The sequence below is a fragment of the Saccopteryx bilineata genome, chromosome 2 (assembly GCF_036850765.1).
Source record: "Saccopteryx bilineata isolate mSacBil1 chromosome 2, mSacBil1_pri_phased_curated, whole genome shotgun sequence".
NCBI lineage: Eukaryota > Metazoa > Chordata > Mammalia > Chiroptera > Emballonuridae > Saccopteryx > Saccopteryx bilineata.
The window spans coordinates 229,148,190-229,292,368 of NC_089491.1; the positions used below are offsets into that span (position 1 = coordinate 229,148,190).

The 144,179-nt window shown below is 41.3% G+C and overlaps 2 protein-coding genes across 5 annotated transcripts; both read right to left on the reverse strand.

Annotated features, from left to right (window-relative positions):
* Window positions 1-7,525: 7,525 nt before the first annotated feature.
* On the reverse strand, window positions 7,526-85,085 carry MRPS6 (mitochondrial ribosomal protein S6). 2 transcript variants are annotated; one of them, XM_066259453.1, is made up of 4 exons: window positions 84,956-85,076; window positions 49,041-49,080; window positions 26,119-26,258; window positions 7,526-8,095 (listed from the first exon to the last, which is right to left on the reverse strand). In XM_066259453.1, exons 2-4 carry the CDS (start codon window positions 49,047-49,049, stop codon window positions 7,906-7,908), a joined length of 339 nt encoding a protein of 112 aa, XP_066115550.1. In that variant the 5' UTR covers window positions 49,050-49,080; window positions 84,956-85,076; the 3' UTR covers window positions 7,526-7,905. The 2 variants fall into 2 exon arrangements, with proteins under 2 accessions (XP_066115550.1, XP_066115549.1); XM_066259452.1 differs by lacking the exon at window positions 49,041-49,080 and having other exon boundaries at window positions 84,956-85,085.
* SLC5A3 (solute carrier family 5 member 3) lies at window positions 52,737-85,088 on the reverse strand. Of its 3 annotated transcripts, none has more exons than XM_066259449.1 (2): window positions 84,956-85,088; window positions 52,737-63,015 (listed from the first exon to the last, which is right to left on the reverse strand). In XM_066259449.1, the coding sequence occupies exon 2, from the start codon at window positions 62,675-62,677 to the stop codon at window positions 60,521-60,523; it is 2,157 nt and encodes a 718-aa protein (XP_066115546.1). In that variant the 5' UTR covers window positions 62,678-63,015; window positions 84,956-85,088; the 3' UTR covers window positions 52,737-60,520. The 3 variants fall into 3 exon arrangements, with proteins under 3 accessions (XP_066115546.1, XP_066115548.1, XP_066115547.1); XM_066259451.1 differs by lacking the exon at window positions 84,956-85,088 and adding an exon at window positions 65,787-65,831; XM_066259450.1 differs by lacking the exon at window positions 84,956-85,088 and adding an exon at window positions 65,582-65,668.
* Window positions 85,089-144,179: the final 59,091 nt, after the last annotated feature.

Sequence of the window (144,179 nt, forward strand, 5' to 3'; positions counted from 1 at the left end):
AATGAACAATTAAAATGAAGCAACTATGAGTTGATGCTTCTGATCCTCTCTCTTTCAAAATTAATAAATAAAATCTTTAGAACAAAAAAGAAACATAAAACCGCATACCATAAAACCCCTAGCAGAAAATGTAGAGAAGTAATTCATTGCTATTGGTCTTGGCAATAGCTTTTTGGGCAAGCAAAAGCACAAAGAATAAAAGGGAAAAAAAAATCAACAAATGGGACTACATCAAACTCAAAAGCCTCTACACAGCAAAAGAAACAATTAACAAAATGAAAAGACAACATACAGAATGAGGAAAAAATTGTAAACCATATATTGGATAACAGGTTAATATCCAAAACATATAAATAACAAGGTCAACTCAATAATAAAAACCCAATCCAATTAAAAAATAGGCAGAAGAGCCTGACCAGGGAGTGGCGCAGTGGAAAGAGCATCGGACTGGGATGCAGAGGACCCAGGTTCGAGACCCCGAGGTCGCCAGCTTGAGCGCGGGCTCATCTGGTTTGAGCAAAAGCTCACCAGCTTGGACCCAAGGTCGCTGGCTCCAACAAGGGGCTACTTGGTCTGCTGAAGGCCCATGGTTAAGGCATATTTGAGAAAGCAATCAATGAACAACTAAGGTGTTGCAACGCGCAATGAAAAACTAATGATTGATGCTCTTCTCACCTCTCCGTTCCTGTCTGTCTGTCCCTGTCTGTCCCTCTCTCTGACTTACTCTCTCTCCGTAAAAAAAAAAAAAAAAAAAAGGCAGAAGAACTAAATAGACATTTCTACAAAGAGGACATCAAAACGGCCAACAGATACATAAAAAGACACTCAACATAACTAATCATCAGGGAAATGCAAATCAAAACCACAATGAGACAGGAGACAACAGGTCCTGGCAAGGACATCATGTTAGAGCATCACGTTTCACCAGAATAGAAGAAATTTAACCTGAAACCTTTTCATTATGATTTGGAAGGACAAGGGAGTGTTGAGCAAATAGATTTCCCTACCATTTTGCCTAACCACACGGAATAACTTATTCCATATTATTATATTTAGATCTGGTAAGAGGTCCACAGAAGAGGAACGAGCTTTCAAAATATTTGTCATTACTGCTAAATTTATAAATATCAGTGCCTTTTAAAATTACTTGTGATTTTGCTTTGTGAAAAAGCCTTCACTGTAGTTTTAAGGGTAATTAAAATGTGTTTGACTTGGAGAGTATTATGAAAACCCTTGAGCTATCATGGAGGCTTGAGGGGGAGGTTACTAGTCTATGCTATTGATCTCGTCGTCTTCCATGGTCCTGACTAGACCCCATGAAACTTGCGTGCTCTCAGGCTGGAAGATAAATGGAGCGCTGTGTCCAGGCTTGTCCTGTCTGGCCACATCACCAAACCCAGCTGCTAAGGCACTTGCTAAACATTCCTTCTAAAGAGGAGGCCTCGGCTCATGCAGAGGTGCACCCCTGGAAGACAGGGGTGGAGGAGGAGAATGAAGGTGAGTGTCAGTGTGGAAGGAGAGGCAGGGTAGTGAAAGGCACATCAGACAAGCAGAGCAATGGCATGAATAAAAATCCCCTTTATTGCAGGTGAAAGTTGGAGATTTAAAGATGTCCGCAGAAAAACAAGGCCCAAACCTCAGGGTCTAATACAGTTGATTCCTGTTATTCGCCACTGTTACATCCTATGAAGTGGCTGCAAACACTAATTTAGAGAATACTGAGGCCCTGGCTGGTTGGCTCAGTTGGTAGAGTGTCGGCCAGAAATGGATGTCCCGGGTTTGATTTCCTGTCAGGGTACACAGGAGAAGCGGCATCTGCTTCTCCACCCTCCCTCTCTCCATTTTCTCTATCTCTCTCTTCTCCTCCCACAGCCATGGCTTGGTTGGAGTAAGTTGGCCCTGGTGCTGAGGATCACTTCACGGCTTCGCCTCAGGTGCTGAAAGAGCTTGGTTGCCGAGCAATGGAGCAACAGCCCCAGGTGGGCAGAGCATTGCCCCATAGGGGGTTTGCAGTCTGTCTCTGTCTCCACTTCTCATTTAAGAAATAAAAGTAAAGAATACTGAGCCACAGCTCCTGGGGAAGATACAAGTTCCTGCGAGCCTCTGACCACAACATTTCTGTCAACCCCACAACACATAACTTGCTTCCTGTGTGTTTCTGTTTGAAGATATCTTATTGAATATAGTGTTGACTGTTAACTTGAATAAGGCCAGCAGCACTATCCCTGGAGCTTGAACAAGCAAATCTAGCACCCACGTTTTCTCCAGAAGGCTCACCCCCCACCCTCCTTGTGCTCAAGGGTACCAGACAGCACGGCAACACCATGCTCAGGACATTTTAAACAGCAGTATCACCAACAAAAAGCATGCTGATGCAAAAAACATGACACTAAACAGACCACAAAAAAGATACTTGCTTAATTCATGGAAAGAGAAGTGAGATGCCAGTGTCGCCTTGCTCACTCTTGGCTGGGAAGGGGCTCATGCAGACTCAAATTTCTGCAGCTCAATCATGAATCACTGTGGAAACACACCGCATATTGATTTTGGAGTTACATGTCAACTTTTGTGAGTAGGCAAATTTGCAAATGCAGAATCTGAATAATGAGCCTTGCCTATACCAGTTAACAGGGTTTGATGTCTATCAAAAATAAAAAAATAAATAAAGCAAATCTTGTCTTCCACAAAGAGGGATCCATTTGGGCAAACAGTGCTATGGAGTCCCCCTCTTATTTGGAATGCAGAGGTTAAGAGTCCATTTTGTCTAATCCTCAATTCTTGGCTTTCTTCACTGAATAACGCACCCTTGCTTTTTCCTCTCACAATGGAATCATCTGGGCAAATCTCCTCAGGGAAGTATGACAAAATCACATTTTCTCTACCAGCGGTATAGCTTAGTGCTGGTGTTCTGGGGAAAGAGTTCAGACGCAACACACGAACACCAGTTCTGCACGCTTGCAGCCATCCAGAGGTCTGGAGCTCTTTGGAGACACGCTGTCACCAGGATTCTGACTTTTGCTCATCTCCTCATTGGGTTTGGAGCAGTGGGGAGTGTGGAAGGTTATCTAGGTATGGCTAACCTTACTATAAACTTGAGGGTTGAGTTTTGGGGTCATGGGATGGCTCGCCCCAAATCAGATTCTCCACCTTTTCCTGCTGTGGCTCTATGTCCCCTAAATGTTCATTCTTGGAGCAGGAAGAATGTTAGCAATTCAAGCCCTAATGCCTGAGCTGGCCTCCGGGGCTCCCTTTGCTGTTTCCTTGTGATCAAGTGCAGAATCTGTTCTGTTTAGAATTATATATAGTAACAACCCCATAGAACCCATTGGTAGGCCATGAAAACAGCTATGCTTATCAGAAGGCAAAAAGAAGTGTGCAGAGAAGCCTCTGAGAAACTCACTTAACCCTTCTCCATCTCTCTGCCCCATCATCTACCAGGTTCTCAAGTCACTGATGAAATAACCTCTCACCAAACCGGACAGCGGCATTCAGTCATGGCCTTATGGACTTGGAAGGGCTCTTTGTGACCCACTAGTTCACTGGCCGTTTTCACAGAGGTCTGAGGCCAAGGGGAGAAATTGGCCAAGATCATGTGGCTGGAGGGTGGCAAGCCAGGCCAGCCAGGAGGTCTCTAACCCAAAGTTCTATGTTCATGCCACTCCTACATTCTTTTTTAGGTGACCATCAATCCCACACTTTGCCATGGAAATGTCCCATCATCACTGCCATACTGGCTGTCCCCAGGTGCAGAGGCAAGTGCAGGCATGGGCAGGGGCACTCATCTCACTGAGCCCTCTCAGCACCAATGGCAAAGGCCCAGACCACAGGAAGCAGAGGACGACACATGCTTTCCAGTGCTCCCACATGGCACTTGCAGTCACAGCCCATTAGGTTAGGGGTCCCTGGGCACTGACCCTGTCTGGTCCTCTGTCCATTGTAGGTGAACATCTATACTTCACCTTGGTGAATGTGTGTAATCATTTCTTCCCCACATACCTGTGGGTAGCATGGGAAACAGTCAATCAGGAGGCACGTTTTACAGCAAGTTAATACACACAGCACACATTTTTGGCTCTTCAAAAAAATCTTTTTAGGGCCCTGGCCGGTTTGCTCAGTGGTAGAGCGTCGGTCTGGCGTGCAGAAGTCCCGGGTTCGATTCCCGGCCAGGGCACACAGGAGAAGCGCCCATCTGCTTCTCCATCCCTCCCCCTCTCCTTCCTCTCTGTCTCTCTCTTTCCCTCCCGCAGCCAAGGCTCCATTGGAGCAAAGATGGCCCAGGTGCTGGGGATGGCTCCATGGCCTTTGCCTCAGGCGCGAGAGTGGCTCTGGTCACAACAGAGCGACACCTCGGATGGGCAAAGCATCGCCCCCTGGTGGGCGTGCCAGGTGGATCCCAGTAGGGCGCATGCAGGAGTCTGTCTGACTGCCTCCCCATTTCCAGCTTCAGAAAAATACAAAAATAAATAAAAAATAATCTTTTTAGTTCAAGCCCTTAGCAGCCAGGAAATGTTTCTTCACCAGCAGATGGCTACTCAGATGCTCCCAGAATGCCCAGTCTCCCCCACACTCCAAGCTCCTTCCCACCATCACATCTGCTCCCAGGTGTCCCCAAAGCATACCTAGCATTTCTGCCACCTCCCATCTCCCACCTGCTATGATCCTGCTAGATGTCCCCATGCCTGCTCACATGCCATCTCTGCTCAAACGCCCTCCCCCGATCCAAGTACTGTGTCCACAGCACTTGGTTTGAACCTATTATTTTTATTATGGCCTGTTTTGAGATAGCTCTGCCAGCAGCCTGGGCAGGAGGACCCAGTCCTTGGCTGCACCCAGGCCCCGTTCAGGCTGAGGGTCCACATGGGAGTCAGTGCTGCAGAGGAAGGGACAGCAGCTTCATTTTGGAGTTTCCAAGGGTGGTGGTCATCTCACTTAGCCTGCCTCCTTCCCATCACTCAAAAGTGTGCCACAGACTGCCGAACACCCATGTCCTGAAATGACCATGACATTGTATTCTCAGGGACTAGCAATTAGAGAACAAAGTGCCAGCACCACACTCCGGCCATGAGGACAACTATCACTATCTGAGTGGTAGTCCTTCACCCCAGGCACCCAGGTGCCTTATTTCACCTAAGAGGACAAAGGCAAGCTCATCCTTACTGGATGGAAAAGACTACAAGCTGTCCGAGTTCTCCAGTTCAAGATCATGACTGTCACTTTGACCTTGTGGGATCAAGGGCAAATCTCTGAGCCCATTTCCTTATCTAAAAAAGAGGGCCAACACCACCTAGAAGAGTGCTGAAAGGAGTAATGAGGTCACAGACAAAACGTGTAGCACAGCACATGGCAAGCAGCTTGCACAAAGTGAACTCTAAGGACCACGGGAGGCACACTCAGGGAGCACCTGAGTGGAAGTACAGAAGACACAAACTGTCTGGTAGCAGAGTGCCCTCGCTGGCCCTGGCTGAGAGCCTTTGCTTTCAGGAAATTCCTAAAGAAACAGGAAGTAGCATATTTCCCAGATAAGCTCCACTTTATCCCTTTTACTTCCTGTCTACAGTTCTTAATGACCCTCTTTACTGAACTATTGCTCTTCAGAGACTTTTTATAGCTTTCTGCCTCTGGAGGAAGTTGAAGCTGGATACTGTCTGGACCTTAAAAATAAGCAAAGTGACAAGTCCAGCAGCAGCAGCAGCACAGAGGGAGGAAGCCCAGGACTAGTGAGCCGCTAGGCTCCTCCTGGCTCCTGTGGCATCTGTCCACCCACCTCCCCATGCTCTAGGCTTGTCTTGATTTAGAAGGGGCAGAGGCCGTCTCTGGGACCCTTCTGCTTTCACATGACCTGAATGTACAAGTTCATGTAACCAGAGATTCCACTTAGTAATGCGGCTCTGCCCCCAACACTTCATGCACAGAAGCTGGTCATCTGGGCTTCTGAGACACCTGTGTGGAGTGCCCCTGGGGAAGTGGAAAGGCTGGTTGATTTCTTCCAAGTTGGCAGCTCTGATTAAACTAAGGAGGAAAAGCCTCATCTGCACCCACCACAGAAGCCATCCCCTGGGGTCCTCGGCTTCCTAGGACTGGAGCAGATACCACATATGGAACTTTTTAAAGAATTTTTTTTAAAGGCAGGTAGCCCTTACTGATTCTAAGAGAGGGGTGTAAACTCAGCCTCACAGAATGAAAAACCTGGAACAGACCAGGAATGAAAGTTCAGTTAGTTTCTAGATCAATTTTCCAGTTGGTTGAGGGACAAGGCCTAGAAGCCACATGTAGCATGCCAGCTGTGTCCTCCCCTTTAACTCACATTGCTGATGAGGTAGTTAGTGGCTGAAAAGCCACAAGGCTGGACACTGGCTTCACTTCCTTCGCCAAGCCTTTGCCTAACAGAATAGGTCTATCTCTGCCTAGGGCACCTCCTTATGCCTTTGAGCTGTACTAAGGTTACCACATAAAATACAGGACACTTAAATAAAGTTGAATTTCAAATGACCTTCACTTTTTGCTATGTTTCATGCAATATTTAGAAGAGCATACTAATGGGGGAAAATGATTCGTTGTTTATCTGAAATTCAAATTTAACTGAGCATCTTGCATTTCTATTTGCTAAATATGGTGGCCTGAATTACACACATTTCAAGCAAAGACTGGTTGGTTCGTTGTCTCAAAAGTGTAACAATATCCCAAACCTATCTCTCCCCTGTCAGAACAATAATCCTCAAAACAAAACTTGTCTTTTAATTTCTTGGACATGTTTTTAAAAAACTGATCAAAAGGTTTCAAATTAAAAATAACTTTTACGAGATTTATCTTCTTGCAAGTCCCTCTAAATGAAGAGCTCAGCTTGTGTGTGGCCGCAGGCACTGATGCCAGCTGGCTCTGTGGAAGCATGTACAGGCCCGCGCCGCAGAAGTCAAAGGTGGTTGCTCCTCAGAGAGGCCTGCCCACTGAGCATCAGGGGGAGGTGGGTGCCCACGTGTCAGAGCACCAAGCACGCAACACACATCCCTCTACAAAGAGCAGCACCCACCACAATGACAACTGTGAGAGAAATGGAAAAGTTACTGATTTTATAGAAGCCCAGCAGTCAAGGAGCAGACACCCCCGCCTCCCACCCGCACCCCACCCACATCTCCTGGTCTCTGAACTTGGGCTGGTAACCAAGTAACCCATCCCTCACACGTCTAGCATTCTGAGCAGCCTGGTGCTGCAAGGCCTGGGGTAGTGCTCTGTGCTGGGACAGGTGAAGATCAAATACCAGACACACACACAGAGTTTTTAAAAATCGTGTTTATTACTCTGATCAAAAGTTACTCATGCCTGGCCTGTGGTGGTGCAGTGCATAGAACGTCAATCTGGAATGCTGAGGTCATCAGTTCAAAATCCTGGGCTTGCCTGGTCCACCTGGTCAAGGCACATACGAGAAGCAACAAGCAAGCAATGAACACTAAAGTGAAGCAACTATGAGTTGATACTTCTTATTCCCTCACCATGTAAAATCAAACAAAAGTCACTCATACAATAGAGCAAGGTTTTAGAGTCTGAATATTTATTTTGCATGATTATATAGTCTAAATGACTAGCTCACAATCCAAGTCAGTTGTATAAGTTTTGTTGTTCAAAATGGTGTTACTGTTAAAGGGCCAAAGACCTCACTGACAAAAAAAAACCCCATTGTATATATTAAAAAAAATCAAGAATGACATGCTTATACCACACATTACAAAGTGGCTTCAAGCAAGCCATTTCCCCACCTGTAACAGCAAATAAGATCAAGAGCTAAAAATACCAAGAAAACTCAAATGGCACCTGTAACACACTTATATAAAGGTCAACCTTGTAAATTGTTAACTGATAATGCTCAAAAGTGAGAGAATTAAATATAAAGCCAGAATCTGATGAATCTTCTCATTTCCTCTTCTTTGTGGAATATAGTTTTTCTTCAAGTGGGACCTGGACAATCCCTTCACACTCCTTTACTTCCTGGGTCAGCGGGTGTTTTACAATATTAGGTCTAATTACATCAATGTCTCGGGACAAGTGATCCATTACACTTTCAACAGTTGTTGTTGGTGCATAAAAATCCACCAAGAAATACCTGCAATAAAATAAAAATTGGTGAATTCCTGCATTCTGAAATACAACACTTCCACTATATTGGTCAATACTTTCATTCTACTCCTCCTCAGATAAAGACCTCACCTATACACACTACATACTAGCAGCTGACCAGCTAAACAAAAGCACAGTGGTGTGCCCAATCTCCCTTTTCCCATGTCCTTTTCCATTATCCTGTTGTGAAAATCTGAATCTAAATAAACATGGTAGCAAAAAAGCCTTGTAATATTACACACTGGGAAATACTAGGAAGTATGGTTAAATTATGGGAGCAAAATCAGAATTTGCTGTTCAACAAGATTGAACTTCTAAATAAACCATTAGTTGAAGTTTTTGTGTAAGAAAACATCTATCAGATAGTCTTCTAATTTTCCAAATGATTTTATAAGAAACATAATGCATCTAAAGCCATCAGCTACACTCACAAACAAGGGAAAAGATTAATAAAGGCCTGGGATTTGTCTAAGACTATCCTGCACATTCAAAAATCGACAAGGAACAAGAAGAAAATTACTTTAAAAATTACTTCCCTAACCTAGGGAAGAAAACAAATATCCAGATCCAGAGAATTTCAATGAACTCATAAACACCCACACCAAGATATATTATCATTAAAATGTCAAAAATTAAAGACAAGAAGAGAATATTAAAAGCAGAAAGAGAAAAAGAAACTTGTTACATACAAGGAAACTCCCATAAGACTATCAGGATATTTTTCAGCAAAAACTCTGCAAGCCAAAAGGGAGTGGTACAATATAGGCAAAGTGCTGAAAGAAAAAACTTCCAACCAAGAATACTCTCTACAGCAAAGTGATCATTCAGAATGGAAGGAGAAGGAGTTTTCCAGACAAACAAAAGCTAAAGGAGTTCATCACCATTAAACAAGCTTTACAAGAAAGGAACTTTGTTAAACTGAAAAGAAAGAACCTAATTAGTAAAAAGAAAATCTATTAAATAATAAATCTCACTGGAAAGGTGAATAAATAGTAAAGGTAGTGGATTCATCGCTTATAAAGCATAGTAGTAAAACTAACTATGATTTTGATAATTAGTAAGGGATATACAAAATAAAAGATGTAAAATGTGACATCAATAAAGAGTGGAGGGAGTAAAAAAGCTGATCTGTAGAATAGATCAAACTAAAGTTTGATTTAAAATAGACTGTTATAGATGTAAGTTGGGATCTGTAAGCCTCATCGTAGACACAAAGCAAAAACCTATATAGTAAACACACAAAAGAGGAAGAGAATGGAAGTGTAAGTATACCACTAAATAAAGTCATCAAACTATAAGGAAAGAGAGAAAGAGAAGAATAAAAAACTACAAAACGACCAGTAAACAATTAAAAAAATTACAGTAAGTACATACGTCTCAGTGAGTTCTTCATTCAAAGACACAGAGTTGCTGAATGGATAAAAGAATAAGCCCATTTATATGCTGCCTACAAGAAATTCACACAGACTGAAAGTGAAGGGATGGAAAAAGATATTCCATGCAAATGGAAAGAAACAGCTAAGATAGCTATACTCATGTCAGACAAAACAGACTTTAAAATGAAGAGAGCAGTAAAAGACAAAGGACATTACATATTAATAAAGGGGTTAACCCATCAAAAGGATATAAGATTTATAAATATGTATGCATCCAACATAAGGGCACCTAAATATATAAAGCAAATATTAAAAGACCTAAAGGTAGAAACGGACAGCAATGCAATTAATACCCCATTTGCATCAATGTATCAAACATCCAGACCCTCTCCCCTAAATATCAATAAGGAAATACTATCTGCCTTAAACGATACATTATACCAGATGTGGCCTTAACAGTTAGAGAAAGGGCATTCTTTTCAAGTGCACATGGAATATTAGCAGTATATATATATTAAAGCCACAAAACAAATTTTAATAGATTTAAAAAGATTAAAATAACATCAAGCATCTTTTCTGTTATAATGGTATGAAACTACAAATTAGTTACACAAAGAAATTTAGACAATTCACAAATATATGGAGATCAAACAACATGCTACTGAACAACCAATGGGTCAAAGAAAACATTAAAAGAGAAATTAAAAAACCAAAACCTGAGACAAATGAAAATGGAAATACAGGTTTTCTCCACTATCCAAAAGTGGACCATGCCTATGAAATCTTTAATAAACTGATAAGGAGTAAAGTAAAGATGCAATAACTAATAATTTATACAAAAACAAATTTTGAGCATTTCATGTACATACAATGTCTCAATTTATTCATCACAACCAAAACTCTTAATTATACCTAGTCTTATGCTAAGCATAACACCCTTTATGGAGCTCTTCTTAGGCTTTTCTGACACCTTAAGGCACATCACATCTTGCTAATAGATACACAAAATAAATCAAGATAAAGACCAGATGAGCACAGACACAGTTCAAAGATATGGCAGCTGGATGCTGAGTGTAGCTGCCAAGGAAGAAGCTTGCATGAAGGTCTCTCAAAACATTAAAAATAGAGCTACCATGTGAACCAGCAGTTCCACTTTTGGGTATTAACTCAAAGAAAACAAAAACACTAACTCAAAGATATCTGCACCCCCATGTTCATCCCAACATTATTTACAACAGCTAATATATGAAAACAATCTAAGTGTCTATTGATGGATGAATAAATAAAGAAAATGTGGTACATGTATACAATGGAATGTTATTCAGCCAAAAAAAAAAAAAAAAAGATAAAATCTTGCCATTAGCATCAACGTGGATGGAACAGAGTATTATATACTAAGTCAGTGGTCAGCAAATCGCGGCTCGCAAGTCACATGCGGCTCTTTGGCCCTTTGAGTGTGGCTCTTCCACAAAATACCAGGTGCAGGCGCGCAGGTACATGCGGTGGTGTCGGTCAGTCCTAATTAAGTTAATAACAATGTACCTACCTATATAGTTTAAGTTTAAAAAATCTGGCTCTCAAAAGAAATTTCAATTGTTGTACTGTTGATATTTGGCTCTGTTGACTAATGAGTTTGCTAACCACTGTACTAAGTGCAATAAAGTCAGGCAGAGAAAGATAAATATTGTATGATCTCTTTTATACATGAAATCTTAAAAAAAAAAGCTCACAGATAAAGAGAACAGATTGGTGGTTGCCAGAGGAGGGGGTGGAGAGTGAGAGAAATGGGGGTGTGTGTCAAAAGGCAAAAATAAAAATTAAGAAATAAATGTAGTACATTACTGAGCAACAAAAAAAAAGAAGCTAATTGTTTTCTGGATGCACAAACCTAAAAACAGGATGGAAGTTATCGCAATCAATTCCAGTTCAAATTCTTTTCTTCTTTACCCATAATAAGAAAACATACACTGAAAAATACATCAATTTTAAGAAATGCCCATGCTTACATTTTTCACTTTAGCAAATAACTTATGCTTACCTGTTTTCTGTATTAGCACATGATAATAAACTATTTCTCTCCAAGACCAAGACTGAGACAAGTTAAGCCCCTAAAACTGTATTTCGAGTAAGACTGCACCTGTGTGCGGAAAGGCCGCAGAATGACCCAGGTCAGACCCAAGCTGGTACAGAGGAAGGCTACCCTGAAATAGAAAGTGATCTGGCCACAGAATAGCCACACTATGGTGTAGAGGTGAGCAGGATTATAGGGTTTGAGGCCTGGGTTACGGGACAGGGCAGACCTTTGGCAACCGTGCAGAAACTCAAGTTTGCCAAGCTGCAGTCATTTAGTCAGTCAACCTATACCTTCCCAAGAGGGGGTCCTGTAAGTTAGGCAGTCAGTGATGGGGCCATGTCTATCAGTCTATATACAGTATAATTTCCCCAGTCTCTTACCTATTATTTCATTCTGAGGTTCTAAACTCCCGTGTATACTAGAAGAAAAAGGAAACTACTTGAATCTTGGGTGAGAAAGAATTTAACATTCATCTACTCAGATGAGACTAATACAGATGAGGATGTCATACAATTCAGTGGTCATAGAAGATCAACAATTTCTTCAGCTCAGCTAGGTAACAATACAAAGAAGTGTCCTTATTCCCTGCCTGTCCCTCCTCCCAGTTCTCAAAGTTTAAGCCTCCCTTGTAATGTTTGGTTTGGGCCACAGTGTTGTAAAAAGGCAGTTTTCAGGGCAGTATTTCAGAATTCTGCAGTGTTACAGCTGGTGAAGATGATCTTTGACATCACTTACTTTGTTCGAACAGCACTCCTCTCCTGAGCATATTCCCATCCCCTGGCTGTGCATTCCCCATTCCTCTGCCACAGCATTCTTCACCCAAGGTCCAAGTAGCTCATCTCTCACTTCCATAATGTCCCGCCCAAACATCACCATGTCAGAGGGGCCTTCTTTGACCATACACCAAGCCACATTCCTCTCGCCCTTACTAAAGGCGTTATTTTTTTTCTTTTAGTACTTTATCACCACTGACAAAGCACACACTTGTTTACTGTCTGTTTCACTCTATCACTGCCCTAAGGACTTTGTTGCTATATCCCCAGCACCCTGAATAGAAGTTAAAATAGCAGGTCCACAATAAATATTTGAAAGTGGTGGTATTGGCATGACCAAAACTAAAAATTCAGCAAGGAAGTCATGAAAAAAAAAAAAGGATGGCATTTCTATAATTCTGAACAAAGAGGATTTAAAACTCCTAAGAAAACTTCCTAAGCAAATATTCACTCTTAGCAAAGCCTAATAGGAAAGTCATTCTATTAAACAATATTGAAAAATAAAAGGATAGACACACGTCTCATGCAAAAATACTAATCAAAAGAAAAGTTCAAGTGGCTATAGTAGTATAGTAATAGTGTATACTTTGGAGCAAAAAAAAAAATTACCAGGGGAAAAAAGAGACAGCCATAGCCCTGGCCAGTTTGGCTCAACAGTAGAGCATTGGCCCAGCCTGTGATGTCCTGGGTTCAATTCCCAGTCAGGGCACACAGAAGAAACGACCATCTGCTTCTCCACCCTTCCCCCTCCTCTCTTTCTCTCTTCCCGTCCTGCAACCATAGCTCAATTGGTTTGAGTAAATTGGCCCTAGGTGCTAATGATGGCTCCATGGCCTCACTTGAGATGCTAAAAACGAGGTTCAGTTGCAAACATGGCCCCAGATAGGCAGAGTTTCTACCCCCAATGGGGGTTGCCAGGTGGATCCTGGTCAAGGCATATGCGAGAGTCTGTGTCTGTATTTCCCTTCCTCTCGCTTGGAAAAGAAGAAGAAGAAAAAAAGAGACAACACATAAAAATGGGTTCACCAGCAAGACACAACAACTCTGTATGTTTATGTAGCACAGAAGAGAGCTTCAACATGCAGCAAGTAAAAACTAACAGAACTGAAAAGAGAAGTGGACAAATTCACAAGAGGAGGAGACTTTAAACATCGCTCTCAGTAACTGATAAAACTAGTATACAGAAAATCAGCAAAGATATAGTAAAAGTGAACATCACCATCAGCCATCTGGATCTGACATTTATGGACCCTTCCACCCAACAAGAGTAGGACACATATTATTCACAAGTATATACAAAACATTTATCAAAGTCGACCAAATTCTGGACCATAAAATGAGTCTCAAAAAATCTAAAGAGAGTTGAGTCATACAGAAAAATGTTGGGAAAATCTCCAAATACTTGGAAACTAAATATATGGATACATAACCTATGGGTCAAAGAAGAAATCAATAGGAAATTAACAAAGTACTATGAATTGAATGAAAATAAAATGCATCAAACTTTGGGGGATGCTACTAAAGCAGTACTCAACGAGAAATTTATAGCACTACACACTTATGTATTATAAAAAAACAATAAAATCTTCACATCAATTATCTCAGTTTCCACCTATGAAACCAAACAAAAAAGAGCAAATTAAATTCTAAGTAAGACAAAAACAAAGAAAATAACAAGGATCCGTGCAGAAATTTATGAACAAGAAAACAGAAAAATAAGAACATCCATGACACCAAATAATAGTTCATTGTGAGGATCAACAAAATTGATATACCTCTAATGAGACTGATCAGTAATAAAAATGTAAGAAACAAATTACCAATAGTTAGGAATAAAAGAGGTGAAAAAGACAACAAATTTTACAGTAAGTGAAGGTCATAATCAATTTTTGCAATTAATTTGAAAACATAGCTGAAATTCCTTGAAAAAGACTACTAAGCCCTCGCTGATAGTTCAGTTGGTTAGAGCCTTGTCCTGATATGCCAGGGTTGAGGGTTTGATCTTCATTCAGGGCACATACAAGTCAACCAATGAATGCATAAATGAGTAGAACAAATCAGTGTTCTCTCACTCTCTAAAAAATAACTAAAAGATTACCAAAACTCACTCAAGAAGAAATAGACAGCGTAAATAGCTCTATATCAATTAAAATTGTAGTTAAAAACCTCCCACAAAGACAACTACAGACCTAAATAGCTTTACTGGTGAATTCTACTAAACATTTAAGGAAAACATACCAATTCTGATACAAACTGATGCAGAAAATAGAAAAACACTTCTCAAGTTTTCTATGGGTCCAACATTACTTTCATACGGGGGAGGGGAGCAGGGACTAATATCTCTCATGAACACAATGAAAAAATCCTAAATAAAATTTTAGCAAGTTGACTACTATAATATATAGAAAGAACACTATATCATGATCAAGTAGGGTTTAACCCAAGACACAAGATTGGTTTAACATTTGGGAAATCAATGTAAATTATTAAGACACCTCAAAAAGGAAAACCATGTGATAGGCCAAAAAAAAAAAAAAAAAAAAGAGAGAGAGCTTCTTCAATATTATAAAGAGCATCTCTGAAAAACCTGCAACTGACAACATGCTAATTGGTGAAGGTCTGAATGCTTTCCCCTAAGAATGGGAGCAAACAAGGAAGTCAGCTCTTGCCACTTCAAAACTTTACTGAAGGTTTTTGCCAGTGCAATAAGGCAAGAAAAGAATAAAAGGAATAAAAGGCATCCACGGTGATAAAAACAAAAGCAAAATTCTTTATTGCAAATGTCATTATTGGGCATACAAAAAAAATCTAAAGACATGTATAAAAAGATACTAGAACTAATAAGTGAGTTTAGTAAGGTTATAAGATACAAGATTAATATACCAAAAATAATCAACTGTATTTCTATACACTAGCAACAAATAATCAGACCTTGAAATTAAATCTGAAATACCTAGGGATAAATTTGACAAGAGATGTGCACAACCTGTCCATTGCTAAAAGAGAGTAAAGAAAACCTACATTCATGGAAAGGTATACTTGTCCATGGGCAGAAAAATTCAAATTTATTTAAATGTCAATTCTCCCAAATCGATCTATAGATTCAAAAGTATCTCAACCAGCCTGACTAGGCAGTGGCAAAGTAGATAGAGTATCGAACTGGGACACAGAGGACCCAGGTTTGATACCCCCAGGTCACCAGCTCAAGTGTGGACTTATCCGGCTTGAGCATGGGCTTACCATCTTGAGCATGGGGTCGCTGGCTTGAGCATGGGATCATAAACATGACCCTATGGTTGCTGGCTTGGGCAAGGGGTCACTCACTCCGCTGTAGCCCCTGGTCAAGGCAAATATGAGAAAGCAATCAATGAACAATTAAGGAGCTGCAACGAAAAACTGATGCTTCTCATCTCTCTCCCTTCCTGTCTGTCCCTCTTCTGTTACAAAAACAAACAAACAAACAAACAAAAAAATACCATAAAGTTATTAGAAGAAACACAAGAAAAACCCTTTGTGGCCTTGGTTTAATCAAAAATTCCTCAGATATAACAGCAAAAGCACAACCCATTAAAAAAAAGTGATGTCAGACTTCATCAAAATTAAAAACTGCTCTTTGAAAGATACTATTAAGATAATAAAAAGACAAGCCACAGAGTAGGATCTGTAAATCACATGTCTGAGAAAGGACTTGTTTCTAAAATATAAAGAACTTTAAAATTTTTAATTAAAAAAATTTTTGATGGGTATAATATTTGAACAAGCATTTCAAAATATACAATGGTGAAGCACATAAAAAGATGCTTAATATTATTAATCATTAGAAAAGTGCAAATTAAAACCACAAAGATACCTACTAGAATGGTTAAAATTAAAGACTGACCATACCAACTTTTGGTGAGAATGGACAGGAACTGGCACTCTCATACCCTGCTGGTGGGAATGCAATGTGATACAACTACTTTGGAAAAGTTTGGCATTTTCTTAGAAAGTTAACATACCCCTACCATTTTAATTAAGTCATTCTATTCCTAAGTATTTACCGAAGAAAATTAAAGCCTGTGTCCATATAACTTGTACTTGAATGTTCATAGCAGCTTTATTTCTAACAATCCCAAACTGGAAACATAAATATCCATCAACATAGAAACTGATAAGCAAACGGGCATATCCATCAATGGCATACAACCCAGGAATAAAAAAAACAAAACACTATTGATAAATTTCATAATAATTTTACTGAGTGAAAGAAACTATAGAGTCAAAGGGTAAATACTGTCTGCTTCTATCTAAGTAAGAGTCTAGAAAATACAAATTAATCTACAGTGAAAGAGAGCAGATCAGTGGTTGCTGGAGATTGGGGACAAATGACGGGAAGAAATTCAAGAGGCAGGGAAACAATTTATTACCTTGATTGTGGTGATTTCATGGTATAGACATATGTCAAACTTATTAAATTATACAATTCTCTTTTTAAGATTTTATTTATTGATTTTATAGAGAGAGGAGGGGGAACGAGAAATAGTTGCTTCACTAGCTGTTCATTGGTTACTTCTTGTGTGTGTACCTTGACCAGGCAAGCCCAGGGTTTCGAACAGGCAACCTCAGCATTCCAGGGCTGTGCTCTATCCAATGCGCCACCACAGGCTAGGCAATTGTACAATTTCTATGACTGAAGATGGTGTGTAGAAAGTTGAATGGGCAGGACTTGGTGAAGGACTTGATAGGGCGTGGTGATGAGAGCAATTATAGCAGATAAAGACACCAGGTTTTCTTGAGAAATGAACCAAAATTGTGTAAACTCCTCCACTATCTGGCAAACTTCTTGAAGCAGTGACTTTTATGTTAGCTCACTGGTGAGCTCACCATGTGAGCTTTTCTGGAAATTATACACCAACCCATCCAAGTTTTCCAAGGTTTCAGTCCACATCTGTACTTCTACCTCACAGGGCAGGCACAGGGCTGCGAGGACCCAACTTATGAACCACTCCCTTTGTTCAACATTTAATTCTTGATACTTGCCTTAAGTAAGGCTCTGAAATAGGGCCTACAAAGTAAGTGTGACCAACCTTAAACTGCTTTCTACTGCCAACCCCTGGTCATTTACCTACTCCCCTAGTCCCCAAGTAATTATGGCTGCCTGAGGGCCAAGGCAGGGGAATTATCTCTCAACACAGCCCCAGCATCTTTCTCCCTATTTTATACATATGTCCTTTGGTTCAGTTTCACCAAATGTCCTTTCCAAGACCTTGAACAAGTTATGACCTCATCTTCTGTATGCCAACATTCCCTCCATACTTAATTCTGTAACAGGTAGTTTTTCTTTGAACACATATGCATCCTTCTCAGTTCCTTCCTCTCCATACCTTCTCTAGTTTCCCTAGAAGAAGAGTCTTCCTCTTTTGCATGATTACACTTAAAGCCCTGTGCTAGTGGCTGAGGTTGTGTGCTGGTGAAATACCATGTATGAAATAAGATAACACAGAGGGAAGTGCTTAGCAAGGGCCTGACATGTTCTGGGCACTCGATAACACAGGCTGTGACCACTGCCAGCCCCAAATGCTCTAAGTACTCCTGTCCAGGAAGTCCACAGGTGGCTCCCTGCTCTCCTGAGTTTGGCCTGCCCTTCTTTACAGTCAGGAATTCAAGTTATCCCAATACCATACGTAGGGTTCAGCAAGCACTGTTTTCTACCATTTTCCATTCAACTATCCCACAGAAGCATTTTTCTGTACATGAGCTTTGGAGTATAAACATGTTTCTAAGAGAAACTGTGTTTAGCCTGACCAGGCGGTGGCACAGTGGATAGAGCGTCGGACTGGGATGCAGAGGACCCAGGTTCAAAACCCTGAGGTTGCCAACTTGAGCGTGGGCTCATCTGGTTTGAGCAAAAGCCCACCAGCTTGAACCCAAGTCACTGGCTTGATCAAGGGATTACTCGGTCTGCTGAAGGCCCACGGTCAAGGCATATATGAGAAAGCAATCAATGAACAACTAAGGTGTTGCAACGCGCAATGAAAAACTAATGATTGATGCTTCTCATCTCTCTCTGCTCCTGTCTGTCTGTCCCTGTCTATCCCTCTCTCTGATTCACTCTCTGTCTCTGTAAAAAAAAAGAAACTGTGTTTACAGTTGCCAACAACCAACTCTCAGTCTTTCTGAACAGTATTCTCCACATACTGGCACTCACCAAATAATTCTAAGAAATACACACAAAGCTTTTGAATACCATTTTGTGGTAAGTATAAAAAGGACACCCAAGGGAAATGAGAAACCTAATATATAAGAAACCTCTTATTTAAGAAATTAAAAGGGAAGTGTCCTACACAGAACTTTCTAACTTTCAAAGTGCTCTTGCATCTTCTCCACAGCTTGATGAAGAGGCTGAGGGGAGGAGACTGGAAGCCCAACTCTGCGTGGCACTCAGGGGACAGAAGAAACGAAGTGGGCCCGGTGTTGGTTTGGGTCCAGCAGCCCTCTCCCCAGCAACAACTACTACTCTAGTAGTTTTCAACATCTTTCCTGCTCTCTGACCCCATTGGTTTTTACAATGGTGAAGTTGTTAGCTCAGGGTCATTTAGCTACTAAGTGGCTGCAGCCAGGATTCCAATAGAGCAAGTCTTTATTTACACTTGGGAACACAAGAAGCTACACCGAGCTTTGGAACCAATGGGTTTCAGAATGTACATGCTGGAGAGGACCATGAACACAATGCCATCCAACTCCCTCATGTTGCTTATGAGGGAACTGATCTGCTGCAGGACACAAAGTGAGAGGGAGCTCCAGGCCCCACCCGTTCCCCACTGTCAACCACATCTACCGCTACCTAGCAGTCAGCATTCTGGAGGTTTCTCAAGGGTAGAAAGAAATGCTAGAAGGTCTGTAAATCCTAATCTGTGGCTTCTAGAAGCTGCTGTTACTACTACAACCTACCCCGCCCACCCCAGTCATGACACTTCTCTAGCAACCAAACCCAAACACAGCTGTCATGCAAATGAGTTTGTGCCCACACCACAGCTGTGACAGTCATTTCATGCTATCACCTGCTGATCTGTGCCTGGGGCTCATGTGGGCAAAGACAACTCCTACTGCCTTGTTCCTCATTGCACCATGGAAATTTCCACAGAAAGGAAACACCACCAAACAGAGAAGGGGAAAAGTGGATCAGACAGTCGATCTTACTGTAGTCACACTCTCAGCTGACGGCTGAACGTCTTTTGTCCCCACTCCCCTCCGAGGAACCAAGCTGTCTCTCCCCACCATGAGAAAAGCAAGCCCCAGTCCAGGACAAATCTGTCTGCCTTAGACTACCTCCATGTGCCTCAGTGGCCCAAGCACACAGGTCAATGGTCCATTATGGCTTTCCCACAGGAAAGATCATGACCATTGCTGGCTGCTTCCAGTATATATGCTTTGTTTTCACCTATATATTCCAGGATATATGCTTTGTTATCTTGAGCAAACTTAACTGGTCAGTTAACACCTATGGGCAAACCTCAGAAGGAGGCTAAAAAGATGGAGGCACATGTGGCCTCATCCTCCTGGAACATTTAGACAGCTGGGGGAGGAATCACAGGGTGCTGTGTGAGCAGAAACCTAGGCTTCCACTACCTGCCAGGTCTCCCACTCCTCCCACACACTGGACTCCTGGCTGCTGGGCTTTCCTAACCACCGATGATCTGAGCAATGACAATGGGATTTTGTGCAGCCATGAGAGCACCAAGTGCAGCCCTGCATTTCCATTTTACACATGAAGACAGTGAGGCCTGGAAACAACCCCTTGCAGTTGTGGGTCTAGCAGCTTCTGAGGCCTACAAGGGTCTTTTCCCACGAGAGCACAGCTCCATGACAGACCCATAAAAATGGGAGTCAGGCTGAAGAAATGACCTTGAAACTCTCTCGATACCGCTTCTTACATGCTGCCGAAGGTTGCCATGGAGAAACCATTCTGAAATTCAGATGAGCTGCTGTTCATGGGGCCGAAAAGGGCTTTAGTGTTTCCAGAGGAATCTGAGAGCCCTTTGCCTCTAAGAAATAGGAGGAGCAAGAGGATTCAATAACCACATGAAGTGTCAATGGTTGCTTCATCGCCTCACCAATCTAGGCAGGATCAAAACACATGGCCAATATCTCCGTCCTTATACACAATACGCTCCTCACTCAAGGGAAAACAGTTTAGAATAATGAGAATCACTGCAACTGCCTACACAGAACCTAAAGCTCAGGTGGGCAAATTCCAATAAGACACAAAAATAATCTAGTTCTCCAAATAGTTTCCTATTCTCCATTTTTACATTGACCAATGATAAATCAATAAAAATACTCAACGGACAGATCATTCTGGAGAACTCCAGCTTAGAGATCTACAACCTACTTAGTTTACCTTCCCAGCAACTCCACACATGCCCGTGGCACCAGCAGGGGGTCCACCCGCTGGCAGCCAGTGCTGACACACAAGCATTACCCTCGCCTTAAACACAAAGCCCAGCAGTCTTCACATTTAAAGCTGTTTTCTCGTGTATAGTTCTAATTAGGCAATCACTTCATCTACATGGTGAAAATCGGCTTTACAACCCTGCTTCTCTCTAGTTTATAGACAAGCCCTACAGTAGAGAAAGTAAGGAAATGACTGATATTTCATAGATAGTACCTGCCCACGTGGTCTTCAAAATGATCCTTTACCCGCCTGTATAGATATAATATATATATTTTTGACAGAGAGAGAGAGAGAGAGTCAGAGAGAGGAACAGATAGGGACAGTCAGACAGGAAAGGAAAGAGATGAGAAGCATCAATTCTTTGTTGCAGCACCTTAGTTGTTCATTGATTGCTTTCTCACATGTGCCTTGACCAGGGGACTACAGCAGAGCGAGTGACCCCTTGGGCTTCAAGCCAGCAACCCGCACTCAAACCAGCATCCGGCTCAAGCCGGATGAGCACGCACTCATGCTGGACACCTTGGGGTTTTGAGCCTGCATCCTCTGTGTCCCCGTCCGAAGCTCTATCCACTGCGCCACCACCTGGTCAGGCTCACCTTTGTATTTCTGAAGCCACATTACAAAACTTCTCACTACAATGACTGAAACCCCACAGAGCTCTGAGAAGACCCAGAGAAATGGCTTCCCCAGGACAGACTGAGCCCAAACTGGAAAAGGATGCCACCAGGAACACTCCGTCTACAGCAGCGGGCTTGCAGAGGGCGCAGCTATCTCCTTTCCACTTCTCTTCCCTGGTCCAGGCCTAGGACCACTCAGTCAGACACATGCTCTGCAGACTGCCCAGGACTGCCAGTGCCCCTCACACACACACAACACCCCTCCCTGGTTGCTGAGGGAGAAAGTGTGTCTTCTTGCAATGCTCCTAAATGTAAAGGTTATATTTGATTTTTTATATCATTTGTCATAACCCTGTATGGACAAGTTTTCCAGGAAAAAGGGCTTGCCTGAATTTCAGTTATATTCTTTGTCTCTGCCAAACCCAGTCACACACTCACTTACAGCCTCCCCTTCCCCCTAAGCAGACAAGTGGAAATTTCCACTGAAGCGCTCAGTGGCTCCCAGTGGATGGGGGGAGGGAAGGAGAGGGGAGGGAGTGGAAGCCAAAGCATCTTTAAGCCTTCTGAAGATAGAAAACAGACCGTTTGGATGCCAGTTCCTGGACATTATCGGTTAAACCTTGCTGAATTCAGGCTTTGCTGAGGCAGTGAGTTACTCACCTTAAAACCAAAGTACTCTCTGCATGGAAAAAAGCCCCATTTCTTTTTAGATCTGTTAGGTCTCATGCATCTGAAAAGCCAGTAAACCTGCTACAGAATCTGTACGAATCTTGGGTGCTGCCACTACACAAAAGCCTCCAAGGCCACTGCAGCCTGCCTCGAAAGACCTGGGGGAGCACTTGCACACAGAGCAGGGTCAGGACGCTGGCAGGTGGCGTGGAACGTGGGAATGCGTGCCAGCAGAAAGACCACAGAGGAGAACCAATCTCCTCCAGACAGGGTGCCAGCTCTCTTGGAGGAAGCTGCTGACACATTGGGGAAGCGAGTCAGTAAAATTCCACTGATTCACCCCAGATCCAGTTATTTTTATCATTCTGCGTACTTACAAATAAAATGGCATCTTACATGTAGGCTAGCAGGTCTTTGCTTTACCTATTCATACCAATTCACATTTTAAAGCAGATGAGAAAGAAGGGACAAAAAGGCAAGGAAAACCTCCCAAGTCCAGTGCTTGTTCTGGAGTCAGTCATCTCACTGCAGTCAAATCTGACCTGGAAGAACAGTCAAAGCCAATTGAGGGCATCCTTTCACAAATAAGCACAAGCCAGCACCGAACACAAGTCAGTTTCTCCAGTTCCCTCTCCCTCACCAGAAAATCATTCAGTCTTGTCTATTGTAAAGAGCCTTGAACGAGCCTGGGTAGCCCAGGTAAGACACTCAGGTGCTTCTGCAACCTCAGCACGGTCTAAACGAGCCTCTGCTCCCACCGCCCCCTTCTGCATGGGACACCATACCCTCTTACACTCTGAGGAACAGACTAAGAAAGGAACACCTTGCCTTTCCCACAGGTTAATGAAGGTACTCAGGGGAGCATGTGAAGACACAAAGGTGAGAAAATTGAGGCGGCCTCTGAGAAACTAAAGAAAATGCAGAGCCAAGAACCCTGGCTTCAAGTCATGCTCTAGTGGTCTCCAGACATGGCCTGGAGATAGCAGGTGGTGAATGCCACAAGGCTGTCTGGAAAGCTAGTCCAGAAGACCTACATTGCCCAAGCACCTTAACCTGGCCCAAACAGCAACAGGGACATCTAACCAACTCCCTGTTCCTAAATCCATGTCATCTAGGGGACAACTGACATGGAAAATGACTTCCCCTGAAAACATAGGTGTTTGAGATATCATCCCTGTCCCTGTTAAAAGTGACCTGACCCAGGCTTCACTCTGCTGCCATCTGGAACGTAGAGTAGCATTTTTAGAAACAAGGTTTAAAATGGTGCTTAACTGTATATACACAGCGACTTGTCCAATTCCATCACTCAGAGAGTGAGCGAAATAAGTTTCAGCGGATCAGCTTGAGAAACCATCAAGTTTTTCAATGGGAAAACAGGTTCCCAGTTACAAACAGACTCACAAATTTCTGGAATGGCACCTGTTTATAACGCTGAGACCAACCAAATCAATACCTGAACTATAATGATTACTTTCTCAGCACACGCTGCACACACAGACCTGATATAGTAATCAACATCAGGGACCACTGTCAAGGACCCACCCCTCTTCATTCTCAGATGACATTGACACAGCAGGGTCTCTCCTGCGCAAGCACTATTCTACACTCATTTTCCTCTCAGGCCGACTTGGCATGCGCAGCAGAGGTACGGGTGTGGGAAAAGGAGGTGTGGGGCAACAGTAGAGGCAGCAATCCAACATGATGGGACTAACAGAGGTGCCTGGGTGTCAGTCAGCCCAGGCCAGGAGAACCGTGCTATGCTGAGCCCTGCCCTTTCACCCCTTGGCCAGTGCCTAGGTTAGCCATATGCAGGCAAGTCTCTGACTCAATTAAAAACTCCTTGAGCTCAGCAACCACAATAATTACAAGAACCATCCTGAGACCCAGGAATACCACTAGGACATACCACTTCTTCCCCCAAAACATGAAAGCTACAAACATAATACCAAGAGCACCACAATGCAATATGCATTCTCAGTGGGTGCCTTGGCTCACTCAGCTGCCAGTTAAACAACTGGCCCTTACACACCAGCCTCAGGATTCAAATCAGTGCCCCATCACAATTATACAAACATGGCCTGGCCTCTAAGGCTGCTCAGAAAGAGCTAGCAACTACCATGTACTGGGATTCCCTGGAAAGGATCAGATCACGCCAGGCTTCCCACCTCTGACTGGTCACACAGACCCGCAGTTTCTGGTGGAGCATATATATCTATGTAACTACCGTTTCAGAGACCATACTTTGGAAAGCACTACCTTAAACAAATAAACACCAGACACTGATTTATCCCATAAAAACAAACTTAAAAACAGGAATGTCCCCAACTGGGGCTGGGCACCCCTTCTGTGTCTATATATAATACACACACATAACAATTTAAGAACACTGCTTCTCCTTTGCTGAGGAATCTGAAAGTAAAAAAGAACAGAAATAAACCCTTAAATATAAATGAACGAAGTGACTGCAGCACGGACTTCTGGGGCACGTGCATCCTGTCTGGACCCAGGATGCACAGCTAGTGCTGGCTTAGTTCCAGGTGTTTTCCAGGATCTGGATGTGTTCCACCTACACAAGAGCACTAGCACCACCCCAGCGCAGCACTGTATGTGCACAGAGGACTGAAAACTAAACATTTGTTAATGCAGAGGTTCGCAAAGTGTGGTCCTCACATAGCAGCCCCAGCACTACCTCGGGCATGGTGAAGCATGCTGATTCCAGAATGCTGGTCACACCATCTCCAACAAAGTCAAATCCTCTCCTCAAGAAAAGGGCAGAAGCAAGCACTCCCACTGCCATCCCTGAAAGCACACAGATGAGGACACAGACCCTCCCCTGTTTGGGATCTTCTAGCAGAGAACCTGGCTAAGCATTCTTGGCCAAACAGTATATGCTCCTCTTGAGACAAAAAGGCAAGAGGATTCATCGCCTTGCTGTTAAAACCAAATCCCTTTGTGGTTAAGATTTAAAAAAAAAATGTTGTACACACAAACCTCCACCCCTCACTGTTACTATGACTGTAGAAAAGGAAGAGCCACTGTGCATTTCATGTTGCCTAGCAACACCCCAGGCACACTCTTCAGAGGTGTTCTCAAGAAGCTGAACACTAGCACAAAACAAGGTGAAGCAATCAAAAGATGAAATGTGCAGTATGCGTTACGTCTTGGCAGAAGGTTTAAATGCAATAGGAAAGCCTCGTGTGAGACTCCACTCAGGCCTATCTCATGCATCGCACCTGCACCATACCACAGAGCACATCTCCAAAGAGTATCTCATGTGATCCCTGTGACAATGTAGCCACCACGGACTGCAGTGTCCCAGGAAGCAGAGCTGGTGAGAAGTAGAGGGAGACAAGCACTCCCGTCAGGACCTGCTCCACCGCAAACACCACTGCCTCCATCTTGCCCCGTCACACCTAGGCCCGAAACCGGGTCCTCCCTTCACACCAGAAACCAGGGCATGAAAAACTCACCATTAGGGCTTAGAGAAGCTTCTACCAACTCAACACACAGGTCTCAACGAATTTCTACAAAGAATAGTTATTACTACAGAATCAAGTATTTGATGTTTGAGGAAGTTGCTATATACTGTGTGAGAAAATATTCCATTCCAAAAAATTGTGTCATTGGTTGAGCAGATAAAAGTGGGTTAGGCTCTGGTTATGTATCTCAGGCATAAGAAGTACATTTTGCTTGTTATCTGCAACCTACATATTTACAAAAAATGCACTGAGTAGGTGAATAACATATAACTGAAGTATTTTCAAGGCCAAAATTAATGAAATGCCAAGGGGAAACAATGCTTAGATTAAAGCCCTGAAAAATGACAAAAAACTTTCCTACAATCACAAGCTTATAAAGCCCTACTGCTCCTGGCATGACTTGTTGCTGTACTGATTAGTTTGTTAGGGGCCAGCATAACTGCCTCACACAACATTGCTAGGTTATGTCCCTGGACATCACTCAGCCTGACAGGGACCAGACTTACAGTAATTTCTAAAACGAATTCAACAGTATTCTTTAGGCAGCTGGTCAAAGACATTTTTTAATGATTCAATAAGAAACTTACCCGCCTCTACTGTGCCGCTGACTGTGGGCAGACATCTTATAAGGAAGTGCTCGTTCACCCAGGTTTTCCAAGTTCCTCACTATCGCCCCTCTGTCCATCAGAGCTTCTATTGTCCGTTTCAAAGCAGCAGCAGTCTCTGGCTATTTTGTTTTGTTTTTAAAAAGAAGGAAAAAACACATCAGAGTCTAAGTAAGAACTAGAATGATTAAGTCTGGTCAGTTCTAACCATAACAGCTCTATTGGTGAAATTTTTGGGGTAAAAGCAACAGAAATTATCATTGGCTATCTTAAAATAAAAAAAAGGGGGGGGGGAGACAGGGAAGAAGAGACAGAGAGACCGACATTTTTGGTACAGATACGAGATAGCTCACAGATGCGAAGGACAATCTGAAGAATGGCCTTGGAGAGTTCAGGAACCAGAGCAGCTCCAGGGATCTGGGAGGCAGAAACTAATGATTGGCTTCTTCAGAGCACCTCGGCCAGGATGAGTCAGCGCCAATCACTGTCAGTCCCTGTATCCCATGACTCAAAATTCAAACTCCAGGCAAAGAGTATCCTCTTGGCAGGACACTTTGACCATCCCATCAATACCACAGTCAGCGAGAAAAAGAGGTTATCCTTCAAAGAAAATCTGGGCGATTGTAACCAAAATAGGGAAAGGATGAGTAAGACCCAGTTTCTGCCCTCATGGAACTTAAAATCTAATAAAGGGACTAACAGAAAAACCCTTGAAAGAAGACCACAGAAAGTGACACAGGGACCAGAGAGCTCATGGAAGGAGAAAGACATTCAGCTGGGAGACTGGTTTCATTAGCAAAGGCTTACTGGAGAGAAGCCCTGATACATGACATTGGAAGACAAAAGAACAATGAACCAGGTACTGAGTAAGGGAGCACAGGCCAGACCATACAGGTGAACTGAGGGAGCAGGGAGGAGTCCCCCTGAATGAGAAGATTATAGGTTGGGTACAAGTATATAACAAATGCCTATTGCTTCTCAGCCTTTTGGCTAAGATCAAGTATAATTATAAATGCCTGTTACAAAAAAAATTCAAATAATATAAAATCCCATCATCCAGCGATAAAAGACTTTAAACATTTAGATACTTTCCAGAGTATCTCTTTGCACATGTATACACAGAAAAATGTTTGGAAGATGCTTTACAAAGGTGAAGCCCAAATAGTGTAAATGTGGACAATTAATAATGTAAAGGTGTGGCAAAAGAGGGCATCAAATACAGTGGCTAACAGAAAGGTATTGTTAACAGCTGCAGGAAATCTGAAGAAGCTGGTTGAGGACAAAGGAAGACAAATTTGGGTTAGGACCCCCTGAGTCTGAGATGCCCGCTGCTCCTCTAGGTTGACCTCTCAGGATGTAAACCTTATACTCAAAACACTAGGGTGGGTTAAATTACCCCTAAGGAGACATGTGCATGGACAGGCTCTCTGAAGCCCCAGGAGTAAGAGGTCACCGAGGAGGGTACAGGATGAGAAGGAAATAACAGAACCATGGGGAGCACAGACATCTGGGGGCTGACAAGAAAACCCAAGTCAGAGAAGCAAAGAGAAAAGGTATAAACAGTTCAAGAAAAATAATCAAGCCTGCCTTTTTCTTTTAGAGAGGGGAGGGAAGGAGGGAGGGAGGGAGGGAGGGAGGGAGGGAGGGAGGGAGGGAGGGAGGGAGGGAGGGAGGGACAGGAAGCATCAACTCCCATATGTACCCTGACCTGGTAAGCCTCCAGGGTTTCGAACCAGCGACTTCAGTGTTCCAGGTCGACGCTTTATCTACTGATTGATTACTACTAATATTCTGATTAGCTACCCAAATCATACACTTTAATTTTAGTTTGCCTTATTATTAAAAAGGAGTGTATCTCAGTATCTCTTATCTTGTTTAATTCAAGTGTTTACTGTATGAAACATGGAGACCCTCTGTGGGAGTAAAAGTTTGTGAAGAGTTTCTTCTGTCCAAAAAAGGAGGAAACTACCTAACAAGAATGTAACTTAGGAAAGTATCAAAACATTTTGTTTGACTTTGGTATGTCAAGGTCAAATTATAGAGTGCTTGAATACATATTCATTTCACTGTAATTTCAAATTATTCAAATTTTAAAAAGAAAGATGAAGGTGGGGTAAAAATATTTATCAGGGAGCTCAGCTTATTCCACATAACTGACCTCATCACTGTAAACTGGAGGTCAGCAAACCAGGGTATGTGGGCCAAGTCTGGCTTACCACCTGTTCGTGCACATAGTTTTACAGGAACACAGTCAGCTCAGGCAATGACGCAGTCCGTGGTGCTGCCGTGCTAAAGGCAGATGTGCAAGTACAGATGAGACTGGGTGGCCTGCAAAGCCTAAACTATTCACTACCTGGCCAACTTCTGCTGTATTAGGCCAGGTTGAAGGAAGCTGGCTTGGCCTCCGTCCACTCATTCTAAAATATACCCAAACAAAGCCATGAGCCTGGGCCACTGAGTCACAGGCAGTGCACTCCTCATGGGATGGGTCATCAAGTAGACACAGAAGGCACTAATCTAACGAACATCAGCTGACTGTTCAAATAACCAGAGGATTCAGAAGGGATTCTACAAAATCGCCAGTCTATCCAACAAGCTTGTAACCTAATCAACCCAGATTGCCAACTTCAACTTTCCTCAACTGGTACAAACTATGGATCTACAAAAATTTTAGGCTTCAAAAAATAAAGTGCTTAATCCAGCACAATGTTCAATGTAAAACCCATGGGGTACAATGAACAAGTGATCTTGCTGCTGTAAATTCGCATTTAATGAAACCATTTTGTCCCAACTATTCTAAGAGTCAGCTGTGTGTTTTTCTGATGGGCTCCTCCCACCCTCTGAAGCAGCTCTTTCCTCCACTCCACCACTGTCAATGAAACACAGTCGAGAAAAGGCACAGACTAGGGAACTGAAAGTGTTCACTGCAAAAGTGGGAAGAGAAACAATGAAATGAATGTGAATGGGAACTAGAAAAACTGGATTCCAGTCCCAGCTCATTCACTAATGAGTTAATTATACAACTGTGAATAAATTACTAAAATTTACCAATGTTAAATTTGTGCCTCTGTTGACTCGTGCTAAATTAGTGGTTCTCAACAAATTTTCTGTCTCTACAAGCTTCTTATGAACAACATTCATATTGCCATTCTCAGAACATGGTGGGGGGTGGAGGGCGCACAAAATGTTTGAGTCTCTCTCTTTCTATGCACCTCATTCTGATAGCCTCATCACCCAAAGTGCCCCTCCCACCCCAGGCACTCTTTATGCCAGGGGTCCCCAAACTTTTTACACAGGGGGCCAGTTCACTGTCCCTCAGACTGTTGGAGGGTCATACTATAAAAAAAAAAACTATGAACAAATCCCTATGCACACTGCACATATCTTATTTTAAAGTAAAAAAACAAAACAGGAACAAATACAATATTTAAAATAAAGAACAAGTAAATTTATTTATTTTTTTAGATTTTTTTATTTATTCATTTTTATTAGAGAGAGAGGGGAGAGATAGAGAGAGAACAGGGGGAGGAGCAGGAAGCATCAACTCCCATATGTGCCTTGACCAGGCAAGCCCAGGGTTTTGAACCAGCGACCTCAGCATTCCAGGTCGACGCTTTATCCACTGCGCCACCACAGGTCAGGCAGAACAAGTAAATTTAAATCAACAAACTGACCAGTATTTCAATGGGAACTATGCTCCTCTCACTGACCACCAATGAAAGAGGTGCCCCTTCCAGAAGTGCAGCGGGGGCCGGATAAATGGCCTCAGGGGGCTGCATGCGGCCCGCGGGCCATACTTTGGGGACCCCTGCTTTATGCCATTCCTGCTTACTTCTTCTGCACGTCACTTATAGCAGTCTATAAATACCCTTTCATCACTAAAAAGTAAGCTTCAAGGGACCAAGAACCTCTGTCTGTCTTGGATACAACTGTATTCCCTACGATCCCCATGATGGAGCAGGCACTAGAAATGATTATTAAGTTATCAACTGTGCCTCGCCAAGAGTCTCTTGCTTATATACTTCCACTTTTTCTTGAGGAACTCTAAGTTTCTTCATATATCTGATACAATTTGAAGCCACTTTTAATATGCAACATAGCTCTCTATCAAGGTAGTTGACTGAAGTTAAATATCAAGGTAGTTGCTGAAGCTAAATTATAACACTAGTGTTTTCTGTTTATTCCATGTAGTGTCAGAATGCTGTTAATACAAATATTGTAGGTGAAAAGAACCCAGAATTCATCTAAAAGTAAAATTAAATATTTAATCTATTTCAAAAATATCAAGTTCAGCCCTGGCAGGCTAGCTCAGCTGGTTAGAGCATCGTTCCAAAGCACAGGTACTGCCAGTTTGATCCCAGTCAGGGGACATACAAGAGCAGCTTAATGTTCCTCTCTCTCTTGTCTTTCTCTCTTTCCCTTCTCTTACTAAAATCAATAAATAATTTTCTTTAAAAAATCAAGTTCAACTATATATAAATTTAAATGTTAAACTTATATTGTCCTAATTATTTGCTGATAAAGCACTATCAAAAATATTTACACTAAATAATACTTTAAAAAAATTATCCTAGACAAAATTAAAATCAGTTATTGATCTTATTGATTACTGATACTACTGGCACTCTCTCTACAAAGGAAAAGTTACAGGAAACCCAACAGCTAACTTCAACTGTCTGCAGAGTTACTATGCAAAATAATATTTTTTTTAATTGGACCTAAGGGTTAAAGTGGAATCAAAGGATAAAAATTTACAGAGAAAGGGAGGCTTCCTGTCTAAAGAAACCTTTCTGAGAGTTATAGCCATAGGGAAGGAAGTGCAACAGACTGCCCTGTGAGACGGCCCTTCCCTACTATCACTATCAGTGCACAAACTACTGCTGGCTCAACCTCTGTTCTGAATTTGGATGGAGGTAAGACTTGCTGACTTCTGAAGTCCCTGTCAAGATTCAAGTCCAGTACTATTCTGGACCACTTATCATCCTGAAATCATTCTAAAATGAAATTGGCTTTTAAATAATACTACAAATTACACTGACTACAAGTTGGTGTTGTTGCCTGGATTTATAACTAAGGCCCCAGCTGTTTTACTCATAATCGCTTTGTGATGACACCCTGAGAGGTTCCTGGAGAAGCCTGGGTTCCCTAGATCATATTTTGAAGACTGCAGTTCTAGAGATTCTAATGGACAAAGTTTCTATAAGACAAGAGCAAAGAGATGAGGAAAGGAAAAGAACATCTCTACTTGCCCCCAAATAAAATCCCCATTCAGTAAGGTTATTTAAGCTAAGGATTCATGTAAGTCCCAGGAACAACACTGGTCATTGACCGATGTCTACTTTCATCTCAGTAGAAGAGAAGCCTGTTAACAAAATTATCTTGTAAATTAGACTCTGGCAAAGAGAGCTTTGAGCCACTGGCCCTTGGGTGCCAACTATCCCTACAACACCCTCACAGTCCACCAGGAAACAAAAATCACACAGAGTCCACATAATGGCATGCAGCATCTACCTACACTCACCTTTATCACTTTACAAAGAGGTGTACAGCTCCCAGGATCAAGTAGATCCGGGGAAAGCAGAGCCAGGTCAGAAAACTGTCTATGAAAATGTAAATGTAAGACTTTTCCATTCTCTATAAATCTTAATTCCAAGGTTTATGTCCTTAAAATTTTTTCCTTGAAATTTACATTTCCAAACAGAGAATGTCCTTGGAAATTCCACCTTGGGATTCTGAAAGCAGTGTTAAAAGATCTCTGAGTACCACTCAATAGAATAGGTTTGAAGGAAAGTTCTGTCACCAGCCAACCTTGGAAAAGTAGAGTGGACAGCATCTCCTTCCAAGTGCAAGTACCAGCCCTAATAATTCTGCAGAGCCCAACTCTGAAAATGGTACAATGGGATGGTCTTATGAAATATTTTTATGACTCAAGAGAACCCCTTTTGCCCCCACAACTTGTTGAATCAGGAGTTGCAGTCCTCCAGGTAATTAAGAATTAAAAAAGTATTAAGCATGTAAGTTATTTTAAAAATTAAAGTAAAATTCAGTACGGACAAAGTAGATAAATAAATATATGCTTAAACATGATCACTTACCTATATGGACAACTGCACATTGTATAACTTGTGGGTGACTAGAAAAGTAACTTCTACATGCTTTTTAAAGGTCAAAGATAAAAAACACTTGAGAAATAATCTTTTATTTTGCCCATAAATCATATTTAATAGGTCGTTTATAACAAATACGGAATAACTAGTACACAAAGATTTAACAGGCTTTGAAAGGAAAGAAGAGGACCTGGCCGGTTTGCTCAGTGGATAGAGCGTTGGCCCAGCATGTGGATGTCCTGTATTTGTTTCCTGGTCAAGACACACAGGAAAAGCAACCATCTGCTTCTCTCCTTCTCCCTCTCACCCTTCTCTCTCTTTATCTCCCATAGCCAGTGGCCCAACTGTTTTGAGCACTGGCCCCAGGTGCTGAGGATAGCTCAGTTGATTCAATCATGGGCCCTATTTAGGGGTTGCTGGGTGGATCCTGATTGGGGCACATGTGGGAGCAGACGTCAGGCAGACCCTGATGGCTGCCACCTATCTCTTCAAGAGATGCAAAGAGGGTCAGCTAAGGTGCTCTCAGAGTGGGTTACGGCAAACAGTATGACAGAAAAACTGGAAGAAGATTCTGATTAAACTTAGGTAGTAGCCACTGCTTTTGTCCACTTAAAGGCACTTTTTTGACTAGAACATTAAGAGTTTAATTTTTCACTCACCTAATGAGTAAAAATATAAACTTTCTGGAGGGCAATTTAACAATGAGTATTAGTTTAAAATGTGTATACCTTCAATCCCACAGTCACTTGCAAGGATTTAGCTATAAAAATATTCACCACCACAATGTTATTAGGATAGTGAATAAATGGAAACATAGTTTGTTCATTAAGAGAAGACCAGTTCAAGAAATTATTTTCACTGGTTAACAGTTACTATGCAGCCATTAAAAAAACAAGATGCTGCCTGACCAGGCGGTGGCACAGTGGATAGAGCATTGGACTGGGACGCAGAGGACACAGGTTCAAAACCCCGAGGTCGCCAGCTAGAGTGTGGGCTTCTCTGGCTTGAGCATGGGCTCACAGCTTGAGCGTGGGGTCACTGGCTTGAGTGTGGGATCATAGACATGAACTCATGGTCGCTGGCTTGAGCCAAGATCATTGGCTTGAGCAAGGGTCACTCTCTCTGCTGTAGTCCCCCAGTCAAGGCACATATGCGAAAGCAATTAATGAACAACTATAAGGAGACTAAAATTTGCAACAAAGAATTGATGCTTCTCATCTCTCTCCCTTACTGCCTGTCTCTAAATGTCCTTCTCTCTCTCTTTCTCCCTCTCCCTCTCCCTCTTACTCTCTCTCTCTCTCTCTCTCTCTCTCACACACACACACACACACACACACACACACACATACACGATGTTGCCTGACCTGTGGAGGCACACTGGATAAAGCATCTGGAATTGTAAGGTCGCTGGTTCAAAACCCCGGGTTTGTCCAGTCAAGGCACACACTACCTACTATGAGTTAATGCTTCCCACTCCTCCCCTGTCCCCCTTATCTCCCTCTCTCTAAAAAATCGATAAATAAAATCTAAAAAACCAAAAAACAAGATGTTGATCTGTTGATCCTCATATACTGCCATGAAAATACATTTCCCCATGTATAAGACACACCCTTTTTTGAAAAATTTGGGGTCTAAAAACTGGGTGAGTCTTATACCGTGGTTGTAGATTTTTTTACTTGCATTTCTTGTTTTGCACTTGTTTTTGCACTCATTGTTGAAGACAGTGATTTGCCATCAGACACAGATGAGGACAAGCTAATGGATGGGAGTTTGACAGTGATGAAGAGTTGTATGAATTTTATGATGACTAAAACTTGAGTCCAATAACTTTATGTAATACATTTCTTTTCAAATTTTGGGCCCCAAAATTAAGGTGTGTCTTATACATGGGAGTGCTTTATACATAGGGAAATACAGTAATAACAAAGAAATCAGCAGGTAGGGTCAATTTACAGTTTTTTTTTCAAAAGAAAAAAGCTAATTACATATACATGAAAGAAAGTGTGGATGAATATACAGCAAAACGTTTTCCCTGGGTAGTACGATACGTATTCTTTTTCAACACTTTGCTTTGTTATCTGATTTACTTTACAATGAGCAACAAAAAGGTGTTTTAGGAATAAATTGGGGGGAGCCAATTCAGTTTTAGGAATTTCTCCCTCTAAGTCTATGACAACTGCTATCTTACAACAGGTGCCCTAACTTGTGAATTCTCTGTTCCCACCCAGAAGCCTCGCCTTAGCATTCAGAGCTCCCTCACTGCCTCCAGTCAGCACAGCGCTCAGTGGGTACCAGGATTGTGCACACCATCCTAGCATCATGAGCTGCTAGAGCTGGCTGCTCTGTCTCTTGGGAATTGGGGAAAACTGGAATCTGTAAATCAGGAGCCCAGAAATCACTGGTCCTAGAATCAGACCAACAAAATCAAGATAATGAGAAAAATAAGAGGAGCTTGTTCATCCTAAGGGCATGTGAACAGGATTGAGATCTTGAGACTTGGGAAATCTATCATTAAAATATATTAAGTTTAGTGAAGATAATAAGGAGCCCAGAGAAGAATAAAAAAAAAAATCAGAGGAGCAAGAGTACAATGACTGCTGAGCAGAGCACAGATTAATTCCACAGCAATAACAAGTACAAATAATAAAACAATCAGAATTCATAACATGGCTGAACTTGCAAATATAAAGGCAGCAGATCAGCTGCAAGGTAGCAGAATGCCTTTAAACCATAAACGGGGCTTACCATAACTTTAAAGGTAGTGGGCATCAAGGAACCCCTGTAGCCAGCATGGGCTTACGTATCAATACCAGCATTGGTATCAAAAGGCTACAATCAATGAACAACTAAGGTGTCACAACAATGAGTTGAAGCGTCTCATCTCTCTCAGGTTCCTTGTCTGTCCCTGTCCTCCATCTCAAAAAAAAAAAAATTTTTAAGGGCTATAAACAAATAAATTTAAAGAGCTAACCCACAGAATAAGAAGTCAGTCTGTTGTGTTTTTTTGAGAGAGAGACAAATAGACCAACAGAAAGGAAGAGACAGGAAGGGAGAAAGATGAGAAGCATCAACTCATAGTTGTATCACTTTAGTTGTTCTTTGATTGCTTCTCATACTAGCCTGGGGGGAAGGGGCGCTCAAGCTGAGTCAGTGACCCCTTGGGCTCATGCCAGCAACCTATGGATTTTGAATCTGGGACCTCAGTGTTACAGGGACTCTGTATCCACTACTTGTCAGGCAAGAAGGAAGTCTTGATTATATGAGATTCAACTTTGTATGAATTTACCAGCTGTCAGTTACTCCGTGCCTATGTTAACAGTAAATCTGTGTAGTTCAACCATAACACAGTTTTGTTCCATAATTAATCTACTTGTTTCCAAGGTCTCAAGTCAAAAAATATCATTGAGATGCCATTCAAAGTCAAATTTAGGAGCTCATTTGCATATAACCAGTTATTCCTTTTAAGATTTGGTAAATCAGAGGTAAAAGGCAGAGTCAAGGCATTCCTAGAACACACTGCGATCACCTAGGAAGCTTCAAAAATGAGATGCCTGTATCATATCAGCACTCAGCTGGCCTAAGGCTTCAAAAATCTTGGGCACTAGAATTTTTTTTTTTTTAAGGAAATTTTTTTTTTAATTTTTTTTTAAATTTTTTATTTATTCATTTTAGAGAGGAGAGAGAGAGAGAGAGAGAGAGGAGAGACAGAAAGAGAGAAGGGAGGGAGGAGCTGGAAGCATCAACTCCCATATGTGCCTTGACCAGGCAAGCCCAGGTTTTGAACCAGCGACCTCAGCATTTCCAGGTCGACGCTTTATCCACTGCGCCACCACAGGTCAGGCGGCACTAGAATTTTTTAAAGCTCCCCAGGTACAAAGGTGAGAACCAATCTAGTAGGAAGTTACTTGACTTCTCATTACTCCAAAGATAAATGATTCTGGCCGAACTACAGTTTATAAAGGATTTTCAGCAATAATCTCCTTTAACTCTAATTTAAGGATCATAAAAGCTCCACAGAAGTGGAGCCCTCCCTGAATGTGAAATGGAGAAATGACAATCCTAACAGTGACTACTTGTGGTCAACACTAGAGCAGCTGAAAATACACCAAAATTAAGTTACCCCTCCTATTCGGAGGACATTTTCATTTTGATCCTCCCCATCTCCTCTCCAGATGCACATACAGATGAATAAAAGGAGATGGGAAACAGAAAGATTGGCAGGAGTCCTGGTTACTATGGCAGCAAGTAAATGAAATGCCAAAGCTCATGAAACGGATATCTAGAGCAGGAATCAGGTAGACATCATCAAGCTACCTGTCCTGTTGACTGCTCTCCTCCATGCACAATTCAGTTCCCTGCCTTCACCTGATATTTCAACCTCAGAGGAGGAGGACAACAGACTGGAATGACAGTGAAACCAGGGGAAGTAAGAATCAGCTGGGATTTTGAAATTTCTATTTATATTTGGTGAGTCTTCTAAACATCAGTGTATGGGTTTACCAAAATATCAGTTAGTTGACTGGGTTAAGAGAAATTTTTTAAAATATGCACTAATAGAATAAAAAATTTGGGCTTTGAAAAGAGTGTGCCCACCAACCAGACCACTGCAGTGGTACTTAATTCCTGGAAGCAATTAAGGGATACACCACTCTGAGGAGCAGGGAGGAGGAAGGCATAAAAGCAGAGGGTTTAAGGCAATCAAATCAACCTGTAAGATTCAGTGACTGCTCTCTGTGATCCCATGTCTATCTCTCCTCATTCAATAAACATCTGCAAGTGTAATTATCTCAGAACACACCTCCTTCCCTAACCGGCCTCTTTCAAGGCTACATCTTCCTCAACTTGACCAGATGCTGGAGATACAAAGACTCTGGCATGCAGTGTGTTCAATAAATGTTTGATGAATACGTAAGTCAAAGAATAAATGGCAAGATGAGAGACGCAAATTGCTAACGGTACTTAATCTAACTAGTAAGAAAGATAGGATTGAAACCACCTCATAGGTCAGAGTAATGGCGGGGAGGAAGCAATACCGATAAATCTCCCCCAAAATTCAACAAGATCTTCAACCAGAAACAGAAAAACCTATACTTGGAGCCTCCAGATGCTTCGCAATACACTCGAAGGTATGGTCGAGTGAAAAATTGGCTAAATATATAACCAAACCCCGAAGGAAATAGGGAGTAAGAAATGCTCCGCCTTCCTCACTAACCTAAACAGGGCGGCTTTCTCTGGTAACTGTGAATATAGAAACTGAGGCGGGCAAAGGGGGTGAATAGATCCAGGCCGCGGCACAAACGGCCGAACCAGGCTGTGGCACTGAGATCCAAGCCGAGGAAATCACCTCATAAATTTCACGGAGAAATATCTTCATTGCAAAGAACAAAACAACATTTTTTTGGACAGGCAGAGATGCATAGTGAAACTAAAGCATACGTTTTTAGTCAACAACAGAGATGCACAGTTATGGGCAGAAAGGTGAAAGACAGTAACAAAAACAAAGAGTAGAGACTCATAAAGGTGTCTCCAAACTTCTAAAGATTTTGGGACTGTAATTAAACCTGTGGACACTCAACTTCAAGTGTATAGGGTATTTTACAACAACAAAACATGGCCTGTGAAAAGCTGTGAAAAACTAAGAGAACTGCCGTCAGCAAACTCCACATAGAGACAATTGGACTTTACAGAGAACCTGCCAAAGGCTACGACAAAATTTTAAATCAGCCAGGGCATGATAGTCCTCATTCTTTTCTCATTCCTATAGTCTAGTGGTTCTCAAAGTGTGCGCCCTGGCATCCTAGAAGATTTCCAGGTGTGCCCTATGGTATTCCAGAGAAATATGTGCCTGTTGGGGACCAAAAAACTAACAGGGTTTTTGGAGTTTGGGGGACAGAGGTGTGAGGAATTGGCTGTAAGCTGATAGTCTGCCCAACCTCCCATCTCACTTGCCTGATTAGGTTACAAAAGGCTGTTAAGCTGTGGTGCTGGATTTTTACACTACCCTCCATGTTCCCCAGAAAGACTGGAGGCAAATTTCTTCTATCCTTTGTTTGGTGTAAAGTTAAGATGGTATGTATGGTGGGAGTTTTCTGCACTCAACACAAGAGTAAAAGAGGAATTCTTCAATATATTGACGAGGAAATGAGAGTTTGCCTTTCAAATATAAGCTCAAACATTGATGGAATCGCTAGGACACATCAGGCTCATGTTTCTCATAAACACAAGAATGAAAAAACTTAACACATTTGTGCCAGGACCTGCCGAATTCACTAAATCTTACTAAGAATGTATCTATATAGATATAAAAAGATAACTTTTTGTCGTTTTTTAAATTTTTTAACCCCCTTTTTACGAATTCTAAAAAGCATAACTCAAAAAATGTAACATAAAAATGCTTTTTGCCTGACCAGGCAGTGGTGCAGTGGATAGAGTGTTGGACTGGGATGCTGAGGACCCAGGTTCGAGACCCCGAGGTCGCCAGCTTGAGGGTGGGCTCATCTGGTTTGAGCAAAAGCTCATCAGCTTGGATCCAAGGTCACTGGCTCAAGCAAGGGGTTACTCGGTCTGAAGGCCGAGGTCAAGGCACATACGAGAAAGCAATCAATGAACAACTAAGGTGTCACAATGCGCAATGAAAAACTAATGATTGATGTTTCTCATCTCTCCGTTCCTGTCTATCCCCCACTCTGACTCTTTCTCTGTCTCTGTAAAAAAAAAAAAAAGTTTTTTAATGTCAGAATAAATTTAATTTTGTCGTATTTATTTCATTTAATTACCATAAAAACACGCTTGGACTTTATATTTCTTTAATATTTGACTTAATTATTATAACATATTTCTCAGAAATTTGTCTACAGTGCGCCTACAATTATTTGTAGGATTTTAAATGCATCCCAACTTCAAAAAGTTTGAGAACCACTGCTATAGTCTAACAGCAGCAGAGTCTACACTAGAGCACTATAATCACCCTGGAGACCACAAACAAAAGGGGACATCAATTGCTTCAAAATTGTTCAGAAAAAAACAAAAGACCCAGATGATAAAGCATCTGAAATCCATGTCCTTTGCTTGTACACCCCAGAGAATGGTAAAGGTTATGCCTAATTTTGAGACTTCATATATTTATCTTGAATCTTTAACTTGAAATACTAGAAGAGAAGATACTTCAGAGGCAGAACTTGGGACTACTGAATGAAAGAGGCAGATCTGGTGTCAAAAAACCCTTAAAAATGATAACTTTCTTAAAGTGGAGTGAACTTTCTGGGAGAGAGAGACCAACGGTTACATAGATGTTTGCATTATAATTACAGCAAATTCTTGTTATTTGTGGAATTCTTATATGCCAACTTGTCTACTAGCTAAAATTTGTCCATACCCCATAATCAATACCTCCACTGTGTTGGCAGTCATTTGCAGACATAGGCAAACACAGAGTTACAGAAAACTTGAGGCACTCAAGACACATTCAACCACAGCAGAGGCCCAACAAGATGGATGTTGGATCAACAAACGTTTCCTAAGTTTGCTCACTTGTACTGGGGCAATACCATGTGTGTATAGCCTATGGAAGATTGCGGCTGTCTGCTCTCAGGAAGGCAGATTGCAAATTGCGAATTGCCTTCCTACTTAGGAGGGGCCATTGTTTGCTGGAGAAGGGGTTTTTCACCCAGTCTGTTTTGCCGGGGAGTTGGGGGAGAGAGGAGAGAGAAAGAGTGTTGTGGGGCGTGGGAACCCTGAGATTTTGACCTGGCCTGTTTGACTAGGGCAAGGGGTGGGAACCTATGGCTCGTGAGCCAGATGTGGCTCTTTTGATGGCTGCATCTGGCTCGTAGACAAATCTTTTTTTTTTTTTTTTTTGTATTTTTCTGAAGCTGGAAATGGGGAGGCAGTCAGACAGACTCCCGCATGCACCCAACCGGGATCCACCCGGCACGCCCACCAGGAGGCAATGCTCTGCACATCCGGGGCGTCGCTCTGTTGTGACCAGAGCCACTCTAGCGCCTGAGGCAGAGGCCATAGAGCCATCCCCAGCGCCCGGGCCATCTTTGCTCCAATGGAGCCTTGGCTGCAGGACAGGAAGAGAGAGACAGAGAGGAAGGAGAGGGGGAGGAGTGGAGAAGCAGATGGGCGCTTCTCCTGTGTGCCCTGGCCAGGAATTGAACCCGGGACTTCCGCACGCCAGGCCGACGCTCTACCACTGAACCAACGGCCAGGGCCTACAAATCTTTAATAAAAAAAAATAATGTTAAAAATATAAAACATTCTCATGTATTACAATCCATTCATTTCCTACTGCTCATGTTCATGATTGCGGGTGGCTGGAGCCAATCACAGCTGTCCTCCAGGACAACACCAAATTTTTTTTTTTTTCTCTTCAGTGTTTTTTTTTTTTTTTATATAATTTTATTTTTTTAATGGGGTGACATCAATAAATCAGGATACATATATTCAAAGATAACAAGTCCAGGTTATCTTGTCGTTCAATTATGTTGCATACCCACCACCCAAAGTCAGATTGTCCTCCGTCACCCTCTATCTTGTTCTCTCTGTGCCCCTCCCCCTCCCCCTTTCCCTCTCCCATTCCCCCCTCCTCCCTGTAACCACCACACTCTTACCAATGTCTCTTAGTTTCACTATTATGTCCCACCTACATATGGAATAATACAGTTCCTGTTTTTTTCTGATTTACTTATTTCGCTTCGTATCATGTTATCAAGATCCCATCATTTTGCTGTAAATGTTCCGATGTCATCATTTCTTATGGCTGAGTAGTATTCCATAGTGTATATGTGCCACATCTTCTTTATCCAGTCATCTATTGATGGGCTTTTTGGTTGTTTCCATGTCCTGGCCACTGTGAACAATGCTGCAATAAACATGGGGCTGCACGTGTCTTTACGTATCAATGTTTCTGAGTTTTGGGGATATATACCCAGTAGAGGAATTGCTGGGTCATAAGGTAGTTCTATTTTCAGTTTTTTGAGGAACCACCATACTTTCTTCCATAATGGTTGTACTACTTTACATTCCCACCAACAGTGGACGAGGGTTCCTTTTTCTCCACAGCCTCTCCAACATTTGCTATTACCTGACTTGCTAATAACAGCTAATCGAACAGGTGTGAGGTGGTATCTCATTGCAGTTTTGATTTGCATTTCTCTAATAGCTAAAGAAGATGAGCATCTTTTCATATATCTGTTGGCCATTTGTATTTCTTCCTGGGAGAAGTGTCTATTCATATCCTCTTCCCATTTTTTTATTGGATTGTTTGTTTGTTTGTTGTTGAGTTTTATGAGTTCTTGGTATATTTTGGATATTAAGCCCTTATCTGAGCTGTTGTTTGAAAATATCATTTCCCATTTAGTTGGCTTTCTGTTTATTTTGTTATCAGTTTCTCTTGCTGAGCAAAAACTTCTTAGTCTGATGTAGTCCCATTCATTAATTTTTGCCTTCACTTCTCTTGCCATTGGAGTCAAATTCATAAAATGCTCTTTAAAACCCAGGTCCATGAGTTGAGTACCTATGTCTTCTTCTATGTACTTAATTGTTTCAGGTCTTATGTTTAGATCTTTGATCCATTTTGAGTTAATTTTTGTACAGGGGGAGAGACTGTAGTCCAGTTTCATTCTTTTGCATGTGGCTTTCCAGTTTTCCCAGCACCATTTATTGAAGAGGCTTTCTTTTCTCCATTGTGTGTTGTTGGCCCCTTTGTCAAAAATTATTTGACTATATATATGTGGTTTTATTTCTGGACTTTCTATTCTGTTCCATTGGTCTGAGTGTCTATTTTTCTGCCAATACCATGCTGTTTTGATTGTCGTGGCCCTATAATAGAGTTTGAAGTCAGGTATTGTTATGCCCCCAGCTTCATTCTTTTTCTTTAGGATTGCTTTGGCTATTCGGGGTTTTTTATAGTTCCATATAAATCTGATGATTTTTTGCTCTATTTCTTTAAAAAATGTCATTGGAAGTTTGATGGGAATTGCATTAAATTTGTATATTGCTTTGGGTAATATAGCCATCTTGATTATATTTATTCTTCCTAGCCAAGAACAAGGTATATTTTTCCATCTCATTATATCTTTTTTAATTTTCCTTAACAATGGTTTATAGTTCTCATTATATAAGTCCTTTACATTCTTTGTTATGTTTATTCCTAAGTATTTTATTTTTTTTGTTGCAATCGTGAAGGGGATTATTCTTTTGAGTTCCTTCTCAGTTGTTTCATTGTTGGCATATAGAAAGGCTATTGACTTCTGTATGTTAATTTTGTATCCTGCGACCTTACTGTATTGGCTTATTGTTTCTAGTAGTCTTTTTGTGGATTCTTTGGGGTTTTCGATGTATAGGATCATATCATCTGCAAAAAGTGATACCTTTACTTCTTCTTTTCCGATATGGATGCCTTTTATTTCTTTGTCTTGTCTGATTGCTCTGGCTAGAACCTCTAGTACCACATTAAATAAGAGTGGAGAGAGTGGACAACCCTGTCTTGTTCCTGATTTAAGGGGGAAAGCCTTCAGTTTAGTGCCATTTAATATGATGTTAGCTGATGGTTTATCATATATGGCCTTTATCATGTTGAGATATTTTCCTTCTATACCCATTTTGTTGAGAGTCTTAAACATAAAATTGTGTTGTATTTTATCGAAAGCCTTTTCTGCATCTATTGATAAGATCATGTGGTTTTGTTCTTTGTTTTGTTGATATGGTGTATTACATTAACCGTTTTACGTATGTTGAACCATCCTTGAGATTCTGGGATGAATCCCACTTGATCATGATGTATTATTTTTTTAATATGTTGTTGTATTCGATTTGCTAGTATTTTGTTTAGTATTTTAGCATCTGTATTCATTAGAGATATTGGTCTGTAGTTTTCTTTTTTTGTGCCATCCTTGCCTGGTTTTGGTATGAGGGTTATGTTGGCCTCATAAAATGTGTTTGGAAGTATTGCTTCTTCTTCAATTTTTTGGAAGACTTTGAGTAGAATAGGAACCAAGTCTTCTTTGAATGTTTGATAAAATTCGCTGGTATAGCCGTCAGGGCCTGGACTTTTATTTTTGGGGAGGTTTTTAATGGTTTTTTCTATTTCTTCTCTACTGATAGGTCTGTTTAGGCTTTCTGCTTCTTCTTGACTCAGTCTAGGAAGGTTGTATTTTTCTAGGAATTTATCCATTTCTTCTAGGTTGTTGAATTTAGTGGCATAAAGTTTTTCATAGTATTCTACAATAATTCTTTGTATATCTACGGTGTCCGTGGTGATTTCTCCTCTTTCATTTTGGATTTTGTTTATATGAGTTCTTTCTCTTTTTTCCTTGGTAAGTCTTGCCAAGGGCTTGTCAATTTTGTTGATCTTTTCAAAGAACCAGCTCCTTGTTCTATTAATTTTTTCTATAGTTTTTCTATTCTCTAATTCATTTATTTCTGCTCTGATTTTTATTATCTCCTTTCTTCGGCTGGTTTTGGGTTGTCTTTGTTCTTCTTTTTCTAGTTCCTTAAGGTGAGAAGTTAAGTGGTTCACTTGGGCTCTCTCTTGTTTGTTCATATATGCCTGAAGCGATATGAACTTCCCTCTTATCACTGCTTTTGCTGCATCCCATAGATTCTGATATGTCATATTGTCATTTTCATTAGTCTGTATATATCTTTTGATCTCTGAACTTATTTCTTCTTTGACCCATTCATTTTTTAAAAGTATGTTGGTTAGTTTCCACATTTTTGTGGGATTTTTTTCCTCTTTTTTGCAGTTGAATTCTAGTTTCAAGGCTTTATGATCAGAAAATATGCTTGGTACAACTTCAATTTTTCTGAATTTGCTGATGTTGTTTTTGTGGCCCAACATATGGTCAATTCTTGAGAATGATCCATGTACACTGGAGAAAAATGTATATTCAGTCACTTTGGGATGAAATGTCCTGTAGATGTCTATCATATCCAGGTGCTCTAGTGTTTTGTTTAATGCCACTATGTCTTTGTTGATTCTCTGTTTGGATGACCGATCTAGAGCCGTCAGCGGTGTATTGAGGTCTCCAAGTATGATTGTATTTTTGTCAGTTTTTGTTTTAAGATCAATAAGTAGCTGTCTTATATATTTTGGTGCTCCTTGGTTTGGTGCATATATATTAAGAATTGTTATGTCTTCTTGATTCAGTGTCCCCTTAGCCATTATGAAATGGCCATTTTTGTCTCTGAGTACTTTTCCTGTCTTGTAGTCAGCATTATCCGATATGAGTATTGCTACACCTGCTTTTTTTTGGATGTTATTTGCTTGGAGTATTGTTTTCCAGCCTTTCACTTTGAATTTGTTTTTATCCTTGTTACTTAGATGAGTTTCCTGTAGGCAGCATACAGTTGGATTTTCTTTTTTAATCCATTCTGCTACTCTGTGCCTTTTTATTGGTGAGTTTAATCCGTTTACATTTACTGTAATTATTGATACTTGTGAGTTCCCTATTGCCATTTTATATCTTGCTTTCTGTTAGTTTTGTGTCTTGTTTGATCCTTCTCTTTCGTTTTTCTATCTTTTGTTTTTATTTGGTTGTATTCCATACATCTTTCCTCTGTTGCTATCTTTTTTATCTCATGTGCTTCTGTGGACAACACCAAATTTTTATTGGGTAATACATAATGTACACGGGTCGTTGTATGGCTCTCATGAAATTACATTTTAAAATATGTAGCATTCATGGCTCTCTCAGCCAAAAAGGTCCCCGATACCTGGGCTAAGGAGTGCTGTTTTGCTTGTGAGGGCCTGTGAGTCCAGGAGAGTCTGAAGTGAGAAAGGGAAGCGGTCTTCCCTGTGTGCTTGTCCGCTGTTACAAGACTTTAATAAACAGAATTGCCCACCATTTTCTGGCTCCTTTACCATCTGCCTGAATCCAATGAGAACCGGCATGGCCATGGCAGCAGCCACTGGCCTCACAGCGGAGTTCTGCATTCATGTCTCAGCTCTCTTGCCATGAACAAGTGTCCTTTCCATGGCCTATGCAGTGCCACGTTCTCCATATTTTGAGCTTTCTATTGGTGACTTTGCTGTTTAAAATGGCCCAAGTATGGTGCTAAACTGCTGTCCAGTGTTCTTAAGTGCAAGAAGGCTGTGATGTACTTTACAGGGAAAACACATGTTAGCTAAGCTTCATCCAGGTATGGATGGGTTAGGGTGCTCTATATATATTAGATATACTGTCTTTACACAGAACCATGCGTAAAACAAGGTTATGCATTGTCCCAGTAGAGCCCAAGCCCTGGTTGGCAAACTGCAGCTCCTGAGCCACATGTGGCTCTTTGGCCCCTTGAGTGTGACTCTTTCACAAAACACCACGTGCAGGCGCTACCTCGATAAGGAATGTACCTACTTATATAGTTTAAGTTTAAAAAATTTGGCTCTCAAAAGAAATTTCAATCGTATTGTTGATATTTGGCTCTGTTGACTAATGAGTTTGCCAACCATCTAGGTCGATCAGGTGTCCCTGATTCAACCTCCCTGTGCAGTGAGACACTCCTGCTTAACAGCGGGGCTGGCAGCCTCCTCAAGACTACACTACAGGTGGCTAGGAGGATTCTACTTATTGGTACAGAGGCCAATTGCCACCAGAGGAAAGAAACAACCAACACACAAGTTAGTTGCAAGACACACAAATTAGTTGCAAGAATCACATAGGCAGTTTATTACTCACAAATCCTTATGGCGTGCCCGGGTGCAGCTTAATGGGGCCCTGTCGGCATGCTCCTCTCTGCTGTCCTTGGTCAGAGTGGTGTGTAGACAGTGCATTCACCACTGGAATCTGGACGACTAACTGCAGCTGAGGACCCCTCAATTAGTACCTTTCTCTGGCATAAACCTTCTAACAGGTGTTAATCTATAGGATTACCACATCAAGCCACTTTTTGGGAGTTCCTAGCAGGGAGTCCTTTTTTATGTTAATCTATAGAACTGTCACATCAAGCCACTTTAAGGGAGTTCCTAGCAGGGAGTCCTTTTTTATGTTAATCTACAGAGTTGTCTTATCAAGCCCCTTTTGTTAAAATTTTTTATTGACTTTAATTTATTGTGTTTACATAGATTCAAGTGTTCCACCAAATACATACATCTCCCTCCCACCCACCCTTGTGTTCTCCTTGATACCTCCTTTGACCTCTCCCCCCAACACCCTCTTCCTTTCCCTCCAGGATTTGCTGTCCTGCTCTCTATAACTCTGTTATGTATATATAATTTCACTGATCTCTTTTCCTTCTCTGATCCCATTTTATCATCCCCTTTCCCTCTGGTCCCCTTGATCCCACCTCTTCCTCTATTCTGTTCCTCGGTTCACATTATTCATTAGACTCCTCATATGAGTGAGGTCATATGATATCTTTTTTCTCTGCCTGGCTTATTTCACTTAGCATAATAGTTTCCAGGTCCATCCCTGTTGTCACAAAAGGTAAGACTTCCTTTTTTTTCACAACCACGTAATTCCATGGTGTATATGTACCACAGCTTTTTAATCCACTCATCCACTGATGGACACTTGGGCTGTTTCCAGATCTTGGCTATTGTAAACAATGCTGCAATAAACATGAGGGTGCATTTCTTCTTTTGAATCAGTCATCTGGTGTTCTTAGGATATATTCCTAAAAGTGGGATAGCTGGGCCAAAAGACATTACATACAGATGGCCAATAGGCATATGAAAAAAATGTTCAACATCCCTAATCATTAGAGAAATGCAAATTAAAACCACAATGAAATACCACCTCACACCTGTCAGAATGGTGCTCATTTAACAAAACAACACATAATAAGTGCCGGTGAGAATGTGGAGAAAAGGGAACCCTCCTGCACTGCAGGTGGGAATGCAGACTGGTGTAGCCACTGTGGAAAACAATATGCAAATTCCTCAAAAAATTAAAAATGGAACTGCCTTTTGATCAAGCCACTTTTTATCTATATATAACTTCACACACAGACTAACTGGGCCCTGCACAAAAGGCACAGTATGCCTATCATAGCTGAACACACTAGATCAATTCCCACCCAGAGGGTGTAGCCTTATTCACTTGCCTTAATGGCTTTTAATATTATATCCTAACTTATTTCTATATATCTTCTATATTTTCCTATATATTTAATTATTATAATATTATATACTGTAACATGTACTGATCAGCTGACAAAATATGGTGACCAGAGGTTTACAGAAACCAAACCATGTTTTTCTCCAAGGGGCAAAGATATAACTACCACAAATAACAAGTCACCCATATTCCCTACTGTGTACATGGTCATATTCCAATGGACTGAGTACATATTCAATTTCACAATAAAAATTGTGGTGGATAGTAGTCATACTGCACCAAAGAATCAAATATATACCATCTAAGCCTATATAAAATGTGATCACCTGTTTTGCACTTAAATAAGCAGAATTTTAAAACTCCAACTGTGATTCTGATCACATGTTCTCTGGGGAAGGGCAGAAATAGATAACAGGCTCTAAAATCTCAACCTTCAGATGCTGAGTGAACATGGATGTCAGGACTTCCCAGCAACTTGGAGGACTTAACACAACTTACTAGGACTACTGTAAAGGTTTTTGTTTTGTTTTCATCTTTGTTTTTTAAGTTCAACCCTGCAAAACTGAGGGAGAGAGAAAAGAGAGGCTAACAGTAGTAAAAATCTGGAACAAGGAAAAGTAAACAATGTGAGAAACCAAGAGTCAAGCACACTACACTGTAGAATGCCTCAAAAGATCTGGGACTCGGCAGCACTGGGCACCTCTCCTTGAAAGGGAGGGGTGAAGTGAGGGACTAAAATTAAAAGGCTGGTTGAAATTTTAAGGAGAAACTGGGTTCCTCCATGCATGTTTGGAGGTTTATTCTTAGGACTGTAGTACATGGGCACAGCTGTAGGAGGGACATCATACCAAAATGGGATTCAGAAAAACAAGCTGACTGACGCTGAGACCCCTGTGTTCTTTCCTGGCCTTTTATCCTTTAGTCGAAAACTGGAAGAATCTTCTTTAGAAAATCTGACCTGCTCTAAAGATGCCACAGGAGTCATCTGACCAACAGCTAGGCAATGAAGATCAGACAATTAAAGCCAACAAGCTCCACCCACAAGTAAGAGCATTTTAGTCTACCCTACTAAATATAAGTAGACAAAGATTAGCAGATATTTGAGAAAAGCCTTTAACATGAGAAACCAACACAGGGAAAAAAAAGAAAAGAAAATTGGAGTAAACAATGCAGAAAAACCTCAGTATTTTCAGAAATAGAAAGATATATACTGTACTCTCTGAAACAGGAAAAACCTCGAGAACAAAGGTGTTCTTAAAAATTAAAAATCTGGCCCTGGCCAGTTGGCTCAGTGGTAGAGTGTTGGCCTGGTGTGCGGAAGTCCCGGGTTTGATTCCCAGCCAGGGCACACAGGAGAAGCACCCATCTGCTTCTCCACCCCTCCCCCTCTCCTTTCTCTCTGTCTCTCTCTTCCCCTCCCGCAGCCGAGGCTCCATTGGAGCAAAGATGGCCCGGGCGCTGGGGATGGCTCCTTGGCCTCTGCCCCAGGCACTAGAGTGGCTCTGGTCGCGACAGAGCGATGCCCCGATGGGCAGAACATCGCTCCCTGGTGGGCGTGCTGGGTGGATCCCGGTCGGGCACATGCGGGAGTCTGTCTGACTGCCTCCCTGTTTCCAGCTTCAGAAAAAAGAAAAAAAATCTGATAGAAATATAAATTCTTTTTCCTCAAGAAGATAAACTTTAGAAACACCCCTAGAAAGAGTGAAGATTAAAAGACAAAAGACTGTATGAAACCAACCTGTCCCATCCATAAGGCCTTAGTGCTGAACAAAAGGGTTCTAAAAAAGAAAGAAAAAAGAAAAATTATCCCAGAATAAGACAGTGAGTTGCCAAACTGAAATAGCCCACTGAGGACCCATACAAAAAAAAGAAAGCGTCCACCAACAGACATAGTCATGAAATTCTAGAACAGAGACTAGAAGCTAGGGAAAAAATGGTCTTATGCTTACAAATTTCAGTAAACACTTTCCAATCCAGAATTCTGTATCTATTCAGCCAAACTTTCAAACAAATGAGTAGAATAAAGACAAATTTAGACATGCAAAACCTTTTAAATCTAAGGAGTTGTAGTACTGAAAAAAACTGAGTAAATATGTCAATACTATCACATTTCTTGTTGGAGAAGAGATACAGATAGAATAGCAGCAGGCTTTTAGAACTGGAGGCACCAGGTATCTATGTGAATGTCCTAGTTCTGTATACTAAAAAAGGCCCACAGTGATGACCATGTGCACCTCTGAAGAATGAGCACACCCAGACCTTTGTTAATAAATACTATTCCCTACTAAATGCCTGATCCCCACTGGAGTTTGGAAAGTTTAAGGTGAACCTGAACACCTTGTTGTGCTGGAAATAAGTACTAAATATAATGGAATTGTGTCACAAAGGACGCAGAAACAAGCCTGAAGAGAGCTCTGTGAGCTAACCCTGGAAACATTTGAGCGAAACAATAATAATGGATTATAACCCACTATATTTTCATATCTAGAAAATATGGAAGGAACTCTTGATTTCAGCATAGGAAACACACAGAAAAAAACCTTATAAAAACCATTTTGTGCCTACACCGTAATAATGACTTAAGCAAGAATTACTAATGGATGCTAAAAGTAAGGGTTCAAATTTAATGAGGAATAAGTTATTTACATAGGCTCCAATTATCACCCCACAAATTCCTTAATACTGAAAGGAAAAAAGAGTAACTAAACAGATGAGAAACCTGGTAGATACTATCTAAACCAAGTATCAACGTAATGTCAACAATAATGGGACAACATATCACAGGTCTCCCAAAGTGAAACTGTTAGGACATAGTGTTTGTTGTATTCCTGCCCAAAAAGGTATAGCGAATCTAATGAGGAAACAGAGAATCCCAAATTGAGGAGGGGCATTCACAAAATGACTCATCTTTAAACTTCAAAAATGTCAATACCACAAAAGACAAAGGGTGATGAACTGTTCCAGATTAAAGGAGACAGATGTAAAAGCAAAATTCAACAGACTGACTTCTGATCCTTTAAAAAAGAAATTGTTATAAAAGGATATTATTGGAAAAGCAACATCTGAATACTTCTTTAAAAAATATATATCAGTTACTTTCCAGATTTTGATAATTATATTGTGATCAGGTAAGTGCCTGTCCTTGTTTTAAGAAATATACCCCCATGTACTTAGGGGGGTAAAGGGAAATGATGTCAACAACTTCTGCTCATACAATTCAGAAAAGTGTGTATGATTAGATAACAAAGCTAATGTGGTAAAATGTTAACTACTGGTGAACCTGAATTAAATTCTTGGGTTCTTCATACTATTCTTACAACTTTTCTACAATTTTAAATTATTTCAAAATTAGAAGTAAAAAATACTAAGAGTATTTTTTTTTATTTTTATGAGAAAAGGGGAGGCAGAAAGGCAGACTTCTGCATGTGCCTCCACAGGGATCCACCCAACAAGCCCACTAGGAGGCGATGCTCTGCCCATCTGGGGCTGTTGTTCTGTTGCTCTGCAACTGAACCATTATTTTAGTACCTGAGGCAGAGGCCACAGAGCCATCCTCAGCACCAAAGCCCAACTTGCTCCAACCGAGCCATGGCTGCAGGACAGGGGAGAGAGAAAAGTGGAGCAGATTGTCACTTCTGTGTGCCCTGACTGGAACAAACCTGGGACTTCTACACACCAGGCTAACACTCTATTACTGAGCAAACCCGCCACGGCTAAGAGTCTTTTTATTTAATCAGTGAGTTACATATGAAAAAAACCCACCTTGTTTACTTCATGTTCTTTTCTTCACCCATTCCCCAGTCCCTTTACTCCAGTTTCTCCAACCATTCCCTAACACCCTCATCCAGTTAATGATATTCCACCTCTCCCCTTCCCCCTTCACGCGGCCATTTAAACTAGCCAATTAAGAAAGAGTAAGAGCCTGACCTGTGGTGGTGCAGTGGATAAAGCGTCGACCTGGAAATGCTGAGGTCGCCGGTTCAAAACCCTGGGCTTGCCTGGTCAAGGCACATATGGGAGTTGATGCTTCCAGCTCCTCCCCCCTTCTCTCTCTCTGTCTCTCTCTCCTCTCTCTTCCTCTCTGTCTCTCTCTCCTCTCTAAAAATGAATTTTAAAAAATTAAAAAAAAAAAGAGTAAGATTGTATGGTCATTAGGCCAGCCAATGGGGCAGGGCGCCCATGTTAGGGATAAAAACAGAACCCACCCCCTGCCCAGGCACTTGCTGGCTGGCCAGCTTTCACTAGTGGCAGCATGCCCTGTGGAGGTATTTAGTCTCCACAAGTCTCCCTTAATTGCAACTCTAACACATATAAGTCAATCCTCAGTCAATATCTGTGAGTCCATGTTTACAAAGGTAAACAACAGTGGTAACCAGTAGGGGAACTCACTGGAACTATCCTTAGCCAAGAGAAAAGAAGTGAGGCACCACCTCCTCAACTCCGAGACACAGAACATTGTAAACTGACAGCGGACGTGTTCATACTGAAAATACTCAGCCACAGAAATGTAAATTTTTCATTTTATTCAAAGTTGATACATAAGTGCTAACATTGCCATAAAATAATTACTATACTTCAGTTACAGGACAAAAATACCACAGAAAGGAATATACTTTGCAAGAAATGTAGTTCATCTTAAGTTTCCAAATACTTTTGAAGGCTAATGCAGCAGCTGGCAAAATAACACACAGTACACAAAGAACAGTGTATTTTACAGAGTCAGTAATGAAAACTGACAAGCTCTTTAGCAGATTTGCTTCATTTTCTTTCATATTTTAAACAGTAACACTTTTAAAAACACATTAAACCAAGATCATACATGTCTACTACAATTTAAAAACTCAAATTGTACACAGTAGGTTAGAATAGTCAAGTTAGAACTGTCATGTATAATTAACAATTCTAAATCTACAATTTCAATTCTTTTCAATATGGAAATAACCTGGTTTATATAAAATTCTACTTTTTGCTTGCACCTAAAACATTTAAGATGGACCCAACTAGTTATTCCTATTTTAAAAAGTTATAGACAATGAGGGTACACTAGAAATCAGTTTACAATTCAAAAATACTCACCAATAACTCAACAATTTCATTTATCATCAGATCTGGTCTACAATGACTAGCTAATGAAATGATACATGTACACACCACACACACACCCCCAGTGCACAGACTGGTCTCTTAACAGGAAATCTGAACAAAGCATAATAAGCAGGACACTGAAGAAACATTTTTCAATGTAGACATCTCTTAAAAATGCATTAATACTTACATATCAAAATTACTAGATAAAAGCAGCAGTACTCTGCTGACATTTGGCTTAAAAATAAAAAAGGAATGAAGCAATTTCACAGGATATTAAAAAAGGAATTGGTTTTCTTCTGGAAGAAGACTACTAACTTTTGCACAGCAACTATTTTTGATATCCACCTTATCAAACAAACAAAGAAAGCATTGAGAAGCATAACACAGTTCATATGTGATTGCCAACATTATGTCCGGACAACAGAAAATGGGATGTCCAAGCAAAGAATGGGTTAATCCCTGCTCTATTTCTGAAATCTGTTGGCAATCTATAAACTGAAGCAATATTGGGGAAAAGCAGGAAAAGATATTGCATTCTACCATTTGATACTACTGTAATATGTCATTAAAAAAAATAAAGCTTTTGTATTTTAACAACCCCACAGAAAAAAAATCCATGAGCAAAAGACTTGTTGATCTGTTTGCCACTCAAACGTCAGAGATCTCACAGTGAAATCAGAAAATTCTAATAATACATATTTATACCGCTAGGACTACTTCACCTAGACTAATTAAAGCAATTTTCCATAGAATTATAAACAAAAGATATTCTGACAAAAGCATATTGAAAGCATTAAGTTCTTACTAATGTTTAAATTTAAAAACAGTTAAATGTACATAGGACTAACAGGTACTAACCGCTCTACTGTATCACATATTGCTAGCCCAGAAACATTCCTCACACCCCTCTCTTCTGCATTTCTGGCACTCCTCTCCTGCAGCGCCAAAGCCTGAGGCTTTACATTCTAAAGTAATGCTGTTGGTAAGCACCTGGCTACTTTGTGCTTGAGAAGAGAATCTCTCCCTCCTAGTGTCAGGTGAACTCTTCTGCATCCTGTGATATTAGTGTACACCAGCTTTAATCATCATTCTATATGCTATCAGAATTGACCAAGTCCTTCCCTAAGGAGATAACTAGATAAAATAGAGAGTGGGAACAAAGCAAGTTACTTGTCTCCCATTCTAAGAGTTCTATCTTTTGACATATGGGCAAAACCCACAACAAAGATGTATTTATTCATTCTTGATAAGCAAGGACAATTCAGTATTCGAGTAGAGAAAGATAGGGGTAAGAGCAAGGCAATGTCGAGTGGAACAAAATATTTTCTTCTTTTACACACTTGTTCACAAATTTCATCTAATCTAGTTTTGAAGCAGGTAATGGGACTGGCAAAAGAATCCTTAGATTCTTACAACTACTGTGAAAGCAAAGTAGTTGACTTGACAGATTTGCCTCAGAATTAGTTTGATGCTCAAAACACCTGGATCAAATTCTGCTCTATTAATATGAAGTATAGTCAAGCATATGTAAAAGTCAAGGTAACTTCATCTCTTACAAACAAAGATTAAAGACAAGCAGTATTTGCCCTGTTAAAATATGAAATTTCTCCATGTTCTCAGGGTTCTATTGATGGGAGGTTAAATATCCTCAAGATTTAAGATGAAAGAGAAAAAAACTCCAATGGCTCTACAGCACAAGTTTGTCAAACTGTCATCCACCAAATACCTACAAGTCTGTCCTTGTTTCTTCCTCCAGATTGTAGGAAAGAGCCAACGCATCTCGTTTTAGATAGTAATCCCCAAATATAATTGTAGCATTCTTGACATTTTATATTCTCTCCCTCCACCAAAAAATAAACTTATTTAGATTATTACATTGAATTGCCTATTATTTAGGACCCATAACTATCTTAGATTCCTCAATGTCTAGGGATCTCAACACTGTGGTCCTGAATCCTAACGACGTCCCCTAATACCTGGTGGGCTTCATGACTGGCACTTGTGGGATATTGAGAAAACTGTCACTCTTGTGCTTTCTACATGTGGAGACACACACACTTGTGAACATGACTTTGTGCTTTCTATTGGTCTTTAAGCTGTTTCCTTATTATGAAATGTGAAACTGCCATCACATACACAAAGTTCTCCAATACACCTATCAAACTTATACTGAAAAATGACAGAGTTAATTTTAAATAACCTTATTTTTTAATTAGGAAATAAAAAAACAAACAGATAAATAACATTTAAAGTGAAATACCAATTAGAGCTACGTGGTTTCCTTGAATCTAAGTAAAGCCTGCAAATAAAGTGGGTAAATATAAATGCACTTTTTTTACTTCCTTCACTAACTATACTAACATTTAAAAAGAGAAATTGCAACAATTTTCAATCAAGAAGGGAAAGGTATAAATCAGCAGAGCCAATACTGGCAACCCAAAGACACCAATCAAAACATAAATTTCAGAAGCTGATTATATGATAGAGTTATCTATAAATAGGCCTTTGCCAATTTGGGATTTCAGTAATATCAATGAGCTTAATTTAAGTTCCTAACTATTAAAACAAAAAAGTGAATTATGAGGAACATTCCACTTAAAGAAGTCTAGGCTACACTGATATATTGAAAAATTATGCAGACAAGTTAGTCCAGAGGCAGTAACAAAAGGACACACTCCTATAGCTACAGCACTAGGGTACAAGACAGATTTACCAATTAGGCTATGGTTATCCCTGGTCAACTTGTGCTGTTAAAAATCACTGAAATACAGATTTCCTTTATTATAGAATTCTCTGACAGCAAAATGTCTTGAACTGGCATGGGGTGGACTATCATGCGCAAAATTGCAGTGCAGCGCTTTTCCTAGGAGAGCAAAGCCACTGCTACTACGCTAAAAAGATCTGAGACCACTGTTCTTTGTCTTGACTTGCTCTTCATTTGCTTTATCTACATATTTTAGCATCCCTCTCCTCAAACGCGATGTGTATTCACATAACCAAAACAAACTTACAAAGTCATTACGTAAAGTAAGGTTGACGCTTTAAGCTAGCAGCTTCAGATTATGGTACTCCCCTAGCAAGTAAAGTTCATGAAACGAGTAATACAGATACATCAAATGTTTGTTTCTGAGACGGAAGCAGAAACAGAAATAACGTTAATTCTCACAAAACTCCTTTAATGGTGAATCAGTAGTTTAAAGACTTATTCCCAGCACTCGAGAGAGAAGTTTAAATAAAACCATTTATATGACTAAGTGAAGAATGGTGTGGGGCCCAGCACTGGCCACACTTAATAATTATTTTGAACCTTAGCTAAATTCTGTGCTAGGAGTCAAAGTAGCTGAACACCTAGTCTTCCAACAGAGGGGAAAGTTAGACAAAAAGCATACCAAATGAAGAGAGGTGACCTTAATGGAGGAAAAGGGGTTTGCAGCCCTGAGTTAAGTCAACTAAGTCCAACAAGGTGTAGAAATCAAAAATTTCTCGTGTAATCCAGCTTCATACCTAACTAGTACAAAAGGGTTTTTCTCTCTCTATGCCAACTGATCACCTTTAATTACTACAAGGGCAAGGGTTTTTGCCATCAAAACTCCGCTCCTCTCTGAACAGTGGTACCATCATTTCAAAGGGGCTCATATGAATTTTAACTACTGCTGTCTCCCTAATTTTAAAAAAATGAGTTTTGAGAATAAGACACTAAATTAGGACTCTTATTATTAGTAAACACAAGCCTGAGAAAATGTTCCTTGAGAGTTGACAGTTTAAGCTAATAGGAATTTGGTATTGTTAAAACACAGTATTTTAATAAATCATTATTTGGATACAAGTTTTCACAACTGTAGCAAAGCAGCCCTTTTGCACACCATAGCAATAAGCCTGAAAATGAACTAAGCTGAAACAGAAATCTGGTAAGTGTTGAAAGAAGAAGAGATGAAGAATTAAAGTAATGTAAAGGAAGAGAAATAAAAAGACCAGTCTCTCTGGATGGTAGGTGGGTATACACACAAACAGAAATAGACCCTTATTAGTCAAGTCTACTCAGGCTACTGCCAACATTGAAATGATTTAAGCAATTTATCACCTGGCTAATAAAAAATCTTACGAATACTGAAGCCTAAAACCATTTTTTCTACTAAAGTATCATTTTAAATATCAGTCATTTTTAACCTCAAATATGGTAATAAACTCTTTATTTTACAATATTTAACACCAAACCAGGGTTTAACAGGCTGGATCTTACTCACTGAGACCCTAAATCTACATAGGGAAGGGTCTAAACTAGCTGAGAGCCAAGATGCTTCAAGTTCTAGAATGCAATGAATATAATTCTATGTGCATTTTAAGCTAATGTTTGTCTTTATCTACTTGTTAACTCTGTATCATCCAGGTACTTCTCAGCATCTCACTTATTCATTTTTCTGACTCCTTAGAAAAATTTTGACCTGGCAAGTCTGCAGTCATAATTTAACAGGAATGGTCTTTATACATCCCTCAACCCAAACCGGGGAAATGGTGAGGTGTCACTACTAGATACTCACGTGGTCCTTCCCCAGTCATTATCTCAGATGAAAATGACAGGGGTGTCAAGTTTAAGGAAGGCAAGTAAGCTTCCATGTGGGAACACTGGACAGGTCTGACCTTTCAATAGCTAATTATAAAGCCGGTCTGTAGGGTGACAAATTAGACTAACCCATAGGTTACCTTAAATGATATTCAAAGACAGGGGGGAAGATCCACACGCCCAGTACAGGGATTAAAGCAATGCACTGAGACCAGCAGACTTAAAGACATCAACAGCCCTGAAGAATTCTTTGCAGCTTCCCCCATTTCCACGTAGCCTCAGGTAAAAATCTGAGTTAACAGCCTTTCCAGTCAATTCTTAAAATGTGAAGCTTCACAAAGTGATGGGTCCCTAAGAGTTCTGGCTATTGTGACCCTCTTTAGTGCAAAAAGACAATGGATCCTTAGAGCCAAGTGAAAAGGAAACCTTGGGAGATCAGACCTGTTGAATATAGACCAACAGACAGTACGACTGCTACTGCTAGATGCTTCTCTAAACTAGAGTGATCACCTCACCAGAAAGAAAAGCCTGGGGGGAAACTGGCTCATGGGTTCAAAAGCTGCTATCTTGGGGTGGCAGGACAAAAAACTTAAGAACAGAGAAATTAGCAGTACCATGAAGGAGTCAATAATTATTTTGCTCTTACCAGAGTAATAAACTCATCAGATTTTGAGACTAAGATTGCCTGAGGACAAAAATCTAAGAACTAGGGATACCATTAACAGCAGATAAGACAGTATTTTTTCTACTTTAGAAGATTAGTGTCTTCATTCTCTTAACTATTTTAGTCACTATTAATCTTTGTCAATTCTGAACATAACTTTGAGTCAATATAAAAATATATACATGTCTACAGATCAATGTCATCATTTAGGACCCATTTGTTGTATAAAGAAGGAACATTTTGCTAGCTTAAGATAGACCATGTATCATTCCATGAACAACCAACCATTCTAATGAAATATAGACGGAGAATGAAACCCTGAAATGAAGCTGCAGTCAACAATTCACATACTTTCAAGCACGTTATCTATTACTGGGAAGTAATAAGGACAAGCTTCAGGGACTTCAGTCTAAATAAAGTGATGTTTACATGGCTAAGAATAAACAATCCTAATGGATATGCTAATAGTCATTCCTTATTTACAGGCATTAGTACTCTAAACTTGACCTACTGCTATATACACACAGACACAAGATGATGTATTTTACATATTATACTAAGACAACAGCAAGAGAGAAGGCAGGGGGACCCTAATACTCCAAACTATGAGGGCTCAACATAAATAAAGGGGGTAGGGGGAATGTACATAAACACCACCTATTCATTTATGCTGTAAATAAAAAAGGTGAGAAGGCTGCCCATTTAGTATGTCAATGCTCACTGCTGAATTAGACAGCAATGTATTCAAGGAAAGTTTTAATTCCTACAACTTAATATCAATTTGAAAAATCTAAGATCCTATTATTTCCCCAAATACCGAAAGGTTGTCTCAAAGGAGGAACAGTTGAGAAAAGAATAAACCATGAGTCCAGAGTTGGACACCTGGTTGTTTGTTCTTCCCAGTGGATTCTGTAACCTTGGACATGTCACAGCCTCAGCCTCCATACAAGGAAAGAATGATCCCTATTTATTTGGTCTCCAACTTACATACATTAGGAATGAAATCGAGAAAAAAAAATTCTACAAGGCACTCTAACCTTTCAAAAACCATGCTATTCATTCATAAATATTTTTTCATCTACTTAACTCAGTCCATCAGAAAGTCTCCTGGAGATGTGAAGACAGTATACTATCTGATAAATTTCTAAAATCAACTTTGGACTAACCAAGTTCATCATTAATGAAACTGGTTTATAGAATACAAAAATCTAGAGTCATTAGGACTGAGTTTTGATTCAAAAATCTACAAAAGTACCTAAAAAAGTAGTAATTTTCCCTAAAGAAATAAGCTTAATAAAATCATGCCATTTAAAAAGTATCAGAGATTACAGAAAAGTCAAAGAAAGTAGATACACAATTAGTTTCCTTCATTTGTCATGGAGTTTTGAAAAAGAAAGATGGTGCACACAGACACAGAACTACATAATCTGTACAACTTCACTCGAACATCTTTTGTATCCTGTCCTCATGAAGGAGAAACCAGCCTGTGGCAAACAGATTCCCATCAATGAAGGTTGCAACTGTGTACCAAGCTATGTCAATATTAAGGGTCCTATAATCACACAAAGTCCTGTCATATCCTCCACGAGACATACCACTAAACCCAGAAGTTCCTGTTCATGGCATCTCTTGAACATGCTGTCCATTCTAGAGAAACACTACATCGACAAACTACCCATGGCAAAGCATGCACTCAAGTTTTCTGTTATGATGGCCAGTTTCCACTGAAACATCCTCATGCTCTAAGTCACTTAACTTTTTAAGTAAAGATGTAGAGGCCGGGTACAGATGGCAAGTCTTTTAAAAGGTATATCAAGAAAAAAAAAACTTATCAAGGATACAATATAATCTCAACATTAAATTTTCCCTCTAAAAATGCAATCTCAATATATCATGATCTAATCAGGCAGGGCAACCCGGCACAAAGACAGTATTGATTTTTCTTCAAATTTCTGGACTTATCTTCCAACTGGATCTATTGCTACTTGGGAAGGCATCTGGCTAATAAAGAATGTTACCAAATAACAAGAATATATCTAAAGAGTGAATGGAGTAAGGACAATCACCTGTTTAGCTAAGTTGATTAAAACACTGCTTAGGGGCTGCTAATTCCCAAACTATATAAACAACCATAACTTGGTCAGTAAATGTGGACATCATCAGCAATGTTTATTTCATCTTCTTCCCCATAATCATTTAACATACAATCATGACATATAACTTTATAAAGACAAACTTGGTGGTCATTTGAGTATGGTTTACTAAAACTTCAAAGTAGAAAAAAAGGAACTAGAACAAATTTTTCCCCAACATTGCATATACTGGTGGTAAAGAACAGCTACAGAGATAGTCTTCCTTTCTTTTGGCAATCAGAATCCATAGGCTCATGCAAACACAATGAACCTGGCACCTAACTTGTCCTTAAACAAGTACCTCACTAGCTTGTTAGATTTTCAGTTACATAATTCATTATACAATGTCTACAAATTCAGTTTTTTTTTAAACAGTAGTAGGAATTAGAGACGGGGGGAAAAATGAGCAAGACTTCTACTTCAGGTTAAGATCTACCAAGATTTGGCAGTGCACACAGTATACTTTTTTCATGATCTCTTAGCATATATTCTACTCTAAGTTGTCTATGAGAATAATTGGTCTTACTTTGGTATGAAATATTTTAAACCACATTTGCACAATTCAGTCTGTTCAACTTTGCTTCATTTAGGTTGGAATTTACTTTCATCCATCTCTGGAAAAATAAAGTCTTGCAAATAGATGATGTCTGCTAAGTAAAATTTGGCTAAAACCTACAGCGTAAACAATGCCTGAGAGATGCAAAAGTTACATAGTTTTTTTTTCTAAACACCAGTATTTTGTTAAGTTAGTGTTTCATCATATCCTTAAAAGTTCATAAGGAGAAATAAACAAACATGAAAATTCCAAGTGAACACACAGCAAAAAGTCCAATATTTAGTGTTAGTTTAACTTGTGGAGGCTCTTCCAACATTTGTAAACAAACAGCCTCCTCCTCCATCAGGTCTCTGAGACTCCTCTTGCTGAGGCTCTTACTTTTAAAGCCACAGAACCAATCTATGAACTTCCAGTAGCGGCCTCCATCCTCTGTTTCTTTCTTTCTCTCTTTCTCACCCATGAGTGCTGCTTGCCCATTAGAATAAGCATCCACAGGTGTTTCTGCCTCTGAATGACCTAAGGAAGCCACTGGGTTGCCCTCCTCTTTACAGGTCACCAAAAGATTAACATCTTCAGGCTGAAGGCCCTTAATGCTGTCTTCAGATTTCCCATTGGGAATGATGTGGTTGATGGCCTCACTATTTTCACTGCATCTCAGAATGCTCTTCTCCTGCATTTTGTACGGTTCGTCTTTTGGGGAGCAGCTCTCCTTCACCACCAGGCTCTTCTTAGACCAAAAGGTGGTGGTACGAATCTGTTCCTTTGTGGGAGGGGGTGTGAGAAGGCTAACAATAACAGTAATGAGTCCTGTGACCCAAAACAATGCTGTGGCCACATACATGTAATGAATGTCTTTGATGAAGCCTGGCCTGTTATCAGGCTGGTCACATTCTGGGGCCCGGTAGGCAAAGGCTAGTGTCAAACGGATTGCTCCAAGAACAAAGCCAGCCATTCCACCATAGAAAGCCCCTTGTTCATTGCAGCGCTTCCAGAAAATTGCCAGAAGGAACAGGGCAGCAACTGGGGGCGTCAGGTAATCTGCTACCTCCTGAATGTAAAGGTACATCTGGCCTCCTTGCATCTCCACGATGATTGGCACCCATGCAATGCTGATCACCACCATAAAAGCCACAAATATCCTCCCCACAATCATTAGTTCCCGGGAGCTTGCACTCTTGCGGATGAGTTTGTACACATCGAGGGTGAATATAGTACTGGCACTGTTAAAGATAGAGTCCAAATCACTCATCAGAGCTGCAATCATCACTGCCATCATTAGGCCCCGGAGGCCCACAGGAACCAGCTTCATCACCAGGCGTGGGTAAGCAATGTTAGAGCACCCAGCTCTGCTTCCACACACTTGCATGCAGTGCTCGGGGTTGATGCAAGCTAGATCATCAGCAAACAGTATCCTAGAAATCATTCCTGGGACAACAATGATAAACATGGGCAGGAGCTTCAAGAAACCAGCCATTAGAGTGGAGCCTTTGGCATGCGCAATGTTTTTAGCTGCTAGTACCCTCTGCACGATGACTTGGTCAGCACACCAATACCACACTGAAGCTGGGGTCTGCCCAAGAATGAATCCAGGCCAAGGAACATCTTCATCTGTTGGGTTCCGCAACATTTTCAATGCATCTTTCTTAGGGTGGACATTACAAGAATTTGTGTTGGAAAGGTTGTATGTCAACAAGATGGATGTGGCATTGGGTGAGGCCAACATGTACCTTCTCTTAACTTCCTCAAACCCGCCAATCTCCATCATGCTAATAATCATAAGTGTGAGCGCCCCAACAATCATGAGCAGAGCCTGTAGAGTGTCTGTGTAGATCACTGCAACAAGGCCTCCTGTGACAGTCAGCAAAGCAGTCATGCCAATAAGCAGGATGACAGACACATAAAGGTTCCAACCCAAAGACTCCTGGATAAATAGGGCACCTGAATACAGATCCACTGAGAGTTTGGTGAAGATATAGAGAATCAGAGACAAGGCTGCAAAATAGACCTGAATTCTATGGCCACCAAATCGCTTGGACAAGTATTCAGGCATGGTGTATACCCCTGACCGGATATAAATAGGGATGAAAACCCACCCCAGAAGTTGCAAAAGCAGTAAGGCATTGAATTCCCATGCACCTACTGCAAATCCACTTGCAGCTCCAGATCCTGCCAGCCCAATGAAGTGCTCACTCCCAATGTTGCTCACAAACAGAGAGGCACCAATTGCTACCCAGGTCATAGAGCGCCCAGCCAGGAAGTATCCACTCACGGTGCTTCTATTAGATTTCCACATGGCAAAAAAGCCAATGCACATGACCAGGATAAAATACAGAGCCACTATGGCAATGTCTGCTGTCTCCAGTACAGCCCTCATTTTGGTAATTTTGTGAATAAAGGTGTCCAATGACAGAAGTGTCCGACTTTTTATTTACTCATTAGTAACCCAGTCAAGTCTGTAAACCATACGTGAACGGGACTACACAGAGCAACAGAGCAGGTCAAAGTCTTTGTCCTTTGGTTTGCTGTCTTGATGGTGGTGGTTGTGAAAAACTTTGAAGGAGACAGTTTAAATTTTCCTCCGCTTCTTAATTGGGATTGAGAACTTAGCTCGTACTCTTAATCCACTCTCCACAAGACCATCAGCATTTACTCAGGTGCTGGAGGAGAAATTCTGAGTTGCAGCTAAGTCTAGTGAAGCCTACTGTACCAACCCTGCAAGGCAGCAAAGACAAAAGACAAAGATTGAATTAGAGGAAGCTCTCACCAAGTGATGAGGAAATGTTCAGTCTAGCAAAACGGCGCAAACAAGACATTCTTTATTTTAAAAAAAACTTTTAAAATATACTTTATTTCCACATGAAAGAGCAATCTATACTATCACAGCTGATACCTGAAGTCAGTAAAAAATATTTATCATTTTGAACTAAGAACAAAAATTCATCAGCCTCATAATTAAATGGCCTAACCTCTCTAGCAACTAAGAACCATCTACCATAACATTACCATTTGTCTTACTGTGGTAATCTTAGATTGGAACAGGCACCAAGATCTTAAAGCATCTTAAAAAGGGAAAAAAACACTAATTATTCATAAAGAGCACCAAAATGAATCTTCAAATACAATGAATCCAAAGAGTAACATTACAGTCAGTTAAGTTCCTGCATGAAACAGGCAGGTGGCATTTCCTAGTGTTACCATCTGCCTCCACAGAGAAAACTTAAGTCTGTGCAAATCTAATGTTATACAAAGTTTTCCTAGATTCCTTCAAAAAATGTACATCTATGCTAAGTATCATACAGGAATCTAGAAATTGTGAGATGACTTTTCCCCTACAGGGAAAAATTCACATTACACACACACACACACACACACACACACAGTAGTAACATACAACTCATAAAACCTTAAAATTTTATTCTTCTGATAGCTAGATGATATTGAATAATTTTTTAAAAAGTTCAAAGAGGTAATTTCCTTCCCTTTCTTTTCATCAGGCAATTATTTCCAAAAGAATCTGAGAGGATAAAAGCACTAACACAGGTCTGATTGAAAAGTTTTTCCTTTTAATGCTTTCCTGTTGAAAGGTATAGAAAGCAGAGAGGAGGGAGAGGCAAGTTTTCTGGGAGACTGAAAAGTAATTTGATTTTTATTATATCTTCCAGATCTCAACAAAACAGATATCTGTCAACCACTAGATAATAAACTGTTCTTCAGTCAGCAAATCAGGTATTTCTCAGTCTAGATTAAGAAAGTCATTCTGCAAAACACATTTAACTTTACCTAAAATCAAATTTATTAATGATGGTTTTTCTCCTGGAAAAGAGACAAATTCTGAATCTTCAAAGTTAATTATTAATTGTAGCCAACAGATTTGACATGAAAAATATTGTTATGCAAACTAATGCCTTCCACATGATATGGCAACCTCAGAGTGGAAAGTTTTTCTACGCTTGACAAAACACACTTTTTGATGAATCTAGGCTTTTTTCTTTAAAAATTAGTAACAAACTTGAGTCCTACAAATAATACTAAAGCTATCTCTTCTCAAAACTGTTCAACATGGACATAGTATGAAAAACTAAAAAACACACTTTTCATTGGAAATACTGCCTAAAGTTAAATGCCCTGCCAAATTAGGTTAACAGGCTTAATTCCTAAAGCTGCCTAGATAGGAACATCTTAATCCCATCTTTATGCCTTTTTGTTTTTAAGTATAAAGCACTACAATAATTATACAAAGAAAAATGATAGAAATCCTTGCTCCTAAAATCCAGCATCAACAATAAAGGGCATAAATAAACTGCCATAGACAAAAGCCGAAAGTACACTAAAAGCAGGACCAGTATCACTTCACACTTGCCGGATCCTGAAGGTGGTCAGATTTCTATGTTCACTTTTCCCCAAAAATACTTCCTAGTTTTTAAAATATATTCTTGGATATTTTTTAGAAAGAACCACGTAAATTTTTAATAAAGTCTAATCAGATGAGCAATAAACATTAATTATTTGGAAGGGTACCTTAAATGTTTCAGTGTAAGGGTCAGGTCCTTAATTACAATGGAAACTGTCGCTGGAGTTATGAAATCCTGCCTTCAAACAGAACTGTCCCTGCTGTCCAACATCCAAGCCATACCCATGGCCTCAAGTTTCAACTTACAGATAAGACTAGCTGACTGGTTAGAGGGCCCTTTCAGGTGTCACTCTTTCTCAATGGCAGTAGTAGACATTGAGTAGTAGTAGTCCGTTTCCACAAGAAGGGACAAAAACCCAGAGGGTTTTTTTGTTTGGAGGGGAGGTGAGGTGTGTTAGAGCAGCTTTTAGGAGAAAGGATTTTTATCATTTTTCTTTGTATAATTATTGTAGTGTTTCATGCTACAGAATGGCATAAAGATGGGATTAAGATATTTCTATCTAGGCAGCTTTAGGAATTAGACCTATTAACCCAATTAGGTAGAGCATTTAACTTTAGGCAGGATTTCCAGCTCCTTTTTGTTCAGAGAACAAAAAACTTAGAAACAAAATAAGCATTTCCTTCCCTGACCACTATGAAGCTCTGCTAATATCAGTAACAATGTTTTTCATTGTCAAAATGATTTATCAGGTCATATCTAAGCATTATTCTGCTCCCTGATGAAAGCTCACACTAAGTGAATTCCCATACTAGATCTAAAGTCTAACTTCTCAGGAAAGGGTAAGATAGAAAGAAAAGATGTCTGCCCACAGAAGAGTAGCTGGAAGTGGTGAAACACCAGCTAAAGGCTGAGTTAACGCCTCCTACCTAGCCTCCTCAAACTCTTCAATAGCATTGCCTGCAAGTCCATCTGCGTACCACTCCCGTCTGTGGGCAGGTTTAAGAGCTTTCCAATTAAAAAAAAAAAAAAAATCCAAAGACTGGCACCTGTTAAAAACTGGAAAAGGAAAACAAAACCAAAAATAGGTCAATTTAGTTTGTAGAAAAATGTAAAAATACTGTAACATCTCACATTCTAATCATGAAGAGTATCACAGCCTTGAACTTCAGATCTTCAGGAGACAAACTGCACATTCGTTAAAAATGATTCAAAATAAAACATAAGTTTTATATATTTTCCTCTTCCTTTTACAGCAACAAACATTTCTACAACAAAAAAGTTGTTCCAAGGTTGTTCCAGGACACCCACGGACACCCAAATCCAAAGTATAAGACCCTCATGTCAAATGGCCTAGTATTTCCATGTAACCAACATTAATTAGCACAGGGTGTACCTTCATTCAGCATAGTGCTCAGCACATGGCAAACTCAAGTTTTGTGGTTGAAACTTCCTGGCATAGTTTTCCCCCAAAATATTTTCGATCTGCAATTGGTTGAAACCTGTAAATGCAAAACCTGTGGATACAGAGGGCCGACTGTACAATGAACACTGTCCAGAGTACCTTTATTTTCAGCAAGAAAATACATGGGAAATTTTTTCTTCAGCTAAAATGAACCTTATTTATTTATTTACTTTTCTAAGACTCAGCCGGTTCACAATTCAAGTAAGTGAGAGGTGTGGGACAACAGGCATTACTAAGTATGTTGGTTAGTTCCTTACAACATTTTTAAGAAAACAATTATTTCTATAACAAGAGTAATATTTGTAGACTGTATAAAGAAGTGGTCCCCTACTGGCAATGGACAGAAGAGAGCTAGTTCTCCAGCAGAGGTTTTGACACAGCACACCCCCAAAAGAAGGATTTCCTTCTCAGGAAGTAATGTTTTACAGGTATTTTCTATAAAATTGGAATACAATTTTGGTACTCTTTCAGGTACTTGGATGAATTAAATTACAAATGAAGAACTAATCCAAACAGTGAAATGCATTTATTTACTGTGTTTGAACAACTAGAAAAACAGGTAATACCAAATTTAAATATCATCAAACTCCTTCAGGTAATGATCAAATTATAGGTAAAATGACCAAATCCAACATCTTTCTTCTAATATATCTAGGTCAACCATTTAATTTATCTTCCAAACTAGTATACTATTCTGGGACAATTTGTAAAACCCAGGCCATATGGCCACTCTTCTATAAAGAAAACCACCTGTCTTATAAACCAAACAGAGAACAAGAAAAAACCCTGAAGCCATCAGGGCTCCAAGTCATAAGTTCACTGAGGCACATGTGCTAGCAAAGGCTAGTAAACAGTGACCTCAAAGTGACCAAACAACTATATTTTTAGCTTTGAGTGGATTTAAAAATCACACACTCAAAGCAATCTCAACAGGTCCAGGCTAGCACTGTCAAAAACAGGCTTGCCAAGTCTTATTCATATTCTGACCCAATGAAATATATTCACTTTACCAACTAGGTAATTTAAGAACTGTCTAACACCTCTAAAAACTTACGTGAGTCGGTGACATAGTCAAGAAAACTTGTGCCTGAAGAGCTGGTGGTCCAACTCTGTAACTTCCTAACTGCAAGACTTTAGGATTTATGAGCCTCAACTGTCTCACTTGAAAAATAAACCACCTAGCTCCTAATGGTTTAATAAGGAATAATTAACATGTACAAAGCACATAATATTGCCCAATACAACAGGCAGGTGGCTTAATAAATGTCATTTTACCTTCAACTTGTAAAGACTGAAAATGATGGTATCGGCTTCTTTCAAATTAAACTCTCAACTACATGCCAGGCATACTAGGATCCTCACAGACAGAAGTACTAGATAAAATAATGTATTAAACATACAGTTCTCTCACAAATACTTTTGAAGAGGCACCTCATCAACTATTAGTTCCTATTTACATCAATTTATTCAAGTAAAATTTTTTTAATAAATTAAACTGTTATTCCAATCAATTTTAAATTACAAATGGAGCCGAAGACACTACTATGGGTAACCATGATAGAAGAGTCCCTAAAACATTTAGTCTGCCCTTACATCTCTCTGACAGCACTTCTATTATACCTACAACTTCAACTACTCAAGTTTTTAAGAGTACCCAAGAAACGTAAGAAACCCTTATAGAACTCAAGTGACAGTCAAACTGTATTCTGAGGATTTCTAGTCCCTATGTGCCATACAGGAGGGATTTAAGTCCCCCTGTTCTCTAGCCCTCCACCAAATAGGACAGTTCTCTCAGTAGTCTCATATAGGAGGGGAGGGGACAGTTAGAAAGAATGGTTTCTCAAGTAAACCATTTCTTCAAGTAAAATGAACTCACCTAGAAAAGTTCAGAAACAACCACATTTTCCATGTCATACACATATACACATTCCCCAAGATATATTCATTTTAAACTGCTCCTATTAACTAAAAGTTTGGCTTACTGTATTTGGTGGTTTTTTGTTTGTTTTTAAAGAAGTCTCAGAGAATGAAGAACTTATGGGTGTGAAGCCAACTTTGAAGCTACTTTTATGTGATGATACTGGATCATGAATGTGGATCAAACTCTATTTTTTTGAGAGATGAAAAGCAAAGCAATAGCATGCTGATACCTTTATCATATAATCCCAATGACTAAACATCTGTGTTAACTCTTAATGTGGAGACTTTGTAAAAGACTGGTTATAAATAATGAACATGAAAAGTTAAAACCTGACACTTATGGACCTAAGCCCTAACACCTTGTAGGTACTGTGTTGTGTGCATTACTTTAATCCTCACACCAATCATGGGATAAGTTCAATTACGATCATTTCACAGCTGAGAAAACTAAACCAGGAGGTCATATAACCTGCATCAGGATGCAGGGATCTGTGTTTATGACAGCAGTGGAACTTGCATCTGTCTAAATTGCTTCTGTTCTTAACCACAAAACAATACTACCTTCAATGAAAAGAACACTGTTAACAAAATAGATTATATGCAGCACATAGGATAATATTCAACTCAAGTATTTATGTATGAGGATATGTAAATAGATATAAGGTATGGAGAAAAGTAGAGATTCAAAACAAAAAGAAGTCCGAGGTACAGGCTTCTTAGGCAAGTGAACATACAGAGTCAGCTATGAAAAGCAGGACTTACTCAGATTCTTACCATCCAAGTCCAAGGCTTTGGCCTTCATTCTTTCTTAGTAAGAAATGAAGTCTCAAGGTCTCTTTTACACCTGTTACCATGGGCTATGCAAATCTATCCAAACCAATCTGCCTTCACTGCCAACTCTCACATCTTTAAGACATTAGCTTAAAAGAATAGCCAATATATGATCCACAGACCAAACAGTTTCCATAGTAAAATCTATGGACCACTGTTCTTATTGAACAAAGTGTTGTCTGGGAGTATAAATAATTTGGCTTGCACCCCTTAAACTTGTTCTATCCTCAGTCTTCCTCATCTCAGTGAATGGCAACTCCATCCTCACTGTTGCTCAAGCCAAGTATCAATCATCCTTGAACAGTTTGCTCACCTTCTCTCTCACCTCATAATCAATCCTTGCCCTGCTGGCTCTACCTCAAAAATATATCCAGAATCAGACCACTTATCACAGGGGTCCCCAAACTTTTTACACAGGGGGCCAATTCACTGTCCCTCAGACCATTGGAGGGCCGGACTATAAAAAAACTATGAACAAATCCCTATGCACACTGCACATATCTTATTTTAAAGTAAAAACAGAAAAAACGGGAATACAATATTTAAAATAAAGAACAAGTAAATTTAAATCAACAAACTGACCAGTATTTCAATGGGAACTATGCTCCTCTCACTGACCACCAATGAAAGAGTGCCCCTTCCGGAAGTGCAGCGGGCGGATAAATGGCCTCAGGGGGCCGCATGCAGGGCTGCGCTGTAGTCTGGGGACCCCTGACTTATCATCTCAACTGTTAGCACCCTTGATCAAATCACCATACAGTAGCCTCTTAACCTGTTCCCAAAGCTTTGGCCCTCGGCCTACTACACACATTAACAGGGCAAGCTGTCACCTGTTAGTGTAATTCTTCATCAGTGTAATTCGCAAAGCACAACGTACCTAACACACCCTCAGGGCCTAAGGCAGCTGTCACTCATTAATTCACAATAGACACTGTACCTAACATGCCTCAGGGCTATGATATTGACTGTTTCATTTACATCTTTGCTCAAAAGTAACTTCCCTAATCATCTCAATTCTTCCTTACCCTGCTTTTTTTCTATAGCATTCAACACCTTCTAAACCAGTGGTAGTCAACCTGGTCCCTATCGCCCACTAGTGGGCATTCCAGCTTACATGGTGGGCGGTAGTGGAGCAACCAAAGTATAAATAAAAAGATAGATTTAACTATAGTAAGTTGTTTTATAAAAATTTATTCTGCCAAACTTAGCGAAAATCCGACATAAAGTACTTGGCAAGTAATTATTATTATATGCTTTAACTTGCTGTAACTCTGCTTTATAAATTTTATAAAGTAAAATTACTTCCCTACTTTATAAATCACCATTACCGTGGAACCGGTGGGCGGTTAGAAAATTTTACTACTAACAGAGATACAAAAGTGGGTGGTAGGTATAAAAAGGTTGACTACCCCTGTATCTAAACATTCCACAAAACTCATGTTTATGGTCTCCTCACTACCAAAATGTAGTGAGGACAAAACTCCATGAGGACAGAGATTGTCTCTGTTGCTCACTGATGTGGTCTGTGTCTAGAACATGGTCTTGTGCACAATGCTCACAGCTGACAAAACTAAACCCAGTATCTGAACAATAGTGCTGAACTTCCAATATCCTACACAATCATCAAAAGTTTCTTTTTAAAGCAGTTAAGAGATGGCAGATTAAAAAGCCAATCAGTAGAGCATTTCCTCCCCTACCAAAGTGATCAGCAGTTCAAATCACTCTAAGGCAGTTCTCAACCTGTGGGTCGCGACCCCGGCGGGACCGAACGACCAAAACACAGGGGTCGCCTAAAGCCATCAGAAAATACATATTTATTATACAATACATTTTTAATAATTTTTAAATAAAATATGTATTTCAAATGGCTTTAGGCGACCCCTGTGTTTTGGTCCTTTGGCCCCCGCCGGGGTTGCGACCCACAGGTTGAGAACTGCTGCTCTAAGGGTATATGGTATGACAGCAAGGCAAATCAAACTAGGCAAGAATGCCCTTCGTTCAAATAAAAGTCTGTATCTGAAGCCATCATCTCATCCCAACATCCCACTTCCCTCCACTGTACTTACCATTTCAGAATGTGCTTCAGATTTTACCACTGCAACATCAACATCCACTTCACAATGTGCAGTGGTATGCACAGACCTTCCTCACCCAAGTGCTGTTTATTATGGTCATTGCCAGGCAGTCAGGATGACAGATCAGTCTGAGCAAGCAGCACTTCCCTTCAGCTCACTCTAGATAAGTCAAAGTATCCTGCTGGTGTTGACTGGGGAAGAACCTCTCCCTTCTCTACCTTGCCACTCACTACATTTGAGGAGTTCAATGTTCCCACAGACACAAAGTTACTTTAATAATTACCATTTACCAACAGTAGTGCCAGGCACGATTTTTACACTACATGTACCAGCTCATCTAATCCTCACAAAAACCCCACGTGGTAGGCATGATAATTACCCCCAACTTACAGACATTAAAATTGAAAACATTATTACAGGATCACTAAGGAAAGAAACATCTTCTGTGAAGATGAATATCCTTTTCAAAACTCTCCAGAATGATATACATAAAAAAGAAATAAACACAAGTCAGAAAAAATCTAGCTAATCAATACAGATGGAATGATGTAATTAGAAAATCACACTTTGTACTCCCTAATGGATGAATGTAGGTCACAATTACAATGGATACTAGGACCCTTCTGTGAAAGGTTGATGGAGGACTGTAGAATGGATGGATGGCAGTACCTGCACACATCAAGAATTAATCTTAGTGTCTTAGTTAATTTCTTAAAGGCACATACATGTGCCTCTCGATGGACTGCCATACCCAGGAACATTTATATATTCTTACAAAGCAAAACAACAAAATCTAATCAGTTTTTTCTACCTAATTTACAGAAAATACCAAGAACAGAAGAATAAAGCTCGAGGAAATGATTAACCAAATTCAGGAAAGGAGAAAGGGAGGGGAGCTATTGCAGTCATGCACCATTTAAGGATGAGAGGTTCGGAGAAATGATTACAAAATGACAAAGTTGCTTAACAATGCATTCTCATAGAGACACTTACACAAATTTACACGGTGCAGCCTACTCCATACCTAGGCTGTATGGTATACCACTGCCGTGTAATTTAGTCTATGGCTGACCAAAATGTCACTATATGGCGCACTACTGTACAGAGTAAGACTTAGAGAAGCCATCAATCTGAACCTTGTTTGGGTTCAGATTCAAGCAAACCAACTATGGAGAAATAACTGAGATAATTAGGGAATATGAACATGGACTAGATGTTAACGATTGTATAAAAGCAATATGCTTGTCTTTTAAAAAGGCCTTATCTTTTAGACACATACTAAATATTTACAGGTGAAATTTTGTATCTGGCATTTGCTTTAAAGTAATCCAGCAATAACTGACTCAGAATCACCATCAGATGCTAAAACCAATAAAAAACTTGTAGAAAAAAAATATCCTATCTCAAGCTTATCACTCCATAAATCACTTACTGATTACAAAAGGGAAAAAGGTACATTTACAATGGAGCAATCTACTGGATGTCACCAAAATTAAATGACTGCCTGAAGTCAACAAGTGGGACAAACATGCCTCCGGATGGTACACTGACATCCCTTTTGTAAGAGTTGTCAACAATATTTAACCAAATTGAGGGATTATGCAGACCAGTGGGCACTGACCCTTTTCAAAGTGCCACCATCAGTAATGACAATGCTTCAGAACTGTTCTAAACCAAGCAGGCCAAACAACTAGATGCATGATCCTCCATTAAATACTGGATTAAAAAACTACTGGAATAATGATAAACTTGAACATAAATTGAACATTATGATAGCACTGAACCAATGTCAAATTTCAGTGTAATGGTTGTTTTAGTTAGAAAGAAGGCCTTTGATTCCTAAAAAAAAAAAGGCATGTCAAGATACTTGCAACTTTCAAATGGTGCAGGTAAAAATAGAGCAAATATGGATATTTCAAACAATTAGTGATCCAAGCAAAAAACATGAAAGTATTATCTGAACTGTTCCTGTAATGTTTTTACAGGTTAAATTAAGATAAAGTTAAAAACATATAAAGTAATTCAGCAAGCCTGACTGGGTGGTGGCACAGTGGATACAGCGTCAGACTGGGATGCAGAGGACCCAGGTTCCAGACCCCGAGGTCGCCAGTTTGAGTGCAGGCTCATCTGGTTTGAGCAAAGCTCACCAGCTTGGACCCAAGGTCTCTGGCTCGAGCAAGGGGTTACTCGGTCTGCTGAAGCCCCAAAGGTCAAGGTGCATATGAGAAAGCAATCAATGAACAACTAAGGTGTCGCAACGAAAAACTAGTAATTGATGCTTCTCATCTCTCTCCGTTCCTCTCTGTCCCTATCTATCCCTCTGACTCTCTCCGTCACTGTAAAAAATAAATAAAAAATAAAATAATTCAGCAAAAAATGGGGGGAAGTGAAGATGAAACAAGATTGGTAAATGTCAATTAGCTGTTTAACTGGGTGACAGGAGAGCACCGAACTATTTACTTTCATGTACATCCGGGTCTGTATCTTAATTCTTACACAAAATAGAAAATTCATATACCTCAAGGCAACATCATCAAAATAAATTACTACATACAAAGTCATGTGGAAAAAAATTCAGCACTTAACTATTCCCATGCCCCATCATTTCTTTCAGGAAAGGCCTACAGATGGACATATAAAATGAAGTCTGCTGAACAGAATGCAAGTTAATGTAACTACCATTCCAAGGCCTTAGCCCTTGTTCTTGCTCCTGTCCCAGTAACCCCTACATTTCCCAAACACATGCTAGTGCTGGCACCTAGCAGGCACTCAAAATCCATGTACAGTAGTCCCTTCCATCTACAGGGACTTGAACTGTACTACCTGTAGCATACACTCTTTTTTCCAGATACAGTGACCAAAAGTATAGCTTTGAGTTTGAGACTGCTTTTTGAACTCTGGCTCAAACGCCTACAGAACAGCAGTGTGCTACAGTGCAATTTTATACTTTTCATTTATAAAATGGGGATCGCACTAACCCTTAAGAGGGCAGAACATACACAGTTCCCACTTAACGCAGCCACTAAGAATTAGGTATTAGCCCTAAGAATTACACAGGTAGACATCCAACCAGGTCAATTTTGTGGTTCACCTTCATGTTTTCTATTCTCATTCTACTTGGTTCGTTTTACTGTTTCTAGAACAGACACCAAAGTTTCAACTTTTCCATGTGACTGAGGTCAGAAAATGTAAACACAAGCATCTTCCTGGTAGACCAGTTGCTAATTCTCCAAGGGCCCAAGTCACAAATAAAAGAACCTGAAATTGGGATGTTTCCTCAGGTATGTATACTTGAAATTTAAATTTTAGTTGGAAAATTTAAAAACTTTCTAATTTCCTCAAAGGCTTGGGGAATATAAGATTTTCAAGTAAAAAATAATACCACATTAACAGGATAACTTTTAACAGTACTTGAGAGGACCTGCAAGAATTATGATCTGAATTGAACCTAAGAAGTAAACATAAAACTAAGACATGGCACTGTAGATTACAAAACCCAACTAGGTTATTTTTCTTGCATTTCAAAGGTAGGAAAAGTAGGCTGGTACAAAACTACAGAAAAATAGATCAGAACTTCTTTCACTGGATCAAAGGTGGGAGTTCTTAAAATTACAGCTTCCAATTATTCTAATAAGGTAAAATATTTAATAAAGAAAATACTATTAGGAGGACTTTCTTTTTTCCTCTTTAATGATCTTAAACTGAATTTGCAAAAATTGGCCATCAGTCCAGAGGAGAATGGCATTCCTGAAACCAACAGTGCTACCAGTCTGCCAGACTTAGTCTTCGATGGAAACTTGGTTTCTAAGGTTTGCAAAACAGCATACTTCAAACAACTGCTTTCTCAAAGAAATGCTAATAGGAAGTAAGTAGTGCAGGGGCAAGAGTAGCCATCAAAACAGCCTACTACTGGGTCGTGTTATTTACTTATATGTTCAAGCACTGTTTAAAAAGGACACCAAAATATACCTTTCCTGTAAATTTCCCTGGCAAAGATCCTACCCCCAAATTTAGCTTTTCATTAAACACTTTTAAATCTGAATCTAAATCAGTAATGTTTTATATTCATAATTTTCACATAGGGCATCTGAAAACAAACTGGAAACACAGCAGACGTCTGGGACTTCAGAAGCAAGGACTTTCCCTCACAAGGAGCTCCCCAGCACCTGATATCCAGGCACAGCTATCACTACCGGGAGGATTTTTTCATGCTGAAGTTTGGCTGTTACAGCTATACTTGGGATTCTCCACCTGACAAAGTTAAAGCATTTTAACAACCAGGGTAAGTCAAAGAGAATGCTTTAAAAACTTACATCTAAACAAAGACAAAACCAGGAATTCATTTTGGGGCAGAAGCAGGCAGATGCCAGTTTATGAGCATGGGGATTCCAGGTGAAGATGTTTTTTCAGGTACACGTTTTCCCTTGCAATTTCATTTTAAGCTCTTGTCCACACCAGCCTCTACTAACATATCCCAAGTGGGCAGGGTTCCCTTTACTAGGGAACTGTAATCACGTAAAAATGAGATGGGGGAGGACCTACAGGACAGAACAAATTAACTGTACCCTTGAAATGTAAGAAGAACTGGCCCTGAGTTTTTTATTTGTGATCTGCTGTTACTTTATCTGCAGTGCAAGTACAAAAGTGAGAAAAACAAAATGAGAGTCAAGGTAATAGCTTGGCTTGCATTCTATAAAAACATGAAGACTGGTCAAAAACAAAAATATTTTGTCATCCTCTTGTTCTATACCCTGTCTAGAAGAGCACCTAACTTTTTTCCAAGACCGGCGTAGGTCATAAAAATTAATGTGAACTGCACTGATATACCTGAGCAAAAAAATGTCATTTTATAGACCAAGCCATTTTTGCCCAGAAGCAGCATTTCAAACCTCTAATAGGTTAGTACAATCATGAAAACATCCAAAGAGAAAGTGCAAGTCCAACAGTTTACACTGTCACACTTCAAGAGGTCTAAAGACAATGAAGAACATCTTTAAAGAATGCCTAAAACCAGTCATCTAAATTAGAAGTTACAAAATAGTAGCTATACCTAACCAACAAATACATTTCATTTGGTCCATATTTTTTAGTTGCCACCATCTTAAAAATCAGATTTCCTATAAAATCTGGAGTTCTTGGTTAGAAAAGAACAGAAAAAGAGCTGGCAAAACCAGGCCCACACTCTCCACGGCAATAATAGACTGTAGCAGTAAGCATCAGAACGTGTGACACAGGTGGACACACATACACCTTTCCCCCAGCCACGGGCCCACCCAACACACACACACATACACACACACACACACTTCCTCCAGCCACACCCACCCAACACTTTCCACCTTGAATTAAAACACTGCACAATATGACAAAGTAATCTAAGGCCAATGACAAACATTCATACTTACCCAGTTTACAACACAACAGTTAAAAAGAATTTAACACAATCTATTCCTTAGGCAACTTCATTAAATAGCTTTTATTAACTCATAAATACATTTACACTTCACCTTCCATCTCCCATAGAGAATAAAAATGATTCCAAGTTACCAGCATTACTATTCTTCTTGGTCACACTCTTGTTTTCTTCATCCATTATACGCCTACACACACACATTTCTCAAGTCTGCTTCACATGGTGCTTAATACCCTACCATCCAATATCCCACTACACAGCTTCAGAATAAAATAATCAGTTGTAAAACATGTCACAAATTAAGTCTGAAATAAAAGTTGGATTTAAAGGAATGACAGTTAAGTACACATCAAAAACTGAATATTCTCTTGTAAAAGGTTTTATTTTGGACTTGTTGGATCGCAGGTACTCTTGGTTTAAAAGACAATTACTAAAAAAAATCAATTAAGCATGTTAATGAAATAAACACATTCCAACAACATGTGCTATAATGTAAAATACTGTTTTAATTCCTTTGTAAAAATAAATCTGTACTGAAAGGAATGAAACAAATCTCTTAAAATTAAAAGGAAAAATGTTATTTTTATAATACATTGCTGCATCAAAAATGAAAAGTAAAATATTAATTGAAAAAACAGGTTACAGCAGAAATCAAACCAGTTATATTATCTGCTCCATCTGTTGAATCTACTGTAAAGTGCTCATCCTTAGAGCTCTAGCAATTGAACTGGCAATCAAACATTTACTGAATAAGTTAAAATACTATTTTTCCCACAGCTACCTCTAATCACCTTATCACTTAGCCTATCTAGATTGCATAATTCTTTTTCTTTAGATTTCCTCTATTCTTTTCTTTTTTCCAACCTTTCCGCCTGAAAAACACATTTAAGTCTTAGTTATAGAAGGCAAGATAGAAGAGAGAAAAACTAGCTGCAAACAGTGTGACTCGAGGAGTCCCAGCAGTGCCTGGCAAAGGCTCATGGCTGCTGAATAAATGATACCCTATCTGACAAAGAGGTCCTTCTAAGTTGGCAAAGTTCACAGGATCCCTCACACACTCTCCATCGGATAGATGCAAAAGCTTGCCAGAATGGCTCGTGTTCAGGAATTCAAATACTTGAGGAAGGACTCTTCACGGGTTTGGGTTTGACTCAATCTTGAGGATTCTGATAAAATAACTTACATAAAAGAAATTGATCTTCAGGAGTTTGTTCAACAATAAATTGTAAATTGAAAACTAGGCAATAAAGTTCATTAACTTGCCTGAGATCACAAAGCTAACTTTACTGACATACTGTACACCTACTACCTCCAATGTCATATTACCACTTTCTCCTCATAGATTCTCCAACTCAGGGAATGCTGCCATTTTATAGATGAGAAAATTAGGATCCAAACAGGTTACAATCCCGAGGAGGCAGGTGCCAGGAACCAAAATGAAGTTGTGATCTGTCTCTAAAGCTCTTTTTGGGATCCCATGCTAGTTCTGTTTTCCAACATAACATAACCAGAATCTTCATTCAGGATCTTGTGTTATCCTATTCATTTAGGATAACAAAAATTAGAGCAATTAATGAAGCAGAAGCCTTCATATCCAAAACAATCTTATCCAAAAATAGGGAAAAGGATTAAAGCTAAAGTGGAAAGTCAAAAAATAACACATACATACCTTAAACATTTTACTTAAGTTTAACACATAAATGTACATTCATTTGCCAATCTTAATATGGGGTCAAAGCACTTGGAGAATGGGAGCAATGGTGCGAAGTTCCTTGATGAGTGACGTTCCATCTGCTCGATCTACACCACATCTATAAATATCCATCATCTACAACTTCCATTTTCAATTTCATTACAGTGGAAAACTTAAAGAAATCCTTGTTAAGCAGTATTCATACAGAGCCCTCCTGGACTACTGCTATTCATCCTCTCCAGCTTTTACTTGTTGCAGCCACATCTAATTCTACAGCTATTATTTTGGTGACTCACCTTTATCAACTCTTTCCAAAGAATCCAACTTGGTTTTCGGGGGTTGCATTCATTTTAACAGTTGACATATTTAAATTATTATTGTAAAAACAAGATTACTTGCCATGAAATAGTATTTGACGCCAACACAACTTCTGGCAAGCATACAACTCGCCCAGTGCAAGCAAAGTGTTCTAGCTTGAAAGCACAGAGGTCAGCATGCTATCATATCCAAGAACTGTTTTAAAGAAATAAGAGTAATCCTTGTAAGGCAGTTAAGTGAGCATTGACCTATGCGCAAAGAAGAGCAAAGGACAGAACTGAAACAAGACTTGATCCTCAAGAATTTATAATCTATCAAAGGAGATAAACATTTACCAATTAACTATAATACAAAGAAAGAGCAATTCATGTGATAAGACACAGAAAAACACCATGCAAGTCCAAAGGAAAGATTATAGTGTGTACCCCAAAAGTGTAGGTCTTTCTTCAACAGTTGTTTAATGTATCAAACAAGTTAAAATGGAGATGACAGGGTAATGTGGAAAATGAGGACATTCCAAGTGAAGTAGTATGACACAAGCACCCAAGAAAATAAGAATGGTATTTATGGGAGTGACAGCAGCTATTTACTTGGTACAGAGTTAGAAATTTAGAGAGAAGTTAAAAGAAAAAAGGTTGGAGTCCTATCAGAGATGGCCTTGGATGCCAGAATTCATCTGAATGCCTTTTTTAAAAAAAAAGAGGCGTGCTGTAATTCAGCAACAGTGGCACAATCAATATATGAAGGCAATGAAATAATCAGAAAGGTGCCATTATACAATGCTATTTTCTTGTTAAAAATGCATAACTTAATTCTTTAAAAGTATCTCAAGAACATATATTTTTGCACTCCAAGAAGCATATTTACAGGCATTAAGCCCTCAGCAGTATGTTAGAGACCAGCAAAGAAACTGCCAGAATCAAGCAAGAAATATTAGTGATCACCCAGGACAGAGAAGAGACTATCTGGGATTAAGAGTCAAGAACACAAAAACTGGGATTTGTTCAGCTCCAGGTGACAGGAGACAGAAAACCCATAAACAAAAATAAGACAAGTTCTGGGTAAACAACTCATTAGATGTGAACTACATTGAGTTTGTAGTGCCAAGGTGACACCCAGGAGGCTATAACCAACATGGGTAAAATACAAAATGCCAGAGTTCTGAGCTTGTTACCAAGAAAGGCAAGTTATCCACATGAAAGTGAAAGGTATAGTACATGAAGAGGAGGGAAAGGAAGGAATCAAAACGTGTCAGAAAACAGCACCGTAAGATAAAATGTCGATCCTGGGAAATTGTGTCAGTATTCTCTAAATCAGGGTCAGCAAATTTCCATAAAGGATCAGAGGGTAAATATAAACAAATGAACAGGGTAATGTTCCAGACACTTCTATTTATGGACTCTGACATTTGAATTTCACATAATTTTCATGTATGAAATATTCTTATCCCCCCCCCCCCAACTATTTAAAAATGTAAAATCCTTTCTCAGCTCACAGGCCACACAAATACAGGTAACCAGTTAGGTGTGGCCTATGAGCCAGTTTGCCAGACTGACTCTACAGCAACAAGAGAACTGGAGTCACTATCCCTTTCCAAATTTCTGAGGGTATTTCTCCTTTAGATAAATTAACTTACCAAACATTCATTAAATTTGAGTAAGTTTCTTAAATTTGATTCTCCTAAGAGATTAGTACTCCTGTTGCTTAAGAATGCTGCCTTCCACTAAAGAGGTATTTCTTATCATGAACAAAAAAGTTACACAGCAAAGGCACTGGATGAAAAATACTTTAGAATTTGACCCTCATTTCTTTCAAACTTAGTTTTCTTTAAAGTGATTATATAATCTAAAGCTGAGAAGACTCATTAACAGTCTACACATAAATACCTAGATTTTAAAAAACCTATAAACATTAGTACTGAACGTGTGAGTCATAAAAAATATTTAAGAAAAAAAACTTATTGCAGAATGTCACCTTGTGACAGTCATTCTTCATAAATACAAACCATGTCTGGTGAGGAAGGACTCCTTACCCCCAAGCCACTCCTTGTCACTTAGCTGTAGCTCAGGGGCAGGAACAGGACTCCTTCTTCAATCACTTGCTGCGGCAATAAGCTGTAACCCAAGAAAACTTTAATGCCAAACAAATTAAAGTATAACATTGTCCACAAAGCTCAAGTCTTTCATTACTGGGTAACTTTTTTAAGTTGTCTTGGTTTCAAGTAGACAAAAACACAAAGGGTGATTATTAAAGATACAAGCTAAGCTGTTCAAGGAGGGCCCGTGGGGGGGGGGGGGGGGGAGGGAGACAAAGCTGTCTGACAGCTGGAACAAAGATGTTTCCATCTGAACTTTAGTCTGCCACCACCTGAGAACAGAAATGTCACCACTGTCTAGTCATCAAATGGTGCCAAGCAAGGCAAAATACCATATCTGAGTTCAATTAGCACCCCGATGCCTCCCCAAAAGGTACCTAAAATGCAAACATTTTGTAGTTACTGCTTTCAGAAGATCCTAACTTGGATACAACTTTAGAACAAATATAAAACTTGTACCAGCTTCTCTCATCAAAAGCCATTGAGTGCAGAAAAAGAAAAGTAACTCTTCACCAATCAGAAAACTTACTGCTTTCTACATTTTAGGAACCACTACACTCTGATTTTCTAAACTTATAAAACCCAGGTGGTAAATTAAACTCAGATGATGTCGTAAAACTGCCTACAAAAACTATTTCAACTAATTATCTTAAAACTTAAGATATAATCTGCTTATCAATAAAACTAAAAAACAAGAGATATTAAACATAATTTGTGAAATGTTTTAAAGAATTTAAGATTTCCAAAACAGATATCTGCTTTTATTCCAACTAAGAAAATATATACTAGAAGATATATGAGTGCTATTTTACTGTACACACATGCACTCATTTAGTAATTAAGCTAGTTATTATTTTAACTATTAACCTTTAATTCTTCATGTAAATAGCTTGAGAAGACTTCAGGAAAAAGTATTTTCCCAGGCTTTTCACAATTCTAAATATGTCAACTCTGGACAAACATAATAATTACAGTGTTCCTAAACTAAGCAAGCAAAGAATATAAATGCCCTGCATAAATCTTTTTTTACCTCAAAATTCCTCTTCCTGAACCCATCCCAAGTATAAAAATTGTCTAGTTTACATAGCTTTTCTCTACACAGTAGGTGGCTTTATCATTCATGTATTGGCAATTTGGTCTTTTACCCAACTGAAAATAAATACCAATCTTTAAAATATAATTTCAAAGTGAAATAAAAGGGCATCAGCGATTTCCTCAGACTCTCAAGATCCTCATCCAACAAATACATGATCCCTCCACTATCTGTCTGAACCTTCCCATTGCAAGAGAACAGGGTGGAGAAAGAAGTAGCCTTCTCACAGGAGCTCCATTTCTTTCCCAGTTAGCAAAGTTCTTCCAAAGGCTGAGCTGAGACTCCCTTGAAACCTGCAGCCTGTGTTCTTCCCGCTGGAGCTATGTCCTTCCATACTTGATAAAACACTTTTGATACTATCTGATACAAACAGGTGTAACAATACTCTCCAAACTATTTTTCCTGGAGACTTCTCTATAAATTTGGTCTCAGACTGGTCTAAGCAACCATCTTTTCAAAGGGATTTAGCCATTATCTTTAAAGGCCTATTTCCCAACATCCTTTCCTTTACTGTGTCCAATTTAGGAATTTAACCCAACTTTTACTTACTTTTCATGCTAAATTAAATGTTGAGAGAAAACAATTTTTTTATATCCACACATTAAATTCAAGCTAAAGAGCACTGGCAAATTTCTCCTCGGGAGGAAATGATCTCCACATTCACAAATACAGAGGTGGAAGAAAGGCCAGCAAAGACACTCAACTCCCAACTGCAAACTGAAAAAAGGTAGTACTGAAAAAGGCATAAATTTCCAAATGACTGATTAACACACAATTGTAGAGTTCAGTAAGGACTCTTCTCTGTACTACAACCTGAAATCTCTCAATGGGGACTCCCACAAGTGACTGCTACCATGTTGAGTCTCTAACACAGAGATGTTGAGAACCTCAACACATTATCTACACATTAAATTTACAAACTCTTGTATGTATGCTCAATTTTAAAGAGTCCAGCTAGATGTCAAAGGAAATAAAACCATGGGGGAGAGAGGAGTAATACACTCTAAGAGACATGGTATGCTCTTATAGAGCTTTCCTTATAGAGTACCTCAGAAAAACACCTCTGGGAATCCAAGAAAAGGCTGGGAAAACTAGTCTCTCAACTTACATTTCTGCTCTTAAGACTTTCTACCATAGCATTATTTCCTCCATTCCAAGACACATAAATGATCTGGGGAAGGGTGGTGGGGAATAAGCCATTACTTCAGAGGGGTATAATGTAAGAGGTATGCATTTCAGAATCTAAAAATATAAAAAAGATGCAACTTCAAATGGAGGAGCTACAATAGGCCTCTTGTGGCAGGACCACAAACTGCTATAGATTAAAACTTGAGGTTTCTAGGCCTCCAAAAGGTGTACCAGTTCAGTGGCATTTTGCAAAAAGTTAATATACTGTTAACTTTAATTTCCCCCCAAGTATTTATCCTATTTTTAGAATTCTATTCTCCTAAATTGAAAGCAAGCAAAATTGTTCAAAACCAGCAAGCCTTTGTTAAACATTTTAACCTTCTTAAAAATAAGTTTTGTGGAAAAGTCAGTTTTTTGTTATTTAATCTTACTTTATTTTAGGTCAAGGTACTCTTATACACAAGTTCACTGTTGTTACAAGGTCCTATCTGTAGCCTTGGGGGCCTCCTCCTCCAGGGAGAAGTTGGCCATGATTATCTGCTAAGGTTTTTTTCTTCCTTCCCTCCTGTGAGGATTTCAAGGAAGGTACCGATTACTTTAAGTAATAATTAATGGCTTATCTAAACTAGGGTAAAAAATGTATGATCTACATAAAGGAGCAATACTCCCCTCAAAAAAAAAAAAACAACTGGTCTAAAAAAAACAGCGTGGTAAAGAAAGTGCACCTGATACACTGCAGTCTTGTTAACCAATGTACTTGGCAGCTATGGTAAAGACAAAGAGTATGAAGTTCTCATTTCAAAGGTTTATGAAAATATGCCTATACCCTGACTCTTCCATGATCACCTGTTTTCTCCTTAACACAAAGTAAAACAAAAGAAATTTGGTAACTGCATTTCCCAGATTTTATGCTATGTCCTAAAACGCACAGTTAAAAGGGAGGGCTTGTAATTAAAAATGTTTCCTTTACAATAATTTGTTTTTCATTGTTCCTATACACTTTCAAGCAATGGGGGGGGGGGGGGGGGGGGGCGGACCAGAAAACGAGGAATACTCCAGGGGCTAAACATCATCATCTTATTTTCTGCAAAATTCTAGGATATCAAGCTTGGGGACACAATGGCATGCCTGAATAGACCCGCTAGATCTCTGACCCAGAGTCACTGGTGTCCTTTTCTACGTCACAATGTGCAAAGAATGTAACCATCTCCTAACTGTTCGTGTTACTTTTTCTAAAGAGCCTGGACCATGACCCAGGCTTAATTAACTTCAACCAAACCTCGTAACAGCTACTCCTCAAAATTGAGCCAACAAAATGTGCCCAGATTTCTACGCTTCCAAAGTTCAAATGTATTATTTTATTATACCGGGGGGGGGGGGGGGGGGGAGCATACACCATACACCACACTCTACGTTACCGAACTCACGGAAGAATGGGGATTTCAGCAGCGGCTTGAGGAATAACTGACCCAGCACCGAGGACGAAGAGCTGCCTCCAGGCCGCGCGCGGGCCCCCGTCCTCGGCCACACCGTCACCTGTGTGAACGGGCTGCAGGTGCCGCTCATCGTCCTTCCAGACCTGAAATCCCCTACCTCAAGATCAATCAAAAGCAGGGTAGAAAAGTTTCTTCCGCAAGGCGCAAAAAAGGTCACAACGGGGATGAATGGAACTGGGCAAAAGGGCACCGGGAGCAGAATTGTCGCTGAAGTCAGAAAAAAAGAAGTCAAAGATGTTTTAGCGTGAGAGCGGTTATAGCGGTAGATAACTGCACAACACGCTTTGGAGGTTTTATTGAGCGCGGACGGTTCCGGGGCGGCCGGCAGGCGCTCGAGTGGTGGCGGGTGGCGGGCGGCGGGCTGCAGCGCGGGCGGCGGAGGCGGAGCGGGCGGCGGCGGCGGGGCCGGACACAAGGCAGCTTCGCGACGACGGGCGCGAGGCCTGGCGCTCGCGCGTGTCCTCCCGTGGACCTTCCAGAGGACCCCACTTCCCACCCGCCCGTCCTCCTCCCCCTGTCCCACCCGCCCCCCGCCGGCCGGCCGCGTGCGAGGCACACCCTCCCGCCGCCGCGCTCCCGCGCGGGCACACCCCCACCTCCCGCGCGCACGCGGCCTCGCCGAGCCGGCAAGCCCACGCGCGTCCCTCAGTGTGGACGCCCGCCCGCGACCCCGACCCCAGCCTCCTCCCGACCACGCGGGAAGGGCGAGGGGCGGCGGCCTAGCGGCTGTAGGGCGCCCGTACAGGAAGGCGGGTTCTCAGGGGAAGGTCACTTACCCGCTGCATGGCTTTTAGGATCAAAGCCAGCTCGTAGCGGGGCATGCCCAAACGTACGACGCGCGGTTCCGGACCGAGCCGGCTCTCGGGTCGGGAGAGGCGGTGGGCCGGAAGGCTGCCGGGCGGCGAAAACACGCTCTAGCTCTGCGAGCACAGGCTTAAAGGCTCTGGCAGCTGCGCAGACCGCGCGCCACGCCCCCCGTGCGCCAGACCACGCCCCCTTCTTAAGGCGGCCGCCACCACGGCCCCTCGACAGCCCAGCCCGCAGCGGCGAGCCGTTCTCCGCTGGGGCCGCCGGTCCTGCAGTGATGGCGCAGAGACAGCACTGTGGGCTCGGCCGCGAACGGCCCACGGAAACCCCACGCCCCCTCAAGTCTTGTCGCTGCTACTGCTGTTGCGGCTCCTGCCGTTACCTCCGCCACCGCCGCCGCGCCAGCTACCTATGGTTCTCGAACCAGCTGGAACTTTCCATGCCTTCCCTCTCATCCTGGGCGGCTAACGAGCGTGCGCCCCCGTGTGCGCGTGCGTTGCTGTGCGGTCTCCTCCGTGCACGCGCTTCTCGCCCGCGACTCTCCGCCGGGAGGAAGCTTCTGGGCGGCCGCGCTCTTCCGGGCGGGGTTGCGGCCGATCCGAGGCTCTCCCCGCCCCCTCGGCTGCGCTTGGACGTTCTAGAATGTTCTGCATCGCACTGCGCGCCTCGTTCTGGGGATGCGGGGTTGGCCTGCCACTCAAGCCCCCTGTCCACAGCCCGCGGCTTCCGGCGTCCTTTGCTGTTGCGGTGGGTGTGGGTGCGGGTGCTGGTCGAGCCCACCCCTCGCCCGCTGCCTGACCTTTTCAGGGTCTTACAGAAAGGGGACATGAAGTGCACCTACTTCCCAGGACAGCGATGCCTTTGAGTGAGCTGGTGCACGTAAACCTTTAAGAACCATACCCGCACATGGAGGAGCCACACGGGCGTGTGTGTGTGTGTGTGTGTGTGTGTGTGTGAGAGAGAGAGAGAGAGAGAGAGAGCGCGAGCGCCTGGCAAGGCGCGCGTGTTGTTGCCACGGGCAGGCTAATCCTTTGGCTCAAACCAGTATACTTGAATGCTAGCGTTAATTTAGAAGACTAGCTGAGTACTTGAAAGCCATAACCGTCTGGGGTTTGAGCGTGCCCTGGAGGGAGGAGGGTCTCCTGCACTCCCCTGTGCCACAGTCCCGTGCACAGGCCTCACCGTGCCCTCCAGCTGCTGGCTGTGCCTCTGCCTGCAGTTGTACTGAATGCATTTTTCTCCCGCTCCACCTCTTACAGATTGAGGCCCCTGCAATTCTCTCCCCTGCCCTGGCTCTCCCCGTTAGAAGGGTCGCTAAGTGAAATGTCTGTCAACTTTAAAGTGCCTTAATAATACTAGATAAAACTTACTGAGTATTTACTGTGTATCAGGCACCATGCTAAGTCTCTTATATGTATCTCATAAGATTCTCAACAGCAGTATGAAGCAAGTAACTATTATTAACCTCACTTTAGGGATTCAGAAATATTTGCACGCAAAGATGATGTATCTATCTAGCCCCAGGTCAAACACACGAATAGAAACAAAATCTATATGAAGCTGAGCCCATACATTTAGGCCAGCGTTGGGTTCTCCAACCACACAGTTAAGGTGTTGATATTATTCAGTGGATTTACCATGTATTCCATAGAAACCAAGAATAGTGTCCCCTTTGTCACCTTATCCAGAGACCTTACTATTTTTTATTTCCTACTTTGCATCCCCCACAAAAGATAAGGATGAGTTGAGCACACATTTTCTGTGATATCTGGCTTTTAATATTTTCTGTTCTTGGATTTCTCCATAACCGCTTTTCTTCCCAAAAGAAACCATACAAGTTAATCAGTTTACTATAGACTAACTTCACTCTATAAGTAACAGGAGGAAACAAGGCGTCTGGACCTTGAGAAGTGAGTTACAGGTTTTCCAGAGTGGTCCCTACTTCAGCTATTCCTCCTGTTATCAACCACATGTCCCAGTTGGGGAAAGAGAAAGTATGGACTTGGAAGTAATACGCCAAGCCTAAGACCAAGGCAATACCATAAATTGACTTCAACTTTTAGAACTTCCTCTTGAAGCTCCAGAGTTTTCCCCTAAATCCAGGTATGTGTAGTGATGATCTGACTTTTCCCCCTTCTCCCTCTAACCTGACAAGTGGTATAAGGAAATTAACCTGAGTGCATAATGCCTCCACACCCCTAACCCTCTCAATCTGGTGGGTACCCATAGGCTCAATCCATTTCCTCTGAAAGGGAGAAAGAGGGTAGCTACCCTGATCTTCCCCCTTCAACCTTTCTTTCTCAAGCACAGCCCCAGAATGCTGAAAAGGTCATTAAAAATTAGTAATAATCACAAGGAATGCTGCTGCAGATTTAGTGTCTTCCTACTGTAACCACAAATTTAACTTCACCGAAAAGAATTTTTGAATTTTATATTTTCCATGTTCAGCACTTAGACATATAAAACATTACTGCAGTAGTTAACATATGAATTAAAAAATTTATTCTCATACTTAGGAATAAGTTAACCAAGGCAGTGAAAGAACTATACACTGAAAACTATAAAATATTGATGAAAGAAATTAAAACATATACAAATAATTTAAAAGATATCCCATGTTCATGGATTAAAAGAATTAATATTGTTAAACCATCCATACTACCCAAAACAATCTACAGATTAATGCAATTCCTATCAAAATCCCAATGCTATTTTTTTACACAAATAGAAAAAGTCATAAAATTCATATGGGACTACAAAAGACCCCAAATAGCCAAAGCAATTTTGAGCAAGAAGAACAAAGCTGGAGGCATCACACTTCCTAATTTCAAACTATATTACAAAACTATAGTAATCAAAAGAGTATGGTACTGACATAAAAACAAACATACAGACCAATGGAACAGAATAGAGAGCCCAGAAATAAACTCATGCATATACAGTTAACTAAACTTGGACAAGGTTGCCAAGAATACACAATGGGGAAAGTATAGTCTCTGCAGTAAATGGTGCTGGGAAAATTGGATATCCACATGCAAAAGAATGAAATTGGACCTTTTATGTTATACTACAGACAGAAATCAACTCTAAGTTAATTAAAGGTTTACATATAAGACCTGAAACCATAAAACTCCTAGGGAAAAACAAAACAAAAATGGGAAAAGCTTCTTGACATTGGCCTTGATAACAATTTTTTGGATATGATGCCAGGAGCATAGGCAGGAAAAGCAAAAATAGAAAAATGGGACTATAGTAAACTAAAAAGCTTCTGCACAGCAAAGGAAATAACACAATGAAAGGCAACATACAGAATGGGAAAAAATATTTGCAAAACCTATGTCTGATAAGGGATTAATATCCAAAATATATAAGAAAATCAAACAATTTGATTGCTAAACAAATAACCTGATTTTAGAATGGGCAAAGGAATTGAATTTTTCCAAAGATGGTAAAGATGCTCAACACCACTAATTATCTGTGATGTTCATATATCAATATCATCTCACACCTATTAGGATAGCTGTTATCAAAAAGTCAAGAAGGGCCTGACCAGGCGAGGGCACACTGGATAGAGCATCGGACTGGGATGCCGAGGACCCAGGTTCGAGACCTCGAGGTTGCCAGCTTGAGCGCAGTCTCATCTGGTTTGAGCAAAAGCTCACCAGCTTGGACCCAAGGTCGCTGGCTTGAGCAAGGGGTTACTCGGTCTGCTGTAGCCCCATGATCAAGGCACATATGAGAAAGCAATCAATGAACAACTAAGGTATCGCAACGCTCAACGAAAAACTGATGATTGATGCTTCTCATCTCTCCGTTCCGGTCTGTCTGACCCTGTCTATCCCTCTCTCTGACTCTCTCTCTGTCTCTGTAAAAAAAAAAAAAAAAAAAGGTAAAAAGAAAAGTCAAGAAGGAGTGTCGAGTAAGATGTGGAGGAAAGGAACCCTTGTGCACTGTTGCTGGGAGTGTAAATTGGTGTAGCCACTGTGCAAAACAATATAGAAGCTCCTGAAAATTAAAAATCGAACTACTTTATGATCTAGTAATCCACTTTTAGTTATATATCTAAAATAATTGAAATCAAAATCTAAGCTGGTAGCTGCACTCCATGTTCACTGCAGCATTATTTATAATAACCAAGACATGGAAGCAATCTAAATATTCATGGATGAATAAAGAAAATTGATTTTTAAAATGTGGCACAAAGGAATATTATTCAACCTTTAAAAAGAAGGAAACCTTGCCTGACCAGGCAGTGGCATAGTGGATAGAGCATCGGACTGGGATGCAGAGGACCGAGGCTCGAAACACTGAGGTCATGGCTTGAGTGCAGGCTCACCAGTGCAGGGTGTCTGGCTTGAGCGTGGGATCATAGACATGACCCCATGGTTGCAGTCTTGAGCAAGGAGTCACTTGCTGTGCTGTAGCCCCTCCATCAAGGCACATATGAGAGAGCAATCAATGAACAACTGAGGAGATGCAACGAAGAATTGATGCTTCTCATTTCTCTCACTTCCTGCCTGTCTGTTTCTATCTGTCCCTCTCTCTGTCTCTGTCACACAAAAAAATCTTGTCATTTGTGACAACATGGATAAACCTGGAGGACATTATGTAAGAAAAATAAGCCAAGCATAGAAAGAAGCTTATATATGATATATATGTATATTTAGATCCACTTATATGAGGCATCTAAAATAGTTGAACTCGTAGAAACAGAGTAGAGTGATAGTTTGCAGAAGCTGGAGGAAAGGGGAAATGGGGAGGTATTGGTCAAACCATACAACCTTTCAGTTATATATGAAAAAAATTATTCTGTAACTTAGGATCTTCACATCATATGTTTATGTTTAAGATTTGATTAACCAGAAATCTTGATTCATTTTTCAAATACATTTTCATGAGAGGGAATAGGAAAGAAATAAGAACAGAAGCTGAAATCTGCTCCTTTTTCAAAAGAGTAACCTCAGTGTACGCCCAGGTCAGTTGAATCACCTTGACCTTCTTATGTTACATTGCTGTATAATGAGATGGGTCTTGGGCTTACACAAGAGCCTTAATTCTCAAAGATAACTGTCATTTTTTATTACTGAATCTAATGTTTTGAGCACCCACTATGAACCAGGAACTAAGTGCTTTGCACATATTAACATTCTACCCCCACAGCAAAATAAGTGTTATCACTTCCCCCATTCTACAGAGGAGGAAAATGAAACTTAAGAGATTTTCAGTAACTTCCCCAAATCATACAGAACTCAGAACCTTCACACATAACCCCTAATACCACACGGCACCTCACTGTTTACACTAGCCAGAACAAACTGAGTAACTACTCATTCATCAACAAACTTGCATCGAGGTTCTACTGTGCACTCTCTGCTTTGTGACCTCGGTTCCACTTCCAGCACCCAAATAAGTGGGCCTCCCTTGAGCAACCAAACTCCATTTGCACAGGCTTCTTCCTCATACCTGCAAGCATGTTTAGCTCTCTTCCAGATAGAAAAAAGTCTTATCTTAGCCCCATGGCCTTCTTTAACAGTAACATTTCTTTAACAGTATAACATTTCTCTAAATGTCCAATCCAATGGTGTCTCCTGCCAGCTTTTGCCCTCTGGGTTCAGCCAGGCCCTCACCCTGGTCTCCTTTGGACCCCTCAAGTATCATCACAGTCAGGGACCCCTCTGCAGTCTTGAAGGTTTCTTCTTTAGCATCCCTGACCCTGCATTCTTGGGGTTCTGCTTTGCCTCCTGGGTCCCTTTTCAAGCTCTATTTTCCTGTCCTGTCCCTGAACGTGGCTGGCTGTTCTTCAAAGCAAAGCAGAGTCCCAGCAGTGGACCTTCACATCACCTGAGTTCCTATCACCTAGGCTTCTTGGAGTCTGGCTCTCAAGACCTTTGTTTTTCGTTTTTTTGTTTTGTTTTGTTTTGTTTTTACAGGGACAGAGAGAGAGTCAGAGAAAGGGATAGATAGGGACAGATAGACAGGAACGGAGAGATGAGAAGCATCAATCATCAGTTTTTCGTTTGCGACACCTTAGTTGTTCATTAATTGCTTTCTCATATGTGCCTTGACCATGGGCCTTCAGCAGACTGAGTGACCCCTTGCTCGAGCCAGCAACCTTGGGTCCAAGCTGGTGAGCTTTTGCTCAGATCAGATGAGCCCGTGCTCAAGCTAGCGACTTCGGAGTCTCGAACCTGGGTCTTCCGCATCCCAGTCTGATGCTCTATCCACTGCACCACTGCCTGGTCAGACACTCAAGACCTTTGAATTGATCTTTTCTGCCAGGATCCCAGTCTATCATAAGAGTAAAAATGAGAAGAGGAAAGTATATAAAATAAGTGATCTCCCAATCTGTAGGTAAGATACCTGGTAGGGAAACAAGGTGAATTATTAGTTTCCGGCCATATACCTCTGGGTTGGCACAACTCAGAGGAAAAAAACAAAAAAAACAAACTTTTGTTTACCAGATACTTTGACCTATCCATGTGTTATGTGCAATGACTCCAGGTGCATTGTTCCTAATGAATAAATCCACAGTGAGAGGATCCTCCAGTATTCTAAAAGGTTGGTTATAAATATCACTGGGAAGATGCAAGGCAAACACAAATGGTCATTCTACCTATGTGACTTTGTGTCTTTGAATACAACCCTCAGAAAGTGAAAATATGTGAATGTTTCCAATTAATGGAGAAAATAACCCAATAGTGAAACAAAGTCATATTTTAAGCTGTTGATCATCACTCTAATCAGCCTTTCATCTGCTCCCTGGTGAAAGTGAGCCTGTATTGCTGGAAACATGCACTCCACCTCCTGAATCTCACTTTACAAAGACCAGGGGTTGTTCCATAGTTCATTGCCCCCAGGACTCAGACCTATAAAGTCCTCCTTCTCTGCCTGGCTGCTCAGTATGCATCTCTGTTTCTCAGCCAATGGTCCAGACCCAAGATACAACAGTTCAAACTTAATTATGTTTTTATCTTTTTATCATTATTTTTTGTTGTTGTTGTTGTATTTTTCTGAAGTGAGAAGCAGGGAGGCAGACAGACAGACTCCTGCATGCACCCGACCGGGATCCACCTGGCATACCCACTAGGAGGTGATGCTCTGCTCATCTGGGCCATTGCTCCATTACAACTGGAGCCATTCTAATGCCTGGGGTGGAGGCCACGGAGCCATCCTCAGCACCTGGGCCAACTCCACTCTAATGGAGCCTTGGCTGCAGGAGAGGAAGAGAGAGACAGAGAGAAAAGAGAGGAGGGAAGAGTGGAGAAGCAGATGGGCGCCTCTCCTATGTGCCCTGGCCAGAAATCAAACCTGGCACTTCCACATGCTGGGCTGTCGCTCTACCACTGAGCCAACCGGCCAGGGCTTTAATTTTGTTTTTAAATGTTTTACCAGTGAACCCACTGGTATTTCCTAAGCCCCCGACACACACCCTTCTAGGCCCTTTTGGCCATGTTGATGTGCCTTGGAGTCTTTTTTGTCTTCTCAGTAGACTCTGGGACTCCCTAAACTCATGTGGACCTAGCTCATTCAGTCCGTGCCTTGCAGGATGAAATATGGCATGTTACTGTATATTCCTAGGCCAGGCATTCGAGGCTCTTCAAACATTTTCCTTTCTTTTAATTCACCAACTTCCAAATTATTTTTCTAATTTTGGTAAGTTTTAGGGGGGAGGGAGCTCAAATTTGGGCTCCACTTATAAGGAAAAAAAGGTAAGACAAACTTTACCTAAATGGGATATTCCTTATCTTCACCCCTGCAGAACCTGCCCTGCAAAACAAAAATAAAAAAAAATTATGGGATCTTTGTAGAAAATGTTCTTCTTACCACTACATCTTTTTAAGGAAAAGAATGCCTAATATATCTTATAACATCATAGCTTTGAAAAGACAAAATACTTCCTGCACGTCCATGTATTAGAGTTCGTTTTTCTTTTGACATTATTATAAAGTGTCCCCCACAGCCTATTGTGGACCCATAAGCGCTCTTCGTGTTAAATGTCAGTGGTGTTGGAGGTATTGAACAGCTTTATGTTTTTCTCCACAAGGGCAGGATCTAGAACACTCAAGCAGGGTAGGATTTTAGGTTTAGTGAAAGGAACAAAGGCCATGAGCCAGAGGGGGTTTCAGGAGAATGAAGCCATGTCTGCAGGGAGTACAGGAGGCCAGGATTCCTGGGCTATGCTAAACAAAGGCCAACAATGGTGGGAGCACCTGGCAAAATACACCAGGTGGACAATCACTCAGGGTGAGGCCTCTGAGGTGCGCTACCAGGTCTGAAAGATGCAAAGGGGACCAGTGTGCAAGCAGGGCCAAGCTCTGAGGGCATCACAAAGGCCAAAGATGGGGTGGGGGTTGGTGGAGGGCAGAGGAAGGAGTGTTAGGAGATAGAGTCCAATTTGGTGACTGCATGGTGGAGGGGCAGCTAGCGAGGCTCCTGGGTTTCTTCTCAAGACACTGAATTTCTTCTATTCTGCTCACACCCATAGGTGGTATTTCCTCAGCTGTTAATTCCTAAAGCTGCATTTTTTCCCCCTCCAGATGTCTTATTTTCATAAACTTTTATGGTGAGATTATAATCTTCTAAAGAAGAGTACTCTAAATACTCTTCCTAGTCAGGCTTTAATCAAAAGATGGAAAGCCAAAGTCCCAAAGTCTGTGGCATTCTCCACACAAACGGTCTGGGCCACCCAAGGAATGATGAAAGGTGAGTGTCATGACACTGCCTAGTAAAGTCAACATACATGTATCATCTCAAAGTCTTGTCCTCTGTGAGGGTCATCCCACCCCATGTTGATTCCCACAGTGGGGGCATAGGAGTGATGCCCTCATTATAATCAAACGGGGTTGAATAGACATTTAGTAAAAGGAGCAAAGCCATTCAAACGCCCTAGTTTACACCCAATAGTAATGCAGCACGCGCTGACTCAAGGCAAGTGTACCTTGACCGAATGAAGTTATGGCCCCAATCTGAACCCCAGTGGACTTTCCTTTCACTAAAGAAGAATATGGCAGATAGGTAAGAGTGTGGAGGAGGCAGAGGGATTCCAGCAGAGAACACATTCAGGAAGTAAATGATCTGCAATGGAGACGGGATCTGGTAGAAAGCCAAACCCCTCAAAAACAGCTATGAGGAAGATTTTATTCTTTAGAATGTATCACATCAGGATATAATATTTTACCTTTAGATAACATCTATTTTTTTCAAATTGCCTATAGTTTTGAAAATAAACATAGTGGTAACAAGAGCAGCAGCTATCTATGCTGCAAAAAAGAAAAAAAAATCTTACAAGATAATTGAGAGCTGTCAGGGGACGCCTCCCACAATAAACCATCTTGAACTTTCAGCCAAGATTTCCTGAGACCTTATGAGAATGTGTAGGGAAAATCTTGGGAATTTAGCTCCCAATTTAAATAAAGAAGTCCACACTGACCTTAATAGTGAATACCTAATCACCAAGAAAAACTTTAGTAACCATGTGGACCAATGCTTCTCTATAAAATTATGGCAACTGGAACACATGGTATTTGTGATAGTGAATCTTTACATTTAGTACTATCATTAAATGATGCCTACAAAGGATTCACTTTGGCGATGATCAATTATTTATGAACCCTTTTGTTTTTTTTCTTCCCGCCTCTGCTCCAAAATGTTCAGAATCTCAGTGAGACGGCCTTTGGAATCAACAATGATACTTTCTCCTCAATCAACCAGTAATATACTGGTTGACATTAGGGGGCAAATAGGTAGGAGAATCTCCTCCTGTTATTAATGATTCAGTGGTGAAGAAACGACAGGTCCCTAGAGGCAGCGTGGCAGGCAGTGTGTCTGTGAATGAAGAAGACCTGCTTCTTGCTTAGAAGGCAGGGCTGTTAACCTGGCCTCCAGCTGCAGGCCAGTGGGTTAAGCAGCATGGAGGTCATAGGCTAAGACTGGGAACCCTCTCGCTCACCACCTCCCTGCCACTCACCTGTGGCACAGAATCTTTCTAAGGACACAAATCTGATTCAGTCTCTAACACTTGAGTGGCTCACCATTGCCCTCAGGGTAAAGTCCAAACTCCTCACGGGGGTTTATGAGCAAGGCCTCTCCTTTTGTAGGGGCCTCTGTTTGCCACTCCTCAGCCCATCACACCTCCCGTCTGCAGGCCCCTGAACTCTGCATGCACTTTCTCTCCTGCCTTTGCCCTTTGCCCTCTGAGTTCCTTTACCTAGCCTCCTCCCAGTTGGCCCCCCACCCTTATATTTTTTAAATTACACGATATACAGACAGAGGTTGCATGAAACACATATGGAGAATTTAACGAATAATTATTTAACATGCATCCCAGAATTTCCATCCTCTTCTGTGCCTGTCTAGAGATACAACCACACCCGTTCCTACTCTCCTTGCTTTCTGTTTATGGTCGTATCACCTATGTAGCACTGCCTAAGCAGTAGCCTATTTCTGTCTGCTTTGTGAATGTGTCTTGCTTTTTACCCCCACCCTAACATTGGGTTTATGAGATCCGTCCAAGTTATTGAGTGTAGCTGCAGTTCATTTATTTTTATAGCTGAGATAACCCCATGATCAACTAAACCACTAGCTATCTGTTCTGCTGATGAAGGTGGCTTGTTTCCTTTGTGGGTAGTTATTACAAATAACACTGCTGGGAACATTCTTGTACATGTGGACCTGTGCGTGTGCCCATGCAGAGAGTTCCTCTAAGGGCTATGCCTGGGTGTGGAATGCCACCTCCCAGAGTATGTGAATCTTCAACTTTTCTAGATTGTGCCAGTTTTCCAAAGTGGTGGTCCCAGTTTGCCCTTTCTTCCGCAGTGTATGTAAATTTACTAATTCCTCTTCTTGGCTCAGGCCCAAATTTGATCACTACTCTGCAGAAAGCCTACCCTCCTATCCTGCCCTTGAAAGTCTGGGTCAGTGGTACCTCACTTTGATTGCTTCAGCACCTGTGCTTACTCCATCATCTCACAAACCACATGACAAGTGTGCAACAATGCTGCTCAGATATCTACCTGTGGTCCCTCTGCACCCACACTTCATGAGATCTGAGGCCACACATACCTCGGGCTGCTCCCAGTCAAGAACCAAGCACATGCCCTGGCCGGTTGGCTCAGTGGTAGAGCGTCGGCCTGGCGTGCAGAAGTCCCAGGTTCGATTCCCGGCCAGGGCACACAGGAGAAGCGCCCATCTGCTTCTCCACCCCTCCCCCTCTCCTTCCTCTCTGTCTCTCTCTTTCCTTCCCGCAGCCGAGGCTCCATTGGAGCAAAGATGGCCCGGGCACTGGGGATGGCTCCTTGGCCTCTGCCCCAGGCGCTAGAGTGGCTCTGGTTGCAACAGAGCGACGCCCGGGAGGGGCAGAGCGTAGCCCCTGGTGGGTGTGCCGGGTGGATCCCGGTTGGGCGCATGCGGGAGTCTGTCTGACTGTCTCTCCCCGTTTCCAGCTTCAGAAGAATACAAAAAAAAAATAAGCACAGTGGAGATGCAAAAGAAAAAAAAAAGGCCCTTGATCAATATGTCACTCTATGTGCAAAAATTAACTCAAAATCAATCATAGACTTAAATATAAACACATGAAGCTATAGACCTTCTAGAAGATGATCTCTGTGACCCTGAGTTAAATGAGGTTTTCTTTGTTGCAGTACCAAAAGCATAATTCATAAAAGAAAATATTGGTAAGTTGGACTTCATCAAAATTAAGAACTTCTACTCTTGAAAAACACATAGTTAAGAAACAAGTCACAGACCACAAGAAAATGTTTACAAGTCACCTGTCTGGTGAAGCATTTATGTCCAGTATATAAAGAGACACTTGAAACTCAAAAGTCAATCATAAAGAAATAATCTAATTTTTAAATGGGCAAAATATATGAACAGACACTTCATCAAAGAAGATGACTAATATGTACGTGAAAAGATGCTCACCATCATAAATTATTTAAAAATGCAAATTAAAGTCACAATGAGATGCCACTACCTACATATTGAAATGGCTAAAATTAAAAAGACGAGACTAAATGTGGGTGAGGAGATGAAGTAACTGACTCTCCCTTACACTGCTGATAAGAATGTAAAATGGTACGATCATTTTCTCAATTTCTTAAGATGTTATACGTATGCGGTCTGCCATCCTACCCCTGTGAATTTACCTAAGGTAAATGAAAACAGGTGTCCACATGAACATGTGTACACAGTGGTCACAGCACCTTTATTTGTAATAGGCAAAAACTGGAAATAACCCAAATGACCATCAAGAGATAAATGGTGAGATGCCCACACAGTGGACTACTATTCTGCAGTTCAAAGGAGTGAACTATGGATATATACAATCAATAACACAGATGGATCTCAATAATGCTGAGTGAAAGAAACCAGGGAAAAAAGAGTATATATACTGTATGATTCTATTTATATAAAAGTCTGAAAATTTTAAACTGTAGTGACAGAAAACAAAGCAGTGGTCACTTTAGGTAGAAGGAAAGAAGAGAGGTGACAAAGGAGCATGATAAAATCAAAGGATGGTGTATTATTGTCTTGGTTAGGACCAAGATATACATACATGTCACAACTTAAATTGTATACTTCAAATATGTACATGTGTGGATTTACCATGTGTGGATTATAGCTCCAATAACTGTAAAAAGTATAAATTATTTACATCATTTTTATGCTCTAAGGAAAATCATTTTAGGTCTTTGTTCTGATATACCTCTACTTTCGTTGTCCCTTTTTTCCTTTCCCCAAATTCCTAGATGAAAAGTAAAACCCACACCCACCTCTGGCATTCAAATCAATTAAGAAAAAAAAAAAGGTCTAGGTGGAAAGAATTTTGTTAAGTTCTACAAGAGATGCAACAATGGCTAAGAAATAGTCTATGTCTTCAAGAAGTTGTAATCTAGGAAGGGAGAGAAGATATACATATGTTTAGAATTAAAATGCTTCATAGGATTTAAGGATCAAGTCTAAAAAACAGAAAATGTATAAAAAGACAGTGATTAACTGCCCAATGAAGAGCATAGAAGAAAATTCCCAAAGAGAATTTCTTTGGGGCTGGGATGGTTTGGAATGTTTCATGTAGACTGTGGGATTTGAGCTGGAATGTGAAGAATGGATAACACTTAGATAACTGGAAGGAGGAAGGAGAATAAATGCAAGCTGTTTGGTGGGGTTGAAGAGCAGTGACATTCAGGAATGGAGTTTGACAGGAGAAAGTTTCTGTAAGAGAATCACAGGACTTAACTCTACAAAAGTGAGACCAGAGTTGGGGATGTTGAGTACCAGAGAGTTTAAACTTCCAGCCGTTGTTTCCTCTTAACCCGAAGCAGTTCTTGGGAGACAGTGAGGCTTTTACCTTTGCAATCATTCAGCAGAGTGTGTGAGCACCTATGAGGAATGTGCAAAGGAGATAACTGCCCCGAGTGGGCAAATCCTTTTGAATCCTGAGTCGCTGGTCACAGATTCATAGGCTTTGAAAGCATCATTAGAAGTAGCACTGGATATTTGTCTGATAAAATACTGGTTCCTCTTGGAGGTGGTGTCTGACTCCCACCCTAGAGTCAACATGGGTAGATTGTCCCCTCCTTCACCCCATGTTCAGCCAGGGAAGAGAAGACGATTCAGGTACAACCATCAGACTCTTCTGTGATTCTGAATCCCAAGTGAATGATTCAGAGACATGAGGAACAGTTAGAGGTCATGTATCATGTTCACCAGACAGACCCTTCCTGCTCCACGGCTATGGCTTTGCTTCCTGCTAACCAGCCCTCTGGAGTACTCTTGGTTCCTGGCCAGTTCTCTAGTCTCTGGTCAATTCTCTGATTCCCCTAAATATCATTCTGATATATTTCTTTTTTGTCTGCAACACTAGGGTCTGTTTCTGTTGCTTGAAGACAAGAACCCTGATTGAACACTTCAAATCTTCATGCTTTAGTTTCCTGCATGTACCTATAGCCACAGTCTAGCCCCTGAGGCCGTATGGAGCAAGTCAATTCCCTGTTCTTTTTCTGAAGACAGCTCTCAGGCCTATGCTAACCCTTTCCTTTCCCAGGCTAAATGCCTCCATGTGTCTTTGGGCATTTCTCATCTCACATGGGCTGGATTGCTTCACCAAGCTGGACACTATTTCCAAGAGCAAAGAGCTGTTCACATTCAGACCTCTGTGACTCAACAGCTATTTGTTGAATACGTGGATCTCACCAATTTAAAGTTTTGCTTTGGGCTATAATAACTTTTTTTAGGAAACAGTCGTTCATTATTGCATTTCCACAAAAGACTATGCTCTAGTTAGAGGGTTCTGATTCAGCTACTGAAACAAAAGTTGAAATAGCACTGACTTAAATAAGATGATTTATTTCTTTCACATGGAAAGGTCTAAATGTGAGTAGGGCTAGAGACCCAGCCTCTTTTCAGTTTGTTGCTGTCCATTTATGACACGTGGCTTCTCTCCTGTGGTCTAGGAAGGGAAAGGAGAAGGAAAGTCCTGGGGCATTCCTTTTAAGGAGTGTTCAGCAGTTGCATCTATCACCTCTACTCATTTTCCATGGGTCAGAACTTAGTCCTGTGGCTTTGATGTGAGACATGCCCAAAGGAACATGAGGGCATTACCTTTAAGCAGGGCTCAGAAATATAGATTTAACTGGGAGAGGATGGTGAACCAGCAGTTGGTACCACACAACACATATAATGCAATTTGGATATCTTCGAATAAACTACTCTGAGTATAACAAGATGCTACGCAAGCTACAAGTGGTTAATTGGCTGTAACTTTCTTATACTCAGTAGTAGGTATTTTGCAAATGATTATCAGGCCAGAGTTACTCTAAGAATTAAGTTTTGTTGTATTTTTTTGTTGTTGTTTTTTAATGGAGTGACATTGATAAATCAGGGTACATATGTTCAGAAAAAACATCTCCAGTTTATTTTGACATTTGATTATGCTGCATTCCTATCACCCAAAGTCTACTTGTCTTCGGTCACTTTCTAAATGGTTTTCTTTGTGCCTCTCCCCTCTCCCAATCCCCTCTTTCTCCTCCCCCCCACCCCGTAATGCCACAATCTTGTCCATGTCTCTGAGTCTCATTTTTATGTCCCACCTATGTATGGAATCATATAGTTCTTAGCTTTTTCTGATTTACTTATTTCGCTCAGTATAATGTTATCAAGTTTCATCTATGTTGTTGTAAATGATCCGATGTCATGATTTCTTATGGCTGAGTAGTATTCCATAGTATATATGTACCAAAGCTTTTTAATCCATTCGTCCACTGACGGACACTTGGGCTGTTACCAGATCTTCGCTGTTGTGAACAATGCTGCCATAAACATGGGGGTGCATTTCTCCTTCTGGAACCGTTCTATGGTGTTCTTGGGGTATATTCCTAAAAGTGGGATGGCTGGGTCAAAAGGCAGTTCGATTTTTAGTTTCTTGAGGAATCTCCATACTGTTTTCCACAGTGGCTGCACCAGTCTGCATTCCCACCAGTAGTGCAGGAAAGTTCCCTTTTCTCCATATCCTTGCCAGCACTTATTGTGTGTTGTTTTGTTGATGAGCGACATTCTGACTGGTGTGAGGTGATATCTCATTGTGGTTTTAATTTGCATTTCTCTAATGATTAGTGATGTTGAGCATTTTTTCATATGCTTATTGGCTATCTGTATGTCCTCTTTATAAAAGTGTTTATTCATTTCTTTTGCCCATTTTTTGATTGGATTGTTTGTCTTCCTGATGTTGAGTTTTACAAGTTCTTTATAAATTTCGGTTATTAACCCCTTATCAGACGTATTGTCAAATATGTTCTCCCATTGTGTAGTTTGTCTTTTTATTCTGTTCTTATTGTCCTTAGCTGTGCAAAAGCTTTTTAGTTTGATATAGTCCCATTTGTTTATTCTGTCTTTTATTTCACTTGACTGTGGAGATAAATCGGCAAATATATTGCTGTGAAAGATGTCAGAGAGCTTACTGCCTATGTTTTTTTCTAAGATGCTTATGATTTTATGGCTTACATTTAAGTCTTTTATCATTTTGAGTTTATTTTTGTGAATGGTGTAAGTTGGTGGTCTAGTTTCATTTTTTTGCAGGTAGTTGTCCAATTTTCCCAACACCATTTGTTGAAGAGGCTGTCTTTACTCCAATGTATGCTCTTACCTCCTTTGTCAAATATCAGTTGTCCATAAAGGTGTGGGTTTATTTCTGGGTTCTCTGTTCTGTTCCAATGATATGGATGCCCTTCTTATGCCAGTACCACGCTGTTTTGAGTACAATGGCCTTGTAGTATAACATGATATCCGGAAGTGTGATACCTCCCACTTTATTCTTCCTTTTCAAGATTGCTGAGGCTATTTGTGTTCTCTTTTGATTCCATATAAATTTTTGGAATATGTATTCTATATCTTTGAAGTAAGTCATTGGTATTTTAATCGGTATTGCATTAAATTTATAAATTGCTTTGGGTAATATAGACATTTTAATGATGTTTATTCTTCCTAACCATGAGCACGGTATATGCTTCCACTTGTTTGTATCTTCCCTGATTTCTTTTATCAATGTTTTATAATTTTCTGAGTACAAGTCTTTAATCTCCCTGGTTAAATTTATTCCTAGGTACTTTATTTTTTTGGTTGCAATGATGAAGGGGATTGCTTCCTTAATTCCTCTTTCTGACAGTTCATTGTTAGTGTATAAAAATGCCTCTGATTTTTGAGTATTAATTTTATATCCTGCCACCTTGCTGAATTCATTTATCAGGTCCAGTAGTTTTTTGACTGAGACTTTAGGGTTTTCTATATACAATATCATATCATCTGCAAATAATGATAGTTTTACTTCTTCTTTTCCAATTTGGATGCCTTTTATTTCTGTTTCTTGTCTGATTGCTGTGGCTAGGACTTCCAGAACTATGTTGAATAAGAGTGGTGAAAGGGGGCACCCCTGCCTTGTTCCTGATCTTAAGAGGATTGCTTTTAATTTTTGCCCATTGAGTATGATGTTGGCTGTGGGTTTGTCATAGATGGCCTTTATCATGTTGAGGTATATGTTCCCTGTATTCCCACTTTGCTGACAGTTTTGATCATGAATGGGTGCTAGATTTTATCAAATGCTTTTTCTTTTTTGAAATTGTCATGTGGTTTTTCTCCTTCCTTTTGTTTATGTGATGAATCACATTGATTGATTTGCAAATATTGTACCAGCCTTGCCTCCCAAGAATAAATCCCACTTGATTATAGTGTACGATTTTTTTCATATATTGCTGGATCCGGTTTGCTAATATTTTATTGAGGATTTTAGCATCTAAATTCATCAGGGATATTGGCCTATAATTTACTTTCTTTGTGTTGTCTTTGCTTGGTTTTGGAATCAGAATTATGCTCGCCTCATAAAAGGAGCTTGGAAGTCTTCCTTCCTCTTGAATTCTTTGAAATAGCTTGAGAAGGATAGGAGTTAGTTCTTCTTTGAATATTTGGTAGAATTCACTTGTGAAGCCATCTGGCCCAGGACTTTTTTTGGGGGGGAGTTTTTTGATAACTGTTTCTATCTCATTTGTTGTAATCGGTCTGTTTAGGTTTTCTGATTCTTCCAGATTAATTTTTGGAAAATTATATGTTTCAAGGAATTTGTCCATTTCATCTAGGTTGTCTCGTTTTTTAGCATACAATTCTTCATAGTATTTCCTTACAATATTTTGTATTTCTATTGTGTCAGTTGTTATTTCTCCACTCTCATTTCTAATTTTATTTATTTGAGTCCTCTCTCTTTTTTTCTTGGTGAGTCTGGTTAAAGGTTCATCACTCTTGTTTACCTTTTCAAAGAACCAGCTCCTGGTTTCATTGATCCTCTGTATTGTTTCTTTAGCCTCTATGTCATTTATTTCCACTCTGATCTTTATTATTTCCTTCCTTTTACTACCTCTGGGCTTTACTTGCTGTTCTTTTTCTAGTTCTTTTAGATGTAGGGTCAGTTGTTTATTTGAGCTTTTCTTGCTTTTTCAGGTATGCCTATAATGCTATGAACATCCCTTTCAGGACTGCTTTTGCTGTGTCCCATAAATTTTGAGTTAATGTATGCTCACTATCGTTCGTTTCTAGGAATTTTTTTATTTCTTCTTTGATCTCATTGTTAACCCATTTGTTATTTAATAACATGCTATTTAGTTTCTAAGTGTTTGAGTATTTTTCAGTTTTTCTGTTATTGTTGATTTCTAGTTTCATGCCATTGTGATCAGAGAAAGTGCTCGATATGATTTCAATCTTCTTAAATTTGTTGAGATTGCTTTTGTGCCCTAACATGTGGTCTATCCTAGAGAATGTACGGTGAGCATTTGAAAAGAATGTATATTCTGCTGCTTTAGGGTGAAAGGTTTTGAAGATATCTATTAAATTGAGTTGATCAAGTGTGTCCTTTAAGTCTGCTGTTTCTTTGTTAATTTTATTTCTTGAGGATCTACCTAGTAATGTTAGTGGGTTATTGCAATCCCCTACTATTATAGTATTGCTGTTGATCTCACCCTTTAAATCCATCAAAGTCTGCTTTATATATTTAAGTGCTCCTATATTAGGTGCGTAGATATTTATAATGATTATATCTTCCTGTTGGATTGCTGCCTTTATCATTTTGTAGTGACCTTCTTTATCTCTTACTATAGCCTTTTGTTTTAAAGTCCATTTTGTCTGATATAAGTATTGCTACCCCAGCTTTTTTTTTCATTTCCATTTGCGTGAAATATTTTTTTCCATCCTTTTATCTTCAGTCTATGTGCATCTTTTGTTTTAAGGTGTGTCTCTTGTAGACAGCATATATATGGGTCCTGTTTTCTTATCCACGCAGCTACCCTATGTCTTTTGATCGGATCATTTAATTCATTTACATTTAAGGTTATTATTGATATGTAGTTGTTTACTGTCATTTTATTCTTTACAATTATATTCCTCTTTTGCTATATTCTTTTTCTCCTTTGAACTGTTTACAACAGGCCCCTTAGTATTTCTTGCAACATTGGTTTGGTTGTAGTGAATTCCTTGAGTTTTTTTTATTTCTCCTTCAATTTTAAATGATAGCCTTGCTGGATAGAGTATTCTTGGTTGTAGGCTCTTGTTCTGCATTACTTTGAATATTTCTTGCCATTCCCTTCTGGCCTCAAGTGTTTCTGTTGAGAAATCAGAAGTCATCCTTATGGGGGCTCCTTTGTAGGTGATAGCCTTTTTTTCTCTAGCAGCTTTTAATATTTTCTCTTTATCACTTAGCTTTGGTATTTTAATTATGATGTGTCTTGGTGTAGATTTCTTTGGGTTTCTCTTTAATAGAGTTCTCTGTGCTTCTTGAACTTGTGAGATGTTTTCCTGCCTTAATTTAGGGAAGTTTTCAGCTATGATATGTTTGAACAAAGTCTCTATCCCTTGTTCTTTCTCTTCTTCAGGAACCCCTATGATGTGGATGTTATTTCTCTTCATGTTGTCACAGAGCTGTCAGAGTTTCCTCAGATTTTTTGAGTCTCTTTTCTTTTTTCTGCTCTGCTTCAGTGCCTTCATTTATCTTGTCCTCTAACTAGCTGATTCAATTCTCAGTTTCATACATCTTGCTTTTAATTCCTTCCATTGTGTTCTTAATTTCTGATATTGTATTTTTCATTTCTGACTGATTCTTTTTTATTATTTCAATGTCCTTTTTTATATTTGCAATCTCTTTATTTAGGTGTTCGTAATGACCATCTATTGTTGTTCTAAGATCTTTGAGCATCCTAACAATCGTTATTTTAAACTCTGCATCTGGTAATTTGGTTATATCTGACTCATTCAGGTCCTTTTCTGGGGATTTCCCTTGATTCATTTGTGTTGCATTTCTCTGCCTGCTCATTTTGTCTGTGTAAAAGAAGGTTTTGGCCACTGGAGTCCACTGGGTGTGGCCTCTGTGTTCCTTAGGTGTGGTCTGTCTGCAGGTCCACCACCCCCTCTGCTGCTGCTGCCTAGGGCATTTGGGTATGAGCCTCTAAGTATTAAGTTTTAGGTAAATTTGGTGTTATGGATTTAACCAGGACACACACTTTGGACAGGTTCTGTAGTTACAACTCCAAGGTCAGATCTACAGTGGAAAGAAAGCTCATGTAGTTGAGACAACCAGGCAGCTATTTCTTTTGAAAACAAAACCCACAAGTTTGCTTCACACAGTGAATTTAGTGTATTTTCATGCATGCTAGATAGTAATCTTTTGGTTATAATTAATAGAAACGAACTCTAGTTTGTTTAGAAGGGAGGGATAAATTATTACAAGTGTTTCAGATGTCTCGCTGGACTCCAGGTGATGAGCTGCTGATTGCAACAGACTAGAACCAAGATGCTCTTCATCTGTTCTTTCTGTGTCTTTGACCATCAGCTTGAGTCTTCTCTCTCTGAAAGGACTCTTTTTCTCTGCTCTCTGGTCTTCCCAGTAGACAATAGTTATTTCCAGCTTCTTGGTCTACATATAATCCTTATAAGCACCTAAAGATAGTCTGAGGCTCTTCTTCAATTAGTACTGTATGAACCTTGCTTTGGTTAGTGGGCCATACTTGGGCCAGTCAACCAAGATATGGGCAGTTATGAGTGGGGAGAAATAGTATGCAGCAAAAGGGAGGCTAGACAGACATCTAAGTAAGCATCTCCCCCACCCATGTGTGTGTGGAGGTCTGTCATAAGAGGAAAGCAATTTGGAAACATAGCTGTGAGGCCCATGACACTGAGACAGACAAGGAACGTGATGTAATGGGCTTGGGGAAGAAACTCTTTCTTCCTCAAGACCTTTCTGGTTGTAAGTAACAGAAACCCATCCAAAGGCTTATAAGCATGTCACATGAGATATTTCAAAATCTGAAAAGGGCTTTTGCATGCAGCAGATCGCCTATAGCAGCTTGTTTTAATTAACATTCAAGGTGTTAATGTTGCAATATTTTTAAAGACTTTACTTTTAAAGCTGTTTTAGGTTCACAGCAAAAATGAGCAGAAGGTACAGAGATTTGCCATATACCCCCTACCCCCACACAGGCACAGCCTCCTTCACTGACACATCTCCACCCAAGTCCATAGTTTACGCTGGTGTTCACCTCTGGTGCTGCACAGTCTATGAACTTAAACAAAGGTGTAATGACATGTATCCACGGTGACGGTATCACACAGAGTATTCCCACTTCTCTAAAAATCCTCTGTGCTCTGCCTTCTTATCCTTTCCTCCTCCCCAACCCTTGGCAATCACTGATCTTTTTACTGACTCCATAACTTTGCCTTTTCCAGAATGTCATATAATTGGAATAAGACAATATTAGCCTATTTAGATACAACAACCAAAGGCACAATTTACAAAATAAAGAAACAACCTGATCAAAAAAAAAAAAAGGCAAAGACCTTACAGACATCCCACCAAAGAAGATACATAGATCGCAAACAAGCATATGAAAAAATGCTCCATGTCATATGTCATCAGGAAAAGGCAAATGAAAACAACAATGAGATACCAGTGCACACTTATTAGCACAGCAAAATTCAGAACACCGACAACACCAAATGCTGGTGAGGATATGGAGCTACAGGAGCTCTCAGCCACTGCCAGGGGGAGTGCAGAACGGTACATCCTCTTTGAAAGAGAATGTGATGATTTCTTACAAAAACTAAGCATACCTTTACCATATAATCCAGCAATCCTACTCCCTGCTATTTACCCAAAGGAGTTGAAACTTTATGTTCAAATAAAAACCTGCATGTAGCCTGACCAGGCAGTGGTCCAGTGGATAGAGTGTCAACCTGGGATGTTGAGGATGAAGATTCAAAACCCCAAGGTCACTAGCTTGAGCCCAGAATCACTGGCTTGAGCAAGGGGTCACTTGTTCTGTTGTAGCCTCCTGGTCAAGGTACATATGAGAAAGCAATCAATAAAAAGCTAAGATGCTGCAATGAAGAATTGATGCTTCTCATCTCTCTCCCTTGTTGTCTGTCCCTATTTGTCCCTCTCTCTGTCCCTCTCCCAAAACAAAAACAAAAAAAACAAAACAAAACCCTGCATGTGGATAACTATAGCAGCTTTATTCATAACTTGACAAAATACGGAAGCAGCTATGATATCCTTCAGAAGGTGAATGTTATATCTAGACAATGGAATGAATATTCCTAAGTGATAAAAAGAAATGAGCTATCAAGCCAGGAAACATATGGAGGAAATTGAAAATCACATTACTAAGTAAAAGAAGCCAATCTAAAAAATGTTTGCTGTTTTTCATAAGCTTTTGTGTTTAACTCACAAGTCTTATTCTTATTTATGTCTAGTAATTTGTGTGTGTTTGAGAGAGAGAGAGAGAGAGAGAGATAGAGAGAGAGAGAGAAAGAGAGAGAGAGATGGACAGGAAGGGAGAGAGATAAGAAGCATTAACTCTTAGTTTTATCACTTTGGTTGTTCATTGATTGCTTTCTCATATGTGCCTTGACTAGAGGGCTCCAGCCGAGCCAGTAACCCCTTGCTCAAGCCAGCCTCCTTGGGCTTAAGCCTATAACTATGGGATTGCGTCTATGATCCCACGTTCAAGCTGGTGACCCCACACTGAAACTGATGAGCCCACACTCAAGCCGGCATCCTTGGGGTTTTGAACCTGAGTCCTCAGCATCCCAGATCAGCACTCTATTCACTGTGCCACCACTGGTCAGGCTATGCCTAGTAATTTTTATATAAAAATAATAATCACTTTTCTTTTTTTTCTGATTTAACATTAAATTGATTCAAGTTTAACATAGTAAGTCTTTCTAAATGGTTAACCCTATTTATAAACATTTAATTCCCTAAAATATTTTAAGTACACTTAACATTAAAATATACTTGTTTCTCTACTTCAAACACCTTACATCAGTGGTCCCCAACCCCCTGGCCACGGACCAGTAGTGGTCCGTGGGCCATTTGGTACCGGTCCACAGAGAAAGAATAAATAACTTACATTATTTCCGTTTTATTTATACTTAAGTCTGAACGATGTTTTATTTTTTTAAAATGACCAGATTCCCTCTGTTACATCCATCTAAGACTCACTCTTGACGCTTGTCTCGGTCACGTGATACGTTGCCGCTAAAATTAAACCCATAAACTAGCAAAGTGAGTGAAAAACAAAATTCTATCGAAAGTTTTTTTGCGAAGTGGAAAAGGGCCAGTGAGGAGGCAGAAGAAGAACCTATGACCTTGAAGAAAAAGAAGGTTTCATTTAACAGACAATACCAGGAATCCTACTTGAAGTATGGATTTATCGCAACTGGTGATTATCGCACACCAAGGCCGCACTGCATAATATGTGGTGACCAGCTAAGTAATGAGGCAATGAAGCCTTCAAAACTGCTTCGCCACTTGGAGACCAAGCACCCTACTTTAAAAGACAAGCCTTCTGAGTATTTTAAAAGAAGAAAGCATGAACAAGAAGGACAGAAATAATTACTGGTGGCCACTACATCAATAAATGCGAGTGCACTGAGAGCATCGTACTTGGTGGCTAATTGTATTGCTAAGGCTAAGAAGCCATTTACCATTGGTGAAGAATTGATCCTTCCAACCACAAAAGACATTTGTCGTGAACTTCTAGGAGAGGCTGTGGTTAAAAAGATAGCACAGATGCCTCTTTCAGCTACCACCATCACACAGTGCATTGAGGAAATAGCAGAGGACATTGAATCACAATTGTTGGAAAGGATTAATAAATCACTGTGGTACACTCTCCAGGTTGATGAATTGACAGATATTGACAACAAGGCAATGCTACTTTTTACGTGTGTTATCTTTATCAAGAGGATGTGCATGAGGATATGGTATGTGCACTATCATTGCCAACCAAATCCACAGCCACAGAACTATTTAAATCACTGGATGACTATATAAAGCAGGAAAACTGACATGGTCTTTTTGTGTCGTCATATGCATAGCTGGAGCTGCTGCCATGACCGGAAGGATGTCTGGTTTAACTACTCGGACTAAGGAGGTTGCACCTGAATGTGAGTCTATGCATTGTGTCATTCACAGGGAAATGCTGGCTAGCCGAAATATACCACCGGAACTTAACAGAGTATTGAATGATATCATTAAAGTTATTAACTACATCAAAGCACACGCCCTTCACTCACGCCTGTTCAAGCAGCTTTGTGAGGAAATGAACGCGGAGCACAGACACCTTCTCTTATACACAGAAATAAGATTGTTATCCCAAGGGAGGACCCTGGCCAGAGAGTTTGAATTACGAGAGCCGCTGCAGAGATTTCTCTCAGAAAAAAAGTCACCGCTAACAGCACATTTCAGTGACGAGGAATGGGTCACAAAACTCGCTTACTTGTGCGACATATTTAACCTCCTCAATCAGTCATTTCAGGGGAAAATGACGACTATCTTCAAGTTGGCAGATAAAGTAGCTGCATTTAAAGCCAAACTAGAGTTGTGGGGACGACACATGAACAGGAGTATATTTGACATGTTTCAAACATTTGCAGGAATTTTGGAAGAGACTGAGCCCAAGCCTTCGTTGTCCCAGCTGGTGCACGATCACCTGTATTTGCTTTTAAAAGAGTTTGAACGCTACTTCCCAACCACAAAAGACCCACTAATTGCCAAGGAATGGATCCACGATCCATTTGTCAACAAACCAGGTGAATCCAGCATGTCTATGCAAGAAGAGGATCAACTACTGGAGATTGCAAGTGATGGCGGCCTTAAAAATATGTTTGAGACTACAATTTTGTCGGTGTTCTGGATTAAAGTCATGGCAGAATACCCTGAGATCGCCACAAAAGCACTAAAAATCCTGTTGCCATTTCCGACATCCTATTTGTGTGAAGCGGGATTTTCTGCAGTGACAGCAACCAAAACAAAATTACGGAATAGACTGGACATAAGCAACACGCTTTGGGTGTCATTGTCTCCCATTACCCCTAGATGGGACCATCTCGTTGCAGAGAAACAAGCTCAGGGCTCCCACTGATTTAGTGTTATGGTTGTTGAGAGATAGGCTACTATCTCTCATTCTATATAAACATTATAATAACCCTTAACTTACAATATTCATAACAATGGTGAGATGTATTTTTCATGCACTTTATATTTGTTTTTGTGTTGTATCTTATTTTTCTTTTTTCTTTTTTTTTTTTTTTCTGAAGCTGGAGACAGGGAGAGACAGTCAGACAGACTCCCGCATGCGCCCGAACGGGATCCACCCGGCACGCCCACCATGGGGCGAAGCTCTGCCCATCAGGGGGCATGCCCTGCCCATCCTGGGTGTCGCCATGTTGCAACCAGAGCCACTCTAGCGCCTGAGGCAGAGGCCACAGAGCCATCCCCAGCGCCTGGGCCATCTTTGCTCCAATGGAGCCTCGGCTGCGGGAGGGGAAGAGAGAGACAGAGAGGAAGGCGCGGCAGAGGGGTGGAGAAGCAAATGGGTGCTTCTCCTGTGTGCCCTGGCCGGGAATCGAACCCGGGTCCTCCGCACGCTAGGCCGACGCTCTACCGCTGAGCCAACCGGCCAGGGCTGTATCTTATTTTTAAAGCATGTTTAAACGTTACCATAGCGACTGGAAAGTGTTTGGAGGCAGAGAGGATGTTACTCATGTTATGTTATTGGTGCGATGTTAAGAGGACACTTCTAATAAAGTTGCATACGAGTACACAGTGTATTCATGTTTATTTTTATTGTCGTAGGTTCATGATTGGTAGCAAGTCTGAACCTATCATGTTACATATTGATGTCAGACATGAAATGCTGTCAGAATAACAAATTTAAATACAGCCTGAATAATGAGGACATGCTCGTTCCTCCTTTAACTTAGCCCAATAAATATCGTAAGTTCGACAATTATATTTAAAAATACCACAGTTTTTACACTGGTCACATAATTTTATTTTGTGCATTTATCCATCCCACCCTAAAGGCTGGTCTGTGAAAATATTTTCTGACATTAAACCGGTCCGTGGCCTAAAAAAGGTTGGGGACCACTGCCTTACATGGCAAACTTATGAAACTGACAAGTAGATTATTTCTAAGCCTTTCAGCAATGATTGAAATTAATAAATTGAGTGAATGAAGTTTCTTAAGATGCATGGTGGATGACTGCCAAATGTTTTCAATTGTTAATTCACCCCTTTCCCCCTTTAGCTAAAACCCCTGACTTTTAGCTGGACACATGCTCATCCAACAACAGGCCACATTTTGCAGCTGGCTGTAGCCACGTGACTAAGCTGAGGCCAATGGGACACAAGCAGATCTGACATGTGCTATAACCAGGTCATCTCCTTTCAGACAGCCGCCCTGGACTCACTTCTTCCCCCAATCTGCTTAGACGTGGTGGTGAGCCAACATCAGCCGTGCTGTAAGGACAATCCTAGGTCATGGAGACACAATGGAGAGAAGAAACCAAGTCCCCAGGGAACCTCCTGGAGAACAGCTGTTTGTCAGGCAGTGCTAGACCACTCTCTACTCAACTGTTACATGAGAGTGAAGTAGACTTCTATAATTTTTGAGCCACTGTACTATGGAGTTAGACTATACCCCAATAATAAACTTTCGAAGACTATCTACAAACCTAATTTATTACAGATCTAAATGTTTCTAATTAAAACTGAGTCTACTATACCAGGCTCTAATTTGTTAGGTTTTCTTCAGTGTTTCAAGCTCTTGAACACACACGGCAATAATAATTAAAAACTTATTCCTAACCTTACCACAAAAGGAATGCTGTATTTCACGGGATTTAAATGTCTTAGATTATAAGATGCAACATTATCTTAATATCATTAAGAAAGAAGAAAGAGAAACACCACCATTTATCATTGTATGATGCCACTGATTGAAATTAGAAGGCATTCTGATTTGCAAGATGTTAGAATCAATAAAATAAAGCAATCCTCTGGTTTCTATTCAGCTCATCATCCATTGATCTCTATATTTTCCGGGGTTTACAGAGTCACTTCCCAACTGAGAGATAGAGATTTGATGTCTTAGGCCAACAGATTTAGGACGTTCAAGTAGTTACAGATTCAAAGTCCTGGTAGAGAAGTGAAGACTGGACCTGGACACAGGTGCTTGGTACTTCCAGAGTGATTCTGCCTAAAAAACCGTGAATATGAAGGTTAAAATATTATAGTTGGAAGCTGCCTGTTGTGTTGAGAACTCTGTGCCTATACCTTTCACCTGGAATTTTAGTTTCATAAGACTGTATCATGTGTTTTATGGGTGGCTTTAAAGTTTCTCCTTTAGCCTGTTTTAATCGAAGCCTCTTTCAGTGTTTTATCACCTGACTTGAGTAGGTATCCCTTGTAAATACGTGCCAGCTCACACTCTCACATCATACACACAGCAGACTGCGGCTGAGCCTTCTTCTGTAAAGTGAGGATTCATTGAATTGCAACACTTTTATATTTTATAATTGTGTTTCTCTCGGTGACCAGCATTTTGCCATTATTACAATGAAAAAGCAGAAACAGGGATGTATGAAAGGATTAGAGAGGACATCCGAGAATCCAGGAATAGGACATGCAGCAGGAGCTCCTGAAGAACTGGATGTGACATTGGGGGTTTCTCTGGGATGACATGTACCTGTCTCTGCTCTGCTTATGAAGTGTCTGACCCTGCCTCACCCCCCCACACACACACCCCGGTCCATCTCTCTGGAGACAGATGCTCTTTGCTCCTCCATGCTCACTGTGGAAGATGCTTCCCACAGCCTGAGTGTCCTGAGGTCAAAGGACCACCACACTGCCCATCATCTCCAGTCCAGAGAAGGAATCTCGCTGAGAGTCATCCTGGGAGAAGCGTCTACCCTGAACCCAGGAGAGCTTGGCTATGAAGTACAAACACTCAGTTCTCAGGAACAGCTGTTCTGGGGAGGTCACCCAAAGTGGCTCTTTGGAACAGTACAGGTTGGTGGTTAAGGACAGCTTGATGGCTAAAGCCAGACTGCTATGATCCAAACCCAGGCACCATTGCTTAATGGCAGTGTAATCTTGACCAAATAACTGAATTGTCTGGACCTCAGTTTCCCCATCTGTAACATAATTATATCTAAGGCCTGGGGTCATGGCAAGGATCACAGGACAGTGCCTGGCAGGCATAGGAAAACCTGCCTACCACATGGAAAGCGTCTCATGACGGCTCACTGTGGGTTCTGGTTGGCAAGACAAACAAGTAAATAGATGTAGGTTGCATGAACATGCTTCCCTTCTCAGGCACTGAAATCACTGTATGTATTTAATTATGTATTTATCCATTTATCTAAATCTGATCGTCTTGTTTGGCTCCTCCCCCAATCTGACAAGTGGTTCTATCTCAGTCCTGATTTGCCCCTGGGATGCCCATTCTCTACCCAGATGAAATAGGTATGTCCAAAGGGAGGAGACCCCCCCCAGGTCAAGCAGGAGAAGAGGTTCACTGATTCAGTCCCCGAGGAGTGGTCATTGCAGGTACTGGGGACTGGGGCCACAGTAGTGACCACACTGCACACCTTTTAGCCTCTGGAAGAAAAACTTAGAAGGTAAAATCAGCCAGGCTTGGTGATTAGATGGTCATGGAAGGTGAAGGAGAGGAAGGTGTCAACAGTGACTCCTGGGCTCTACTTCTATGTCATTGGATGGACACTGGGATCATTCAGGGAGACAATTGAAAAGGAAATCACAATTTTTGTTTGGGGCTAAAGAATAAAAAAGCAGGATATAAGGTAGCTCAGCAATGTGCTCACCAGCTGGGTAGTGCCAGGCAAGTCCCTCAACCTCTTTATCAGTTTTCTTGTCTAAAAATGAAGAAAGTCACAGCCCGAGGTCACGGGGCTGTGGTGAGAATGAAGCACATCTATACAATGAAAAGCGTGTAAAACAGTGCCAGGCCAGGTGAGTGTCAGCCTCCAATGAAGAGTGGGATGTGGGCGCCTTTCAACATCCCCAGAACGCAAGCCCCCCAGATCTGGGGTTTGGTCTCATCGCTGTTGGCTCCTGGCACATCTTACATGTAGAGTGTGCTCGATACATATGTGTTGGCAGGACAAAGTAGGAATTTTGTCTAGAGGGTGGGCTGTGATGTCAAGCTGCGTGTCCCTGCATGGGTGGAACTGGAGGCCTTTGCCTCCGTTGAGTTCCAAGGGAGAGAGAATAGAGGGAAAGGGGGCCTATGCTGGAGTCTTGAGGAGCCTCAGACTTGGGGCCTTCGGTTCCACTTGAGACATAGGTCTCAGCTATTTCTGTCCCCATGTGCCCTCCCCCAGGGGGTCCCTTCAGCATTGTGCCCTTCAGGGAGCCTGAAAAATAAACATTCCCTGCAGAATTTTTTTTTTTTTTTCTGAAGCTGGAAACAGGGAGAGACAGTCAGACAGACTCCCGCATGCGCCCGACTGGGATCCACCCGGCACGCCCACCAGGAGTGACGCTCTGCCCACCAGGGGGCGATGCTCTGCCCCTCTGGGGCGTCGCTCTGCCGCGACCAGAGCCACTCTAGTGCCTGGGGCAGAGGCCAAGGAGCCATCCCCAGCGCCCGGGCCATCTTTGCTTCAATGGAGCCTTGGCTGCGGGAGGGGAAGAGAGAGACAGAGAGGAAGGAGGGGGGGGGTGGAGAAGCAAATGGGCACTTCTCCTATGTGCCCTGGCTGGGAATTGAACCCGGGTCCCCCGCACGCCAGGCCGACGCTCCACCGCTGAGCCAACCGGCCAGGGCTCCCTGCAGAATTCTAACACAGCACAAACCTTCAGCTAAATGCTGGCCTCTTTATTCTGGATAGGGTGAAAGGAGATAGCATTTTCCCTTCGTGGGTCCACAGCCATGCAAGCAGTGACATTGCAACCCCAGTGTTTCTCCCCACTACTTCATCCTGCAGGGTCAGCTGTCACACGTGCTGGCTGTTCCTTCCCACGCTGAGCCCCTACTTTACTAAGCGCCCACTCTCTCCTCCCCTGCTCTTCTCAGCACTCCGCTTGGGTATTAAAGACAGGACCCTGAACTCTATCCAGAACTTCACCCTGCCATGGGTGGCGTGTGTCTCAGGGCCAGCCATTTGCCAGCTTGCTGCTGCTGAGTTTCCCAGAGGGGATGCCCCCATGATTCCATGCCCCTATCTTTAATAACAATATTTCCATATGGCCCGGAAATCCACTCCTGGCATGCCATGCCCAGCCACGTGGTCCCCAGGAGGCCGAGTGTCCCATGCCCAAGCCTACTCCAGGGCCTTCGTGACTAATGTCAGCGAGGGGCTGTGGAAATGGGCCTCCAGAGCTTCCTGGTAGCTTCCCTGACTTACCATGTACTAAACTTTACAACCTGTATTTAATAGTTTTTTTGGTACATTTTAAATGCCAACAACCCAGGACAGAGCCTACCTGCCCCCTCCCAGGGAGGGGCTCCCAGGGGAAGCCCTGCCCTGAAGACTCTGGCCTACTTCTGGGAACCTCCCCCCATTAACAGAAAAACCCTCGGCCACAGAGGATAAGGCAATCTGAGGGGACACAGAAACAGTCTGTTTCTGGAAAATTCTGAGAACAGAAGGTAGCTGTCAAATTAAGGTTTCAAAGATTTTTCATGTTATTCTTATCAGATGCATTTTCCACTGGAAGGTCAATATAACTTCATTACAGAATATGTGGGAAACAGAAAAAAAATATCCATACTGTTCATAATCCCGCAACCCAAACACAGCCACTAGTGACACTTGAGAGGTCTCTTTCTAGAATCCCTGTGTGTTTATTTGCATAGTTTTAATCAGACAGTGCGTATCACTTGTATTCTGGGTTTTTTTCCTTGATATCTGATCAGCAGCATTTCCATGTTCTTAATGAATGTTGGTAACTGTTCCTACGAACATTTGTGTTACACTCCACCAGGGAAATGTCGATGCTTACGTAATCAGTCTGGACACTTCAGTTCACGTTTTGGTTTTGGGTTTGTTTGTTTTTTTCACTTTTTATTCTTAGGACCAAGGCCAACATCATTGTGCCTTGGACTGTTCCTCGTTTAGGAATGCGTCCTTCAGATGGCCTCCTAGAACTGAATGCCAAGCTCCGGCTGGGGTTTCTTAGGTCTATTGCCACAGTTTTTCCAATGAGGGCACCTGCTGTACAGAGCAGGCCTCAGATTAGAATCACAGTAGGGGAAACTGAGACCCAAATAGCAAGGGTCCTATGTTCTCAGTATCCATGAAACTGCAACAAAACTTTCCAGGGCCAGGGGAAGAGGTCAGAGGATCCAGGAAGAAGAATTGGAGATGACTAGAAATGCCTGATTTCTGTGTAAACCTGTGCAAAGGAAAGTGTGTGATGTGTTTAGACGTGTAATTGCCCGCATGTAGGTGGTGTGTCCCTGGCCCTCCCTCCAGCAGCCATGCCCCACACAGCTGATTGCTCAAGTGCTCTACAGCAGGGGCAAGGAGGGGAGAATTACAGCAGAAGCACAGGGTGGGGCAAAAATAGGTTTACCGTTGTTTGTGTGGAAAAGAATACAAGAATTAATAAATAATAATACAAGAATGAACTCTGGGTTTCCTGGGCTTATAACTATAAACCAACTTTTGCCATACTCCAGGGGCATAGTATTTATTGGCGAAGCTCTCATCTCCGGGAGGTGGTATGGCAAGTTACTGAAAGACAGAAACTGTCCCCTCCTGATGGTTCCCAAAAGCCACAATGCACCTCTCCCAAGGCACCATATAAAAAGGAACAGGCAGCACCTGGTCCCTGCCTGTTCCACGCTGCTGCCTTCGCCCAAGGTCCCCACCTCATTCCAGCCTGGGTTTTATCAGTTTTATTCAATTTTCAGTTTTGTTGGACAATCTTTCATGCTGCAATTATGTTCAACGGCAAGGTCTTTCTGTTAAACCTAACTCTGATCTCACCATCATCTGTGACCGGCTCTGGGTCACCTCTTTGCTTCGTGCTTTCATGTGGCTCCAGAACGGGGGCAGCCCTACCCCAGAAGGCTCCCTCCCTGAGCTCAACTGTTCACATGCTCAGGTTCCATGTGCTCCCTAGACCCTGCTGGCATCCATAGCTGCTGCCAGTCCTGACCTCTCTCCTTGGCTCCAGGCCCATGGTTCAGTCAACTATTAGACACCTCTACCAGGATGTTCCAAATGCAACCTAGATTCAGGAGAGCAGCTGAGTCCAGTATCTCTACGTTGGGTGACACCTCCTCCAGTCCCATGTCCTGTGAACAGCACTACCAAACACCCAGGTCTTACACTAGAAATTGGCAATCCTCTTAGACTTGACCTTACCTCCTGTCCCGTCAGTCACAAGAAGATCTCAAATCCATCCCTTCCTTCTGACCCACCTCACCTCAGGGTTCTCAAATTCACTCCCACAAGTTCCCGTCATTGGCTTGAGACTTTTTTCATCTGCTCTGGGGCTCCCAGAGTGGGCTTCCTCAAATGTCAATCTGATTAGGCCCTCTCCCTATTGAAAACTGGAATTGACTCCTGGATCAAGGAATGTCACAGAGTGACATTCCAAATCCATTCATTCATTCTCACACTCAGCAAATATTCACTGAGGTCCTGTCGTCTGACAGGCCCTGTGCTAGTGGAGGTAGACACTGGGAACTGGAGCAGACATGGTGCTATAACATTCAATGAAATGCAAGGTCATCTGTGAATGGCTCTTTTCCATACACATCCTGTGTAACCACTCTGTGCTTCCCGGCTTGCACCGTACAGTCATACCCACACCTTGAAGTTCCCCCAAAGCACCACACTTTCCTGCCTGTGACAGATGTTGTTTCCCACTTCTATGTTCTTCTGAACTTAGCTGTGCTCTCAGCTCCTCTCAAAAGCTTTCCCCAACACCCCCCCACCCTCTCAGACTTACATGCCCTTCCTCTCTGCCACCAGCACCTGTGTTTACCTCTGCACTTGTATTTACTACACAGTGTAGTGACATTGTTTACTTGCCTGTGTTCTCTTTCACACACACACCCACGTACTCACACATACACACACACACACACACACACACTTGTCAGTTCCTAAAGATAAGAGTAGTTTTTATCACTAGTGCCCAACAATGAATGATACATAGTCAGCATTTGGTAAAGAAATTATATAAAGATAACATACATCATTCTTGGTATTAATATCACACTATCTATATTTCTTTATATAATTCATTATAAATTCAAATAACCACCTTGGGTGCATCGTTAAATAAACGTGAGAAAGTAGCATTAAATTCTACTGATTGGTGCCTACCCCACAAATTTTTGTTGAGTGCCTGCTATGTGCCAGGCATCAGTTTAGCACTGGGGATACAGTAGTGAAAAATCAGACAAAGTCCATCTCCTCACAGAGCTTGTATTCTAGTGGGAAAGGCAGACCATACACAGAAAGGCAAAGAGAAATCTCAGTGAGTGATAAATGCCATGAAGAACACACAAGAAAAATAGGAGAGAGCACTGGGCATCTGAGGAAGGACCCTCCACATTAGCTAGGGTGATGTGGGCCTGTCTTTTTTTTTTTTTTTTTTTTTTTTTTGCATTTTTCTGAAGCTGGAAACAGGGAGAGACAGTCAGACAGACTCCCGCATGCACCTGACCAGGATCTACCTGGCACACCCACCATGGGGCGACACTCTGCCCACCAGGGGGCGATGCTCTGCCCATCCTGGACGTCACCATGTTGCGAGCAGAGCCATTCTAGCGCCTGAGGCAGAGGCCACAGAGCCATCCCCAGCGCTCGGGCCATTTTTGCTCCAATGGAGCCTTGGCTGTGGGAGGGGAAGAGAGAGACAGAGAGGAAGATGCTGCGGAGGGGTGGAGAAGCAAATGGGCGCTTCTCCTATGTGCCCTGGCTGGGAATCGAACTCGGGTCCTCCGCACACTAGGCCGACGCTCTACCGCTGAGCCAACCGGCCAGGGCCGATGTGGGCCTGTCTTTATCTAAACTTCCTCCTCTGTGAGTTGGGAGTCCTGGGAGCCACACCAGTGTTGGAAAACCTGGAGGATTACATGGGAAAATGTGAATGAAACAGTGACGTTTCATTAAAATTGTTCTACTGCAGGGCTTGAAGCCAGGGAGAGATGTAATCTAATTCACGCTCTGAACAGAGCACCTGACCACAGGTGGAGAACAGATTGCTCAGGAAGCACAGGGATGGGAGAGTGGAGCATTGCCGTTCATGTTTCTGGGAGTAGATCCCTAATGTGTTCCTGTGATTTATGGACACTCATTCAGAAGGCAAGCCTAGAGGACTGTCCCCTGGGTAAGAAAGTATGTTTGTGCCCGAAGGAATGTGTGAGAACATGCCTGTGTTTCATGTATCACATTCTTCTCTGACTATCACAGACTATCTTCTCTGACTTCTCTGACTATCATGTCTGGTTCTCTGGGGTGACGTGCTTTTCTCCCTACTGTTCCTTGCCTGCCTCTTCAGGGTTTCATTTCCATCACCGTGTCTATTTCATTCCTTAAGGTTTCGTCATTGTTTCTCCTGCAGTTTCTCAGAGTTTCTAGAAGCTGCTCTGCCATTGCTAGACTTTCAAGTCTCAAAGATTTGATGAACAAAAAAATAAAATAAATAAGAACACATGCAATTCCTAGGTTAGGTAACTAACATTCAGAAATGCACAGTTCTTTTTTTTTTTTTCCGTGCTTGAGGGAACTATAATGAAAGCAAGAATATTGATTTTAGTGAGAGAGGGAGAGAGACAGAGAGATAGGAACATAGATTTGTTCCTGTATATGCCCTGACCAGGGATTGAACTGGCAACCTCAGTGCTTTGGGACAATGCTCTGGCCAATGGAGCCATCCAGCCAGGGTGCACATCTTATAAACATGATCTTCCTGTCACCTGTTATTGGTGCAGTTTTTGATGTTATTAGGGTGAGATTTTCATGCTGTGGTCAAATGCTTGCCCACTCAATGGTAATAATGTCTTCAAAAACTCTCCAGTGCACTATGTATACATCAACTTCTCTTTTAAAAACTGCTACTTAGCATCTCAGCATGCCATAAGTTATATGTATTTCAGTGTACTTAATCATTCTTCTTTTCTCTTTTTGTAACTGTGAAAGAAAGAGCGAGGGAAAGAGAGAGAGAGAGAGAACCCAAATATAGCTAGGAAAAAACAAAAATGTATAGCTCAATGGTTTATCCCAAAGTGAGCATCCATATAACCAATTCAAGAAATGGAATATTACCAGCACTCTAGAAGTCTTCATCATTTCAATCACCACTTCCTGATTTTTATGCAAGTCAATTCCCTGATTACAAAAAAGAAAAAGAAAAAGAAAGTTTTACCACCAAAGCTTATATCCCTAAACACTTTAGTTTAGTTTTACTTGTTTTTTGAAGTTCACGGAATCTTGAGAGAATCTTGCAGTCTGAATTTTTTTTTTTTGCATTTGGTTCCTTTCCTTCAAAAGTATATTTGTGATACTAATGCATGTTGTTCCATGCAGCTGAAGTTCATTCATTTTCATTGCTTGCTTTATTTTTATGACTATGCTACACTTTATTTATCCATCCTGCTGCTGATGGACATTTGAGCTGTTTAAGGTTTGAGGTTGTTGGGAACTTTCTCTGACATTCTGGCACACGTGTTTCTATTGGGCATAGATATAGGAGTGGACTTATGGGGTCATAATGCATGTGTATCTTCAACTTTAGTAGTAGTAACTGCTAAGTTGTTTTTCAAAATGGTGGCAGCAATTTATTCTTTGGCTAGCTGTGTAGGAGAGGTCCCTTTGCTTTATGTCCTCACCAACACTTGGTATTATCAGTCTTTCTAATTGTGGCCATTCTTACAGATGTGTTGAATCTCATTGTGGTTTTAATCTGCAGTTGTCTATTTATAAGTTTAATGGCCGTTTGGATAACATCATTTGTGAAATGCCCATTCAAGTGACTTGTCTTTTTTTCCTATAGGGTTATCTTTTTCTTATTGGTTGGTTTGAGTTTTTATTTATTTATTTATTTTTAAAATTCTGATTAGCTGCTTGCTTTTTCACTCTTTTAATGGTTTCTTTTGTTGAACAACAATTCTTAATTTTAATGAAGTACAATTTATCGATTTTTATGTTAATAGTTAATATATTTTTTGCACTGTTTAAGAAGGCTTTTCTTACTCCAAAGTAGGAAAATATTATACTATCAACCAGAAGATTTATTTTACCTCTCACATTTAGATCTATAATCCATCTGGAATTAAATTTTATGTATGTTGTGAGATAAGGATTGAGCTTTGTTTTTTTCCATATAAATATGCAACTGTCCCAGCACCATTTATTAAAGAGAACTCTGTCAAATACCAAGTGTCCAAATATGCATGAATCTGGTTCTAGAATTCCCTGTTTTATTCCACTCACACATTTGTCTATCCACCCAGTAATACACATTATCTTAATTACTATGGTTTTATGATAAGTCAACATTCAGTAGAGCAAATCTTTCTGCCTTATTATTTTTAAGAGGGCTTTCCTCTTCTTGGCCCTTTGCATTTCTATACCTGTAGGTTGTTTTGGGTATTTTACACATACAATGACGTCACCTATGAATGATGAGAGTTTTATACTTTTCTTTCCAATTCATACATCTTTCATTTTCTTATTTTGCTTTTCTCGAGTGGCTAAGAGCTCCAGCACAATGCTGAATAGAAATGAGAGTAAACACTTGTGTTGTTCTCATTTTCAAAGGGAAACCCTTCAACATTTCAGCAATAAGTATGATGTTTTGCTGTAGGGTTATTGTTGTTGCTGTTTTTCCTAGACAACTTTTATGAGATGGAGGAAGTTTACTTCCATTTCCAATTTCTAAGAATATTTTTTTATGGATGATAAACTTCATCAAAAGATTTTTCTGAGATATGACTATGGGATAGTCCTAGTTTTATTATTATTACTATTATTTGTTAATGTGGCAAATTACATTGATTTATTTTCTAATGTTATTTTTAGAACAAATTTAATTTGGTTCTGATAGTATCTTTGACATAATGCTGGATTTGGTTGGCCGGTGTTTATTTGGGAGTTTTGCTTGTGGGTTCTAGAGTATGATTGACCTGAATTTTCCTTTCTCGTGATGTCCTTGTCCAGTGTCAGCATCAAAGCTATGCTTCTATGGCAAGTTTTGGGGAATTTCCTCTATTTTCTGAAACTTTTGTGTAAGATTGGTGTTGTTCCTTTCTCTAAATGTTTAGTCAAATTCACTACTGACGTCTTCAGAGACTGGAGTTATTTCTGAGGGAAGGTTTTGAATAGTAAGTTCAATTTATCTCAGGTTATATGCTTTTTTTGAGTCCATTTAGATGTGTGGAATTTTTTAATGTGCTTCCCATTTCATTGTTGGCGTGGGGTTGTTTCAGAATCTCCTTCTGTGTTTTTGATACCTATAGGATCTGCAGCAGGGTCCCTCTGTGACTTTCTCACTCTTTGGTTTACTTTAAATATAATCAGGGCTGAATCTTTATTGCCACACAAACACTTTTTCTTTTCCTTGTCCTTGTCACTTCTCTCATCTGGAAAGCCAGGTTTCACTTTTTTTTTAATTCAATTGAATTTATTGGGGTGACACTGGTTAATATAATCATACAGGTTTCAGGTGCCCGATTCTACACTTCCCTGGACTCGTCGTTGTGTGTTTGCCCCTCTTCTCTGCCTCCACCCAAATTTCACACTCTCTATGTGGAATTCGGTGACTCCTCATCCTATACCAACTTTTTCCTTTCCTAAACACCCTTATATACGATATTTATACTTCTATAGCCCATTTGCTCTTGATTATACACTTTTTCTATTTTATTGTTTTGTTCCTTCTAATCAAACTGTGTGTCCTGAAGGTAAAGACAAAGAATTTACAAATTTACCATAGCACTCAGATGGTGGTAGTTACACAGAAGGGCTCAGTTAAAAAAAATACTGACTGAGGCCCTGGCCGGTTGGCTCAGCGGTAGAGCGTCGGTCTGGTGTGCAGAAGTCCCGGTTTCGATTCCCGGCCAGGGCACATAGGAGAAGCGCCCATTTGCTTCTCCACCACCCCCCCTCCTTCCTCTCTCTTCCCCTCCCGCAGCCAAGGCTCCATTGGAGCAAAGATGGCCCAGGCGCTGGGGATGGCTCCTTGGCCTCTGCCCCAGGCACTAGAGTGGCTCTGGTCACAACAGAGTGACTCCCCGGAGGGGCAGAGCATCGCCCCTGGTGGGCGTGCCGGGTGGATCCCGGTCGGGCGCATGCGGGAGTCTGTCTGACTGTCTCTCCCCGTTTCCAGCTTCAGAAAAATACAAAAAAAAAAATACTGACTGAGACACAATTGATTGTTTTCTATACTCCATATAAACTCAATACTACAGCAATACCACAAAAATAATTAGAGAAAAAGTTTTATTGATAAAATAATAAAGTAACAGCCCTGGCCAGTTGGCGTAGTGGATAGACAACTGGCCCAAAGTGTGGGCGCCCTGGGTTCAATCCCCAGTCAGGGCACATATGAGAAGCAACCATCTATTTTTCTTCCTTCTCTCTGCCTCTTATCTCCTTCTTCCCTTCTCGCAGCTCAATTGGTTCAAGCATCAGCCCCAGACTGGGGTTGCCAGGTGGATCCCAGTCAGGGCGCATGCAGGAGTCCATCTCCTCTCCTCTCACAAAAAAATACAAAAACAAACAAACAAACAAAAACATAGAATAAAATTTCCCTCCCATCTCTTTTTAAAAATTACTTTTTTATTTTTTAAATTGAAGTATCATTTACATACCTTTAAATTCACCCTTTAAAAGTGTACAATTTAGTATGTTTTAGCATAGTTATGAAGTTGTGCAATCATTACCACTATCTTATTTTAATTACCACAGTAAGAACCTCCATGTCCATTAGCAACTATGTCCCACTTTTTTCTCCCCCTCAGCCCCTGACAACCACAAATCTACTTTTTGTCTCTATGGATTTGCCTATTCCGGATGTTTGATATTAATGGAATCATATGATTTGTGGCCTTTGATGTCTGACTTTTTTCATTTAACCTGTTTTTAAGGTTCATCCATGTTGTACCATGAATAAGTACACTTCATTCCTTTTACTAGCTGAATAATATTTTATTGTATGGATACACCACATTTTGTCTATCTCCTCATCATTGATGGACATTTGGGAGGTTTTCGCTTTCTGAATACCGTGAATAATGCTGCTATAGACATTTACGTACTTCTGTGAACATTTCTCTTGGTTGTGTGTCTGGGAGTAGGGTTTCTGGGTCATATGGAAACTCTATATTTGACTTTTGGGGGAACTCTTAAGCTTTTCCAGAGCAACTGCATACTTTTATATTCCTGTCCATGATGCACGAGGGGTTCAGTGTCTCCACATCCCTGTCCACACTTGTTTGTCTTCAGTTACAGCCATCCTCATGCGTGTGAAGTGGTCTCTCATTGTGCTTTTCATTTGCATTTCCCTAATGAATGATGAAATATTAAGCTTTTTTTTCATGTAGTATCTTCACTGGAAAAATGTCTATTCAATTCTTTACGCATTTTTAACTTGGGTTTTATTTTATTGTTGGATTGTAATTGTTTTTTATATATTCTGGATACTAAGTTTTTATAGATTATGATTTCCAAATATTTTCTCCCATTTTTGTTTTTTTCTTTTTACTTTCTTGACATTGTACATCAAAGCATAAATTTTTAAAATTTTACTGCAATTCAATTTACTTTTTTTTTATATGTTTGTGGTTTTGGTGTCATGTCTAGAAAACCATTCCCTGATCTAGGGTAATAAAGATTCACACCTATGTCTTCTTTTAAGAGTCTTATAGTTTTAGCTCATACATTTAGGTCTTTGATCCATTTTGGGCTAAATTGTGAATAAGGTGTGAGGTAGTGTGTCTGTTTCATTCTTTTTGCACATATGGATATCCAGTTGTTCTAGCACCATCTGTTGAAAAGATTATTCTCCCTACCCCCATTGAATTGTGCTTACAGTCCTACTGAAAATCAGTCAACCACAATGTATGGGTTTATTCCTGGATTCTCAATTCTATACCATTCATTGTCCATACGTCTACTTTAGGCTAGTGGCACAGTCTTGATAACTGCAGCTCAGGTTTTCAAACTGGGAGATGCAAGTCCTCCAACATTCTTCTTTTCAAAATTGTTTTGGCTATCATGGCTCTCTTGTATTTCCATATGAATTTTTAGAATCAGTTTGTCAATTTCTGGGGGGAAAAAAGCAGCAGCTAGGATTTTGGTAAGGATCATGTTGAACATGAAAATCAATTTGGGAAGTATTGCCGTCTTTCAAACCCCGAACACTGCACTTCTTCCCATTTAAGCCAGTCCTCCTCAGTTTCTTTCACCAGTGTCTCATAATTTTCAATGTACAAGTCTTTGCACTTTTTTTAAACGTTATTCCTGAATATTTTATATGGATGTTATTATAAATGGCATTGTGTTCTTATTTTCATTATTTGATTGTTCATTGCTAGTGAATAAAGTTATACTTACTTTTTGTATCCTGAACTTTGTGGATTCCTTGGAGTTTTCTATCTGCAAGACTTTTCCCCCTTTGATTCCTTAGCCATGGTTTTCTTCCTGTTGTTGTTTTTGTAGCATATTTAACACAACTCATTTACTCTGTGTGGTCAATTCAAAGTCTGTGCTTCCTCCAGACTCCTATTGACTGCCTTTCTTGTAATTGTTTTTTGAACACTGGACATTTACAATAATACAGTGTAGCAGCTCTGGAAATCAAATCCCAGCCCAGGTTTAATATTGTTGTTATGTGTTTATTTGTTTATGGACTTTGCTGAACTAATTCTGCAAGGTGTATATTTTTGTAGCATGTAGCCACTGAAGGCTTTGATCAGTGAGCTTGGTGATCAGAATTCAACAGAGACTTCCTTAAATAATTGGAACCAATAAGGCTCCCAGCCCTTGCCAAGAATTTCTTTGTGTGTTTTGAGTGACAGCCTTACATTCAGCCAAGCATGTTACACTTTCATCTTATCCAGTTGTGAGAACTAGGGCCTTCTCTGGTCTTTCCTGAACACCCACATAGTCCTGACATGTACCTGTGTATTTGGCCTTCTAAACTCCCAAGACTATGCTAGCAATTTTCAAAGCCTTCCACGGACATCTAGTCCCCATCTTTTCCTTTTATACTTTCAGTTAGCCTACTGTTTGTCCCCACTGCTACTGACCACCTCGGGCAGCCGTGACATTCTGTAATTGCATTGCTTCTGATTATTTTCAACACCGGTCCTGGGGAAATGGCTGTTTGGACTAGATGAGCCCTGAGTCAGGTCAAATTAAGTCAGCCTTACAGGTGGGGTCTTCCAAGGAGCCATCAGACACATAGGATAATGACAATTGTCTCAGAATGGGGTTCTGAAGGATCTCCAGCCTTACCCTGCCCTTCCAGCAGTCACCAGGCTGCTGGCTTTCACTGCATGCAGGCTGCTGGGTTTTGAGGTTACTGTGGTGCTGAGGAGGAGGGTATGGGAATATGGCAAGTTACAATGACACAAAGCTCATTGTTCTTACCAACATTCATCTGTTGTACTTTTTTTTTTTACAGAGATAGAGATAGAGATAGAGTCAGAGAGAGGGACAGATACGGATAGACAGACAAGAAGGGAGAGAGATGAGAAGCATCAGTTCTTCATTGCAGTACCCAGTGAGTCATGGTACAACAGAGTGAGTGACCCCTTGCTCAAGCCAGTGACCTTGGGCTTGAGTTAGTGACCCTGGGTTTCAATTCAGCAACCACGCAGTCATGTCTATGATCATACGCTCAAGCTTGCAACCCTGAGCTCAAGCTGCTGAGCCACGCTCAAGCTGGCAACCTCAGGGTATTGAACCTGGGTCCTCAGCGTCCCAGTCTGATACTCTATTTACTGCACCACTGCCTGGTCAGGCTCATCTGTTTTTCTTGAAAATGCTCCCCAGATTGCTGCAAGCCTTTGGTTAACCTCCAGATTTCTGAAAATGTTGATTCTGGGCCCTGGCCGGTTAGCTCAGTTGTTTGAGAGAGTTGTCTTGAAATGAAAAGTTTGCAGGTTGGATCCCCGGTCAGGGCACACACAGGAAGCAATCAGTGAATGCACGACTGAGTGCAACAACAAATGAATGCTTCCATTCCCCCTCCCCTCTCTCTCCCTTCCTCTCCCTGTCTCCAAAAGTCAATCAATAAATTTAAAAAATTAAGCCCTGGCCAGATAGCTAAGTTGGTTGGAACAGCATCTTAGAGTGAGGAGGTTGCTGGTTTGGTTCCCAGTCAGGGCAAATCAACTCGATGTACCTGTCTCTCTCTCCCTGCCTCTCTCAAAATAAGTAAGTAAGTAAGTAAGTAAGTAAACAAATAAAATGAAATGAAATACTGGCTCTGATTTTTTTTTATTTTTTATTTTTCTGTCAGTGTTCTTGTTGCTTCTATGGAAGAGAGAATTTTTAGAGGTTTGGAGGTCCTCAATTCACTGCTTTTGCTGATGTCTTAAAATATAGTTTTGATGGAGACTTTTACACCTCTAGAAGTACCTTGTCAGCACAGTAGCCATTAGCCATATGTGGCTATTGCATCCTTGAAATGTGACTCATGCAAATTCAGATATACTGTGAATGAAAAATATATACTGGATATCAAACAATACAACAAAAAAGAGAATTTAAATATCTTAATATCTTTTGCTTTGAACACTGTTGCAATGTTAATATTTTGACTCTATTGGATTAAATAACAAATTGTTAAAATTAACTTCACTATTTTGAACTTTTTTTAATGTGTGTGGTAAATGGAACTTAAGATGATCCCCAATGAGTCATGCCTTTGTTTTTTTTTTTGTTTTTTTTTTTCATTTTTCTGAAGCTGGAAACAGGGAGAGACAGTCAGACAGACTCCCGCATGCGCCCGACCGGGATCCACCCGGCACGCCCACCATGGGGTGACGCTCTGCCCACCAGGGGGCAATGCTCTGCCCCTCCGGGGCGTCGCCATGTTGTGACCAGAGCTACTCTAGCGCCTGAGGCAGCGGCCACAGAGCCATCCCCAGCGCCCGGGCCATCTTTGCTCCAATGGAGCCTTGGCTGCGGGAGGGGAAGAGAGAGACAGAGAGGAAAGCGCGGCGGAGGGGTGGAGAAGCAAATGGGCGCCTCTCCTGTGTGCCCTGGCCGGGAATCGAACCCGGGTCCTCCGCACGCTAGGTCGACGCTCTACCGCTGAGCCAACCGGCCAGGGCCTTGCCTTTGTTACTGCTAGAAGACTTGACGCTACATGTGTGGCTCTCATCATATGTCTACTAGACAGAGTTTGTCTGGAAGGGGAAAAAAGGAGAAAGAGAATTATTTGGTAAAATAAAATAAAATCCATGAAAACTTAGAAGGGAGCAGCAAGAAAGAATAGCAACCAGGACATATAAAACAAGATTAAAGGAAGCAAACATGTGTGTTTATAGACTGTGTGCGACAGGTTCTCTGCAGATACAGGGAGATGGGGCACTCCCTCGGGTTGGCTGCCGGGAGGTGGAACCCGAGAGGGAGGTTTGCAGGCCTGGGTGCTGTCAGCAGGAAATGTCCTCAGGGACACACCTGTGCAGAAGTGAGTGAAGGCTGAGCCTTCAGCCCCACATTTATCGGACCCATGAAACAGTTGTCCCTTGGGAGAAGGTGTCACTTTGGCCAAGGGCAATACCTGGGGAAAGACTTAGTTGTGACATCACCAATCAACTTCAGCTGACAGCTGGGAAATGAGTGCCTCAGCTCTGAGCCGGGCCTGGGGTGACAACAGCCAGCCACTACAGAAGTAGTTGGCTGTATTGTGAGCAAAAAGGAGAGGATTATAGATACCTTGGTTCATATGTTAAGCATTAAAATATGCTTATATACAGCATTAGAAAGGTTAGGAAAGATACACATCAAATCACTAATAGAGACTCTTTGGGGACGGCAAAGGGGAAGGTTGGCAATGGCTGAAGTGGGGGAAATATGTACATTCTGATACTCTAATATTTTTTTTTCTTTTTAGTTAGAGGAGGGGAAGCAGAGACAGACTCCTGCATGTGCCCCAACGGGGATCCATGGGCAAGTCTACTAGGGGGCAATGCTCTGCCCATCTGCGGCCCTTGCTTCATTGCAACTGGAGCCATTTATAGCACCTGAGGCAGAGGCCATGGAGCCATTCTCAGCGCCCAGAGCCAACTCACTCTAATTGAGCCATGGATGCAGGAGGAGAGGAGAAGAGAGAGAGGGGAAGAGAGAGAGAGAAGCAAGAAGGGGAGGGGTGGAAAAGCAGATAGGCACTTCTCCTGTGTGCCCTAACCGGGAATCAAACCCAGGACATCCACACACTGGGCCGACTTTCTACCACTGAGTCAACCAGCCAGGGCTAATTTTTTTTATAATGATCATATATTTAGCAGGGTAGAGGGTAAGCATATGGAAATTAATGAGAGATTTCCAAGTATGTAAGACCATGCCTTATGGTGATCAACTGTGGTTCAGTTTTGAAAGATCCAAATTAGAATTGCTTTCTGAATTTTGCCTCTGACAATTTCCAAGACTACAAATAGACAACAACCCTGGTAGTTCTGACCTTAAAGAGAAGGATCCCACCTTCATCGAATCCTACTGAGCCACGTGGCATCTGCTTCTTTTTTAAGGCGATACTTCATCTTTTTAAAGACCACACGTGTGCTTATTCTATCTGGGTGAATTATTCCAGGGACTTTCTTTTTTTTTTTTTCAGGGACAGAGAGAAAGTCAGAGAGAGTTATAGACAGGGACAGACAGACAGGAATGAAGAGAGATGAGAAGCATCAATTATCAGTTTTTTGTTGCAAGACCTTAGTTGTTCATTGATTGCTTTCTCATATGTGCCTTGACCGTGGGCCTTCAGCAGACCGAATAACCCCTTGCTCGAGCCAGCGACCTTGGGTCCAAGCTGGTGAGCTTTTGCTCAAACCAGATGAGCCCGCACTCAAGCTGGTGACCTCGGGGTCTCGAACCTGGGTCCTCTGCATCCCAGTTCGACGCTCTATCCACTGCACCACTGCCTGGTCAGGTGGGACTTTCTTAATACCAAAAACAAACAAACACACACAAACCAGTAAACATTAATTCTGGTCCTTGTTGTCTCAATCACATAAGCAAAGATACTGGTTAGGGCCTCCTTTTATCCGAAAAGAACCTTGGAGACTCTTCCAGACAAAGCAGGGAAGGCATGGCACCTTCCAAATGCCTGTGTGGGTGGAAATTTGTTTTAATTGTTCTATAAACAGGAGCAGCAATATTTAATGATCAGTGTCATAATAGGTGTCCACCAGTTAGAAAGGATGCAGGCCTTTGGTGAGGTTAGAAAGTATCCAGATGATGGCTATTTGGTGACCAGTGTGAAAGTGGTTCAACATGTTAACAGCCTGCGATGTTCCTGCCAAAGACCAGCCCTGACCACAGGTCCAAATGCAGGCCTGTGGAGGGCGGGCAGGTCAGTGAAGCTGGCTGGCTCCAGGAATGGCTTCAAATCCAAAGCAGCTTAATGATCTTTCTAACTCGAGGACATGTCCAGTGGACATGAAGGCACATCACAAAGCCATTCGATTATGACTCGCCCACTTCCTTCCCATGATCCAACCTGAGTCACCAGTAGGTTGGTCACAGCCCTCGGCTTCCGCAAAGCAGAGGTGTTCAAAATCCAGGGCAAACAGTCTCCCCTTGATGGAAAGTCCGTGTGTGTGCTCCCGTCTGCAAAGCACCAGGAGTGGGAGGCAGGAAAAGGAGGGTGGGTTTTTTATTACATTTTAAAATGCTACCGGACTTGGGGTAAATTGAAACATTGTTTTGAGGAATTGTAGGTATTTCCAGGCAGGAGAAATATGAGATCAGTTTGATCACAGCACTGTTGATTTTAATTTTAACTCATGCTCACTGGGCAGAAACCTAAAACCACTGTGGACAAATGGATGTTCTAAAACACCTCACTGTGGGCAGAACATGAAAGGTTTGGGACATGCTGCTGCTTTTTATTTAAATGTACAGGATTGCACAAGCCATCCCTTTCCATTGCCTCTGACCTTGACCATTAGGCCATCTCACAGGTCAAGTCCGGTGACAAGTATCTCCAGGGTCTCACCTCCCCAGTGCATCCTGTCTCCCCTCCACTCTGGGTATTACCCTCGTTTCTGAATAACAATCCCCTCCCTGGGTACTACCCCCCCCCCGGGTGCTCATCTCCCCACTGGGTGTCACTTCCTGCCAAAGACAAGTACTCCCTCATGCTGCCTGAATGAATGTCACATCCCAACCAAGAGCAATAATGACCTGCGTCTATGTGGACTCAGTAGTGACCAACCACGTTCGCTCACAAGGTTTCCTTGGGCCCTCCCCATAGCCCTGGGAGGAAGTAAGAGAGGCACCCTCTGTTTCTCAGATGAGGAAGTGGGACCTCAGCAAGAATAAATGACTCCATTCACAGCTTCATCTTCTGACCATGATCCTTGTTTGAGTTTTTCTTTTAATTTTCAAAGTATTTTAATAGCTGATGGAAAAGTATTAATACTTAATTTTAACATCTATTTTTCAAATTTTTTTTTCTTAAATGGTCTCATGTGTTTATTCTTCCAGGCAGCTAGAAAACCAGAAACATTTAGAATCCCATGGTCAAGTTGCAAAAAAGATGACACTTTTAATTTTTTATTACAAAAGTAACTTACAGTCATAATAAAAAGTCAAACAATGCAAAAGACATAAAGTCCATGATAATCAGTTCGCTCTCTGCGCCCAATTTCATCCCTTGACACAAGTACTGTTTAAGGTTCAGTGTGTATCCTGGTACTCTGTTCTTTAGGATCATAAAGACGCTCAAGTATTAGCACACATTTGTGGGTCTTTTCCCTTTTCATTTTAAAAGAATGAATATTGGGTCATCTTGTTCACATTGCTCTAAAATTTCCCTTTTTTATTCAAGAGTAAATCATAAAAATGCTTCCTGCCTGACCAGGCAGTGGCGCAGTGGATAAAGCGTCGGACTGGGATGCAGAGGACCCGGGTTCAAGACCCCGAGGTCACCAGCTTGAGCGCGGGCACATCTGGTTTGAGGAAAAGCCCACCAGCTTGAACCCAAGGTCGCTGGCTCCAGCAAGGGGTTACTCGGTCTGCTGAAAGCCCACGGTCAAGGCACATATGAGAAAGCAATCAATGAACAACTAAGGTGTTGCAACGCGCAATGAAAAACTAATGATTGATGCTTCTCATCTCTCTCCGTTCCTGTCTGTCTGTCCCTGTCTATCCCTCTCTCTGACTCACTCTCTGTCTCTGTAATAAATAAATAAATAAATAAATAAATAAATAAATAAATAAATAAAAATGCTTCCTGATTAACAAATATAAATCTTACCATGTTTTAAATTTAGCTTTCCATTCTGCCGTTTTATTACACAGTAGTTTAAAGAGCTAAGTTGTTCTGGAAGGCTTATTATGAAAAGCCTTACTTATTACTCAGAGGCAACCAACCCTTTTCAACTTTTAGCTCAGAATAACGTGTTTATATAGTTGCTTATTCACTTTTTAGTTTGGGGACATTATCCATTTACTTCCCAGAAGGGAAGACAAGAATTCACCTTTCTCACCTCCCATCCTTCCCATGCTCACTTCCCCACAGACCTCCTCAATATAATTATATCTTAATGATGGCTGAAAACCCGAGCCGCTGTTCTTTTCACGATGCTACACCGCACCCACACTGTGGCTCCCACGGGGTGTGGACTTCTGTGCTACCTGGAGAGGACAGGCACGTGCAGGTACCCCACACTGCTCCCATCCTCCAGAACCCCAGGGCATGGGTTCCCAGGGTCTCCAGCTTGGAAAGAGTTGGGGAAATGTGGGCACCTGAGGGAGTTGTCCCTCTGTTCCTCTTCCTACCTTCCAGGTATGGTGAGAAGATAAAGAGAGGACATATGTCAAGCCTCTATTGTCATGGCTAGAACTACAAATGGCTGGTGTTGTTATAAGTTCAATACAGAAGATGCCCTGGGGGAAAGTCTCATCTAAACCTGGGCAGCACTGTCTACACCAAGGTGAGTTCACTGTGCAGTTTTGCCTCTCACTGAGCATTCAGCTGGGGAATCTGCCCAAACATCATGTACTCCCCTGCCCCAAAGGCCTCCACTTCTATGTAAACTCATTCTCATATCCCATGCTGGGCTCACATGCCAGAGCTATGATGACTGCTCAGCGGGCAGAGGACTCACACAACCACGTGCAAAGAGGGCTCCCAGGCTAACATCTGGCCGGGCCTGGCAGGGGAGCCCTGTTCAGTCACTGCGAAGGGACCATCCTTGAGCTCCATCCAGGACTAAGAATCAGCCTGGGTCTAGTCTCGCTGATCTTATTCTACAAGACTCCCCTTGGGCCCAAAGTGCCACAAATGGCAGCCCAGGGACTTGAGTTCCCATCATTCTCAAACAGCCAGCAGACCACTGATGCATTCAGGTTTTATACACACATACACTCAGCAGTTCTAAATGATGGGCCAGAATGTAGCACTGGGCCCCGGGGAAGGCATGGGCCTGGACGTTCACGTGCCAGGCAAGGTATTCCTTTACAGGTATTTGACAGGGAAAGGGATGGAGAAGTGTTTTAGCAAACGATGAACCATTTCTTTTAAAATCCACAATCTGAACAGTTTTGAGGATCATGGGGGATAAACCAGCTGACCTCAAAATTCCAGATCCTCCATCAGGGGTCAAAACGGAGCTCCCCAAGATCGCACTGGAAAACTGTCGCCTCCTGGCTCCTGACCACGTCTCAGAAGGCTACCGGAATCCAGAGGCTCAGGGTTGGAAGTAGCCTTGGTAAATTTTTTTTAATTAAACTAACAGAAGCAGAAGTAATAATACAGCCCTCCCACCACCAAAAACAAAACAAAACACCACCAACAGATCCAGCAGGATTTCTCGCTCCCCTTCCCAGACTCCTTTTCCTTGAGTGTTTTATCAAGGACTGTAGTGGGCGGCCTCCGAGTCACTGGTTTTTCTACTTAGGGGAGCAAGAAAATCCCATTAAAAGAATAATATGTTGACTGTCCCAAGGGGAAAGGCCTTCGCAGGTTGTGCTCCTGTTTTCCTCATCACTCTTGGGACCCTGAGGTCTAGACTTTCAGGCTCTTGCTCCCTGGGCTGTATGGGCTTCTGGGGTTGTGACTCACACCCATAGAAGAAAAGGAGTTTGTACTAATGGGGGGCATAGCGACAGGGGGAAGAGAAAGGAGATGGAATGATTAGGCAGGTAAATTATTTCTTTTCTAAGAAAAGAAAAGAAAAAAAAAAGGAAAAACATCCAATCCTAGAACTCACGCCTTTGGAAGTAATCAGGGTCTGGAATCATCCAGAAATAATCCAGGAATTGACTCTAGCCCTTAGCCTTTGGGGTGAATGACACAGTCTTCCTGTTTAAGAGGATCAGGTGTTATACTTTGTTGGTAGATGTGTCAAATTGTACAATCACAGGAAAATGGAGTGTCTTTATAAAGCTGAACACACACCTACTCTATGCCCCACAAATTCCATTGCTGAGTGTATTTACCCAAGAGCAGCGGCTTTCAACCAGTGCCGCAAGAATAGTTAAAAGTTAAAACCTGCAATACCTGACTGTTTAGTCAGGTGCCCCAACCCCTTTTCCCTTAGATTGTCAGATGAAAGAATGACAGCAGCCAACACAATAATAGCCATCTGGTGTGAATGAATCAAAATTATACTTTTTTTGTCAGATCAGCAGAAAAAAGAATATAATTTTTTAGTGTGCTGCAGAATTTTAGTAATTAGTTTATGTGTACCATGAAATGAAAAAGGTTGAAAATCACTGCCTGAGAGAAATGAAAACATATGTACATACAGGGACTGTGGAAGAACCTTCCCAACAGCTCTATTCAGGATAAACCCAAACAGTGACAACACAAATGCATCGAGAGGTGAACAGATCAACTGTATTACATTCCCTCTATGGAATTGTGTTAGTTCTCTATTGCCTTTGTTAGTAGCTTGAAACAACACTAAATTGATTCTCTTACAGTTTTGGAGGTCAGAGTCCCATATCAGTGTCTGTGTCACTGGGCTGCAGTCAGGTGTGGGGAGCCAAGAGATCTGGGGAAGAATGTTTCCTAGCCTTTTCCAGCATCTGGTGGCCTCCAGCATCCCTTTTCAAAGTGCATCTCTCTGATCTGTACTCACACTGCGTTCTCCCCTCCTGTGGCCAGATCTCCCTCCTCTTCCTCATCACCTGTGGTTCCATTTAGGACCCACTTGGATAATCCACGCTCATCTTCCCACCTCAAGACCATCAGCTTGGGGCCCTGGCTGGTTGGCTCAGTGGTAGAGCGTCGGCCTGGCGTGCAGAAGTCCCGGGTTCGATTCCCAGCCAGGGCACACAGGAGAAGTGCCCAGCTGCTTCTCCACCCTTCCCCCTCTCCTTCCTCTCTGTCTCTCTCTTTCCCTCCTGCAGCCAAGGTTCCATTGGAGCAAAGATGGCCCAGGCGCTGGGGATGGCTCTATGGCCTCTGCCTCAGGCGCTAGAATGGCTCTGGTTGCAACAGAGCAATGCCCCAGAGGGGCAGAACATTGCCCCCTGGTGGGCATGCCAGGTGGATCCCGGTCGGGCACATGTGGAGTCTGTCTGACTGCCTCCCCGTTTCCAGCTTCGGAAAAATGGAAAAAAAAAAAAAAAAGACCATCAGCTTGATCACACCTGCAACATAAAATAAGATCCATAGGTTCCAGGGATTAAAACCTGGATATTTTTGAGGCCCTTATTCAGCCTACCACAGGAATATTCTACCTGGGAAGGGAAAGGAATGAGCTCGGTTCACAACACAGAAAAATCTCAAAAACAGTATGCTGAGTGAAAAAAGCCAGGCCAAAACAACAACAACAACAACAAAAAAACACCTGTATGATGGCATTTGTAGGAAGGTCTGGAGCAGGAAAAACTAATTTATGTTGATACACATCAGAACCATGCTTGCCTGGAGGCAAAAGCATGGGCTGGAACAGACACAGAGAAATTTCTGAGGCGACAAATGTATTCGGTATCTTGAGTGGAGAGTTGATTCATGGATGTATACATTGATCAAAATGCATGAACTGTATGCTTCACATCTGTGCATTTAATTGTGACTAAATGATTCCTCAATGGGAAAAAAAAAGTATCGAGGGAAAGTAAACAGAAACAAGTAGAGGGGTTATGGGGGGGAGAGAACCCAGTCTATTTGGGAACACATCTTCCTCCTTTGTTACCATGAGGACCAGCTCCCTGGTGTGGAAAGCCTCGGACACAGTGGACAGAGGGCCTAAAATCGAACCTGCTTGCGTTCAGCTGTCCTCTAGCCCTTTGCAGCATTTAAGGCACCTAAAGCTATTATAAATTAGGCTGCCTTAGATAAATTTATGAGACAAGAGACATCCAATAAAAAACCTAAAATATATTGAACATTTCTCTTCTCTCACAAGACTTGAGAAAGTATTTTCCTAACATACCATTGTTTTCACTTTTTTCACTCCCTCCTAACATTTTTACATATTCTGCCCACTTTCGAGGTGGTTGTTACCATGGCAGAGGCATCATCTTGTCTCCTGTCTTTTTCATTTCATTTCATCCTGTCTTTAACATCATACAAAAGTATGTTCCCGTTTTGCTGGAAGAGGTTCCATAAACATCTCTTTCAATCCTTGGATAAAAATTTCACCAAGGTGATAGATTTATCGTAATTCACGTAGCCTTGTTTCTCCTATTGGGCATTGAGGCTGTTTCACCTTTTTTTCCTATGGAAAAACAATGGAGTGTTGATTGGCTTTTTTCTTCTGTTGGATTACTGAAGAAGTGGATGTTGAAATAAGAAATGAAGAAGATGGCCCTGGCTGGTTGGTTCAGAAGTAAAGTGTCAGCCTGGCATGTGGAAGTCCCAGGTTCGATTCCCGAACAGGGCACACAGGAGAAGCGACCATCTGCTTCTCCACCCCTAACCCTCTTACTTCTCTCTTTCTCTCTCTTCCCCTCCTGCAGCCATGGCTCAAATGGTGTGAGCAAGTTGGCCCTGGGTGCTGAGGATGGCTCCATGGCCTCTGCCTCAGGTGCTAAAATAGCTCGGTTGTCTGAGCAACAGAGTAGTGGCCCCAGATGGGGAGAGCATCAACCCATACGGGGCTTGCTGGGTGGATCCCAGTTAGGGTGCATGTGGGATTCTGTATGTCTGTCTGCCTCCCTGCCAAGAAAGAAAGAGAAAGGAAGGAAGGAAAGAAGGAAGGAAGGAAGGAAGGAAGGAAGGAAGGAAGGAAGGAAGGAAGGAAGGAAGGAAGGAAGGAAAAGAGAAAGAAAGAAAGAGAGAGAGAGAAAGAAAGAAAGAAAGAAAGAAAGAAAGAAAGAAAGAGAGGGAGAGAGGGAGAGAGAGAGGGAAGGAGGGAGGGAGGGAGGGAGGGAGGGAGGGAGGGAGGGAGGGAGGGAGGGAGGGAGGGAGGAAGGAAAGAAGAAAGGAAGGAAGGAAGGAAGGAAGGAAGGAAGGAAGGAAGGAAGGAAGGAAGGAAGGAAGGAAGGAAGGAAAGAAAGGAAGAAAGAGAAAGAGAGAAAAATGAGTAAGAGGAGAAGGAAGCCTCAAAGAAACCCCTCACATAGAACATAGAGCTCAAGGACTCCCCCAGAATTAATGGGTCTAAGACCCTGATTTTACAGAAGAGGCCACCACAGCCCCGGCACATTTGAAGTGAAGTGTCCACTGTCACACAGCGGCTGCTTCACAGGTCTGAGACTCATATTCGGGGCATCTGACCGAGAGCAACATTACGTCACTCCAACAAAATGAGCACAAGCTACATTCTCTGCTTTGTCTACCCAGCAAGCCCCAGCAGGGATGACAGTCACCTGTCTGGCCTTGTCATGAAATTGTGTCTCCCAGGCCAATTGTGAGAGACATTAAACTGAAACGGGCAGTTGGTCAGAGCTTACCATGTTGGCATGAGACGAGAATTGAAGCTACCTGGAAAGAGAAACCCTTCACCTGGAAAATGGGGAAAGGGTATTTCTCTCTGCATTTGTGTGTTTGGAAGATGTCCTGAGCATGTGGCAGTTTAAATGAAAGGTGCTGGCCCTCAATTACTTATCCTAATGTCGCAGAAAACTCTGACAGAGATCATCATACAAAATAGAAGCAAATGGGAAAATAATTTGTGAGTACTTTTCATAATTTTCTGGCAGCGGATTCACCTTCTTGATCATGTTTATTGTAAAAATTTGAGTTTCCGGAATATTCATCAACTGGAAAGTAGGAAAAGCTTGATCTAATAGGTGTTAGAAAGAGGAGGGAGGGAACACCTGTTTACAAAGTGCCCATTTGGTGCCAGTAATACACTAAATACTTTGCATATCCTCCCTCATGGACCTTCCTCTCCACTAAATAGGAATCCGAGGCTCTGCTGGGCTCACTGTTCCAAGGTCACTCAGTTATAGTATCAAAGCCCAGGGTCCAGTCCAGCACTCTCTGAAACTGAAACTCTACCAGGAAAATCAGATCACATTTTATTAAACAAATATTTATGTATGTGTCACCTATGTAACAAATCCTTCTTGCTAGGTGACAAAGGTATAAAAATAAATAAGACAAATGTCATTTCTGGGTAGTGCACAATCAAGCAGGTGAAGACAGAAGCAAATCACACAGAGTAGGTTCTCCATAATGATTTGATAAGTGACAGAGGGAAGCCTCATGGGGAGGTCTGGGATGCAGCCTGCACCCGTCAGTCAGTGGTGGACTGTTTACAGTGCCCATTGGTGTAGTCAGCTTCTTGATTATGTCTCACAGAATGCGAATTTCTTGTACCTATTGTCCTACTCTAACTCTGAGACAAAAGGGCTGTGAAAACAAGTCTGACAAAGTGAATTTTCTGAATCTCTTGTGTGTTTAAGCTCTTTGCCTTAAATGAAATATAGTAATCTAATCGTAATAATCTGTTTACACAGGATAATTAAATGTATGCTTTCTGAAAGGGGTCTTTTTGGATAGAAGTAACAAAAAACCCAATTCATTAATTCAAAAATGTTTGATACGAGGAAAAGTTTATCTCTCGTTAAAAAAAAAAAAAAAGAAATCTAGAGTCTGATCTGTGGTGGCACAGTGAACAGTGGATAAAATGTCATCCTGGGACATTGAGGTTGCTGGTTCGAAACCCCGGGCTTGCCTGCTCAAGGCACATATAGGAAGCAACTACCACAAGTTGATTCTTCCCATTTCTGCTCTCTCTCTCCCCTTCCTCTCCCTCTAGAATTAATAAATAATTTTTTAAAAAGTAAAAGAAAACCCTTTGATGTCTAATCCAACCTGGAAACATTCCATCTGTTCGTGAGATACCATCTACCCCGGCCTGCCAGCGGCGCTGAAATCTTTTTCTCATTTTCCTTCTTAGTCGTCTCTCCCCCAGCCCAGCCTTCTCCCCTTAGCCTCTCTCAGGGCGTCCCTTATTTACAAGCCACATAAGGAACTCACAGAGCACTTACGTTGATGTTGTGTTTCTCATAGCATGTCTTCACCCACTGCTTCATTTGAGATTGGCAGGTACTACTGCCCCTTCCTTTAGCAGACACTCATAAAGATTATGTTTCTGACTCAGGGTGTCCCTAAAGAGCAAACTTCAGATCAGCTCCACCTCTCTTGACTCCAGAACCAGTGGGCTTTCCTAGAAAATCCCCCTGCCTTCCTGAATCATGTTTTGCAAAAACACAAACCAGCAACTTGTGCGCATTCACCGTCCTCTGCCACCAAATATTAAATTTTTATCTTGAAGAGCCCTTTGCCCCTCTCTAAGTTCCCACAGTCCCATCTCCCAGAAAGCTTCCACCAAATGCTAAAGCGAACATGTAAGCCCAAAGGTAAAAGCTTCAGAATGCCTTGATAAAGCCACTGACTGGCCAGCCCATGTTCTCACACCGTCTTCCGGAAGCTGACTGCCTCTCCCCAAGTACACACATAGCAGATCCATCTGGACAACCACAGAGTGGGGATCCATGGACGTTCTCTTGTCCCTCGACCTTTTGAGCATCAAGGCCTTTTCTATGTGTTAATTAAAACCCGTGTGGCCCGCAGAACTGCAAGCAGCAGTCAGTTAGCAAGAATCAGTATTCTCTATCCACCACCTGACTCCCACTGAGAAAGTGTTGCTCCGTTTGGACAAGAGGCACTGAGAAGGTGGCTGGGTCAGAAAACTCACTGTTGAACAAAACTCTCCACCGTGGGAGAGGAGCTGGCCCCACGGGAGCCATCAGGCCTTGCAGAGTTGCAGTGTGGAGAAGTGAGGCTAAACCACCGAACACGTCAGGGAGGTGGCGGCATGGCAGGCAGCGCTGGACTGCTCCTGGTAGTTTTCCACTTGCCACTCACAAGCTTCTACCCTCTTTAAGTTCTTTGTCACTTAGCCCCATACAAACACCCACTGCTGGAACTTGAACGCTTGCAAATGCCACCCACCAACCCAATGGCATGTAGGGATGAGGGTGAGAAGTTCACATGCTCTCTCCCTTTGTTTTCTTGGGTTTCTTTTTGTATAAATACCTCCAAACAGGCCACGGTGGGGGGAGGGGTAACTCTTTAGTAAACAGTTTACAGGAAGAGAAGGCATAGACAACAAAAGTAAGCATGGATGCTTTGAAACAAGCTGCTTTGTCATCAGAGGACTGTGAAGGATAAACACACTTTATTAGGGGGAAAACTGATTTTCTCAGGAAGCTGGAAAATTCTCCTGTCAATGTAAACCCTTAGTGGGAATAAGAGCCCAGCCAGCCCCCTAATTCTAATAACTAGGGATCAGAGATGGGACCCCACACTCCAACCCCCATCACCACTCCCCTCTAAAGTGTGTGCAGCCCAAATTCCACCCCCGCTAGCTTTCAAAAAGGAAAAGCAATTCTTCGGTTCCTTACCACGCTCCTGATTCAGATCAGTCCAACAGCTGGACTCCTTTGGGGGAAAAAATGACTTTAATCGTGTCAAAAACATATTACTTGCAACATAGAATTGAGAAAGTAAAGAAAAAAACATTTCCTGTGATAGTTTTTCTTTCAGGTTTCTGAAGAGTGAGGGACATTTTCATCTGAAAAGGGCTATAACATTGTCTTAGGGTGCACGCCACACGGATGAGAGGAGACAGCCATTAAAACGAAGTTCAGAACGGGAAAGGGCACCATGAGGATCCTGTACTGTTTCTTGTCAGAAGTGTCTTTTTCCAGAGATGTTTAAACATCTCATAAGAGCAAAATGTTTTAACACTATGAGTGGTTTTTCAGAAAGGTATCCTTTTGCCTCAATTGTGATTAACAAGAACCAATGAATAAAAGAAGAGAAAAAAAGAAAAAAAAAAGAACTGCACCAAAATGAATTACCTTCCTAGTCAGCTAGAGACTGATCTAAAGGGTTGTGCTGAGCCATCATTCACGGTGATGATGGGCTGAAGTCTATGGAAGTACAACTTTCCTTGCCAACTGGGAGGCATGGAGAGTTGTTGGGAATGTCTTGGCATTGGTGCTGAGTTCCTATCCAGACTGAGTCATTCCCTACTGTGTGCTCTTAAGCAACTGCTCAGCCCCAAGGAGCTGAGTTTCCTCATCTGTGAAAGGGGAGTAACAACAGCACTGCCTCATCCATCACAAGCTGTCAAGAAGATTAAAAGATAAAACAAAATGCTGAGAGAGGCAAACTTGTTTCCTACAGCACCTGGTACCTTTTAAGCAATTGTTAAAAAGCAACGGCCATTATTGTTACCATATGGAATAGTCAGGAAAAAAATTGATTTACTGCTGTGCAACACACATAACTTTTCCTCAAGTGTGCAAAGACTTGAAGCTAAAGCAGACAGCTCAAGGGACTCCCATATGGTAGCGTGTTTAGAATGAACTCAAAACCCACTGAACAACACTTGAAAAATCATCTTGCAAACATTCATGGCATCGGGTCCCAGGGCACAGTTCTCAGTGATGGAGAGAAAGTACTGTGGACTGAATTTTGTCCTTCCAAAATTTATATGTCTTAACCACCACCACCCATGCCCTTCGCAGTGTGATTGTATTTGGAGATGGAGATTTTAGGAGATAATTAAGGTTAAATGAGGTTATAAAGATGAGAATCTTAATCTGATGCAATTGGGGGCCTTCTAAGAAGGAGAGAATAGAGATCTCTTTCCCCAAGTTCAAGGTCAGTGAAAGGCCGCATGAGAACATAGCAACAAGGCCAGGAAGAGAACGCTCACCAGGAACAGAAATAGGCCAACACGTTCATCTTGGACTTGCCAGACTCGAGAACAGAGAAATGAATTTGTTGTTATAGCCTCCCGGCCTGTGGTACTTTGTTATGGGAACCCAAAATGACTAAGTCAGAGCAAGAGATGTCACTTTTTATTTCCCCTCAACCAGAAAATTGAAAACATGTATTAATGAACAGAAAGTACCTCTTTTTTGAAGGGCCTTGTCCTGGTCTTGAGAAATGGCCCAGTGTGCATAAAATTTATAATGGTTTTATCTGGTTTTGAAACATAAATAGATAAAATCTTACCTTTTAGGATAAGTAAATTTCACATGGGGAAAAAAATAATTCACCTCCCATGGGAAAGCTACAGTCTGTACAACAGGCAGTTGGTGACTATATTTTGTTGCACAATCCAAACCTAGAGGCAGGATTGAGTAAGAAAGTTACTGCAATGAGTTTGGTAATCTAACCTACCTGAAACTAGAAGGCTTCGTTTTCTCCTGGCACATTTCTGCAAATGATTCACATGTCTAAAGACAGATGTCATCATCAGTTATGGAAATTATAGTTTCCCCAGGGGAATGGGCCGTGTCCCAAGAGAGCTAAAAATGTAGGCAGAGGATGAGTAAATCCTGAAATGTTCAAGTAATTTCTGCAGAAACAAGTCAGATGGCCATGCTCCCCTCCTCACAGCTGTACTCTAAGCAAAATGCTGCACATCCTTCTGGAACGTAAAAGGGTGCTTGCTGTGGGACAGAGCACCAGCAACAGCACTGGGCTAGGATTCAGGAGACTCAGGTTCAAATCCATGAACTCAATAACTACTCATCGAGGAACTTCGGCACGTTATGGTAATGTAGTAAGGAGCAGACACCACAGCCAACAGACTACTAAGTCAAGTCCTGACTCCGCCCTCTACCAGGGCTGAGTGACTTTGAGCAAGTCAGCCAGTTCTCCTGCCTTCATCTCCGGAGATTGATGAGACGGCTGAGGACAGAACCCGCCCATCATCATAAGTTCCATTTGTGTTTATAGTTACTACAGTACCTGAGCCAGGGTCTATCTCAGGTACTAGTCTTGCCAAGCCTTTAGCAAAACAGTGAACTTGCACGTGCTTCAGTGTGACATAAACACACAGAGTTAGTAATACAAACTGATTGCCCAGGAAAATTCTTTCCTATTAATAAGGCTGAGTTGTTTTTTTGTTTTTTTTTTTAATTTCCATGGCTGCCACTGCCCACCACCACTTAATTATTCACCATAGAGGGGAATTCCCCATCCTTGACCACAGGTAAACCCTGATAGTAGTCATGGGTGAGAGAGGTTACTGAGTTCTCACTATGTGGACTTCCTCTCTTTGATCATCTGTGGTCAGACTCTTATATGCACAGCAGAGTGGAAATTGAAACTAGCATTATTTACATCATGGGGTCAACATGTACAGGACCAGATAGTAAACACTTTTGTCTTCGTGGACCTACTCAACTCTGCTGATATACTGCAGAAGCAGCCTTAGACAATCGGTATATGATTGAACATGGCTGTGTTCCAATAAAACTTTATTTTAAAAAAAAGAAATAGACAGTGGCCACCTGACCAGGCGGTGGCGCAGTGGGTAGAGCGTCGGACTGGGATGCGGAAGGACCCGGGTTCGAGACCTCGAGGTCTCCAGCTTGAGCGTGGGCTTGTCTGGTTTGAGCAAAGCTCACCAGCTTGGACCCAAGGTCGCTGGCTCAAGCAATGGGTTGCTCGGTCTGCTGAAGGCCCACGGTCAAGGCACATATGAGAAAGCAGTCAATGAACAACTAAGGTGTCGCAACGAAAAAACTAATAATTGATGTTTCTCATCTCTTCGGTTCTGTCTGTCTGTCCCTATCTATCCCTTTCTCTGACTCTCTCTCTGTCTCTGTAAAATAAAAATAAAAATAAAAATAAAAATAAAAATAAAAAAAGAAATAGACAGTGGCCAGATGTAGCCTGTGGGTGGTCCTTTGCTGACCCCTGGTTTAGATTCATCCATG

Excerpts from the sequence above, each read along its gene's own strand:
- MRPS6 (XM_066259452.1), bottom strand. The coding sequence starts at position 85,000 with ATGCCCCGCTACGAGCTGGCTTTGATCCTAAAAGCCATGCAGCGG. Across the intron at positions 26,259-84,955 it reads TCCTAAAAGCCATGCAGCGG|CCAGAGACTGCTGCTGCTTT; the intron begins GTAAGTGACCTT and ends AAAACAAAATAG. Across the intron at positions 8,096-26,118 it reads CAGCGGCACAGTAGAGGCGG|GTATTTCTTGGTGGATTTTT; the intron begins GTAAGTTTCTTA and ends ATTTTATTGCAG.
- SLC5A3 (XM_066259449.1), bottom strand. The coding sequence starts at position 62,677 with ATGAGGGCTGTACTGGAGACAGCAGACATTGCCATAGTGGCTCTGTAT.